Source organism: Sceloporus occidentalis, unplaced genomic scaffold (genome assembly GCF_023333645.1).
Source record: "Sceloporus occidentalis isolate IW3139 unplaced genomic scaffold, rSceOcc1.0.p SCAF_55, whole genome shotgun sequence".
NCBI lineage: Eukaryota > Metazoa > Chordata > Lepidosauria > Squamata > Phrynosomatidae > Sceloporus > Sceloporus occidentalis.
Window position 1 is genome coordinate 535837 of NW_028317035.1, and position 144179 is coordinate 680015.

Sequence of the window (144179 nt, forward strand, 5' to 3'; positions counted from 1 at the left end):
GATTACATAATCCTATACCCTGCAATTAATGAGAAGACTTCTTAGTTCTTAACTTCTGTGCTAACTAAATCTAATATTCAATGATAAAATTAATATTTTACTGAACTGAACTTTGTTCAATCAGTGTTTAATGGCAAATCTAATCTTTGTTCTCAGTTTTTAAGATTACATCCACTTTACACTTTCCTGTGACACTGTTGTAATCCCTCTATGAAAATCATTATTCGTTCAGGCAACTCTGCAAGTTGAAATAGTTAAGAGGTCATTAAAAATAATGTTTCAGTAGGGTCAGAGGTTATAACCAGAAATAGACAAAGTATCCATACACAGACACCAGTCTATGACAAGTCTCATTGTTGTGGAAGTGATTGGTGCATATGGGGCATTAGATGAATAATTAGGTGAATAACTCGACCCAGAAAAGATCCATGCTGTGATAATAGATAACATTGTAGCAATCGAGCTAGAAAACAAAACAAAACTTTTTTTTTTTTGCCAGAAATACTTGGAAAATCAAAGATCATTTACTTAGGGACGAGTAAGCAAAAGAGGAGCTCCTGATACTAACTAAAAGATTATTTAATGAGAATGATTCTGTTGATACCTCTCCAATAAACAATTGGTGTGCATTCAAAGCGGTATGTTGAGGTCTCTTTATAAAGCTAGAAATTCAAAGAAAAACCGTTGCCGTCTACCACTGACTGTAAGAGTTCTAATATAGTTCTGTTTCCCATATTTCCATGCGTTATATTTGTTAAATGTTTCTTTCATTCTGGGTGGGGCGTGGTCTGGATGGCGAACTGAAGGTGAAGGAGCTCCGCGCCTAGCCAGCCTTTCAGCATTCCATCCGCATCCATCGGTGGCTATTTTCACCTTATTGCTTCACCCTGACTGCTCCACGCACATGTCGGGTCACCACCCGAAAAAATCCGTTAAAATGCCGAACTTTTTTGAGCCGAAAATCCGGAAAAAACACTCATCTCGCACGTCGGGACTACCTCGTGACCAAGAGGAGGACTCAGACGCTTCCACAGGCCCGGCCTTATCCTCCCGCTCCAGGCCTCCATCACCATCGGATACCCAACAAGACGACTTGGGTCAAGACACACACGCACTCACCTCACACACTATGAAATCACTCCTACGTGAAATGCGGGAACAGCTCCGTCAAGACTTCCAGGACATTGCTAACTCCATTCGACGCGACCTGGATGGCCTGGGAGACCCTCGCGGACGACCACACAGCACTTAAATCGGAGATTGCACATCTCCAGACGAAGGTGATGGATTTGGAGGACCACTCCCGGAGGAACAATATACGCCTGCGGGGCATTCCAGAGGACATAGGCCAAGACGCCTTTCAAGATTTCGTAGTAGACCTCTTCAAACATCTCCTGGGTGAAGGTAATAATGCTGACATACGCCTAGACAGACTGCACCGCGCCGCTAGGCCCAAAGCACTTTCACTGAAATCCCCTAGGGACGTCCTGACTAGGGTGCATTTTTATGATGTTAAAGAAAAGATAATGCAGGCGGCCAGACGTAAACCTGACCTTCCTCCTCATTTTCAGAACATCATGCTTTTAACCGACCTCTCTCAACTTACCCTCTAGCGACGCCGTTCCTTCGCTCCGGTGACGAGCCTCTTGCGATCACACCAAATCTCCTACAGATGGGGTTACCCCATCCGCCTCATCGTCGTCAGAGATGGCACCGCGTCTTCCATCCACACCCCGGAGGACGGCATGGCTCTTCTGCACAAATGGGGGATCGACCCGGTTGCTGATCCTGCATCACCACCGCCTGACGCCGCGAAGGATAAAGTCTCCCTGCAGAAAAAGTTGAAGAGGGACTGGTCCACGAAAACCTGAGGATCTGCGCTGTTCTCCAGGACGGTAACCCGTTGACTCACATGTGTTGGGCCGCATGCCGACCACAGGGACTGGAGCAGTTCGATTAAGATTTGGGCCTTCTTTCTTTCTCTCTTGGGTTTACTATTGGTCCCTTTGTTTTTTTTGTTTCTTTGTTTTTATTTAACTGGTTCTCCTACACGTTATCAGGTTTTTTTTTTGCGCACTAAATACACACTCTCCACTATCTCGAATGCCCCCGGTTAAACCCGGCTTCATTTGGGCGATTGACACCCACATGTTTCGACTCTGGCCCGTATAAGCCTGTGACCTTTTTTGCCCCACTCAGGGGCTCTAGTTGGTTTCCCTTACCAGAATAATGCTCACTCGTACTGCACACATCACTACACACTCTTTCTTCCACACGTCACTCCTGCACACATATTCTCTATACATATTTCCACCTTGCCTCCACACACAGCCATGTTCTGATACATCGTTTTTGGCTGCGCGGTCTCCCGCTGGAAGAGCCTCTATTACCTCCACCTCTCCACCCCCCAGGTGCTATCTACCTCTTTAGCACACTCTCTCAACATCATGTTTGGGCAATCTGCCCTGGTTCTACATTTTTATTGTTTAAAGTACTTTTTCTTTTTGTTTGTCATCAATGATGTTTTTACTTTGGTTTACATTATATTATTACACTGCCGTGTCCTGCCTGGTCGGGTGTGGTCGCTCATACGTTGCTCTCTCGCACTCCACATTGGAGTTAATCTTGAATTAATCTTACTTTCCATTAACGCCAAGGGTCTTAATACGCCTCAGAAAAGGAACTCTCTATGGTCTGAAACCAAATCTCATAAAGCTAATATTGTCTGTGTTCAAGAGACTCACTTTAAAAAGTCTAGCACGATGAACTTATTTTCCAAACGCTTTCCCTGGCAGTATCATTCCATGGCTGCCTCTAAAAGAGCGGGCGTCTCGCTCCTCTTTTCCAATGCCCTGTCATTTTCTTTGATACGTAAATGCCCCGACCCGCAGGGACGCTACCTTATCTTGGTGTGTGACATTAATTCCATCCGCTATACTATAGCCTCTTTTTATCCCCCTAATACCTCCCAAACACAATTCTTCAGCTCGTTTTTCTCAAAATTAGACGCCCTAAAGCAAGGTCAGGTCATCTTATGTGGTGATTTGAATGCGGTTCTCCATCCCCAACTGGACAGCTCCACCTACAGACACTCCACGCACACCTCCCGCACTCGGCTCCAATATGTCTTCTTTACTACACTCTAACCAACTATTTGATGCCTGGAGGGTCCTGCACCCCTCTGAACGCGACTACACGTATTTTTCCGCACCACATACATCATACTCCCGCATAGATTACATTTTTCTAGATAAATTTACACTCCAATCGGCCAAGTCGTACTCCATAGGTTCCATATCCTGGTCTGACCATGCCCCGCTTATACTTACCCTTGCACTTTCTTATCCCATCTCGGGCAGAGGCAGTTGGCGCCTTAATGACAGCCTGTTGCTACATCCCGAACATAAAGAACAAATCCAGACGCACCTCACTAATTACTTGAAGATAACGCCTCCCCTGACTCCTCCGCGGAGACGATATGGAATGCTCCTAAAGCAGTCATACGTGGGCGGCTGATTAGCTTAGCCTCCCATCTAAAGAAACAATCCCTTGCCGACAAGACCTCCCTGCTTCTCCAACTTCACGACTCTGAGACCCTCCATAAACGCGATTCGACTGATTCCCTTTTGCGCAAAATCAAACGCATTAAATCTCAATTTCGGAAATTAACGCCCGTTCAACGGCATATATGCTGCTGAAGCTCAAACAAAAGTTTTACGTGAAAGGCAATAAAGCTGACTCTCTTTTGGCTAGAAAACTTAGACACACTATTTCCTTATCCCGTCCCTCTCACATCACTGACAATTCCGGACTTTCGCTACCTACTACTCACAACTGTACAACCTTCAGCGCGACACCACTCTTCTCCAACCCTCGCTTGCAGACATTAATGCTTGTTTAGATTCCACACACTTGACCACCTTCACACCTGATCTTTTTGAGCCACTTGCCGCGCCTATAGAATTAAGGGAGATTGAGAGAGCTGTATGTCAACTTAAAAAGGGATCACCCCCGGGTCCAGATGGATTCACTGCCGCACATTACCGCTCTTTCTTACCTACTTTAGGGCCCCATCTCCTTTCACTTTTCCGTTCCTTTATGTCGTCTGGTACCATCCCCCCTGAGAATCTCAGGGCTCACGTAGTCACTTTGCCTAAACCGGGTAAGCCACCCAATATATGCCCCAACTTTCGCCCCATTCCTCTCCTCAATACCGACCTCAAACTTTATGCCCCAGCGTTTGTGTTTGGCTGCATCCCAAAGGGATTTGCGGGTGTTGTCGGAAGGTTGGTGTTAAACCCCCTCGGGGTCTCTTACACTCTATTCAAAAGTTTTTTGTTTCTTTCACGTGTGTCAGAAGTAGGTCCAGAGTAGCGAATCGTACCCGTTTGTGCCTCGCTTGCAAGGTGGCCTTGGTGTCCCTCGCATAGAATCTTACCATGAGGCTTGCATTCTAGCGCAGACACTCCCTTTTCTTTCGCCCACCCGCCCCCCAACTTGGACTGCTCAGGAAAATAGTATCATTTCCCCTCTCACCGTTGACCAACTCTTGTGGCTACGCCGCACTAAGCGCCCGTGCCTTCCGCCTCTGCCCCCGACGACTAGGCACGCTATTGACACATGGGATAGGGCGGCTAAGTGTTTTCCTTCCCTACACCGTCTCACACGCATCACTCCTTTACGGATTCTGGAGTTGCTCATCCCTGATTTCACAATCTCCCACTGGGTTCGCCCTGGTCTTTCCTCGTTGGGCGACCTATTTACGGACAGGGTGCTGCCCCCCTTCTCGCACTTCACTTCCACACACGACATTCCACGACATGATTTTTTTAGATACCTCCAGATCTGCCATCAGCTTGGCTCGCTGCCCTCTCCCCTGTGTCACTCCTCCCCGTTCCTCCACCAACTGATTGCCCTATGTGATTCGGCTCCCAGGTTTCAGGGGGTCATCTCCACCTGGTATTCGTTGTTAATTGCCTGTTTCTCTGCCCGCAAAGTGCCTCATATGCTTGCCTGGGAAAGGGAGCTGCGCACGGAACTTCCATTAGAATCCTGGCTGGAGGTGGAGGAGGTGATGCGGGGGATCACCCATTGCACCAACCACATAGAGCTCCAAAAGAAGCTCAGTTGCCGCTGGTATCTCACCCCGGTCCGTCTCTCACATATGTGGCCCACCCAATCCAGACTCTGCTGGAGAGGTTGCGGGCACTCGGGGTCCATGCTTCATATATGGTGGAGCTGTCCAGTACTGAAGCCGCTTTGGAAGGAAATATTCGCCCTGTTACGCCGCATTTTTCACTGTTCCTTTGACTTTCTCCCGGAATTTGCCTTGCTCCACGTATTCCCCGACCCCATCCCTCCCCCGACACGCAAACTCCTCATACACATCCTCTTAGCCACTAAACTGTGTTTTGCCAAACGATGGAAGGCGCCTCTCCCTCCTGCCCTCGCCGAAATAGTCTCCACTGTTGAGAGGCACAGGGTTTTGGAGGAAATGTCCCACGACTCTTCATGCACCACACACTTATACACGAAAATCTGGACCCCCTGACTTTCTAGCCAGGTTCTCTCTGAATATTGTTGACCCTGAGTCTCGTATCTCCTTTTTCTTTTTGTGTTTTTTTTTTTCGTTTTTTTTCCCAACCCACACTGGGCCTCGACCACACCCGATCAGTATTCCGGTATTCCTCCTATGCTGACCTAGGCTCCGCTCCGCGGTGGAGCTTTTCTGTATTTCCTGCTTGCAGGATGTCTCAAGTTCTCACCAAGTTACATGCCTCGCGGACTCGGCTACATGGCACATCACTGATATGTTCATTTCTGTTGCTGTGCTTTTAGTTTTATTTTGTTCTCGTGACCATTTGTTTTACATATTTCCATTCAACGCACGGTGAATGTTTTACAATGTATTACATATGCTCACGTTGTATTTGCGTTATCGTTACCGAAAAAAAAGGAAAAACTACAAAATTCGTTGTCGGTCCCATCTCGAGTTTCTGCATCACTCTGTTGTGGGCTGTCATTATTATCTTCTTTCTTTTCACCGTGTTGCTCACATGGATATAATCCCGTCCTGCGTGACAGCTGTTATCTGCTACTTGTGATCTGTGACTCTCTTTTTGTACCACGATTCCGACGAATAAAAAACTTTTAAATCGAAAAAAAAAAAAAAAAAAAAAAGTCATTCTGGATACTTTCACTGCTCTCCCTAACAAGTCCTATTTTATGACAACATGAAGGTCCGAGTCACTGACGCCTGGGTGCAAAAATGTTTTTGGCGCCCCCAGGTAGGTGTGGCAATATTGCTAACGTCCCCCCCTAGCAAACATAACCCCTCTAACCAGATCCATTTTCTAAGGCAACCACCCCACCTCTTTGGGCACCCCAACTTCACCATGTAACATGGCACTTTCCACCCAGCTTTGTCCAAAAACAGTCCTTCAGTGCCATCTTTGTCACTGCCATTTTGGGCCTAAACAGGTCATCAGTGAGATATTTGCCCTCCCCAAACAGCATTACACTAAATGTATCAGTGACATCCGACTTTAAAAAAGCTTCTCAGCGAGAGGGACAAAGCCGTAGCTAGCTCCTTTCATTCCCCAGAACAGAAAATTGTGCCCCCCACTATATCTTTGCAGAGGTTATTTTGAGGAAAGCAAATAAATAGGAAATTCATGATATTAGAACTGCAGAGGGTTAAAAAAATTAGTAAAGCAAATATCCCCAAACCCAACTGACAGGGGTATACCACAACGTCCATCACTACAACAGTATAACGCCTATCATTATTTAGTGATCCAGACACTGAGAGTGGTACAGTGCATCTCTTATCATTATAGCAGGACAGATACAGGCAAATTTACGGCATGTCTTCCGTCACTATATACTGATCCAGGCTCTGAAGGTGGTACAACATAACTCACCAGTAATATCACTTTTTACACCACGTACTTGTAGGTAAAACATGTGTCCAAAAATTATACATTATGAAGGGCCGGTTTAAATATATATAAGGACCAGCTAGTAGAAACTATAAAAAAGGTTGGCCTATCAGAATGCCCAATTAAGAAGGACTCAGAGGTCTTGCCCCAAGACCTAGGTTGCAATCAGAGGTCTTGCCCCAGCAACCGGACTGCACTCAGAGGTCTTGCCCCGGCACCCACATTGCACTCAGATGACTTGGCCCACCACCCAGGTTGAACTCAGAGGAGTTACCCCAGCACCCAGATTGCACACATGGTAACTGCCATCTTTCTTTCTCCTCATTATTATCTCTCCCCTATAAGTTTTTTCTTTACTTATTTATTTCAGTATCCTTATTACTTCTCCCTTTTCCATAAACAATTCCATAATCCTGTAAAAATATACACCGATCAGCCATAAAATTATGGACACCTGCCTAATATTGTGCAGGTCCCCCTTTAACAGCCCCCTTAGCCAAAACAGCCCTGACCCTTTGAGGCATGGACTCCACTAGACCTCTAAAGTTGTGCTGTGGTATCTGGTACCAAGACTTTAGCAAACAGGGAAAAGAAAAAATGTCGGTGCGCTAAGCTAGTCTCAGGCTCAAATAATACAAATGTATAATATGAGGCCTACCAAACAGTGTGAGCATGCTGCAAATACAGTGTGTTGGCTGTACAATGTATACAAAAAACAAAATACTGTCTGCGCTTCTCACCCTAATAAAGTTGGCAACAAATATATAAACATGTAAGCTAGGGTGAGAAGCGCAGACAGTATTTTGTTTTTTGTACCAAGACTTTAGCAGCAGATCCTTTAATTCCTGTAAGTGGGAGGTGGGGCCTCCCTGGATCGGACTGGTTTGTCCAGTACATCCCATAGATCCCCGATTGGATTGAGATCTGGGGAATTTGGAGGCAACATCAACACCTTGTTGTTGTTGCCTCAAACCAACCACCATTTCTGAATCATTTTGCTTTGTGGCAGGGCACATTATACTTCTGAAAGAGGCCAATGCCAGCAAGGAATACCGTGTCCATGAAAGGGTGTACATGGTCTGCAACAATGTGACGCACAGGCACGTGGTATAAAATAAAACGTGATTCATCAGACTAGGCCACCTTCTTTCATCGCTCTGTGGTCCAGTTCTTATGCTCACATGCCCATTGTAGGTATTTCTGGCAGTGGACAGAGGTAAGCATATCCAACAAACTGCAGTGCACTGTGTGTTTTGATACCTTTCTATCAGAACCAGCATTAACTTTTTCAGCAATTTGACTGCTGTAGCTCGTTTGTTGGATTTGACCACCCGGGCCAGCCTTTGCCCCCCACATTAGCATCAATGAGGCTTGGCCGCCCATGACCCTGTCAATGGTTCACCGGTTTTCCTTCCTTGGACCACTTTTGATAGGCACTGACCATTGCAGACTGGGAACACCCCACGAGAGGTGCAGTTCTTGAGATGCTCTGACCCAGTCGTCTAGCACTTACATTTTTCCTGCTTCTAACACATCAACTTTGAGGACGAAGTGTTCACATGCTGCCTAATATAAGAGAGCGTTCCCCGCCATTCCAGGACTGGAAGGGTTAAGTTGAGGTGGGGGCGCCCGCGCGCCTAGAACAGACTGCAGATGGAGCCGGAGAGGAAGCAGGAGCAGCAGGAGCGGCATTGTGCCCGGCCCTCGCGGGTGCCGGGTATTCAGGTGAGTTGCTTCGTCGGGGTCTTAGCTGTGGACCCTGACAGAACTGGACAGCATAGAAACATAGAAAGTGACGGCAGATAAGAACAAGTAGGCCCATGCAGTCTGCCCAACCTCTGAGCACTTTCCTTTAGTACCTGCCCTTATCCTATATCTAGCTTGGCCTTATGCCTATCCCATGCTTGCTTAAATGCCTTTACTGTATTAACATCTACAACTCCTACTGGAAGGCTATTCCATGTGTCCACTACCCTTTCAGTAAAGTAATATTTTCTGATGTTACCATTAAACCTTTGCCCCTCTAGCTTACGACTATGTCCTCTTGTTGTGGTAGTATTTCTCCTTTTAAACACATTTTTGTTTCGTCAGCAAATAGACATACCTTTCCATCAAGACTTTTAAACTGCAACTGGATGGATACTTGGAAAAACATAATATTCAGGGATATAATCTTTAATTATGGGGAAACCCTTACGAAAAAATTACTGCAATTTTTCTGAAGTAATACTGCAGTTTTTTGGACATGAAAAAACTGTAATACTGCACTTTTACTGCAGTATTACTGCACATTTACTGCAGTTTTACTGCATTTGTACGTCGCTGTACTGCAGTTTTACTGCAGTTATTTTTGTACGGAAGTACAAATGTAATAAAGCTACTGTACATTGAAGTACAACTGCAGGTTTGCAATATAAAAAAAAAAGTGCGGTAAATGTGCAGTACAACTGCAGTACAGTGAAGTACAAATGCTAAACTCAGAGATTGCAGTTTATTTATAAATCTTCTATGTGGCACAGTGTCAAAGGCCTTACTGAAATCCAGATACGCAATGTCTACTGCACCACCTTGATCAATTACTTTAGTCACCCAATCAAAAAAATCAATAATATTCGTGTGGCATGATCTTCCTGAGGAAAACCCATGTTGTTTTTGATCTTGAAACCCATGTGACTTCAGATGTTCAACAATCCTTTCCTTTAACATTGTTTCCATTAATTTCCCCACTACAGATGTAAGACTAACTGGCCTGTAGTTGCCCAACTCCTCCCTACTGCCTTTTTTGTGAATGGGCACAACATTTGCTACTTTCCAATCCCCTGGGACGACTCCCATTACCATTGATTCCTTAAATAAATCAGTTAACGGTTTTGCTAGTACACCCCCAAGCTCTTTTACATCCGCTGTTATATCAGGGCGCTGGTATGTGGCCGCACAACCCTAGGTGCTCAACATCCTGACATGAACAGGACAGGACACCCCCCTACCGGGGATTCAAGACAGGACACCCCACAGGTTACATCACAGACTGACACACGTAAATACAGGAACTAGCCTAGGACTATATGATAACTATTGGAGATTCCGTCACATCTTATGGCCATAGTATGCTTAGCCCACCACTACGACAAAGTAATCCAATGACGGTGGGTCCTTATGCTAATCCCTGCTTACAGAGGTACGAAACAAACCAAACAAGAAATCTAAACACATAGCAATGAGACATACCTTTAGACTGCAGACTGAGACAAACATAACGGGTGGTGCAAACCTATGAAGGAAACAGAGCTGAAGCAAAGAGCAGAACTAGAAACAAGGAATGGAAGATCAGAACAGAGCATAAGGAAATCCAGGAATGGATTGAAGCAAAACAGAGAAACTGAAGCAAGAGATATGCAGCTTCACAGCCTGGGTAGAACGTGACAGTAGGATTCCTACTCTCCCCTACTTCTACTTTTCAACCTATTCCTTCTGCCCCATCACTCTCCCTCTTCATTCAAAGTCCATGCTATCCGACTATTTCATCCCATCTCCATACACATTGCTGTTATATACCCCTGGCCCGGCTAACATCTTTCTTGATCACTTCTCCTCATGGCTTCCTCTCCTTTAATATTCCTTCTGTTGTCCTTGGGATTTCAACATCCCAGTTGACAACCTATTGAGTCCCCTGGCTTCAAAATGTTTTCTATTACCTCGTCTTTTTTGACCTCACGCAACACACTCATGGTCACACCCTGGACCTTATTTTTTCTAGCATGTGCTCTCTCACTAACCTTTCTAATTCCCCTTTCCCCTTCTCTGACCACCACTTCCTTTCCTGTTCTCTAACCTTGCCTCCTACTCACTCCCTTGCACCCCAACCCCGCCTAACCAGAGACCTCAGCTCTATTAACCTTCAGAACTTCTCAATCAATTTACTCTCCTCTCTCCATCTCAAACATGACGTGCCCTAACAATGCTACCTATTTCTATAACTCCACTCTCACATCTGCTCTTGAGCATGTAGCGCCAGTTACTACTCACTCCTCACGATGTTCATGCTTCTAACATTACTGGCACATTACTGTAAACCGACACCTACGACGATGTTCCTGCACTGCTGAACGTAGTTGGTGAAAGTCTCATTCCATGTCTGACTTTCTGCACTACAAATTAATGCTACATTCTTACTATTCTGCTCTCTTGAGTAAATATGCAGAACCTTCAGAGTGGCAAGCGCAGATATCTGGGAGAAGTAAATAATTCAGACACACACAAGGTGTTAGTTCTCAGTCACTTCTCAATTTATTCATTGTTGTGAGCAGGTTTAAATACTTTTTCAGGGAGACTGCTATAAAACCACTCACAAAGAAAAATGTAACACTCAGCATATAGTGGGTACAACTAATCCACATCAAATATAGACTAAGGTCAAAAGTTCTTATTTACACAAAAGTAAATATCCTTCCTAGCATACGTACAAGTAAACATATGTTATTTTGTTACTTAAGGATGAAAAGAAATCATTAACAAGAATTGTGTACGTTGGCAAAAGTGTCTATAATAAGATGTATATTTAATACAAAATGGTCTTCATCTAAATTCCATATTTACAATGTTATACCCCTTTTTCATATTGCCGCGACCCAGAAGCTGCCCCTCTGCCGCCCACACTTCCAGGCCCAGTTTTCCTTTTGGAATCATTTGCCCGCCAGAATAGCCTCCTGCCCCACTATGCCCTCTGTGAACCAGACAGGATTATCTCCACAGGGTGGCCAGCCAAGACTCCTGGCTGGCGATCACAGGAAGATATAAGAGGTGGGGGTCTGTTTGTGGAGGCTAATCCCTTTATCTTCCCTATTGTTCCTTGGAGACCTGAATCCCCCAGCTAAAGGGGGCGGTTCTGTTACTCAGATTTCTCATTCTGTTTGTTGATGTGATTATGTGAATATATATATCTGTGCCTGTGTACAATAAAGCATTACTAATGTTATACCCTACACTGAGTCTCGACTAGTGACTGGGAAACCGAGGAAAAAGTGTGTTGTCCCAGGCTGAGGGAGCACAAGTCAGCGGAGGTAGTCGGTCGGACTATTCAGCTCTGTGACAATTTTAAAGATGAACCAGTGTAATGAATGAATATAAAGACCTCCGCCGACCTAAAAAGGCCCAAAGACAAAACACAGGGCAGCACTCCGTTTAAGGGAAAACAGACTTGGTGTATCGAATCACAAGCCATAACACCCCGACATGTCCTGAAGCATCCCAGAAGAAATGGGGAGTCTTTCATGGTCTGATCTAAAACCCCTCCTATACCCTCGATACCTATACAACTGCCTGTAAAACTAAAAAAACCTCTTGATAAGATCTGCATGACAATGCTGACAATTTCTTATTCAATGAAGCAAACGACAAAGCCTGGCAAAAGCCAAACCAATAAATCATAAAAGCACAACCTAATTATTCGCCCACTCTAGGGGCCTGTAAAGCAGTCTAAAAGGGGAAGAGCCCAGTATGCAGGGTAAGCCACAGGTTAATAAAGGACAACTGAAGTCAGAAACACCAGAGACACAGCAACACGGTAAAACAATTCCAATGTCAGGGGCCACAGGCAAACAAGCAAAATCAAAGTCTTATCCAAGATCAGCAACAAATATTCAGCCAAAATGTAAGGAAACGCTAGGTACTGCAGACAAAAGGTGCAGAGCAGGTGCATGTACACCTTTAGTGGATCCATGGATTTGTAGCCTCTTCAGTGGATGAAGTACTGTAATTACCCTCAATGAATCCTTGAGTAAAAAACCTCTTCTACTTTGAACTCTTCTATGCCATCGAGTAGGACAAGCTCTGAAGAGACACTGCCTCTCTGGAAAAGAATCCTTGGCCTATGGCTTTAATAAAAGGTACACAAAATACTGGGTGAATCTTAATAGAGCGTGGAAGACATCACTTAATTGTCAGAGGTTTAAAATGTTGCAACCTGCAAAAGAGCCAATGAACTTGGACAGAGCAGGACAGTTTGAGATATTTAGTGGACAGCCAAACCGTGTCCCCTATTTTGTACTCTGGTGCTGGGGATCAATGCTGGTCAGCCAAAAAATGTGTAATTTTTATTGTGACTTGGTCAAGGTTCTTCAAACTCATTAATTATGAGTTAGGTGGTGCACATGCTCGGTGGTTGAAGGCACTATACTACGAGTAGGAGAACATGGAAGCATGGATGGATGATAGCCGTAGTTACTAAAAATTTAGACATTTTTATGGAGCTGTGTGTGTGATTATTATAAGCAAACTCAGCCAGCAGAAGAAATTGGGCACAGTCAGGGAGGTACCTAGAGTATTTGGCACCTTTGGCGGATTCTGTATGTGGTACCCCCCTGAAAAATACTTAATGTTGCCAAGAATATTTATTTCACAAATTTGTAAACTGTATGTCAACTGGAAAAAGAAATCTGAAAAAATGAAGTATTAATTTTTAAATAAGTTTAAATAAATAACATTTACTGAACAGATATGGTACAGCGTAACTCCCATCACTATACACTGAGCCAGACATTGGCGGTAGTGCAGCATAACTTCTATCACTATACATTTACCCCCTTGACGAGAGGCACCCAGGACAGAAAGCCCCTCCCCGTCCCCCCTTAGGTACGCTACTGAGCACAGTTATCCTGGAGGGAAGTGGTAAAACAGTGTAAGTATTGTTCAAAAGTTTGATTTGTGTGTTACGTCTGAGAATGGAATGCAATAGAGAGACATTGTTGAATGTGTAGTTCTTGCAAAAATGCAAAGTGAATTGAGACACAATATTATCAGGTAAATCGTGGAGCAGAAATATCTCTCAAATAGTTTAGATGTGGCTGACGGAAGACCCTCATGAGGTATGAAGTATTCACAAATGGAGATTTGTTAACGGATATTACTGCAGGTGGAAGTTTGGGATCTACAGTAGTGATCATCAGTCTGTGTGGTTTAATATACTGACTGAGTAACACTACACACAAGCAAACATTTTAACAATTTAAACACAGTCCAGGAGAAATGGGATTATTTAAAAGTTGAACTATTGAAGGAAAATTGTATTAGGCTGGTCAGTAAGAGCAAAAAATTAAAGAAACCACTGTGGTACTCTGCAGAAATGGTCCTTCGAATGGACAACACGTGCGCCGTTCGTACATAAACTATTTGGGAGGCTCGTGGTCAATTCTGCTCAAGGAGCTCACCAAGGACCTTTACCAGTACCGTTTGGACAGCCATCTGTCCATCCGAGTGGAATACCTTCCTGGGAAGGACAACCTGGTGGCGAACTGGTTCTCCTTCCAAGTGTTTTTTTCGATCCCTAGACCTATGTCGGGGTCCCTTCCATCTAGATTTGTTCGTGTCTTGACGAACTGCTTTCTTTAGCTGGCTACCGGATCTGCTCTCACTGGCCGCGGATGCGTTCCTACAGACGTGGCCTCCCAGGGGCGCTTACACGTTTCCCCCATGATCCTTTGGACCCTCTACACCCTGATCCGGCAAGGTGTAATGGTCATCCTGGTAACCCCTCTTTGGAGGACTCGGCCGTGGTCCCCGCTGCTCCTGGAAATGTCATGCGTGGATCCTCGTTATGGGACTCGATCTGGCCTAGACGGTTTCATTGGATCATGGGATATGTTGGGACTATCGGCTACAGCTCGAGACTTACTCTGGGGATCCTGGGCACCAGGCTTGGGGAGTCTGGTGTCGTTGGTGTCTGGAACACCATTTTGGCCATTTTTTTCCCCGCATCTTTTTTCCCCAGAGTAAATCATATCACACCATCAATGTGTTTCTCTCGGCGCCCCATGTCCCGGTGGAGGGTCTTGGGGTTGGCAAGGACCCTTCCATTTGCCGTCTGTTGCGGGGCATTTGATCGTCCAGACCCTCTACTGCCCGGTATGCCTTTTTTCTGGGATATCTCCAAGGTTCTCAGTTTTTTAGAAAAATGGCCAGATAATGACCATCTGTATGCTAAGGTGGCTCTCTTTCTCTGCCTCATTTATTTTCGGCGTGTCTTGCATGTCAGAGCCTTCGATGTCGATTTGTTTTCTTTCCCCCCCCAAAGGTGTTTGTTTCCATTTCTCGTAGGACCAAATCCCTCTCTGTCTGTTGCTTACCTTTATTTCCCGGACAGGCCTAGGCTGTGTGTGGCACGTTGTGTTCAATCTTATCTGGTGGTTTCGGTACAGTATCGTTCTCCTCCTTCCGTGCCCCTCTTTATCTCCTATGTCCACACATTTAAACCAGTCTGGATGGATAACAGCCACCCACGGAGCATAAGACGCGATTAGCACATTTGATTGATGTGCCACCAGTTGTGTGAGTGCAATCTTTTTTTTTCAAACATTTATTAAGCTGGAATACTACACTATTTTGTCCCTTTTGATTGTTTTTCATCTAGAAACTTTGAAAGAAAAGGAAAAAGGCCTGAAAACACGCTAATTAGTTTTTACGTGAGCGCCACCTGGTGGATCTTGATTTTTACGTTTCGTTTTCAACATTTGGAGAGTGTTGTAACAGGGAGGCTGCCCGAAAATCACCAAAGAAAAGTATTTCATTTTTTCTTATCTTATTTCATTTTATTATTATTCACATACTTTCACATCTATATGATATTCACATTTATTTGAGGTTATTTAAGAATAACCCAGATTGCTATTTTTTATTTTTTCCGTTTGGGCATTTTGATATCCGTCACTACGATAGCCAGGTGGATCGGGTGGATTCTTCAGTTGGCAGGTATCGAGGGTTCCTTTGGGGCTCCTTCGGTTAGGGGTGCGGGAGCATCTGCAGCTTTTTCCGCAGGAAGTTCCCTTTCAGACATGTTTGCGGCTGAATGGTCTAGGGAATCTACGTTTTGGACTTCCTTTGAACTGCTTAGAGGGCGTTAAAAGTGCAAAATATGAAGCCTCCTGTCTTGCTATAAAATTAGTGATTAATCTAGCCTTGGTGTTGAATTAATCTAAATTTTGTAAAGATAGGAGGCAAGTATTTTCCCTACAGGGGACAAGTAGCCTAAAAAACTTAAGAGAAACCGTTAATCATCTGGGGGAGGCAGGAGGGAAAACATATTTAAAGGTAAGAAGGAGGGGTTAACAGTCCTTCTTGTCCCCTTTGGGGACAGACGATGAGTGGGAGCATGGCACAGCAGTGGAACACACACACTTTACATGGGAGTGTTTCCCCCCCCCGACATCAGCGGGAACGCCCCCGATGTCAGCGAGAACGCCCCCGACGTCAGTGTGCAGTCCTGGCCACGTCCTGCAAGGGAAGGCTCCGGGTAGCCGGAGTGAGAAGTTCCCAGGTATGGCAATGGGTACATGTCAGTACAGGTATTTCTGTGTCACCAGCCCCCCACACAGAATAGGGGAGGTTAAGGTAAGAATTTTCATTTATCTGTACCTTATATATTTCCTCTTATTTTGGAATTAACTGTTTATCTCCTTACATGCAGATGTCTAGTCCTGTATCTCGAGACAAAATGGATAAGGACAAAAATCCAGCTCCCACTCTGAAAAACATCCACATTTAAAGCAAAGCATGTCACTTGCACTGAATGTTCGGTTCCTCTTCCAGACGGCTGCAGAAAAAAAATTGTGTAACCCATGCTCAGCTGAAAATATGGACAAAGAGAAACACAAGGATATGCAAAGTTTCTTGGGATGAGAGATAATTAAAATATTCAGCGGCTAGAGAGAAAAGAGAATTCTCGCAAACGCAGAAGGTCCAGATCATCTTCCATGTCGGAATTATCATCTGATGAATGCTCCCAAACATCAGCTTCAATTTTGTCTGGTGAGGATTCTGATGAAGAAGCAGGTTTCCCTTCCCAAGAATTGAGGAAGTTTGTCAAATAGGTTACAGGGGTCTTTCAGGATTTCAAGCACCTTCAATGTTAAGGTTTTCCAGTTTTGCCAAAATGCATAGAACTCATGCAGTGTGAAAGGAAAAATCGAGGCAAGAGGGCTTTTGTATTTAAGCAAATGTTCAAGCTACAAGAAGATGAAAAGTGGAACAAGCTATCTAAAGTAGACCTTCAAATTGTCCAACTATCTAAAAAAACAAAACAAAAAAACCCCAATACAACACAATTCCAATTGGAGAGGTTGCTGGACTAAAAGATCCCATGGATAAAAAGTCAGAGATGTCATTTAGACGTGTATTTCAAACAGCAGGTTTCCAGAATAAAGCTTCACTTGCAGGCTCAGCAGTAGCTAGAGCACAAGGCTTTTTTATACAAGAACTGGAAGAGTATCTCCCAGAATATACGGATAAAAGGGTCTTGCGTCTTATTAAGAATATGAAATTATCCAATCTGTTTTTGTCAGATACAACAGAAGAGACCCTAAAATTATCTGCTTGTAATATGGGTCTGCCATCAGTCTCTTGAAGAGCTCTGTAGCTTTGATCCAGGACGGCAGATTCAGCATCCATGGCATCATTATCTTATAAAAAAGATGTCTGATACAAAAATTACACTTCCTCAGGATAGGAAAATGAAGTGGAACAGGTACCCTTACAGGAACTGGTTAATATATCTCATTCCTTTTGTAGACATCTGGGAGATAAGTTCCAATATAAAAAGCAATAAAGAGAGAAAAAACATTCTGACAAGATAGGAAGGCTTCAATGGTTCAGACAGGTATGGGAGAACACTACAGACAATCTATGGATCCTGAGAATCATTACAGAAGGCTACAGAATAAGATTTATAGAGATTCCTCCTCTCTAATTCCTTCTATCTTCTTATCCATCTCACAGAAAAAATTCCACCCTGCTTTCAGAAGCTCTTCGGCTTTTACACAAAGACATCATCGAAAAAATACTAACATTTTAAGAATATCAAGAAATACCATTACATAAGTTATGGTGGGTAAAGGTGATGGAAAACCCTTCCACTAAAATTAAGGGGGTAGTAGAAGCATTATTAAACACTTATCTACAGACACCAGACAAGCCAGAAGGCCTGTTTTTCCCTCAGAAATCTCATGGTGCTGCCACAACCACAAGGGATTCTGGGTAGGTGCATGCAAATAAGGTCAACAATTATCACTTTTGCCTCTATCTCCATTTTATACATGGATCCTTTGAGAGTAATTGCCCACTGTACAGGACAGCATTTAGACAAAACTCGGGTAACAGGTACAATAGCAAGATCAGCTATTTCATGAGTGGTGATCTAGCTATTGCACCTCTTACCCATGGCAACACCGGATTTAAGACGCATATTTTCATGTTACCATAGCAAACTTATCCAGGAAATAGCTTTGCAGTAAAATCAAACCAGAAAATTCAACATTTTCAATTCAGAGCCCTTCCTTACCTGAGCCCCAAGAGTCTTTACCAAAATCCTAACTCCCTTAGTTGCGGCTTTAAGAGGAGTGTCAATCATGCTTTACCCATAATTCTTCAAGCAGATCTACAGAGAACCATCCTATTTCTACAATAGCATGGTTGGGTAATCAACTGGAGAAATCCAATCTGATACCAACTACCAAGGTACAGTTTTTAGGTCTTCTAGTGGATTCACAGGTATTCCGCTTCTTCCTGCCTAAAATAAAAAAGATTAAAAAAGTGTTGACTCGGCGGAGTCAGCGCTCGAGGAAGATGGCTGCTTAAGCCGATAGCTCTGCCAGCCGTTCAACCTTTATTACCCTTCGTTACGCTCTACCCCGCTCATGGGGAAAACTACTCGTACTGGGGGCACCCCCAGAGCTCCGGGAGCCCGGGACAGATCGTCAAACCCGTCTGTGCGGTCTTATTTTCATAAAATGCCGGATCATGATTCCCGGGATTCAGAGGCCAAGATGGCGCCTTCCCCGGCCAGCCAGGCCAGCGATCTCTCTGAGGGCGGCCCGCCTGACCAAGACGTGGACTTACCTTCTCTGCCATCCGCTGATTCAGCGTGGCGAGACGTCCTCAAATCTCTGCCGACCAAAGCGGACCTGGTGGCTGTCATTGATTCTTTGCTGGAACATGCTCTTCACGGCGTTCGGGCCGACCTCGTGGTCATCAAACATGACCTGAAGCAGATTGGGGACCGAGTGGTGACTCGGCTGCATGTGAGCGGATCGATCACCTATCCACTACCATTCACACACACACAGACTCAATCAACCACCTGAAGCGGCAAGTGGAGGATCTCGACAATCGAGGCCGACGTAACAACCTCCGGGTGCGGGGGTTATCCGAAACGATCCCACCGGAGAAGCTCCGTTCGTCTTTGCAAGCCCTTTTCAACTCACTGCTCCAGCTGCCAGACGACTCACCCATCATCTTCAATCGAGCCCACTGTGCTCTACGACCGCGGGGCCCTCCGTCCGCGCCGCCGAGAGACGTGGTCTGTTGCCTACATGAATATGGGACCAAGGAGGCGATCCTTAGGGCCTGCCGCGCGGCCGGCAGTGTGGAGCATGAAGGAGATAAGGTTTCTATATTTCAGGACCTATCCCCAATTACTCTCCAGAAGCGGAGGATACTCCGTCCAGTGACTTCAGCTCTCCGGGAGGCAGGGATCCCCTATCAGTGGGGTTTCCCATTCATGCTTGTAGCACGACGTAATGGTGTGGCATCCACCTTGAAACAACCCTCCGACTTACCATCTTTCCTGGAGGAGCTGGATTTGCCACCTATTGAAGTCCCCGACTGGGATGTCGCTTCTCCGACGCTGCAACCACTCTCCAATCCGGCGGCCTCTTGGATCCCTCGCGCCAACAGACGGAAGAGACATCGCCGTGCTCCGTCGGACGCTGATGCTACCGGTTGATACTCCTGGTGGCTCTTGACGTTGCCTTCCAGCGATGTTCAACGGTGCAAAAGGCCTGCGATCGGACACTCTCCTCCTAGACTGCGGTGACTCAGACGTTGCCTGGACTTACCGTGTGCCTGTTGATTGCTGGACTCGTGATCCGAGACTTCCACGCTTCCGACCGGGTATTCCGTTCCGTTTTTTTGTTTTTTTTTAGTTCGCGTTCTATTGTTTTGATCGTACGGTTTTCGGCGCTTTCGTTTTCCTTATGTTTCTTTCATACACGTTGCGCATATATAATCATTTGCCTTGTTAGTAAGGGTTCATCCCTCTTTGCGCCCATTATGCCACACACACACACACACACACTACACACCTGGGGTGATCTTTGCTCCACTTTATTGGTATGTGCACTGTCTTGGCTACCGATATGTGCTTCTATGACATGGGGCCATGCTATCGGGTTTTGGGCCTGTGTTTTGCACTACACCACCCTCTGAGACCCGATTGCCTCATTGTGTCATATCCAGTCCCAAGGGGTATATTCGCAGTAGCACCGTCCAACCGAGCACTCCCCCCCTGAGCTCCCCTGTCCTCTGCGGACAGTGACCTAGGGACTCTGTGCAGTCCTGCTGCTCAATTGTACTTGACACTCTGTGTCGCTGATTTAGGCGGGTTGTAGACCTGTCTGAGACCTACGCACACACGCTACATATTTCTCTGTTCTGTTAGTTTTCTTTTTGTTTTTTTTTGAGTTTTTTTTTCTCTTTTGTTTTCTTTGTTTTGGATTGTCTGGGCAGACGGAGTTTCTCCTGTACTCGTCTAACCGTTAGTTGTTATTATGTCTTCTGCTCATTTACGCTTCACTACCCTTAATATGAGGGGCCTAAATAAACCAGAACAACGCTCCAAATTGTGCTCCTTTCTCAGGTCCTCTAAAACTCATATCGTTTTCATTCAGGAGACTCACTTTAGGAGGGGTGCCGAACGACGGCTGCTGGGGCAGTGCTTTGCTCATTTCTACTTTTCAAGTTCGTCCTCCTCTAAGACGAAGGGGGTAGCCCTTTTTATCCACAAGCTGGCCCGGTTCCAACCTCTAGAGGATTGGAGCGATGAAGAAGGGAGATGTATTTTTGTGAAGGGTTATGTGGGGGCGCAAAAAATTACCCTGGCGAATATCTACGCACCCAATCAGATGCAGGGTAAATTTCTCATTTCTATCCTTACTAAGCTGGCAGACTTCCAGGAGGGAATCACTGTTCTAGGTGGGGACTTCAACATGGTCTTTGATCCTATAGGTGACACGTCTTCGGGCAGGTCCCGTATCCCATACTCAATGATCCGTAAAGTCCTCAAGCATCTTAAACTGAATCAACTCATTGATGCATGGCGGGTCTTACATCCGGATGACAGGGACTATACTCATTTTTCATCGCCGCATGTTGTGTACTCCAGGATTGACACCTTTTTTATATCCCATTTTCATCTTCCTTCCCTGCACTCTGTTGAGATAGGCCCTTCCACTATCAGCGACCACGCGCCAATGTCTATGTCACTTTCTATGTCCGTGCTCCCCGCGCCTCAGTGGAGTTGGAGACTTAATGAGTCCCTACTGGATGACCCTCATAACGTCTCCTCCCTATCTGACCATATCTCTACATATTTTGCAGAGAATTCCACCCCAGATGTTTCGGAGGCGGTCGTCTGGGAAGCCCATAAGGCTGTGGTGAGAGGTCACCTGATCGGAATGGGGGCCGCTGCGAAACGCTTACGGTTAGAATCCATCTCGTCCCTCACCACGCAGATATCACGGCTGGAAGTTAGGCATAAACTGACACTTCACTCGTCCCTGCAACTTCAAATTACCACCCTCCGAGCGCGATTGGCATCCCTCCTAGACTCCCGTATTAAGCGCAACTTCCTGCTGACGCGCCATAAATTTTATGAATTTAGGGACAAGCCCGGAAAATTGCTGGCTAAGGCCTTGAGGGCTAAGAGGGCCCAGTTCTACTTGCACAGGATCCGCGATGGGCACAATCGGTTACACTTCCACTCCCATAAGATTGCTGAATGTTTTCGGCAATATTATTCCTCTCTCTACAACCTCCCCCCTAGCTCAGACTCCTCGTCAGAAGTCTCTCGAGCTACTGCTGATTTCCTAGACGCGCACCTTCGGAGAGTTCTCACCTCAGAGGAGAGTAGAGCCCTCGAGACCCCGTTTACGCTCTCCGAGATCGAATCGGCGATTAAAGGTTCACCCTCCGGCAAAAGTCCTGGTCCTGATGGTTTCTCGGCAGCTTATTATAAGAAATTCCTTCCCCTCCTGGGACCCCGTTTGGTCTCTTACTTCAATGCTATAGCTAGGGGACTACCCTTTGATCCTCGAGCCCTCGATGCCAGTATTGTAGTCATCCCCAAGCCTGACAAAAATCTAGACCTCTGCAGTAGCTATAGGCCGATTTCGTTAATAAATGTCGACGCCAAATTTTTTGCTAAAGTTTTGGCTAATCGCCTTCGCCCGCTATTGCCGGGGCTGATTCATCCAGATCAGGTGGGTTTTGTCCCGGGGAGAGAGGCGCGGGACAATAACATCAAGGTTATAGATATTGTTGCGCATGCCCAGCACTTCCGAACCCCTATGGTCCTCGCTTCCATGGATGCCGAGAAGGCATTTGACCGGGTTTCTTGGTCCTTCCTTTTTCAGGTCCTGGAGGGGATCGGTTTAGGTATGCATTTCCTAACCTGCATCAGAGCCCTGTACACGTCCCCTATGGCCCGCATTACTGTCAATGGTATTCAGTCCAGGGGATTTACCCTGTCCAATGGTACGCGCCAGGGTTGTCTGCTTTCTCCTCTCCTGTTCCTCCTGGCAGTTGAACCTTTTGCTGAGGCGGTGCGCTCCCACCCGGAGATTACGGGCATTGACATTGCGGGTCACTCCCATGTGATCTCGTTGTTTGCGGATGACGTCCTCGTGACGCTCCCTGATCCGAACCGTTCACTCCCTGCGCTGTTGTCCTTGCTTGAGCAGTTCCATCGCCTTTCCAATTACAAGATCAACCTATCCAAGTCCGAGATAATGGGGTTCCACCTTCCGCCAGATGTTTCCCATCATATTCGCTCTACAATGCCCTTTCGTTGGAAGGAGGACTTCATAAAATATCTTGGCGTCCTTATTCCTTCGGATTTACGTAAAATTAAGGCCCTGAATTTTGACCCGCTTTTGGCGACTCTCCATGCCGACCTGACTAAATGGGTATTCCCCCATGTGTCATGGTTTGGCAGGGTGAGTGTCTTGAAAATGAATGTTCTCCCGCGTTTCCTCTATCTTTTTCAAACGTTACCCATCTTCCTTCCCCACTCTTATTTTCGCAAATGCCACAGTGCCTTCATCCGCTATATCTGGAGGGGTAAGCCTGCTCGGCTTTCCTTCTCTTACCTGACGCGGCCCAAGACGGCTGGGGGGTTGGGTCTTCCCGACCTGGAACTATATTGGAGGGCTGCCCATCTCCGTTGGGTGGTCGAGTGGACTGTCGGCTCCAGTCGGCCCTGGCTTCAGATTGAGGCTGCGGCTCTTTCGTGTCCCCTTGCGGTTCTCCCCTGGATCGCAGACCCACAACGCTCTGTCTCTCTGGTGCCTCATCCATTAATTACGCCAACCTTGAAAGTATTTAGGAGTGCTGTGCGGCTTGGTGCCATCTCGTCGGCTCCCTCTCCTCTGTTCCCCGTTTCGGGGCATCCGGACTTTCTGCCTGGCGGGCAGGCTGGCAGAGTGTTGTCCCTCCACCCCCCATCTGTCTCCATTCTTAGAGTGTGCCATTTGACTCAGGGCTCCGCCTTTCGGCCGTTGGAGGACTTGACAGGTATTGCGTCCAACCCCTTTCAGGTTGTCTTCCTGTACCACCAGATCAAGCACTTCCTGACGTCCTCCGGCGCGCTTGCTGGTGGATCGCGTGCCCTTACTCCGTTTGAGCAATTGTGTCTGGCGGACAAGGTACCTCCGCACCTTCTTTCTGCCCTCGATGCCATCCAGCTTGGACCGGCGATCCACACTAAGCCCTATTATTTCAGTCTTTGGGAGGGGGATCTCGGGATCTCCCTTTCCCTTGAGGAGTGGGAGCGGATGCTCCTGATTGTCCACAAGGGAATCGTCTCTAGCAGAGTGCAGGAAACTCTCTTTAAACTTGTGAGCCGATGGTATAAAGTTCCCGTTGACCTTCATAGGTTTCTTCCCCAAATTCCCCCCACGTGCTGGCGGTGTCACAACTCCCCAGGCTCCCTCTACCACATCTGGTGGTCATGATCGGTGATACAGCCTTTCTGGGATGTTTCCTCAGTCATCCGCGCTGTGTCGGACCCGTCCTTTGTAGCCAGCCCGGCTTCGGTGCTGTTGCACCATACCACTGCCCCGTACAAATCTTACAGGGGTTCCCTCACATTTCACTTAATTAATGCGGCTCTCACTGCCCTTCCCAGATTCTGGAAGTCTGCCAGTCCTCCCTCTATGTCTGCTTGGTTTCGCCGGATTGAATTCATTTATCAAATGGAGGCCCTCATGGGGGCTGCTAGGGGCCAAGAGTACTCGGTTGGGCTCATATGGTATCCCTGGCGTACATATGTCTCCTCCCTAACTGACAGACCTGATTCTGTGGGGCCTTGAGCTTTCGTCGGCCTTTCTCGCAAGGGTGGGGTTTCCACTGCCAGCCCGGACTTTCTTCTTTTGTTTTGTTTTCCTTTCTATGTTCTTCATATTCGAGTTATACGCGTGACCACGCTTTATGTATCGGCTCCTGTTAGACCTGGATCTTAGAGCTGCCTGGTTTTTGTGGCCGGGCTCATTCCTACCCTCCATTTGTATGTATCCTCCTGGTACTTCTGTTATTCCTGTTAATATTATTGTTCTTAGTGACAACCCGCTCTTACTCACTGTTTACCGATTGCAACCGTCTTTGTAGCACTTATGACTGATGGTTCCTTACGACACATTATGTATCTGTCGGAAGTATTGTAGTCTCATGCACGATCGGGCATGGATTGTTCTGTGCCTTGTCGTTTATCCTGTTTCATGTATACTCTGACTGTATAATGCTGTTATTGTGATTTTGTGCTATGTTGTATCCTCTCTTTACAATAAACGGTGAACTGGAAAAAAAAAAAAAGTGTTGACTCTTCAAAAGGTTACCAGTGTTTCAATAAGAAAAGCTATGAGCGTTCTGGGTCTATTAACAGCTTCTATCCCTGCAGTCGCATGGGCAAGTTCGTAAACTAATATGGGAAATCTGCAGGAAAGTGTCACGGCTAGAGGACCAGCAGTGCAGGAACCTGGTATCATCCACCGGTATGGGAGCAGGGCAGTTTACTGGTTGCAACAGGCAAAAGAGTAGTCGTTACACGGAGCCGAGGTTAGGAGTAGGCGAGGACAGGATAATCAAAAACAAGCCGGGTCAAACACAGGAGATAGACAGGAACGTCAAAAACAAGCCAGGGTCAGAAGCCAAAATCACGAAGTAAGGTATTTAATAAGCACAGCCAACATGCACAAGGCACTATCACAGGCAATGAGCTAGTGCAACAGCCAGGTTTAAATAGACATGCTAATTGCATTTCCCGCCCAGCATGAAACGGAGGCTTGGAACGCACAAGGGTAGTGCCTATAAGAGGCCACACGGTGGCGCGCGAGTACACAGGGCCAGAGTCCATGCAGTCTGTGTTCAGGAAACCTGCCAGCGGTTACAGGCGTCAAGGTGTTTCAGAAGATCGGCGGTTCGGGCAGACGGAAGGTAAGTACCCCGCAGTTACAGAAAGTCCTCCTCAAAACCAAATATTGCCAATAGTATACGAACACTATTCAGTTATCATACCGAATCAGTGTTAAGATGTCTCCCATTCAGATTAAAGCTCACTCGACAAGAGCCATGTCAGTGTCATGAACTGAAAAAGATATCTGCAAAGCGGTGACCTAGTCATCCTTTAATACATTCCTGAACCACTACAGGCTAGATGTTTTTTCTAGAGTTGGAGCAGTTTATGTTGTTGTTCGGTTCCTGTTCGGCTTTTTCTGCAAAGAAAGAGGAGGCGTGGCTGGGCTCTTGGACTGATATAGGATCTTTGCTTCATCCCGATTGGTTGTTCTTTTTCTTGTTAACTGCTTTGCTGCTGGAGGTTATTCAGTAAAGTATGAAATGTAGAATACTTGCCTCCTGTCTTTAATAAAATTCTACACCAAGGCTAGATTAATCCCTAATCCCTAATTTTGTTTGTATTAGTTTTGTATAAAAATTGTATAAAGACATTGGTTTATATCATATTGAATCCCACATATTGATTACACTAATTACTCAGTCTACAATTGGCAATATAATACACAAAGAAGATTTAATTCCCAAATGCATTATTCATCCTCATCAGTTGAATCTCTTGCAGCAGGAAATTTTTCGATGGACAATCTACAAATCTACCCTGGAGAACCAGGGAGTTCAGGAACAAGTACAGATGGCTCAAACAGACCGACTACACGCAGTCGAACCTACAATCAACAGACATTTTTCAATCCCAACTACAGAGGGAGAGGATACAACAAGAGAACCAGTTCCGGACGAAATCGCAGGATGTAGTAATTAACCTTTAACACTTCTGCCTTAATGACATTGAAAAAACGGTGCTACAAAAAGAAACCGAGACTGGCAGATCTTAAGGTTGATTGGTTCAAATTTTGTAGAAACCAATCTCGTCCCAAATAAAGTATCACTTCTAAATATAATCCTCCTCTTAACATCAGGCCTGCTGTAATAATTTTTGAGAGTGCTGTATCTAAAGATCTTGAAAAAATGTATCAACGTCCTTCAAATATTACTAAAGATGAGAATTCAAATAAGAAAGAGCGAATTGCATTAATAATGCTGTCTAAAAATAAAAAGATCACGATAAAAACAGGCAGATAAAGGGGATGCAGAAGTATTGTTAGATACATCTGATTATCTTTCCAAATGTGTCATCGTCAATTATCAGATACTAAATATTATTCAAAATTAGAGACCAATCCTACTGATCACATTAAATCTAAGGTTGACACTTTATTGGAAATTGCCCTCAATTGACAAATTTTGGATGAAAGAACTGTTAAACATCTCAGTAGAAATAATCCTGTGATACCTGTGTTTTACACAGTTCCCAAAGTTTATAAACAAATGATTCCCCCGCCCCATAGACCCATAGTGGCCAGCATTGGTTTGGCGCTGGAGCCACTGTGTGTGTATCTGGACCCTTATGCTCATAAACAACAAGCTTGCCTTAGGGAAAGCATACATACCTGAATACAAAGTTCAGAAGTTACATACGGTATATTGTGACTTTAGCTATAGAATCTCTCTATACAAATATACCCCACCAACAAGCTATGACAGGCGCATAGTTGAATTGTGCCCCAGGATGACCGCACCCTATACCCAATAATGATGCACACACTTTATTAGGTGAAAATATAATTTCCACAGCTTTATTAACATTTACAATATTTAAAGGTCATTGTCAAAACATATATAACAGATTTCCCTTTTATTAGCAATGACCTTCCATAATAAACACATTAACCTTATAACAATAGCACCTACACGTACCAGGTGCCTCCACATTAACACATTGAACACAGTAGGGGCATACCAAGACACCCCTACCAGACCCTTTAACCAAATAATAAACCATGTAGGGGCATACCGAGACACCCCTACACCACCCCAGGTTCTGAGCCACAGGCCAGCTCGAAACCTACCAAACTAACTTGAACCGAGTCAAATTAGTAAACCAAACCAAAAATCCACTATACCAAACAATAATCCCCAACTATCCCCACCACAGGCCAGACCATGACCCCCTCAAGCCGTCTGAGCCCTGCCACACCGAAAAAACAGTGCTTGGGTTAACGCGTCCTGAAAACCCCAAATCAAAAAAATCCAGGCCCACATCCGTTAAGTGGACCCCATCTTCCCGAAAATAACCAGGCAACTATTACAAGTTATGGATATTAGATTAATAGGGACAGAACGGTGATCCATGGATTTATTCTGATTTCCATATTTGGAGTCGGGAAGGAATTTCCCCCCTGGTATGGGGCAATTGGCATCTGCTTCATAAGGGTTTTTTGCCTTCCTCTGGATCAACACAGTAGGGACACAATATGTATATAGGTTGAACCTGATGGACTTTGGTCTTTTTTCAACCTTATGAACTATGTTACTATGTTACTATGCAACTATGTTACTATGTTACTATGCAACAAGGACTCAAGCTCCCAATGCCGTATTACCAGGCCCCCGCATCGCCTAATAAAGCTCGCCATGAGCTTATTCACTTTACCCTACAACCAGCGAGGGCCAGCGAGGGCAACCAACTCCAACTCCCTCAACCTCTCAACATTCCTCATCATCCGCCAGACCAATTCCCGCTGGGGAACCACACCTAAATCATTACCCCCAGCATGAAACAAAACAATGTCCGGAACCCGCTCCACCCATAAGAGCCGCCAAAGTTCCCCACACACATCATTCCATCCTGCACCTTGAAGGCCAAACCATTGCAGCACCTTCGGAAAGCCTTCGGAAAGCCCAGCTGTTGTCCCGTCATACAAACTGCGGCTCTCCGACCAGCCCAGAAGATGTAAGAATGTCCCAGGATCCATGCCACCAACTCCCAATTTTTTGACCAGATCATCACTGAAACCCAAACGGGCTGCTTCCGTAGCAGCCCCAATCCTAAAAGAATGAGTCCCAAATTTCCGCGGATCCAGCCCCAAAACGCTCCAAATACGAAAATTCCGTTTAAATTGAAACCGAGACAACGCTGACCCTTCCTCACGCAGCAACAGAGGACCCACCACATCAGGCCGACATCTCAAAAATTCCAACCAACCCCGAAACGGACACAGCACTGACCCATGCCATGGATACAGTACCACATCACATCCTTTGCCAAGCGCATCCGTTTTGGACCGCTGTAAACGGATAGAAACCATCTCCTCACTGACCACCACATCAGACTGTTGAAGTCCGCCACCACCTGTACGACTCCCACTAACCAGCTGTCCAATCCGGAAAGCCCCAAAAAACGCCAAAAGGAATGCCAGCCCCTAATCTGGACTCATAACCTGAGTAGCACACACGGGTAAAATGTGCAATACCTTCTGCAACACCTGAACTGAGACTGGACGCCTAGCATCCCCAAGTCCAACCTTCCTCCGAAAACCTTTCAAAGCCTGGCGTACCAAAAATTCCTTAGTGTGATCCCTCCAACCATTAAGTTTGAACAAAAATGCCAAAGCCGACATATTACACCCCAGGGCCGCAGACGAAGCCCTTTTGGAAACCAAATCAAACAAAAACCACAGCAACACATCCAGCTGCTCTGCAGGCATACTAATAGAACCAGCACATAATACCAGCCTATCCCATTCCTCCCACACCTTACCATATGCGGACCACGTTACCAGTGCCAACAATGCCCTCAAGCCTCCAGCAATTGCCACATCTCGTCTGGACAAACAAGACCCGAGTCCCGAGCCCCGGGTGCCACCTCGCGAAACCACTCCCACTGAAAACGAGATAAGGAGTCCGCTATAACATTAAAAAAACCAGGAACATGCTCAGCCGAAACACCACGTTAAGAGACATACAGAGCAGCACAAATTTCCGCAACAACCAGACCACCACCATTGACGAGGCCGACAGCCGATTTACTGAGTGAAGCACCGCCATGTTATCCAAGAAAAATACTACTTTCTTATCCCTAAAGAAAATTCCCCCATAGCGACAAAGCTACCAAAGGAAAGAATTCCAAAAACGCTAAGTTGCGCATGAGCGAACTGCCCTTCCAAGAATCAGGCCAATGTTCCGGGCACCAATGGCCCTGAAAATACGCCCCAAATCCAATGGGAAAATCCGCGGAAACTGAATCCCTACGAAAAAACACTTTGCCGTTGAAACACATCCCAAACTTCCAAATCAGCTTTCATACCTGACGAAATCCGCATAAAACGATGCGCAACCTTCACACCCGAAGTTGCCCTAGACAAACTCCTAATGAAAATCCTGCCCATAGGTATTGCCCGACATGCAAAATTCAAACGACCAATCAAGGATTGTAACCGCTGCAGAGTTACTTTCCAGGCACCTCAAAATTCACGAACCACATCCCGAAGCACCTGCAGCTTATCCTGCGGAAGCCTGCACTCACGCGCGACCAAATCGATCTCCAGACCCAAGAAACTTAAACAGGTAGTGGGACCTTCGGTCTTATCCGCAGCCAGCGGTACACTAAACAACCCAGTCACCCATTCCAGCATCCGCAGCAAGTAACCACATTCCCCAGAGCCTTGAGGACCCACACAAAGAAAGTCATCGACAGCGTGGTCAAATGACGCATAGGAGACAGAACACAACACCCCATCAATATCGTCATTCACCGATAAACAGGGCTGCAACTAATGATTAATTTCATAATCGATTAGTTGGCCGATTATCCAAGTTTTACCAAAGTACCAAAAAAGTTTTACTAGTAAATATTCATTCATGTAAACTATTTTTCATATTTAATAAAAACTATGATTGAGAAAAATGCCTCTTGTTTATATTTTCTTTTATTTGCCAACCTGCCCCCAGTTATGCACATCTCACCCCCAGCTTGCCACTCTGCCCCCAGAAATGCCTTATACCTCCTATATGCCAGAGATGCCACTCTGCCTCCAGAAATGCCTTATACCTCCTATATGCCAGAGATGCCACTGTGCCCCCTAATATCCCTTATACCTCCTATATGCTACTCTGTCTCCTGATATGCCTTTTACCCCCGATATGCCTTATACCCCCTATATGCCACTGTGCCCCCCTGATATGCCTTATAGCCCCCTATATGCTACTGTGCCCCCCCGATTTGCCTTACAGTCCCCTATATGCCACTGATATGCCACTCTGTCCCCTGATATGCCATTGTGTCCCGATATGCCTTATACCCCCCTATATGCCACAATAACCCCTGATATCCCTTTTATCCCCTATATGCCACTGTGCACCCTGATATGCCTTATACCCCCCTGATATAAGAAAAACTGACAGCGCTAAAATAGGTATTAAAATATGTAGGGCTGCAACAACTAATCGATAAAATCAATAATAATCAATGATGAAAATCGTTGACGATTTTCATTATCGATTAGTCAAATCGATTTTTATCGATTATAAAAAGAGGTTTTTTTCAGAGCAAAAGCTCTGAAAAACTCCTCTCCTTATATAATCCGACCTCAAACAGAGATTGGATTATAACACTAGAATCCAGATCCCTGCAACGCTGCAGGGGACCTGGATTCCCCTCACTGTCAGCCGGTGGGTGTCCGTGCGATGCGCACAGACAACTTCCGCCTCTCCGCTCCACTTCCGCTGGTGCTCCTACGATGCAGCGGCAGCATCACATGATGTAGAAGCCTCAGCGGAAGTGAAGGGGAGTAACGTAGGCTGTCTGTGCACATCGTGCAGACCCCCACCGGCTGACAGAGAATCGAGGTCTCTTGCAGAGGATCATCCTCTCTGTCAGCTGGTTGGGGTCTGCGCGATGCGTACAGACAGCCTCCGTTACTCCCCTTCACTTCCGCTGGGAGCAACGGAGGTTCACAAAACACCAGGAGTCGGGTAGAGTGTATGGGAGGGGGAGGAGGCAGAGTGGTGTATGGCAGGGGGAGGAGGCAGAGTGGTGTATGGGAGCCACCCTCAGATACACCACTCTGCCCCCACCCCTCTCCCATACACCACTCTGCCTCTCTACCCGACTCCCTGGTGTCTTGTGAATTTCCGTTGCTGACAGGCGGCAGAGTGGTGTATGGGAGGGGGGAGAGAGGCAGAGTGGTGTATGGAAGTGGGGGGAAGAGGCAGAGTGGTGTATGGGAGGGGGGGGAGAGGCAGAGTGGTGTATGGGAGGGGGAGGAGGCAGAGTGGTGTATGGGTGAGTTATAGTGGTGTATGGGGGTATAATGAATTTCAGAGTAGCAGAGTGGTGTATGGGTGTGTAATGAATTTCAGGGAGGCAGAGTGGCATATCTGGGGAGTTAGAGTGGTGTATAGGGGGAGGTAGAGTGGTGTATGGGGGGTATAATTAATTTCAGTGGCATATCTGGGGTGGCAGAGTGGTAAATCAGGGAGTGTAATGAAATTCAGGGTGGTGCAGGGCATTTATGGGGGGCGGAGTGGCATATCAGGGTGCACAGTGGCATATAGGGAGGTATAAGGCATGAATGGGGGCGAGTGGCATTTTGGAAGTTATAAGGCATATCAGGGGGCACAGTGGCATATAGGGGGTATTAGGCATATCGGGGGCATAAGAAATATCTGGGGGTAAAAGGTATATCAGTTGCATATCACTGGCATATAAGAGGTATAAGGCATATCTGGGGGCAGACTGGCAAGCTGGGGGTCAGATGTGCATAATTGGGGGCAGTTTGGTAAATAAAATAAAATTTAAACAAGGCTTTTTTTCTCATAGTTTTTATTAAAATAGTTAACATATGAATTAATATTTACTAATAACTTTGTATTAAAACCTAGTTTGAGAAACACTGTGTTTGGGTTCTTGTAGCTTTTATTATTACGTCAGTAAAATAAGAAGATGAATAGAGAAATGCCATTGTGATAAAGAGATGAAAGTGTAAATTGTAAGTTTTTTATTACATTATTTTAAATTTAAAAAATTAGCATTTTTTATCCGATTAATCGCTTAATCGAAAAAATAATCGGCCAACTAATCGATTATTAAAATAATCGTTAGTTGCAGCCATAAAAATATGCTTTAATACCGTATTTGCTTGATTATAAGACAAGGTTTTTTTCAGAGCAAATGCCTCCTGAAATGCTTTATATCTCCCTATATGCCACTCTGTCCCTTAATATGCCTTTTAACCCCCTAAATGCCAGAGTGGCATGTAAGGCATTTCTGGAGGGAGAGTGGCACATAGGGGGTCAAAAGGCATATCATAGGGCACAGTGGCATATAGAGGGCTAAAAGGCATATCATGGGGTACAGTGGCATTTAGAGGGTTAAAAGGCATATCATGGGGCACAGTGGCATATAGGGGGTTTAAGGCATTTATGGGGCAGAGTAACAAGCTGGGGGCCAGATGTGCAGGTTGGAAAATAAAAGGAATTAAAAAACAAAATATTTTTCTCAATCATAGCTTTTATTAAAAAAAAAAAAAGTTTACATAGTTTACATGAATTAACATTTACTGGTAAAACTTTTTTCCTATAGGGTCGTCTTATATTCAGGCTTTTTCTTTTTTTCCTAAATTAATATTCAGATTTTGGGGGGTCGTCTTATAATCAGGGTCTTCTTATAATTGAGCAAATACGGTAAATATAGACAAAAAAGAAGAGTTTTTCTTCTGTTGATATATTAACCCCTGGTGGGGCAGGTAGAAGTGGAAGTGAAGGGAAGTAGCGGAGGTTACGCACATCGCGCACTAAAGTACAAATCCCCTGCAGCGCTGCAGGGTACCTGGATCCTCTTCGGCAGCCGATGCACGCAGACAGCCGCTTCTCCCCTCCACTTCCGTTGGGGCTTCCATGATGGTGCACCGGTCCGGAAAGTCACGTGACGCCGGCGTTCAGTAATAGAAGCCCCAGCGGAAGTGAAGGGGACTCAGGGAGAAGCGGAGAATGTCTGCGCGTTTTGCACGGACACCCTCCGGCTGACAGAGGATAATCCAGGTCTCCTGCAGTGCTGCGGGGGATCTGGATTCTAGTTTTATAATCCGATCTCTATTTGAGGTCGGATTATAGAAGGAGGGGAGTTTGCATTTGCTCTGAGAAAAAGCTCATTTTATAAATCGATAAAAATCGATTCAACGATTTTCATAATCGATTATCGATTTTATCGATTCATTGTTGCAGCCCTACCGAAAAACCCCTCGGGTATGACAAGTGATAAATCAACCTATACTTCCCTACCTCCTTCTTAGGCACAACGCCCAACGGTGACAACCGTAAATTATCCAGAGGGGGGCGAACAAAAAGACCTGCCATCCTACCCAAAGAGACCTCTTTAGTTAACTTTTCCCTCACCACCTCTGGAAACTCCAAAACCGATTTCAAATTACGACTACAACTTTGAAACTGCCGATCACAAAACAGAATATAAAAACCATAACGAAAACCCTCAAGTAACAACCTGGCCGATTCGCGATCACTGTAGCGGCTTAGCCAGGGGAGCATCGCGCTTAACCTCACTGGGGTTAGACCCAGAGGAAGCAGCCCTGGCCCCGGGACTCCACCTGATTTACCCTTCTTAAAACATCTGCCGAGACTATGGGAACCCCCACAACCGAAGCATTCATGCTTGAATTTACAAGCTGACCCCCATTTGCATTGACTGTCGTTAAACAGCCAGCAGAAGCCTTTCTTGTTACTAGCCGCTGTGGAAATGTGTCCTCCCACGTTGGCCCCTGGCTGAAAGGGCTGCGCCTTCTGCGCCATCATAAACTTCATCCATAATGGCAGGTCCATTTGGTCCCACAGCATACCTGGATTAGCCGACAACCACTGCCTAAACTGCTCATCATATTTCCACGTTGCTCAACCCCCATAAATTCTATAGGCTTCCCAAATACCATCCAAGTAACAGAAAAGAGGAGAGCATAAGTTAGGTGCCTTCTCCCCAATAACACTAGCCAAAACACACAACCCCCTCAACCTCCCTTGACTTGGTAGTCGTCCTATACCGTTTTTTCTTGTCCTCCTATTCTTTCTTAGCATCCTTCTTATCCTCCTCTTTCAAATCAAGAAACTCCTCTAACGGCAACAGAGAGAACATTTCCACAAACTCCACTTTCCAGATCTTATCTTTAACTTCTTGCTTAAGAAGGACCCCTAAAGGACCAGCAAAAGAAACATAGGCATTCTGCCTAGCCGAATCAGGAATTCCACCTACCAACTCTGCCCTCTCGACACTAACCTCCGAAGAGCTAACACCAACTGCTGACACCTCACCACTAGAAACACCCTCAACTTCTGGAACCACCACAGAACTAACTGCTCCTTGCCCGGAGCCAGCCGAAGACCAAACCTGACCACAACCTGACCCACTATGGGACCCCTTCTGCAGAGACCCCAACAAACACTTCAAGCCATCTAACAAAATTTCAGTGTTAACTGAAGTTTGTGACTCACCACCAGAACCTCCGGCCATCGATCCTGGCCCCGAGGCTGCCTCCTGACCACTGCCTTCTTGTACATCATCCGGCAAAGCCGCACTCCTATCACTCCCAGCCGCCGCTGCTGGACATCCCTGTTGAACTGGACGAGTAGCTTTTCCCAGACTGCTGGACCTTGAAGGAGATGAAAGCCGAGGCACCATAAGAGAATCCCCACGAGATGAAGAACTATGCCTGACAGGAATCCTAGATCTAAATTGACTATTACCCCCACCTTCCCTCCCAGGGCTCCTGCTAGGTGATCTGGACTAGGGCTGAAACAACTAATCGATAAAATCGATAATAATCGATAATGAAAATCATTGTCAACGATTTTCATTATCGATTAGTTGAATCGATTTTTATCGATTATAAAAAGAGGTTTTTTTCAGAGCAAATGCTCTGAAAAACTCCTCTCCTTATATGTTTGAGATCGGATTATAACACTAGAATCCAGATCCCGCGCAACGCTGCAGGGGACCTGGATTCCCCTCACTGTCGGCCGGTCTCTCACTTCCGTCTCTCTCCCCCCTCCCATACACCCCTCTGACTACTCCCCCCTCCCATACACTCTGCCTCTCTCCTGACGGAGTAACGGAGGCTGTCTGTGCACATCGCGCAGACCCCCACCGGCTGACAGAGAATCATCCTCTCTGTCAGCCAGTGGGGGTCTGCATCGCACAGACAGCCTCCGTTACCGCCCTTCACTTACGCTGAGGCTTCTATGAAGCTGCAGTGAAAGTGCCTGTCAGCAACGGAGCCGGGTAGAGAGGCAGAGCGGTGCATGGGAGGCGGGGTATTATGAATTTCAGGGCATATAGGGGGTATAAGGCATATTGATATTAGGCATATCGATATTAGGCATATCAGGGGGGCATAAAACATATCTGGGGTAAAAGGTATATCAAGGGGCTCAGTTGCATATCACTGGCATATAAGGAGTATAAGGCATATCGGGGGCACAGTGGCATATCAGGGGGCACAGTGGAATCTGGTATATAAGAGGTATAAGGCATATATGGGGGCAGAGTGGCAAGCTGGGGGTCAGATGTGCAGTTTGGTAAATAAAAGAAAATATAAACACGGCTTTTTTCTCAGTTTTTATTAAATATGAAAAATAGTTAACATATGAATTAATATTTACTAATAACTTTGTATTAAAACCTAGTTTGAGAAACACAGTGTTTGGGTTCTTGTAGCTTTTATTATTATGTCAGTAAAATAAGGTGAATAGAGAGAGAGGCCATTGCAATAAAGAGATGAAAGTGTAAATTGTACGTTTTTTATTACATTATTTGAAATTTAAAAAAATTTAATTTTTTTATCCGATTAATCGAAATATTATTAAAATAATCGTTAGTTGCAGCCCTAATCTGGACCTAATAAAAGCCTGGACCTAATCTGGACCTAATAAAAGCCTGACCTAAACCCCTACCCAGGGGCCGGCCCAAGACATAATGCAGCCTGGGGCGAAGTTTAAAATGATGCCCCCCGCGCCGCCAGGGGTCATTATCTATCTCTCTCCTGCTCCCTCCCTATTATCTACCCTATCCCCCCCTTTGTACTTCACTTACCTTTCAGCAGTCCTGCGGCGAGTCTCCCTGCTCTGCCACGGTGCCCTAGGCCTAGGCCCACTCCACCTGAGCTGCGCTGCTCCATGGGCTTCATTAGTATTTTGTCTAAACTATGGGCAGCTAATCCTCTACCTTATTTGCCTAAAAATGAATGGCTGAATTAAATATTATATACAGTTCTCAATAAGTTATTACCGTATTTGTTCGATTATAAGATGACCCTGATTATAAGGCGACCCCCCAAATCTGAATATTAATTTAGGAAAAAAAAGAAAAAGCCTTAATATAAGACGACCCTATAGGAAAAAAGTTTTACCAGTAAATGTTAATTCATGTAAACTATTTTTTTTTTAATAAAAGCTATGATTGAGAAAAATATTTTGGTTTTATTTCCATCTATTTTCCAACCTGCCCTCCCAGTTATGCACATCTGCCCCAGAAATGCCTTATACCCCCTATATGCCACTGTGTCCCATGATAAAAAGGCATATTATGGGGCATTTTTTTTGTAGAAAAAAGCAAAAAAACATAAAAACATTTGGTATTTCTAAACTCAGGACAAATAGTAGAATCTATTTAGCAGGTTTTTTCATTACCTTTTATAGATGAGTAAAAGATTTTTCGACTAAAAGTTAGAGAAAGTAATTTTTTTCTAAATTTTTTACCATATTTTATACTTTTTTAATAGTAAATAATATGATACAATCAACACAATGCCACCTAAAGAAAGCCCTTCTTGTCCTGAAAAAAACAATATATAACTTGTGTGGGTTCAGTAAACGGGAAAGAAGAAAATTACTGCTAAACACGAGCAGCGCAGAAATTTTAAAACGGCCATTGTCCCAAAGGGTACAAAAAGTAAAATCAGCCTTTGTCACAAAGAGGTTAAATAAACCGAAAGTAAATAAGAAAAAAATGTCTAGTCAACCAGTAAGATTCATTACCTCCTTTTCTCCAATTTCAGCTAGATTTTCCAATATTATTAAAAAAACATTGGCATCTGCTATCTCATGAAAGCAGATTTACTTATCATATAACTCCCCACCCAAATGTCACATATAAACATTTACCCAATCTTAAAAATGTGCTAACTCATAGTGACATGTCAGAAAGTCACCTAAAAGTAAAAACAAAAGGTAATTATACATGTGCATATTGTGTTCAGTGTTCAAATACACACAATATCAAATATTTGAATCACCCCTATACAGGCTGTCATGAAATAAACACTCCAGTAGATCTTCTGTCAACTGCTTTAATCCCTTGATGACAATTGCCGGTCCGGGCATGTCACGGAAATTCATGTCGATAACGACAAATGACGTGCCAGGACCGGCACGCCATTAAACGGGTGCAGAAAGCGATCTATTTTCGCTTTCTGCACCGAAACGGCGTTGCTGTAATGCCTCGACCTCGAGGCATTCAGCAACGCCATTATCGGCACAAAGGGGCCATCTCTGGCCTCTCCCCGGGGCGTCAACATCCGCCATACTTTGTATGGCGGCGGACGCCCGTTTTAAAAGCGTTTAGGAGGCGATCAACGATAGCCTCCTAAACTTAAATGGTGTCGCTGGAATGCCTCGATCAGGAGGCATCCAGCGACACCAAACACTTACCTGGGGATGGACTGTGACCGCTCCGGAGAGGGGTCACAGCCGCAGCTGCCGGTGATCTTCGCCATCTGCAAGATGGCGGCGGTCCGGGAAAATTCAATAAAGAAAAACAATAAAGTCTAAAAAGTTCGCTAGACGGTCTCCTGACCCTCTAGAGAACTCTGGCTCCACTTGCAGGTTGAATATAGGTACTGCATTCAACCATGCAAGTCAATGGAGCTCAGCTTTCTAATCACAGTGTGATTAGAAAAAATAAATTAAAAATAAAATAAAATGAATAATAATTAGAAAAAAAATAGTAAAAAACCAGTAAAATGTAAAAATAATTTCCCACTGATGTCACTATCAGGGGAACCTTCAAGTTGAAAAAAATGTTAAAAAAATAAAAAAAAAGTCAAAAATATATATATATATATAAAATATATATTTTTGTGAGCAAGTCCTAAAATTTGCATATTAGCTTAAAACAATTCTTGCATGGAAAGAGTTAAAATACTGGCATATTAAATGCCCATGGGGTGTCTACTTTTAAAAAATGTATGATTTGATGGGGTAAATTGAATTGGCCGGGTTCAACAAGGTCCCAATTAACACGGGGAAAAGGATGGCCACACATCTAATTTCCAATTAGAAAAATGCACACGTACCAAATGTGGCCTTTTCACTGTACTCAGGAGATGTTGCTGAACACATATTGGGGTGTCGTGTGACAGCGGCATATACCAGGAGCTGCAAATTCATACATAAAGTAGGTGTGTGTGGGAAAAATACACACACAAAAATACTACTGCAAACTTTGAAAAAATGCTGGTGGTAAAATGTGTGCATGCAAAGAGTTAAAATACCAGCATTTAAAATACCCTGGGGTGTCTAGTTTTCAAAAATATATGGTTTTGTTGGGCACACTGAAATGGCCCGGCTCAAAAGATGTACCAAATAGGGCACGGGCAGTGGATCCCCAAATGCCAAAGTTCAACATTGAAAAATGTGCATGCCCCAAATGTGGCTCTTTTGCCCCCGAACAGCCAGGCAAATTCATTCATGTGGGGTATCACTGCGCTCAGGAGATGTTGCTGAACACATATTGGGGTGTTTTGTGATAGTGACATATACGAGAACTTTTTAATTCATACCTGAAGTAAAATGTGTGTGACAAAACAAATGGAAAAAAATGACTATCACAAAGTTTGACAAAGACTGGTGGTAGATATGGTGCATGGAAAGAGTTAAAATACTAGCATTTGAAATACCCTGGGGTGTCTAGTTTTCAAAAATATATAGCTTTATTGGGCACACTGAAATGGCCCGGCTCAAAGATGTACCAAATAGGCATGGGCAGTGGATCCCCAAATGCCAAAGTTCAACATTGAAAAATGTGCATGCCCCAAATGTGGCCCTTTTGCCCCCAAACAGCCAGGCAAAATCATTCATGTGAGGTATCGCTGTACTCAGGAGATGTTGCTAAACACATATTGGGGTGTTTTTTGATAGTGACATATACCAGAACCTGTTTATTTATACCTAAAGTAAAATGTGTGTGAAAAAACAAATGCAAAAAAATTACTACCATAAAGTTTGACAAAGGCTGATGGTAGAATAAGTGCTTGGAAAGGGTTAAAATACCAGCAGTTGGAATACCCTGGGCTGTCTAGTTTTCAAAAATATATGACTTGATGGGGTAAATTGCATTGGCCGGCTTCAAAGATACCCGAAATGGCACATGGGGGGAAGAATTACCAGATTTGGAAAAAATGGCTTTGAAATAGCAAAACGCTACCTGTACTTATTGCTCCATAACGTGCAGAAAAAAGCAAAAAAACATAAAAACATTGGGTATTTCTAAACTCAGGACAAATAGTAGAATCTATTTAGCAGGTTTTTTTATTACCTTTTATAGATGAGTAAAAGATTTTTCAACTAAAAGTTAGAAACAGTCATTTTTTTCTAAATTTTTCACCATATTTTATACTTTTTTTAATAGTAAATAATATGATACAATCAAAACAATGTCATCTAAAGAAAGCCCTTCTTGTCCTGAAAAAACCAATATCTAATGTGTGTGGGTTCAGTAAACGGGAAAGAAGAAAATTACAGCTAAACACGAGCAGCGCAGAAATGTTAAAACGGCCATTGTCACGAAGGGTACAAAAAGTAAAATCAGCCTTTGTCACGAAGGGGTTATTCATGAAACATCTAGCATAACACACAGGCAGTAACTGTCATGGCTGCTGTCTGTTACTGTCTCCCTGGAGTCAGTTACCAATGTGACTCCTCCCACTCATTGTAATTTTATTAGCAGGCCTGCTCCCATGACACAGGCAAAAACATTTTCATCAATCAGTTAATTACATACAGAGTTTGTTTATATGCTCATTTGTCCTTGTTCCAAATTCTACATAAGGAGTACTACCCAACATCTACATGACAGAATTTGTCAACATAATCTGCTGTTCGCAATATAAACTCTATTTTGGGTACTGACAGGAAGAAACTAAATGCAATGGCTGTGCATTTTCATGAAGCTGGTCATGGCTCTCCAGCCACTTTGAAATTTATAGGACTAGAAGGGATCAATATATTTACCCGAGAAGGTGATTGGATACTAGAATTGAATGCCCTCCACTCAGGTTTGAACAGAGCACTTAATTGATCAGTGTTACTTAAATTTTTAAAGGTCAACATTTCCTAATTAGAGGTGTGTTTTTTTACTTTTAAGGCACTCACAAATTAACTGTCACTAAAAACCTTGGCAATGGAACCGCACTGAAACCGGTTGGTGGTGTTTTTTTTGTCTAATGCTATCAGTTTTTTTTGCCTTGCACACGATGTGCTATTCTGTCAACACAGGAAGATGTGTAGTTTTGTATATTATTACATTTTATATGGATTACAATAAAAAAAATATTTTATCCTATTCTGAGTGGAGCATACCTGTTTTTCCTTCTTGAGAGATTACTTCCACATGGCTGGAAACCCTGCAACATGAATATTGCTGAAGCTGTACGTTGACTGACGCACAATAGAAGACTCAACATAAGTACCCTGGATACATTATAGTCACTGTTTGATTACAGTGGGGAAAAAAAGTATTTAGTCAGCCACCAACTGTGCAAGTTCTCCCACTTACAAAGATGAGAGAGGCCTGTAACTTTCACCACAGGTACACTTCAACTATGAGAGACAGAATGGGGGGAAAGAATACAGGAAATCACATTGTAGGATTTCTAATGAATTCATTGGTAAATTCCTCGGTAAAATAAGTATTTGGTCACCTACAAACAAGCAAGATATCTGGCTCTCACAGACCTGTAACATCTTCTTTAAGAGTCTCCTCTGTCATCCACTCATTACCTGTATTAATGGCACCTGTTTGAACTTGTTATCAGTATAAAAGACACTTGTCCACAACCTCAAACAGACACACTCCAAACCCCACTATGGCCAAGACCAAAGAGCTGTCGAAGGACACCAGAAACAAAATTATAGACCTGCACCAAGCTGGGAAGACTGAATCTGCAATAGTCAAGCAGCTTGGTGGGAAGAAATCAACTGTGGGAGCAATTATTTGAAAATGGAAGACATATAGGACCACTGATAATCTCCTTCGATCTGGGACTCCACGCAAGATCTCAAAATGATCACAAGAACGGTGAGCAAAAATCCCAGAACCACACGGGGGGACCTAGTGAATGACCTGCAGAGAGCTGGGACCAAAGTAACAAAGGCTACCATCAGTAACACACTACGCCGCCAGGGACTCAAATCATGCAGTGCCAGACGTGTCCCCCTGCTTAAGCAGTACATGTCCGGGCCCGTCTGAAGTTTGCTAAAGAGCATTTGGATGATCCAGAAGAGGATTAGGCGAATGTCATATGCTCAGATGAAACCAAGGTAGAACTTTTTGGTAGAAACTCAACTCGTCGTGTTTGGAGGAGAAAGAATGCTGAGTTGCATCCAAAGAACACAATACCTACGGTGAAGCATGGGGGTGGAAACATCATGCTTTGGGGCTGTTTTTCTGCAAAGGGACCAGGACGACTGATCCGTGTAAAGGACAGAATGAATGGGGCCATGTATCGTGAGATTTTGAGTGAAAACCTCCTTCCATCAGCAAGGGCATTGAAGATGAAACGTGGCTGGGTCTTTCAGCATGACAATGATCCCAAACACACCGCCCGGGCAACGAAGGAGTGGCTTCGTAAGAAGCATTTCAAGGTCCTGGAGTGGCCTAGCCAGTCTCCAGATCTCAACCCCACAGAAAACCTTTGGAGGGAGTTGAAAGTCCGTGTTGCCCGGCGACAGCCCCAAAACATCACTGCTCTAGAGGAGATCTGCATGGAGGAATGGTCCAAAATACCAGCAACAGTGTGTGAAAACCTTGTGAAGACATTTGACCTCTGTCATTGCCAACAAAGGGTATATAACAAAGTATTGATATGAACTTTTGTTATCGACCAAATACTTATTTTACACCATAATTTGCAAATAAATTCTTTAAAAATCAGACAATGTGATTTACGGACTTTGTTGTCTCATTCTGTCTCTCATAGTTGAAGTGTACCTATGGTGAAAATGACAGGCCTCTCTCATCTTTTTAAGTGGGAGAACTTGCACAATTGGTGGCTGACTAAATACTTTTTTGCCCCACTGTACCTTTGTTACTTGAATGCTACCCGCACCAAGAAAGAAAACCCTCCCGGTATCCATTAACCTTTCAGTTGCTTGAAGTGTTAATTCATAAACTGAAGATAAAACAGATAATTTATTCTATTTTTGTATTGTCCTTTTTAACCCTTTTGCTGCTAAGCCATTTCCCACCTGTGATCCACAGTGATCATTTGGCTAGAATACTTAAAGTTTTTTTTTTATTTATTTTTTTTTAAAGTTAAACTAGTTTATTTTTAGCTAATTTAATTTGGGTGTCTCTAGGCAATTTTGATCTTTATTTACCGTATTTGCTCGATTATAAGACAAGGTTTTTTTCAGAGCAAATGCTCTGAAAAATACCCCTCGTCTTATAATCGGGGTCGTGTTATAATCAGACCTCAAATAGGTCTGACTATGAGACTATGATCCAGATCCCCCGCAGCGCTGCAGGGGACCTGGATCCTCCTGTCTTATGCCCCCCATTTAACACCCCCCCAAAAAAACTTACCGGTGCTTGTGACTCCCCGGTGTGTAGCGATTCGCGTAGACAACTTCTGCTGCAGTCGGAAGGAGGTGCGGTTAGCAGCGGGGGTTGTCTGCATCCATTGCACAGACCGTCCCCGGCTGTCAGAGATCAGAGTTCCCCGCACCGATGTCAGAGATCAGAGTTCCCTGCACCGGTGCGGACAACATACCGGGAGTCAGAAGCACCGGTAAGTTTGGGGGGGGCGGGGAGTGTTAAATAGGGGGCATAAGGCATTTCTGTAGGCATAGTGCTCTATGAAATGCCTTTTAACCCCCTTAATGACACTCTGCCTTCATAAATGCCTTTTAACCCTCTATACGCCACTCTGCCTCCTGAAATGCCTTATACCTCTCTATATGCCACTCTGCCACATAATATGCCTTTTAACCCCCTAAATGCCAGAGTGGCATATAGGGGTATAAGGCATATCTGGAGGCAGAGTGGCACATAGGGGGTCAAAAGGCATATCATGGGGCACAGTGGCATATAGAGGGTTAAAAGGCATATCATGGGGCACTGTGGTATTTAGAGGGTAAAAAGGCATATCATGGGGCACAGTGGCATATAGGGGGTATAAGGCATTCCTGTGGCAGAGTGGCAAGCCTGGGGGCAGATGTGCATAACTGGGGGGGGGCAGATTGGAAAATAAAAGAAAATAAAATCAAAATATTTTTATAAAAAAAAAATAGTTTACATGGTTTACATGAATTAACATTTACTGGTAACACTTTTTTCCTATAGGGTCGTCTTATATTCAGGCTTTTTCTTTTTTTTTCCTAAATTAATATTCAGATTTTGAGGGGTCATCTTATAATCGAGCAAATACGGTATCTGCCTTTAGAGACCCCCAAATCATTTATTTAACTTTTTTAAAAATTTTTACTTTTTTAACTTAATATTTTTTATTCCTCTTTTACAAGCTTTATACCGTTGGAAAGTTGAGGCGATTACCTTTTGAACGGTATATGTTGGGGGTCTATAGCTGATTAGATGCCTGAGATACAAGCAGCATGTCCCCATACCGCTTTAACTGACAATTGTCAGTTGTTAATAAAGTTGTGCCGGGGCAGAAGGCGGTTGAGGTCCATAGACCTCCACCGAGGTAAGTCACTGCTGAGAATGTAGTGGTTACATCCTTAGCACCTGAAGCCCACTTGTGATGTCGTAACCACTACGTCCTTAGAAGTGAAAGGGTTAAAAAAAAATAAAGAGTAAATTAATAATAAATAAATAAAGCCCCTGCAGCACTGAAAGCCAGCTTTGTTGCACTGGATCTGCCACATATTGAAAATCGAGATTGTTCTCTGTTGTATAAAACTTTTCAAGTTTATTTGAACACAGGGTAAATCACTCTCTGACATCTGGATCATTTTCCTTCCTGCTCAAGCAATTTAATACAAACCCTTTTTCCCACCATTAAGTTGCCAGTCTTATAAAGTGTGTATTTACAAAAACGTTAACGAGTCTGCAAGCTTTATGGACAAATTGCTACATATTACTCCCTATTTCTGCAAACTGCTGAAATTCAGTTCTTACTTGAGTAATGGACAATTAAATGCACATATAAACGATGTACTATTAAGTACAGTAGTGGCTGCTGCCTTAGTTTAAATGACGCCAATATGCATATATTCCAGAATGTTATGAAGTGTGATCAGATGAGTTGCAAGGTCCCTCTTTGCCATAAAATGAACTTAATCCCAAAATAACATTTCTGCTGCACTTCAACCCTGCCCCAAAAGGACCAGCTGACATCATGTCAGTGATTCTCTTATCACGGGTGACAGTGTTGATGTGAGCAAAGCTGGAGATCACTCTGTTGTGCTGATTAACCCCTTAATGTATGGGCTGTACATGTACGGGCTGTACATGTACGGGCTTGCAGTGCAACGTGATAACGGCAAAGCCCGTAAATGTACGGGCTGCTGTTAAACAGCTGCATCGCAGCAATCGGCGGCTTTGCAGCATCCACGGAAGCCTCACAAGCGTGGCTGACCGTGGATCCGGGGAGGAAAACCCTCCCCGGAAAAAAAAATGGCCGCCGCCGCACCGATCATCAAAGATTGCAGAATCGCTTCCTAAGCATAAATGGTGTTGCTTACATGCCTCGATATTGAGGCATGTAGCAACACAACCCCCCTACCCCGATAGCCTTGTGATTGCTCCGAAGATCACGCAAATGACGTTGCCGCCATTCACAAGATGACATCAACAATAGAAAAATTAATGCGTTCACAGAGGGTCCCTCTTGAGAACTCTCGAGCTCCTCCTGCAGGCCTAATGCAGGTACTGTATTCAACCATGCAAGGTCAATGGAGCCCAGCTCACTAATCAGTGAGATAAGTAAAAAAAAAATGTTTTAAAAAAATTGAAAAAAATATGGTAACGTAAAAATTCCCCACTGTCACCAAAAAAATCACGCTATAGCTTCACAAAAATTCCCGCATGGAAAGAGTTAAAATATTGGCATTATAAATGCCCATAGGGTGCCTAGTTTTAAAAAATGTAAGATTTGATGGGGTAAATTGAATTGGCCGGCTTAAAAGATGTCCCAAATATGGGACGTGGGCACAGACTGACCAGATGTCTAAATGGTAAAAAAAATACATACCTTACAAAGGTGGCCTTTTACCTCCCAAATAACTCAACAAACCCATGCATGTGGGGTATCACTGCACTCAGGGATATATACCAGGAGCGGTAAATTCATACCTGAATTACAACCTGTGTGAAAAAAATATAACAATTTACTACCATAAAGTTTGACAAAGGCTGGTGGTAAAATTAGTGCATGGAAAAATGTTAAAATACCAGCATTTCAAATACCTTGGGGTGTCTAGGCTTCAAAGATACCCGAAATCGCACATTGGGCAGATTAGGGGAAAAATGGTTTTGAAATAGCAAAACGCTACTGGTACTTATTGCCCCATAATGTGCAGAAAAAGGCAAAAAACCATAAAAACATTGGGTATTTCTACACTCGGGACAAATAGTAGAATCAATGTAGCAGGTTTTTTCATTAGTTTTTGCAGACTAGTAAAAGATTTTTTTTTTAAAGTCATTTTTTTAACAAAAAAAACACCATATTTTATCATTTTTTTATAGTAAATTAGATCATATGATAAAAATGGTATCCAAACAAAGTCTTGTTTGTCCTGAAAAAAAACAATATATAATGTGTGTGGGTGCACAAAATGAGAAAGAAGAAAATTCCCGATAAACAGCAACACTGAAAATTTTTAAAAGAGCCATTGTCCCAAAATAAGAAACAGTCTTGTCATTAAGGGGTTAAGTAACGTGGTTTATTCCGGCTTTCTCGGAAGGTAGAGTTCGGTTAGAGCACAGAGACGGAAACTGGATTAATATATAGTTTAATCCGACAAATGTCACAGTGTTTATGTACAAAAATATCAAATAAGGTGATAGTAATTTAGACACGCAGTATACCATACAGTTGGTAAAAATAAAACAAGGAGAAACATAGAAAAACCTAATTATACAAAACCGATATAGGTCATCTGCGGAAACCTCAATGTCCTTGTTGAGGGTTTTCGGTGATGTTCTAAATCCATAGAAAGTTCTAGGAGAGGTTCTCTGATTTTTCAAAAAAATTGTCAATTTTATCCCCTGGTGAGATGTTCCACCCCTCCAGTGTCACAGAGAGATGTCCCAGGTGTCACACATATATACTCTTAACATACATCTGTTAAGATTGACAGAACCCACTGTCTTCAAGATGACCCAAACCCAGCATAGAAGACCAACACCCTAAATTCCATATCATAGGGGAGTTACCACTAATGGTCAGTGAGGCTGAGCCTGAAATAATTTATGGCAGGGCTCTGGTATGTAAAAGGGGTGGGTCAGTCTGAGTGGCTTAAGAGGGCAAGTTGGCTATAAAACACATCTTGCTAGGTTAACCCTTACAATCAGGCCCGGTGGCCCGGGCGATCCAGGACCGGATTTACCTAGGGGCTGATGGAGCTGCAGCTCCAGACCCCTACCTTAAAATAGGCCCAGGTAGGACCAGACTGACTGGGCCTATGCGGCCTCTACGGCCGCATTAACGCAGGGCAAAAGGGGCACCTGCCCCTTAAGCCCGCAGCAACTGCGACCGGGCCAGCCACTCTAGGGGGCCGGGCAGCCCCCACCAGGGCCGGCCTTAGGTGTGTGCGGCCGCACAGGGCGCCGCTGCAGCAGGGGCGCCTGCCCGGGACTTAAATTAAAACAAGGGTTTTTTTTGTTTGTTTGTTTGTTTTTAACTTTATTTAACATCCTCCATGTTAAATAAAGTAAAAAAAAAAACACAAAAAACCCCCCGATGTTTTAATTTAAGTCCTGGGCAGGGGCACTGAGCAGTCACTCGTGAAGTCTTTAGCAACCGCTCGGCGACCCTCACCCTCCGTGACTCCGTCGCGGTGCCGGCGTTTCATGCTGAGCGCCGGAATATGATGTCATAAGTGCGTACCGCGGCAGAGCGGGAAGACTGAGGCCTCCCGCTCCCACCGCAGGACTCCGGCAACAAGGTAAGTAGGGAGAGGGGGTAGATAGTGGGGGGGGTGCAGTGAGAAGGGGCAGAGGGGGGGCATGAGGAGGGGCAGAGGTGGTAGATAGTGAGAAGGGGCAGAGGGGGGAGGCAGTGAGAGGGGGTACATATTGAGAAGTGGGGAAGGGGTACATAGTGAGAAAGGGGGGAAGGCAGTGAGAAGGGGGAGAGGGGGTACATAGTGATAAGGGGGAATATAGTGAGAAGGGGCAGATAAGAAAGGGAGGGGTACATGGGGAGAGGGGGTAGTGTGAATGCATACGAGAATGAATGAATGTGTGGATGAATTGTGTGAATGTGTACGAAAATGAATGAGTAAATGTGTTGATGAATTGTGTGAATGCGTACGAGAATGTGTGGATGAATTGCTTGAATGATTTGTGAGACTGCATTAATGAATATGTGTAAATGATTTGTGTGAATGAGTGAGTAACTGTGTAAGTGTTTGTGTCTATCATGAATGTTTAAGTGATTTGGGGAAATGCAAAGATGGCACATGAAGGGTGGGCTGTTTGCCGACAAAGAAGTCTTACACTGGGCTGTTAGGGGACAAAGTTGGCTCAGGCTGGGCTGTAATATATGTGTAATCTGGGTGCTGATCAGGTTCTATGAGGGCAATGTGGACAACAGGGCTGGCTTTGGGGTGTGCAACCTGTGATATATGCCTGTAATTTAGGGGGTCATCTATACCTTTAATGCTGAGTTTATATGTGAATTCCAATTGATTTATAGCTGCAAGGCTGGGTGTGTGTTATTGTGTTGATCTGTATCTGGTATGCTCTGTTTCCATACATTATTATTGTATACCTACAAATAGAGGGTTTGTATGTCTGATTCTGTTTATTTGATCTATACCTTCAACGCTGCGTTAACATGTGATTTTTCAATCGATCTATACCTGCAAAGCTTGGTTTTTGTGTTGATTCTCTTGATCTATACCTGGTATGCTATGTTTCCATACATCATTTATGTATACCTGCAAATATAGGGTTTGTATGTGATCTATACATGCAAGTGCTGTTTATATGTGTTTGATCTATAGTTCACAGGGAGGAAGGAAAGGAGAGGTATGGCTTAATGAATGAGGGATAAAGGGACTGGGAATGATTTCAGGGGAGAGGACCTCTCAAAGTCATGGTTCAGGACTCTCACAGTCTTCCCCTAATCTGCAGTCAGTGTGGCAATTTTTTTTGGTGTGGTAGTGGAGGGAGTGATTGCATGCTAGGAAGCGTGGAGCCGGGCCCAAGGAAATGTCATTTTTCACTTCCGACTCAATAAAAACTAGTTTGTAATGTTATTTTTCTAAACTCTAATATCAAAAGCTGTGTTGCTAAATGTTTGTAGTAGGTAACCGGTCTAAAATAAACAGAAATTGAGAAAAGTAGACTGTGTTTTTCTAATATTTTATAGCTAAAAGTTAAATTTATTAGACTATCACAAAAGACATCAGCTCTAGCTGCCCGGGATGTTAAAATATGCCAACAAAACTATATATTTTTAGAAACTACACCCCCTGCTGCAGCAAATGAGGTCTTAGTTGTATTTGTATCACAAATCTGACGTGCACAAAAAATAAGTGAATATCACACTTCTAAAAATAAAAAAAAAATGAAATTAAAAGCGACAAGTTAATTTATGTCTTCCAGGCAGACCACCAGCAGCAGAGCCCCGTACAAAACGGGAATTAACTCCTAAAATGCCGATCACGGCATTGAAGAGGTTAACGCTGCACTGTCGCTCTCATGGAGCGATCAGGCAGCAGGGGGATGTTGTGTCAGGTCCCCACACTTCCTTAACTGAAGCCGCCTGTTTTCAGCCTACAGAATCACTCCGTGGGAGTGATCTCAGGCTCGGGGGCGGGCTTGGAGTGGCTGTGCTGATCTGCCCATACACCTGGGCAGACATCAGCAGCAGCGCCCCCGCAATCATCACGATTGTGGCGATGTGGGGGCGGTTTTTGGGGATGATGTACCTGGTACGTCCCGGTCTGGTGGTGACATGTGACCAGGAATTACCAGGTCCGTCCCGGTTCGGAAGGGGTTAAATTTGACAGAATTTGGTTTAACAAAATAAATAAATAAAAACGGGCTGCTCAGTCTTAAATGCCCGGGTCTATTTTTTGTCCCAGTCCGGCCCTGCTTACAATGCAAAAACCCCTGCGTTAGCCCAGATGACAGCTTATCTGGAGAAGACAAGGTAAGTGCTACCATCAGTCCTGTGTCATGCCAACAATAAAGCATCCTGAGACCACTTTCACAAAAAAGCAGAGCCTCCGGGCACACCCTCTTCTCTGTTCTTCCAATCTGGGTAGAGGCTGTGCCCAGAGGCAAAATAATGAAGAAAGGTTAGCGGAGAAAGAGAATCGTATCTGCCTATCCGTCAGTCGGGGGGAGAGTGTGTGCCCTAGAGGCTATTATCTTTTGCGTAAGTTAACTGTGAGGCCAGGGACATGCAAAAGCGGACTAAGAAAGAAGACACGAGGAGCAGCAGTTAAAGAATGAAGACAGAAGAACAAGAAGGGTATCATGGATAAACAAACATACTATATTGTGAAAGTAATTTAATATTCTGCCTTCTCACAGGATTAGAATAAATACAAGATATGTATGCAACATTTCTGATTTTGTTGTTTGTCCAGAACCATTGTTCACTTCTTAAAATGGCAGTATACTGCAAAGAGAATGCAAAAACAGGATGCAAGATATTATAAAATAAAATTGTATATTTCTTTATGACTCTAAATATAAACATATATTAGTAAATATGCTAATTGACATATAAAATACGGAAGAGAAGATGCATTTTAGAATTTTTATTACATACAAATAGTCCATACAGTAGATTACTACTACTACAGATTCTGTCTTTATGGGAAGTGATTTCTATCAGTGACTACAAGTAAAGTCATCACTCAATTTTTGTGTACCTCAGCCCTTTTTTCCAGGGTTATCATAACCTGGTCAGATCCTTTGGGTTCCTCTCGTTATAGTGGGCCGTGTTTCTTGCTGTGTCTAACAAATTAATCTAGTTTTGATTGTTAGCAGTTGTTGTAGGACAAGTTACGGGGCCCATAATGTATACAATATAGATGTTTAAACGTAACTTTTCCATTTTCTTCCCCGCAAGAGTACTAGAACCACAGTCAGCAGGATGAGAGGGTACGTCACAAGGACTAGTCACAGGGAGTTGAGGTTACCAAAGACTGTGGTGTGCCCACAAGAACTATGTAAATTTTAAAAAATACACATTGAAATAATGTTCCCAAAGTACACTGCACATGGAAACTATCTGCCCACAAAATAGTGTATCATTTGCAGCTATGTAGTTCCAATTGTATCAAAGTGGATATGTCACTTAAGACATACTTTAATTATCTGTTCCATACACTAAAATAAACCTATGTAATGATTTTTAAAATAAGCAATATGTCTTCTAGATAAATAATTTTACAAAATATTCAATATTTTATTTCCTATGTAAAATATACACACATACATATGCACTTTTTAACTTAAAAAAATGTATTATTGTCACTAATCTTTGGTGCGTCTTCTAAGTGAAAACTAATAAGTAAGGGGTTATTTGAGAGCAGAAATTGTATAGGCTGGCTGTTTAGGGGCAGAGGTGGCACAGATAGGCAGTTTAGGGGGCAGAGATATACGGGCAGGCTGTTTAGGGGCAGAGATGGCACAGGCAGTTTGTATAGGGTGTAGAGATGGCAGGGGCAGAGATGGCACAGGCAGGCTGTTTAGGTGTTGATTGCCTCCTAAGCTCTTTTAATCAGGCATCTGCCACCATATTGTATATGGCAGACGTTGCTGCCCTAAGGAGTGATTACATAGTGTCCCAGGAGAAGATTCTGGTCGACACCGAGGCATTACAGCAGTGCCGTTTGAGCAGAGAAAGTGACTCTTGGTTGATTTCTAAGGTCACTTAAGGCCATGATGTTCCCGGCACATCATCAGTCATTAACTGACTTTTTTCATTACCTGTCTGGCACGTCATTGGATTAAAATTTTTTAAAAAAAGGTTTTAAATTCTGTTATTATAAATAGTGATTTTAATTGAAGGGTATGACAACCAGAAGGCAGATAGATCTCACCGCCTGCTTAAAAATTTTATGTTATTGTTGATTTTTAAATTGAAAGATGCATTGGGGAAGCTAAAACCTTCTGATCATACATGTATTCACACCTGTAATGGCCAGTTCAGCTTCTGCATCGATTTTATGTCCTCCTTTATTATATGTAATTATAGTCTTTTTGGATAATGTATTCTCAGACCATAGGCTTTTAAAAACTACAGCTTGTATTGTATCTGAAACAGTCTGTCGATACCTAATTATTATTGCTAAAAGACAAACAAATCAGAAATAATTTTAAGGTTTCATATGGGCAATGGTGGCACCAGAAAAACCCAAGCAACTTTTTGGACTGGTGGAAACTGCAATTGAAAGCTTTTCTGCTGGTAAGTCCCAGGGACAGAATTGAATTTTATATGTGTTTTTGGGAACTTTTAAAGGACAATCTTTTTTTTCTTTTTTTTTTTTTATATAATAAAACATGAATACAAAACAATACAAATAATATAAATTCTTTAAATAACATAAAAATATGTCTATATTCTATCTGTAGTATAGTTAAGCATCTTAACATTTAATAATACAAAATTTTGCTAGGTCGAGATACTTCACATATTATCTCATGACCTAACGTAACATAACAAAAACATAACAATCATACCTCACCCACACATACTAGAGAGCTTGAGTCTTAATTAGTTTGTTATATGTTACCATAGCTAATTGGATATTTATCTGTCCAGGGCTTCCAGATTGAGTTAAATTGATGTAATCTCTGATGTGCTTGATAATATCCATGTTCAGGCCTGGACTGGCCATCGGGCACACCGGGCATTTGCCGCGGCAGGGCCAGATTGACTTAGGGGCTAATGGAGCTGCAGCTCCAGGCCCCTACCTTAAAATAGGCCCAGTCAGGACCGGACTGACTGAGCATATGCGGCCGTCCTTAACACAGGGCAAAAGGGGCACCTGCCCCTTAAGCCAGCAGCAACTGCGACCTGGCAGACGCGCACGAGCAGCATCTCTTCTACCGCCAGGGGGATGGAGGAATCCAACGGAGCCATGTGACGTACGTCACATGACCCTGCTGCGCGTCTGCTTCCCCTGTGCAGATCCGCGGAAGTCTGCGAGCGGCGCGTACATCATCAGTTCAGGTAAGGGGGTGAGGGAGGCCGAATGGAGTATGTGAGATTGAATGAAAGAGTGAATTAATGAGTATCTGTGAAGGAGTGAGTGAATGAATGTTTGTGAATGAGTATATGTAAATGAGTATCTGAATGAGGGAATTAATGAGTATCTGAATGAGGGAATTAATGAGTATCAATGTATGTATGAATATCTGAATGAGTGAATGATTATCTGTGAATTAGTGAATGAATATTTGTGAACAAATGAATGAATATGTGTCTGTCATAGCATGGATGTGTAAGGGGGGGCAAAGATGCAACAGGCAGGCTGTTTTGGTGGCAAAGATGCCACAGGCAGGCTCTTTTGATGGCAAAGTTGCCACAGGCAAGCTGTTATGGGGGCAAAGATGCCACAGGCAGGCTGAGTGAAACCGTCCGTGAAAACCCTCCGGATGCGGGTGTCAGTGTGGCAAAGCCTGTCCTGGTGTTTGTGATTGGGTGTCAGTGTGGCAGAGCCTGTCCTGTTGCGTGTGTGTTTGGGTGTTGGTGTGGCAGAGCCTGTCCTGGTGTGTGTGTGTTTGGGTGTCGGTGTGGCAGAGCCTGTCCTGGTGTGTGTGTGTCGGTGTGGCAGAGCCTGTCCTGGTGTGTGTGTGTGGGTGTCAGTGTAGCAGAGCCTGTCCTGGTGTGTGTTTGTGTATGGGTGTTGGTGTGACAGAGCCTGTCCTGGTGTGTGTGTGTTTGGGTGTCGGTGTGCCTGTCCAGAGCCTGTCCTGGTGTGTGTGTCTGGGTGTCAGTGTGGCAGAGCCTGTCCTAGTGTGTGTGTTCGGGTGTCAGTGTGGCAGAGCCTGTCCTGGGGTGTGTTTTTGTCCTGGGGTGTGTGTTGGTGTGGCAGAGCCTGTCCTGGTGTGTGTACGAACACAGAAAAGAACCCCAGCACTCCAGTCAGCTTCCAATCCTTAGGTTACTTTATTCAAAGAAAGCAAAACAAAAAAGCAACGTTTCGGCCAAACAGGGACTTTGTCAAGCTCAAAAGGCCCTGTTTAGCCGAAACGTTGCTATTTTTGTTATGCTTTCTGTTTTGGTTTTGCCCTTTTTAGCTGCTAGCTCCCAGCTTCCTGGAAGTTGAGTGCTGAACTATTTCTTCTTTTTTTAACTGTCCTGGTGTGTGTGTTTGGAGGTCGGTGTGGCAGAGCCTGTCCTGGTGTGTGTTTGGGTGTCGGTGTGGCAGAGCCTGGTGTGTGTGTCTGGGTGTCGGTGTAGAAAAGCCTGTCCTGGTGTGTGTGTTTGGTTATCTGTTTCCTTAATTTACAGTAGGAACTATTTCGTTTTTACTTATCCAGAGATAAAACGCCCTCCTGAATTTGTAGTGACTTCAGGGGACAAAACATTCAAGGCCCTGAAATAATTTAGTGGAAAAGATAAGGTATTGTGTTATTTACTCTATAATATTTATTTCAAAGATTAGTCGCACTCAATAGTAGCTTCAGGCTTCCCATGTTGAATGACCAAGTATTATGTATGTGTATGTACATATATGTTTTTTCATAAAAATGGGCTGCTCAGTCTGAAATGCCTGGGCCTATTTTTGTCCCAGTCCGGGCCTGTCCATGTTCCATTAAACATTGGAATTTTAATTGATTAATAACCTTCTCTATGTTAATACTTATTGTTTGTTGCCAATTTCTTGCTATAATTATCTTCATAGCCAAACAACCATGTATTACCAAGGCTCTTTGGTTAAAAGATATATTAACCATATTCAGGTGGAGTAGTGCTTTTTCTGGAGATGGTGGAATATTTTTTTTAATAAGATCCAAGATTAGCATAAACGATTTTACCGCAGTCCCACCAGATATGTCTAAATGTTCCATGTACTAAATTACATCGCCAGCATACAGGAGATGAGCTCTGTTTAACCTTGGCTAATCTAACAGGGATCAAATACCATCGGAACAAAATTTTAAGATGTAATTCTGACATATTTAAGCAATGGGAGACTTTATTTATTTCTATTGCACTATTTTTCCATTGTTTTTGATCTACTTGTATATCCAGGTCTTGTTGCCAGTGTTATGGAACCACTATATATCAGCAAGAAACGCTTATTGCTTTAATGAATATAAACTGGCCTCGACCAATAAAGGGTTACACCTCACGCAGATACGTGGGAGATTATCTATGTTTTACTAACCACGAGCGCCATCCGGCTATATTTAGTTGCAGGAAAGTATCTAACATTTGCTTCTAACGGTTTTCTGCCTATTTCCGCATAGTTTCAGGATTAACCAATTAATAAGCTTTACGTAACCTGACGTCCCTCTTTCCGGACACTATATAATCTATAATATAAACAAAATAAAGCAGAGTGATTTTGGACCTGACCCAGAGTGTCGTGTGTCTTATTTCTCTCTCCGTGCACGTACATTTATATTCACATAATTTGGAGCAGTTCAACAATTGAAGAAAGACTTTATTGGAAAGCATCCAAAACAGTTGGCGCCCAATGTGGGGCTCGAGGAAGTCGTACCTGTCGGAGGTCCCTCCCGGGGAGAGTTCACGCCGTGAGCTGACGATTAGACCCTGGGACTGCAGCCCAGTTACAAGGTAAGATCGTTTCTTATCTACCTTGTGTGTCACTCGTTACTCACGTGTGTATTCGGAGGAGGGAACTCAGGTGGTTGACGCACCCTCGAGAGGCAATAAAAGAACCCCATGTAAATATACTGTCGTAGTCACTTGTTGAACTGTGGTGCCTCCCTTTTCTGGCAAGCACACGGTAGTGGGAAGGAATCGGTAAAGTGTTGCAAGTCTACACCGGATCAACCCAGTTGCTCTGATCCCCAGACGGTGCCGTAAGACTAACACTAATTTGGACAGCCCAGTCGCCTATCCCAAGCACACTGTAGTAGGAAGGAATCGGTAAAGTGTTTCAAGTCTACACCTGATCAACCCAGTTGCTCTGAACCCAGACGGTGCCGTAAGACTAACACTATTTTGGACAGCCCAGTCGCCTGTCCCCAGTGCATAATATTACTACAGTGTGTGTGTGCCTTGCTCGTATCAGAAGGTTTCGGACGGTTGCGGACAAGGTTACGATATCGTTGCGGAATGGGGAACGATAACAGCGTTCCAAGTGGGTTCTGTACGCCCTCCCAATTAGTTGCCGACAGACGAGGGAAAAGATACATTAAGCAATTATCTAAGTTGGAAAAACGATATAAAGTACCCGGAGGAGGAACCTTATCAATTTGCACCTGGCAAAACCTCCTAAATGAAAAAGCAGGAAAATTAGACAACGACGGATTGAAAGATACTGTTAAAATCTGGCTAGATTGTAGCAAAGAATTTAAATCGTTAGATGGCGAAGAAATGTATTATGAAAAGCACTCAAGATATCTGTGTAAAATTCCAATGTCTCATACGCCACCGCTCTATAATGGCGCCGAGTCGTCGAACAAGGGGTAGAGCTGCCCAGCCTGTAATGCAATGACGTCAGGAAGCCGTCGCTCTTGTCTGTACTGTGAGGCCCCCCCGCCCCCTGTCTACTCCGGCTACTGTGTCGTGTCTGACACAGACACCAGCGCCATCTTGTGATGCACTTCACCAACTGTCTTTAGTGGAAAATCCCCACCAATTGCCTGCCCCGTCTTCTATGTTATATCCGGTACAGGCATCGGCTCCATCTTTGTTAACTGACAACGCCCAAAATTCTGGCCTACCTCCAGCTCCGTTATCTTCTATGTCTATTCCCACAGTGGTATTGTACCCAGTAGTTAATCCGGATGGCACATTTGTATTACCTACCCAGACTACAGCACCCAGACATATGGTCCCAATTATGATAATGGCAAGCGGTGAGGAAACAAAGAAGGAAAATATATCTACTAGTGCTGTTATGCTTCCGGCCCAACACCAGGCTGAGGAATGCCTACTACTCCAGGAAGGCAAAACACTAGAAAAACCTCAAGCAGTACTATTTCCACCCACTCCTCCTGTAGTTACACCCCCGGTACCTACACCCAGCACTACTGTCCCGTTAATGATGATGGGCCCGGACGACAGTGCAGAAGGGGAGGAAATAGATACGGCCGAGGGCGCAACAGCTGCCCCGACCCAATCCGATGCCAACAGCGGTATGGTACTTAAAAAGGGAAAAAAGTTACCTAGACCGAAACCAATAACTAAACCCCAAAGAAGAACTAAGCCCAAACACACACAGTCCCCCTTGGTGGGTTTTGACCCACCTGTTCTCCTTGCTGAGGAGATGGGAGCTAGGCCTAAGCACCAACCTATTTTCACTGATGAAGAAATAGGTACTCATTATAGTCTATCAGAAGAAGAGGGCTCAGAGGAGGAGGAATCCCGAAGCATTTACCATGGCTTACCTTTTGTACGTTCCCCTATAGGCCATCGCCGTATAAGACATACTCAACAATCTGATACCGAACAGCCCTCAAGTACGTCAGCCCCTCAGCCACCATCCATTGGGAATACAAATCCCAATAATCTGTTTTCTTCTCAATTCGCTGAAATTATGTCTGCAGCTATAGTACAAGCCACCCGACTCGCCACAGAAAATGCTACTCCACGAGATGGTCTCGCTTCCACGGAGCCGCGTTCCAAGTATGTAGCATTCAATCCGCAACAACTGTATACAATCGTCAAAGATCTCCCTGAACCTGATACTCATCCAATGCCATTCTATCGCGAAAAGTTTCACAGGCCTGGACTACCTATGGATGTACCTGGTCTGACCTTGTTAGTATTGTCCAAGCCAAAGCAGGAGATTACGCAGATCTTATTCTCAACCAAATTATACGAGACCCATCTTATCTACCTTGCGATCCCAGATCCACTGAATCAGGTCAACAGTTTATCAAGCAACTGGAAATCTGGGTGAAGGACAGATTGTCCGAACAAACAGTATCTCTACAGGATATAACTCAAGAAAAAGGAGAGTCAGTGGAGAAATATGCCTACAGAATCAAACGATATTTTCGTGACCTAGGATTCTCACTCAAAGAAATGGCACATATTCGTATGTTGGGTCGTGCCTTTGTAGACGGCCTCCGTTCTGATCTCAACAAAGTACTCACTACCTGCCGCCCGGAATGGAGGTCAATGGAACTCGAAGTCTTTATACAGGTTGCTAAAGGATTGGAGGCAGGAAACAGCAAGAAAAAGTCCGCCATCGTGGCGGTAATGACCGGAGCCGACACCACTAATGAAGCCACGGACGGACAGCGACAACCTCGTAAATGCTATGGATGCAGAAAAGTCGGTCATCTTAGAGTATGCCGTACGCGCCATCTCTGGGCCGCTTATCAAGCCCAGAACCAAAACCAGAACCAGAACACTCCTCCTCCACCTCCTCCTCCTCAGCCATAGGAAATAGGCGAGCAAATGGAGGAGGGGGACTCTATTTGCATGGCCGTCTCCGCCCCTCCTTCCGTCCCTTCCCCTAAGATAACTTTTGATGTAGTCGGAAAACCTTGCTCATTTCTTGTTGACACTGGCGCTGCTCGTAGCGTGCTTTTTGAGACGGATGCACACCCATCCTGGTTATCAGAGATTACAACTCCCCTGTAGTGGGTTAGAAGGCGTGGTTCAACACAACCCACTCACACGCCCCTTATCTGTCACAAGCTCTTCAATACATCTGCCTTCATCTACTCTAGCTCAATTTGTGGTCAGTGCCACTTGCCCCTTCAATCTTCTAGGAGCGGATTTTCTCAGCAAAATCCAAGCCAATATTTCCTTCACTGACAAAGGAACTGTCACTCTCAACACTGCTCTTGCCCCTGAAGAAACCTGTATGCTTATGGCAGTAGTACATGATCCTGGTGCCGAAACCTGGGATGATCTATTTAATTCTTTGAATACCTTGCTTGACAATCTTCCAGTTATTTTGTGGGACTCTGGGCCTATGGATATTGGACGACTCAACGTCCCACCAGTACAAGTTGTGTTTAAGGATCCTAACGTTCTTCTATACAAGGCCCAGTATCCTTTATCAGTGGCCCAACTAGATGCAATATCTATTCAAGTAGCTGCACTCCTAGAATCCGGTGCAATAATACCTACTACTTCTCCTTGCAATACTCCGCTGTATCCAGTCAAAAAGAAGCAGATCAAAGGCCAACCTCCAGTGTACAGGATGGTACAAGATTTACGCGCTGTCAACGAAGCCACGGTTCTGGATACCCCTATTGTGCCAAATCCACATACTCATATCCCATATTCCACCTACGGCATCCTGGTTCACTGTAATTGATCTTGCTAATGCCTTTTTCTCCATTCCATTACACCCTTCGTGTCAATATCTTTTTGCATTCACACATGCTGGTCGGCAATACACCTGGACGGTGATGCCACAAGGAGCTCAAAACAGCCCGTCCAGTTTCAGCAAAGCTATGTCTTCTGTGTTTTCTTCATGGCAAGACGCTCACCCGGAAGTTGAGCTCCTGCAATACGTGGATGACCTACTTCTTTGTGCTCCAGACCCATCCTTGTGTCAAGAAACTACCCTGGACCTACTCTATTTTCTAGCTACAGCTGGCTGTAAGGTCTCCAAATCGAAAATACAGTTATGTCTTCAAAAAGTGATTTTTCTGGGACACTGTATTACCAAAGGCCGTAAATATCTTACAATGGCACGGAAAAAGGCCATCCTGGAGTTGGCTCCGCCAGAAACTCCACATCAGCTACAGACCTTTCTGGGTCTCATTTCATACTGTTGTCCCTGGATTCCCAACGCTTCTGTTCTAATGCAACCACTATATGACTGTATACCTCGAGAACTACCAGCAATTTTTTTATTTAACACCAGAGGCACTGGACTCATTCGCTCTACAACAAATGATTGCCTCATCTCCAGCTTTAGGAATTCCGAACTATTCTCTTCCGTTCCGTCTCTATGTTATGGAACGGCAAGGCCATGCCACAGGCGTTCTCACTCAGATGCACGGTGGTCGACATCGTCCCCTCGGATTCTACTCCAAACGATTGGACCCAGTTGCTCGCGCGACTCCTTCCTGTGTAAGAGCTATTCACGCTGCCATCTGTCTTCTGGACGTCACTTCAGATATTGTCCTCGGACATCCCTTGACAATTCTAGCTCCACATGACATCTCAGCTATTTTACAACAGACCCAACCCAGACATCTCACTGCTCAGCGTCATCTTCGTCTCCAAGGGAGTCTGTTATTGCCCGACAATGTTACTATTCAACGATGCAATGTTCTCAATCCGGCTGCCCTCCTTCCACTTCCAAGGGGGGAGTATACTGATATTCCGTCTACGGATTTTATTGATCTAGCCACAGAAGAAGATCTTCAGGAACAGCTATTGTGGCATACACAGTTATCAAATGTCGATTTTCCAGATGTACCACCCGAGGACGATCCACATGATTGTCTGACCATGATGCAAGCGGAAGTCGGTTCGCCTCCGAACATACAGGATACCCCACTCTCAAACCCAGAATGGACCCTATTTGTGGACGGCTCCAGATATGCCGATGACAAGGGTCGCTTCCATACGGGAATGGCGGTTATGACTGACACCACTGTACTCTGTGCAAAAGCTCTACGACCGGATCAGTCAGCTCAGGAGGCTGAACTAGCTGCCCTCACCGAGGCCTGCATTATGGCTACGCCTTCAGAGTTGTACATGATTTTGGAGTCATCTGGAAGGCAAGAGATTATATCACTGCAGCAGGAACTCCAATCAAGAACGGGAAAGCAGTTGAAGCTTTGATGACTGCGGCCCTACTCCCGAAACAAGTTGCAGTGATCAAAGTTAAGGCACACTCACGGGCTGACACTATGGAAGCAAAAGGAAACGCCTTAGCAGATAGTGCAGCCAAGCAAGCAGCCCTCAATGAAGACTCAGCGGTCCCTTTAATGGCGGTAATCAAGGAAGCACCAAAGGAATTAGACTGGGATATTTTAATTCAATTATAACAACAAGCTTCAACCAAGGAACAAAATCAATGGATACAAGAAGGAGCATCCAAGGATGAGCGGGAAGCCTGGGCCATCACTAGTTTATGGACCGACGCATCAGTCTAAAACCATTATGAAGGAGATTATCGACAAAATCTGGATCGCACCAGGAATCACCCCGATGCTAGCACGAACCACCGAATTATGTTTAATCTGTGCTCAGTGCAATACCAGAAGGGCAGAACCTACACCATCCAAATGTTTACCGAATGCTCAATATTCTTTCCAGCAGATTCAAATCGACCATATTCAAATGCCAATGTGTCAGACTTTTCGATATGTACTAGTAGTGGTAGATGTGTTCTCTGGATGGCCTGAAGCTTACCCAGTACGAAACCAAACCGCACCCACTACCGCAAAGAAATTTATTCAAGAACTTATTTGCCGTTTTGGAGTCCCTGAGGTCATAGAAAGCGACCAAGGACCTGCATTTACGGCAAACATCACTCAAGAAGTGTGGAAAATTATAGGTTCACATCTCGCCTTTCACACTCTCTACAGACCCCAGAGTAGCGGGAAAGTGGAAAGACTAAATGGTATTATCAAGTCAAAAATGTTGAAAATGACACAAGAGACTGGTCTAAATTGGGTACAGTGCCTACCCATCGTACTTTTTGCTATCAGACATACGCCAAAGGCATCACACAAATTGACTCCACACAAAATATTTTTTGGAAGTAGCCCTAGGCTAGGACAGTACTTCCCACAGCAGTTGCAAATGAATTATAAAACAATTGCAAAATATGTTATTGCTTTGACTACTCAGTGATCTAATATATATGCCCAAGTTTTCTCTTCTATTCCAGATCCCAATACCCTCGAAGGTACCCATTCCCTATTGCCTGGGGAGTGGGTGGTTGTGAAGAAATATGTCTGATCCATTCTGGAACCGCAATTCGAGGGCCCTTATCAAGTGCTACTAACAATTTCTATCTCAGTAAAAGTTGAAGAGAAGCCCACGTGGATACACGCACCGCACTGCAAGAGTCAAAGGATACAATCCTCCAGCAATTGACTCCTAAAATGTATATCCTTTGCAAAAGAGTGGGCATCCCACTATTATTATTATTATTCATTTTCCAACATACATGGGGAAAACCAACTCAAGCTACTAGTCACCAGGGGGGTCGGGTAGCCATTACAAGAGACGCACGACAGGCAGGTCCTCCCACTTTTTGGTACAACTCCAGTAGCACATCAGTAGCCACATACTTATTCCAATTTTGTCACATTATAGATTGTGTTTCTAAACGCTACACCGGTGTGATGACACAAGAAAGGGATACCACCGACAATTTTGATCCCGGGTTTTGTGATGTTCAAATAGGAGAATGTGTTGGGTACATATGCTATGTTGGAGGGCAATGGGGGACAACTATAGGTATTGGGGCTCTGTTATAACTAATTCAGGTACCAAATGGGGATATAAGCCCCCTGAAGCCCTAGTCCTCAAAGATCAATATGGTAAATCATTGCTCTCACGAATGACTCTCATATCCACCGGAACTGGTGATAACTAACGATACACCCTTACTATAGAGAATACCCGGCCAACTGATGCTCGAAAATATATTTTCGGGATTTATAAATATGGTTTCATGAGCGGCAAGGCCCCCTTCTATCTTAGATATGTACAATAGTTTAGAATGGAAAGAGCCACAAGGTAAACCATCCAACCAATCAGTTTCGGAACCACCGGAAATTCCATATAATGCCCTGCGCGCCATTCAACGTATGATAGCTATCGCGAATCCCACTTATGATGATACTGTAGCCATAGAAACTGGATATAATGATATTAATCTATGGCTCGAGTGGATGCAATATTCTGCTATTAAGCACAATAAGTCCAATTGCTATGTGTGTGGTAGAGCCCGTCCACATCTGGGTACAGTACCCCTACAGTTGCCCTATCAGTCACTGTTATGTCTATTGAGTCTTTATACCAATACCAGTAACAATTTCACCGAATGTGAGAAATGGAAAAGAGAAAATCCTCTATTAATCGAGGCTCCCAAGTTCAACGGAGGAATTACTATATATTCTGGCACTTACATTTGTATTTCAAACACCAAAGGAACAGGAAAATTTCTTGGTAAATTCTCTAATGGTAATTGTGCTGAATACAGCAATTTGACCGGTCCCCCCACACAGAATCAAGTATATATTCTCTGGGAGACATCTATTGGCTATGTGGAGACATGAAACTGCGCACCAGATTAGAAGGTAGTTGGACTGGTGAATGTGCACTGGCCAAAGTTATAATGCCGTTATTTATAATGTCGGAAGAGCCAGAAGCTGTTGAGGCCCAGTCTACTCTGTTCCGTAAGAAACGCAGTGTCTCAAAAGCCCCCGAGGGAAGCTTCGACCCCCATGTGTATATAGATGCAATAGGAGTTCCTAGGGGGGGTCCCAGATGAGTATAAAGCCCGAGATCAAGTAGTCGCTGGTTTCGAATCTATTTTTCCCAACTATATCTATTATAATCAGCAGAGATTTGTCAACTATACCCGAGATGCGCTCCAAGGACTTTCGGATCAATTGGAGGCCGCAACCCAGATGACTTTTCAGAATCGTATGGCACAGATATGATTCTGGCAGAAAAAGGCGGAGTCTGTCAAATAATCCAGAATGGAAAGAGCCTCAAAGTGATCCTCCACCTAATCCCCTGGCTCCAAATGCTGGCCCATCCATCCGACGTATGGTAACCATTGCCAACCCCTTTAATGCTCATGTACGATGATACTGAGCCAAGCAGTTTTGCGCCTTCTTATGAAACAGCATTTGACTCGATAGTCACCCCCAACGGTAATCCCCGCCCCGTGTAGGGACATATAGATCCGAGGGACATGTCCAAGACCTGAAACCGGGATTTTATCCAATAGGGATAATTTGTCGCCACTGCAGGTGAAGAGGATGCGGGATTATGTCCGGTAGGATCTGTCAGGATTAGGGACAGTCGGCCATCGTATATTCAAGGGGGGACTGTTATGGAACCACTATATATCAGCAAGAAACGCTTATTGCTTTAATGAATATAAACTGGCCTCGACCAATAAAGGGTTACACCTCACGCAGATACGTGGGAGATTATCTATGTTTTACTAACCACGAGCGCCATCCGGCTATATTTAGTTGCAGGAAAGTATCTAACATTTGCTTCTAACGGTTTTCTGCCTATTTCCGCATAGTTTCAGGATTAACCAATTAATAAGCTTTACGTAACCTGACGTCCCTCTTTCCGGACACTATATAATCTATAATATAAAAAAAATAAAGCAGAGTGATTTTGGACCTGACCCAGAGTGTGTCGTGTGTCTTATTTCTCTCTCCGTGCACGTACATTTATATTCACATAATTTGGAGCAGTTCAACAATTGAAGAAAGACTTTATTGGAAAGCATCCATATGTATCCATGCTTTAATACATATTGGGATATCAATTTCTTCCATTATAAGATAACATCTCTTCAAACATTTTGTAACAATCTCTCGAGAGAACAATTTATTAAACTGTATGATTGAGTCCTCTGCGTATTGATGTTTACTTAAATAGTACTTAATCCTTACTAAAGTGAAGGACTCAGTGTTTGATAAATTGAACTCCTCTAGAATTTGATTGAATGATTTACATTCAGTATGTCTTTAATTATTTTATTTCCAAAGTTATTCCATTTCCTAAAATTCAAAAAGGAGATATTATTCTGTAATGTTTCTAACGGCACTGATGGGATAATTTTATTTCTCATCCCTATTCGATGTTTAAAAGAATACCAAAATATCATTGAACTTTTACGAGAAATGGGAAGAGATTCCGAAATTTTATGAAATCTATCATGATGCGTCCATAATAGACATTCTAAATTAGGCAATCCTATTAGTTCTTGTTCTACGCGAAACCAATCTTCGTTGGTTCTATGTTTATATTGAATCTTTAATGTATGTAAAAGTAGACTGGCCTGTACATATCTCCCCAAAGAGGGCACGTTTAGACCCCCCTTGATTTTATTTGCATATAAGATTTTCCTGGAAATTCTAGGTTTCCTATCTACCCAAATACATTTCTCTATATTTTTTGAAATGTTTGTATCCAATGTTCCGGGAGCTTAATAGAGATCATTCTTAACATATAAAGCCATTTGGGGATTATATATGATTTTATAATATTTATTCTACCTAGCCAAGACACGAAAAGTCCCTTCCATGCTGAAATTTGTTTTAACAATTCCACTCGCAATTTATTATAATTAATTTCAATGATGTTAGATATCTTAAGTGGAATAATAATGCCTAAATAATCAATCTTATTCATTTCCCATGAAAAATCATAGACAAATTTTTTCTTATCGAATCTGGGATGTATGACATCACTGCTTGTGTCTTTCTTGTGTTTAGCTTATATTTAGAAAATTTACTAAAATAAGATATTTCTCCCATTAATGCATTTAAAGAAAAAACTGGGTCATTGTCACGCACAGCGTATGGTAGAACCTGTAATCAGGTAGAACAGCGTGTGCAAGTCCAATAGACAGAACACCAGAGTCCAGTACAGAATAGCTGATGAGCAAGCCAAGGTCAGGAAGCCAGAAGTCAGGATCGTTGCAGGGTAAGCCGAGGTCAGGAAGCCGGAAGTCAGAATCGTCGTGAGGAAAGCCAGAGTCAAACGCCAGGAAATCGGTAACAGGAACAAGCCAGGTCGGTAACGGGAAATCAACAGGAACGCGTACTGAGAAGACACTATCAAGATAGGTACAACCATCAGAAGGCAAAGCTGGAAGGTTTCTGAGGCTCTTAAATAGGAAGAGGAAGTGCAGACATCAATCAGCGTTTTCCCGCCAAAATTTCCAAACTGCTGTTACGTCACTTCCGGTCCGCGGCCATTTTGGGATTGGCGAGATCTCAGATTCATAAAAGAACCGGTAGTACCGGCAGGCGCCACTAGGTGGCGTGCGGAACGTGTACACGCGGCAGGACCGGACCAGGTTCCAGTAGGCGGCGGCTGCCGTGTGGAGTTGCGGGGTCTTCCCCGTCCTTGCGGCGGCAGAGGCTGTCTCGCGGAGGAGGGGGGTCTTCCTCTCCTCCGCGGCGGTTGAAGCTGCTGTGGCAGGGCGGGAGGTCTACCCCTTCTCCTCGGCGGCTGCGGCTGTAGCGGCAAGGCGGGGGGTCTCCCTCTCCTCCGTGGCGGCTGATGCCGCTGTGGTGAAGCCGGCGGTCTGCCCCTTCTCCATGGCGGCTGAAGATCCGCGGACCCGGAGGAACCGGCAGCCAGGTACGTTACAGTCATATAAATATATCATAACGTCATCTGCATATAAACTAATCTTGTTTTCTATGTCTCCGATCTTGATTCCCTTTATATTACCATTGTTCCTGATCCTGGATGCCAAGGGTTCCATAGTAAGTACATATAGCAATGGTGCTAGCGGGCAGCCCTGTCTAGTACCGTTATTAATATTAAACCATTCTGAACTAAATCCTTGGCCTATTACTCTTGCAGTCAGGTTTGTATATAATGACAATACAGAATCAATAAACCCTTCACCTAATCCATAACAGGGTAAAGATTCTTCAAAAAAAATCCAATTTACTCTGTCGAATGCCTTCTCGGCATCGAGGGCCAGGAACAAAGAGGGAATTTTATATGAGGATACATATTCCACTAAATCGATTATTTTGTGAGTATTGTCGTTAGATTGTCTTCCCTTAAAAAAACCTGTCTGGTCTTTATGGATTAATTGGGGACAGATTACCTTTAGACGTTCGGCTAAAATGGCTGAATATATTTTTGTATCCACATTAATTAAGGAAATTGGTCTATAGTTAGCCATTTCTGTGTCATCTTTGCCGGGTTTTGGAATTGGGAGGATAGAGGCCTCTAACATACCATTAGGAAAATTCTTGGTGTTTTTGATATGATTAAATATATTTGTTAATTGGGGAGATAATAATTTAATAAACTTTTTATAGAATAACGCTGTAAAGCCATCTGGTCCGGGGGCCTTATTTAATTTTGATGATTTTATCGCCTTCCAGACCTCGTCCTCTGTGAAAGGTTTGTCTATCTGTATCACATGTTCTTTTGAAATTTTAGGTAATTTAGAGTCTAATAGATATTTCTTAATAATTTCCCTATCCTGCTCTTGGTCGGAAATATTATATAGGGTTGAATAAAATTCACCAAAGGCCTTTCCTATCTCTTTCGGGCTGTACAAGTGATTATTTCCATCTTTAATTTTAAATATGCAAGCTTTTAAATTTTGTTTTTTTAATTGATTGGAGAGTAGTTTATCCGCTCTATTATCAACATAGTAGAATTTTTGTTTCATTTTAATTAGATTGTAGTTCGCTTTTTTAGTTTGTATCATGTTAGCAATAGATATATCATTGGGCTGTTCTATACACTTTCTTTTTAAATTACTCAGTGAAATATATAATTCTGACAAATTTTTTTACCATTGTTTCTAATAAAGGCGGCTTTTTCAATTAAGAGTCCTCTCATTACGCATTTATATGCTCCCCATATATTTCCTAAAGTTATATCTTCTGTCAGGTTTTCTTGAAAATATTGTTCAGTTTTTAGGGGGAGGTGTTCAGATATCTTTTCTTGCCAATAAAAAGTTTTGCAATCTCCAAGATCTAGGCTCATGTTTATATTTCTTTGACATTTCAAGAATAATTGAATCATGATCTGACCAGGCTAGGTTATTCATTAGAATGCTTTTACATTCTTTAACTGTCTCTGATTTAGTCAGTATTAAGTCAATTCTTGAAAAAGATTTGTGTCGGTGAGAGAAAAAAGTATAATCTTTTTCAGCCGGCCTTATAGTTCTCCATATATCATATAATTTGTATTTTCCCAAGGTCTCCCTGAATGCTTTCGAGAGGGCAAGCTGATTGTTGTTCTGACTAGATTTTATAATAGTTTTTTTATCCATTTCAGGATCTATGACACAGTTAAAATCTCCCATGCATATAAATGTTCCCTGGATATATTTTTCGATCCTCTGTAAGGTGCCATTAAGGAAATGAATTTGCTTTGAATTAGGGGCATATATATTTAGTATAGAGTATAGTCTATCCTCCAATTTACAAACAATGAAGGCATATCTGGCACTATTGTCCTTCTGTGTAGATAATATCTCAGATCTAATTTTATTAGAAATTATAATTGCCACGCCTCGCTTCTTTTTATGTAATAAAGACGAATATTCTTTTACTGTATATTTTTTATTATTCAGTCTGTTAATATCCCCATTTAGCAAATGAGTTTCTTGAATTGAGCAAACGTCAATATGTTGTTTATTCATGTAATCAAATAAAGAATATCTTTTTTGTGGAGAGTTCAAGCCCTGAGCATTTAATGTAGTAAATTTAATCAGTTCTTTCATTGGCTATATAATATTTTCGTTGTAAAGTATTCGAGCTCACAAGAATAAACAATTTCCTAACACATACATTCAACATTAATTATGGAACCCAAAGTACCATGTATTAACCAGAGAAAAAGACCTTGTAACTCTGAAATCATAGTACCACTAAAAAAAGAGCAAGGATCGGCACGTAACGACGAGAAAAAAAAAAAAAAAAAGTAAATTAACCCCTCATATCATGTAGATATGAGTTTTTATCCGGCCTATAATTGAGAACTTTATATAATCATCACAAAAAGCCCATTATATCATATTCTCTTAGGTTCCCAACTGTTAACAAAGCTAATCTTCATACATATGACCAAGGTAACTTAGATTATATATTCGTATTAATAATCACGTGCAATTTAAATGCCCTTCTTATATACTTTTCTGCCATTTCATAGCAGATCACCCACAGTAAACATAATACAGTGCAGAATTAATAAAAACAAACAAACAAACAAAAAAAAACACATCTGTGTATTATATGTGTATTGTAAAAACCTGTTTCTATTAATATATTTCATATTCAGTATCAAAAATCGTTATTAAAATTGATCAAATCTAACACAATTTTCATTTTCATTGCAAATTGTAAATAAAGTGCTTATATTTATATAAGAAGGGAGTAAATTAACCCCGTGTGTCCTGTGAGTATTAAAATGTGTCTATAAATGATGAGAAACTTCATAAAATCCTCAAGAAACTACCATTGTAACCCTTTAGGAGCATCTTATATCATATGTTCTCAAAATAGTTCTCAAAAGTTGGCCAGTGAAACCAGTGTAATATAACATTCATATAAATAAAAAAACACACCTGTGTGCTATATGTGTATTATATGTGTATTATATATGTATCATAAGAACCTGTTTCTATTAATGTAATATTCCATATTCAGTACCAAACGTCATTATTACAATTAATCAAGTGCCCCTATTAAGGTGCTTATATTTATATAAAAAGGGAAAAAATTAACCCCGTGTGTTCTTGTGGGTGTAAAAATATGTCTATTGATGATGAGAAACTACATATAGTCCTCAAAAAAAAAAAAAGGGGCTACCGTTGTAAACATTTAAGAGCGTCTTGTATCATATGTTCTCTGAATAGTTCTCAAGAGTTAACTAATGAGACCAGTGTGATGAATCTTTCATATAAATAAAATAATTATAAAAGAAAAAAAAAAAAAATCTTATAGATTTTATTAAAGTAAAGTTCGGCTATCACGTATATCTATTTCCATCTTCTTTCTCATTGAGGAGGATTCTCATTCAGCCATTTTCTGGCGTCTTCAACTGAGGGCAAAGTAACCGCCTGTTTGCCAGTTCTTATCAGTTTAACTGGGAATCCTCATATGTAATTTATATTCCTGTCCCGCAAGATCTTAGTTATATCTTTAAATCCTCTTCTCTATTGTCTAGTATCAGATGAAAGGTCTTGAAAGAAAAGAAGATGTTGGAACTTATCTATTTTGGATATGTACGCACTTGAGGCCCTCAGAATTCTCTGTCGCATGTAAAAGGTGGAAAAACAAATAATTATATCTCTTGGTTTTGCATCCGTGATGGATTTAGGCTTAACTGTTCTATAAACACTTTCAATTATGTCTTCTTTTTCTACATAAAGGATACCCATATCCCTAAATAGATCTTTCAGGAAGGGTCTCATAGCATCTTGTTTTATTTCTTCAGATATGCCTCTGACTCTTAGATTTTTTCCTACGGGATCTATCTTCAAAATCTATTATTTTTTGCTCTAATACCCGTATCTTACTTTCTTTCTGGATACAATCATCTTTTATAAATGTTATCTCAAATTCTAGGTACTCATATTTTTGTTCATTTAGTTTAAGGCTTTCCTCCATTTTTCTAAATTCAGTTTTCCATTCATTATGTATTTTCATTAATTCCTCTTTAAATTGAGTAAGCTGCTTTTCCATGCATTGTTGAAAGTAGTCTTTGGTAATCTGTTGTGTCATTTGAGGGCTAGGGCTTATAGATTGTCTTCCTGATTCATCTATAGTAACATCTGAAAGATATAGGGATTCCTCCATTTTTTTTTGGTCCCTGAGGAGAAAATAGTGTGGAAATCTTTTTTTCTCTTTCTTTGGATCAAGTTCGTGCTTTTCCCTTTTCTTATATTTTGTTTCTTCCTTTTTGGAAGCCATATTGATTATTAGAGCAAAAAATTGATTATTATGGCTTTATAGTATAATGGTATGTCCATTAAGTTATGTACTATCTTGATGTATTTCCTATGATATAAATATTGCAGATGAAGTCTACGTGGACATTAAGGTATATAACTTTGTTTTCCCAGCATTTATTTATTATTCGGAAGGTTCTCATGAGAGCATGAATAGTCCTTAATACACTTAATTCATTTAGTAGTCACTCATCCATATTATGTTGAATCAGTGTTCTCAGCTTTATACTAAGAATATTTGTAAAGAAGTATATTAGAGCAATAGTAACTTGGTATAATTCATAGTGCAATAATTGAGTGCTTTACATCATAGGTAGTAAATATATAAATCGCAAATCTCAATTTCCAAGAGAGAGAAAAAATAAGAAAAACCAGGAAGAGGCTGGTACTTGCATTTTCAAGTGTCCAAATACCGTTGTTGTCAGCTTATTAGTGATGCAGTAGAGATCATAAGTTTCAGAGGATCCGGATTTTGAACTCAGCATGTTTATAATCAAATGATCAGTATGGCAGAATGGTCTTCACCGGATTTCACCGGAATACTTCGTGTCAAAATAGGCTGGAACAGCTGGGACGGATGGGGTGCAATTTCCCGGCAATACCGTCGCCCCCAATCGGGACCTCTCCGCCGACCTCAGTGCGTCCAGGACCCGCCAAGGAACCGGGAACAGAGCGGCATGAGACGCCGACGAAACGCCAATGCCGATGCCAATGCCCCGGGACGTCAACTCCTCAGGGCAGCCCTCCTCCACGTCTCCTTCACCTCCTCGTCGTCGTCCGATAGCCGCAACCGCTGCGTCATCACGCTGTTACGTGCCTTCCTCTAGCGCACCTCCCACCGTGCGCGTCTCACATCGTCACCCCCGGCACATCAACGCCCTAAAATATTAAACACACACCCATGTGCCAATCTTTTTAACATTTTATAGAAATTTTTCACACCCAAGTACTACCCCCTTCCTGGAAAAGAGGGATCATTATTTTAATGTTTAAGAAGGGTGACAGGTCAAAATTAGAGAACTGATGTGCCTATCACCATGTTGAATACTAATTATAAAATGATGGCCAAAACCATAATAGATAGTCATTCACATGGATCAAGTCTGTAGTGTCCCAGGTTGTGCTATATGCAAAATCTTGTAATTTAGAATTTGATCTGGTATCAGAAATATTGGAAACAAAAATTAGCCATTTTATTTGTTGATTTAAAAAAAAGCTTTTGATTGTGTATCCAGCGATTATCTCTTTATGGTTTTAAAGGAAATGTTTTATATCAGTTGTCTTTTAGTGTCAGGATCTCAGGTAGGAACCCAGTTGCAACTCTCAACAGGATCAGGTATAAAGTAAATTTATAAGGGTTCAGGCAGAAAGCATAGTCAAGCAGGTCCAGAGGTCAGAAATCCAGGCAGCAAAGGTTCATAAGCGGAATAGGCAGGCCAAGAGTCAGTGGCGACTCTAGAAACAATATATAGGGGGGGAACACAAGATACCACAGTCAAACTGGGGGGGGCATTCATAATTTCCAAAAGTAATGTGCTATGGAATTATACTTTTGTTATTGGGCTAAAATAATACTTGATCATTCAACATGGGAAGCCTGAAGTCACAATTGAGTGCGACTAATCCTTGAAATAAATATTATAACACAATAAATAACTTTTCCACTAAATGATTTCAGGGCCTTGAACGTTTTGTCCCCTGAAGTCACTACAACTTTAGGAGGCCATTTTATCTCTGGATAAATATAAATTAATTTATTCCTACTGTAAGTTAAGTGCCAGGAAACAGATGACCAAACACACACACCAACACAGGCTCTGTCACACCGACACCCAGAAACACACACCAGGACAGGCTCTGCCACACAGACACCCACACACATCAGGACAGGCTCTGCCACACCCACATCCAAACACACACACACACCAGGACAGGCTCTGACACACTGACACCCAAACACACACCCTAGGACAGGCTCTGCCACACTGACAACGGAACACACACACCAGGACAGACTCTGCCACACCAACACCCAAACACACAGCAGGACAGGCTCTGCCACACCAACACCTATACACACACACACCGAGGACAGGCTCTGCTACACTGATAACCAAAAACACACTGTCAAACACTTGCTGGTGTCTGTATTAGCAGGGTAGAAGGAGCCCAGAATGCAGGACTACTGGAGGTAACAGGAACAGTCCAGAGTAGTAGAGATAGGGCACGATAACTAAATCAGGTAGAGGCAGGACGCCAAATAGCGTAGTCAGGTCACAGGCAAGGGTCAGGTCCAGGCAGCAATCAAATAGCGTAATCAGGTCACAGGCAAGGGTCAGGTCCAGGCAGCAATCAAATAGCGTAATCAGGTCACAGGCAAGGGTCAGGTCCAGGCAGCAATCAAATAGCGTAATCAGGTCACAGGCAAGGGTCAGGTAACAGATCAATCAGGATACAAATAGGTAGAGGAGCACAGTACTGGGGACGCTGTGTAGGGCACAGAGTGTCTCAGAATATCTGAGCGCCGACATAAGGGAGCTTGGGGGTTTTATAGAGATCCCAGACGTGGCGTCTGACGTCACGTCTAGATCTCCACCCACTGTTCCGCCCCCAACCACCTCTTCCCTGTGAGACGACACAAGAGGTGCCACCCCTCCAGGGGAAGCCTCTACCCCCACTCCTCCCCCTCCCTCCTGCACACCGTTAGCAGGAGGAGAGGAACTTAGGGCGGCGTGCTGGAGCGCCGCCCCCTTCATGGGGACCTGAATTGCGTCGCCGGCGTGTTCCCCGGCTCCCCGCGTGGACGCGGGGAGTGAAGAACACACCGCCCAAGACGGCGGCAGGAACTGGGAACCTGCCGCGAGCAGACGCGGTCTGCCACGGGAGGTAAGTCCCGGACCTCGAACGGCACGTACCGTACGCCGGACGGTACGTGCCTTACACACACAAACAGCAGGACACACTCTAGGATGGATTTTTCACACTGCATTGTCGTTTATACCCCCCTTAGTGTTTTTGCCCCTTGTGTATTGATGCCCCTGCTGCCCATATATATTAATATTAGCCCCAGTTGCCGATAGCAGGTATAGATCAACACATTAACACACAAACCAAGCTTTGCATGTATAGATCAACTGAAATTCACTTGTGATCTCAGCACTGAAGGTATATATCAAATAAACAGAATCCTGTATTTTTAGGTATACAATAGTATATGAAACGTAGCATTGCAGGTATAGATCAAATAAATACATGGAAACAGCATTGCAGGTATTAATCAACTGAATAAGACATACAAACACTGTATTTGCAGGTATACATAAATAATGTATGGAAATATATAGATATGGATCTACAGAATTCACATAAAAACACGTCATTAAAAGGTATATTTAAAACCCCCTAAATTACAGGCATAGATCACAGGTTGCACACCCAAAGCCAGCCCTGGCGTCCACACTGCCCACACAGCAATCACACTCCTATCATACACATCCAACCAGTAAATGCTGGAACCTAGGCATGATGGGACTGTGATTGCTGTTAGCAATCACACTCCTATCATGCCAGGTCAGCCAGTACGTGCTGGTACAGGATGGCTGTAAGTGATGTGCAGACCCCATACTGCTGGTAGCATCAATACACAAGGGGGGGCAGCTAGCTAGGGTTCAGCATGTACTGGCTGACTTGGCATGATATCGTTTGCTTGAAGGATCATCAATTAAAGGAAAGGCACCAAAAGCAGGCATTAGTAGTGCTGCTAGGCCCACAAGCTCTATGTTTTTTTACGGAAAGCCTAAAGCACCGGAACCACGTTCATAGTTAAAGGGTAGCACAACTAGTACTTCTACTAGCCCAGTGAGTAAAAAGAAGTGCCTTTTGCCCCAAGCAGCATCTTCCCCATCCATGAGCAGCATGCAAGGTACCAAGCAGAGCAAAATTAGCAGCAAGACTCAGAGGGGTTTTCCCAAACCAAAGCGATCTCATTCCTTCTTAGGGAAAACCACCCATCAACAGCCACGCCATGTCCTCCTAGCACCTCCAGCAAGCCACCAAGTCTTTACAATATTTTTGTAAAGACAGAGAGAGGGCTACATATAGTGGAACTCCACCTAGCGATGTACTAGAGGAGCCTGAGACTGAGAGGCCAAGTGCAGAGTTAGGATATGTTCTTCCTGCTCGCACTACTAATCATGATATCAGTTTTAGCTCCAGCCTAGCAGGAATTCCATTTGATCTGGCTAATGAAGAACTTGACTATGAGCCAGAGGAAGTAGAGGAGATGAGTGGTCAGGAATCAGATTCCTCAGGGAGCAGTGTACAAATGACAGGAGGGAAGAGCAAGAGAGGGAAGGTCTTCCCGTACACTGTCTATGACAGGATGTCAGTACGCGGTGGAACTCCACTTTAGAGATGCTGAAGAGGATTTTGGAGCAGCAGAGGGCAATCCATAATCTTGCCTCAGAGCATAATATTGGGATTACATCTCCATTGAATATGGAGGATTGGACAGTGATCGCCCAGCTAGTGGCAGTCCTTAAACCATTCAGGGATGCCACAGAAAATTTAAGATCAAACACTGCCAGTCTGGCCCAGGTAATTCCAGTGTTCTCCCATCTAGGCAGCAAGATGGATTTGTTCCTTGAAAACCGTGAGGCTGTTCAAGGTGGCACTCTACATCCTCTACAAGTAGCAACCATAGTCAGGAAGCTGAAGGATCTGCTAAAAGTACGCTTTGCAAACGCATGGAAGAAAGTCCCGAAATGATGCTAGCGTGCCTTTGTGATCCAAGGATTAAGGGAAAGCTAGCAATGAAATTCAATGTTCTCAGTAGCTACCGGGAGCAATTGGTTCAAAAGGTATGTGACTGGCAGCGTAAAATGAGAATGCTGTCCGAGGAGGGAGAGGTGCAGGAGGAGGAAGAGATGATGTTGTATGCTACTCCTATCAGCAGCACAACACAGATGAGTGGAGCAGCTGCGTTTTGGGAAGAGGCAATTGGGAGTATAGTTGGACCATCTGGAAGACCTAGCAGCAGAAAGGAGAGTAGTGCTGCTGAAATGGTCAAACTTTACCTCTGTGAAGTTCCTTCTGCACCTAATGTTGATCCTCTTAGCTACTGGGATGAAAAGAAGAGTGTGTGGCCTGCACTCTCATGGGTTGCGCAGCAGCTACTATCATGTCCGCCAACCACTGTTCAAAGTGAGCGCGTGTTTTCTATGACTGGAAACATACTGAGTCCACAGCGCTCACGCGTGGCACCTCATCTGATGGAGCAGATTGCCTTTCTTAAATTCAATCTGCCCAAGTTGGGGTACCTAGCTCTTAGCTTGGAAAGTAAATTTTCCCTAATGGTAAGGGTAGTTTCTCCCCTGGTTGCACTTGTTTGCGGTGTGGCAACGTCTGCTACCTCCGCCGGTGTAGCCAATTTATGCTAGGGCCTAGTGTCTGAGTTCTGAAAGTCTGCTCCCAAACGCCATGGACTGACAGTTCACCTTTTTCTGTTTCCAATGCTGCTGGTGGTGGTGGTGCCAGCATCTTTTGCCAGTTCGCTTCCTGGCTGAAATCATGCCTCAAATGTCCCTAATGTTCAAGGCAGTTTCTCCCCCTGGCTGCGCTTGTTTGCGGTGTGGCAACGCCTGCTACCTCCACCGGTGGAAGAAAGTCCCGAAATGATGCTAGCGTGCCTTTGTGATCCAAGGATTAAGGGAAAGCTGGCAATGAAACTCAATGTTCTCAGTAGCTACCGGGAGCAACTGGTTCAAAAGGTACGTGACTGGCAGCGTAAAATGGGAATGCTGTCCGAGGAGGGAGAGGTGCAGGAGGAGGAAAAGATGATGTTGTCTCCACCAGAGTAGCCAGCTTACGCTAGGGCCTAGTGCTCTGGAAGTCCGCTGCCAAACATCTGGGACTGACAGTGTTTGGACGCTTTGCCCTGGGGTGAAACAGGTGAATTGCCCACTCATTCACCTTTTCCATTTTTCAATGCTGCTGCTGGTGGTGGTGCCAGCGTCTCTTCTCTGCCAGTTTGCTTCCTGGCTAGAGTCATGCCCAAAATGTCCCTAATGGTAAGGGTAGTTTCTCCCCCCTGGCTGCATCTGTTTGCGCTGTGGCAACGCCTGCTACCTCCGCCGGTGTAGCCAGCTTACGCTAGGGCCTTGTGTCTGAGCTCTGGAAGTCCGCTGCCAAACGTCTAGGACTGACAGTGTTTGGATGCTTTGCCCTGGGGTGAAACAGGTGAGTGGGTCGCCAATTACCCACTCATTCACCTTTTCCATTTTTCAATGCTGGTGGTGGTGCCAGCATCTCTTCTCTGCCAGTTTGCTTCCTGGCTAGAGTCATGCCCAAAATGGCTCTAATGGTAAGGGTAGTTTCTCCCCCCTGGCTGCCTCTGTTTGTGGTGTGGCAACGCCTGCTACCTCCGCCGGAATAGCCAGCTTACGCTAGGGCCTAGTGTCTGAGCTCTGGAAGTCCGCTGCCAAACGTCTAGGACTGACAGTGTTTGGATGCTTTGTCCTAGTGTGAAACAGGTGAGTGGGTCGCCAATTGCCCACTCATTCGCCTTTTCCATTTCCATTTCATTTTTTTCCGTCTGATACACAACCAACCAAACATAACACACACATAACACATATAACACAGTGACATAACACACAACACACATAACACACACACACGTACATTTCACAAATCACATGGACCTTTCCTCCTGTTATTTGCCCTGGCCTTCACTGGACTACACTCACTAGCATTAACGCTATAACTCACACTTCACCCTTTTTTCCATCCGCATACCTGCCAACAGACCCAACTTTTTCAGGGACAGTCCTGCTTTTTTCCAGTCCTGTCCCATAAAATTTCGCTAAAATAGGTATGCAAATGCAGGTAGGTAGGTATAGCTAGGTAGGTAGCACTATAAACATTAAATAAATATAATAAAAGTAAATAACAAATATAACTTTAAAATAAAATATGATAAAATTAATTAAACCCGAAATTTTTTTTTAATACCCATTAAAATTATAATTAAATTATTATTTAGACATAATACATCTTTAACCAAACCAGTGCACCGCTACTATTCTTAAACATAACCGTACATTAACCCTAAGCTATTTTTAGTTCCTGTCCCACATTTTTCCATCCGCATACCTGCCAACACACCTAACTTTTTCAGTCCTGCTTTTTTCCAGTCCTGTCCTGTAAAAGTTGGGTTGTTGGAAAGTATGCCATTGTAAATAGGTAGCAAATGTTAGGCATGTATTTAAAAGTGGTCTAAATATATTTAAAAATGTAAAATCCCTATTCTTTTATTAAACATCTATGGATGTGTGTGTATGATAAATAAGGCCAAGTTCCTCGGAGCGTTTGTCTAGGTCTCAGACAAGACAACAGCTCGGAGGAACTTGGCCCTCAGTTTAGGGCAATATGTATTGTGTACACCTCGGATAGCACCATGAACGTACGTGTGTGCGACTGTATTGGTTGTTTCGGCAGGGGGCTCGCCTGCCATCAACGAATGAAGTGCATTCTGCAGTTCTGCAATTCATTCGTTGATGCCAGACGAGCCCCCTGCCGGCGACCAATAGAGTCGCACACACGTACCTTCACGGCGCCAAAGCATCTGCTGCTGCTGCTGCTGCTCCGATGTGTTCTTAACCCCGTATTAACCCCTGCTAGGCAACCCGGGAGAAAACAAAGATAAAACGAGCATGAAGAATGTCCATGAATATTCGCCTGAAGAGAAGACAGGGACGGGCGAATATTCACGGAATACGAAGATTTTTTCCCCCCCAAAGACGAGCATGAAGACGAACACGAAGACCCACTGGTGCCCAAGTCTACTGAAAACCCACCTGTTCAGGGAAGTGTACAATATTCCTTCCCAGTACTCCCAACCATCATAATCAAGCCGTCTGAACAATCAACAGCTTCAACACATCATTGACACTAGATCAACTCATCCCCATCCAAGCAGTCCTCTCCTATTGTCTCACTTGTCTCGCAAGAGCAGGGCCCTCCTCTCCTTTGCAACAGTTTGTTACTGTATGTGTTTTTGTATGTGAAATTGTTCTACTGACTGTAACAGCGCTACCTTATCTGCCTGCGCTTTATAAATAAATGTAATGTAATAAAGAGTTGCCAGCTGAAATTCACAGGCACTGTGAGGGAGCGCATATTATATCCAGGGGCGCCTTGTACGGCGAACCCTGTGGCGCCCCCCATCATCACCCAGTGTTTTTGTCCCCTTCTTCACTGTTCCACCTCTCTTTTCCTTCCCTATATAGATCAGACATAGATCATATAAACGACACAGGGGAAACACAGCATTGCAGGTATAGATCCACAGAATTATACATAAAAAACATGTATTTGCAGGTATAGATCAACTGGAAAACCATATACAAATTCGGCATTGAAGGTCTAGATCAAATAAATAGTGCATGTAAACCTTAAATTGCAGGCAAAGATCACAGGTCACACACTCCAAAGGCCCGCACTGCCATCCAGATTGCACAGAACTCTCCCAGAGCCCATATCATATACAGAACTTGCCCAGCCACCCAAACGGCATGCATCGGATTTGCCCCAGCTCGCAGATTGCATCTACACACTTGCTTGTCCTTAGACATACTTTAAAAACACACTCTCTCTTTCTCTCCCATGTCTCATAATGCCCCCCCCCTTGTCATTATCTCTCCTCTTTCTTATTATCTCTGCGCTGGAGCTTACTGACTGTAAGTATATGATGTGCACAAAGATGCATTTGACCGAACACATCTCCTGCACAAAAAATAAATGAGGGGGAGGTGTAAATGCATATGGGGGGGATTCTGCAGAAGCAATTCTGCATTTTCAAAAGGAACATCATAACAATTGCAGCTTATAAGTGAATATTATGGTTGTGTCACTTTAAGCTACCACTTCTAAGATTTAGTGTGTTAACATTTAGCATTAGATAAAAAATAGAAGAAAAACATGTTGAGACTGAACCATGCAGTGATGTTAACAGAGTCATTGTTTCCCAAATCACATGACTAGGAATTTCACAAACCTTCTCGTAAAAGAATCATTTACAGCCAGCACTGGGTTGGCACAGATGACAATGTATGCATTCAGCTGACAAAGTTAGCTGGGTGCAGCAATGGCACATAACACTAAAATACATCAGAAAACATCCACTGATGTATCTGGCCATACATTTTCTGTATTCTCTCTGATATGATTTAATTGCCCAAACATATAATAAATGGTGCTAACCATGTCAAAAATAGACAATAATGTAGTACAGGATCTGTCCAGGCAACAATAAGGTGTTATTAGGAAAATAGTCCAAGATTAGGAAACCAGAAGGCAGAGATGTCAAAATACAGTCCAAGTAACAACATGAACCACACGAGTGTTCCAAAAGGCATGTGGACCACACAAGGACAAGGTTCAACTGAGAGTACCAGGTCTTCTCACTCAAAGTCATGTGATATGCAGATCTGCTCTGTATGAAACCCATAAAGGAAGGCATTAGATACGGATCAGCGAGTGGCAGAATTGATGTGATTAGATAACACTGTGGTAGCACAGCATCAAGTATGCACCTGCATTGTGCAACACTTGCCATTGTGAGTCAGGACACCTAGTCCTTATATTTGTATTATGTTGGATCTATAATGATAGTTTACATGAATTAACATTTACTGATAAAACTTTTTTCCTATAGGGTCGTCTTATATTCAGGCTTTTTCTTTTTTTCCTAAATTAATATTCAGATTTGGGGGGTCGTCTTATAATCAGGGTCATCTTATAATCGAGCAAATACGGTATATTACAGTCATTATAGGTGTAAAAGGAGTTCATCCAAATACACCCCTAACTGCCCTCTTCTTTCCTCTCACGACTTGCGGCTATCTTCTACTGTTTTTACCTCTTTCCACTCCCATATTCAGGATTTTACCCGTGCCACACCCCTCCTGTAGAATTCCCTTTCCCGTTCCGTCAGACTTTCTACCTTGTACGCAACTTTCAAAAGCTCTCTGAAAACCCACCTCTTCCGGGAAGCGTACAGCGTTTCTTCCCAATACTCTCAGCCATCATCATAATCAAGCCATCTGAATAATCAACAGCTTCAACATATCATTGGGAGCAGATCAACTAGATTGTAAGCTCGCAAGAGCAGGGCCCTCTTCTCCGTTGTACCAGTTTGTTTTTGTGTGTGATTGTACTCTTTATAAGTGGACAGTTAAGAGTTACACTGGACTATCCAGACATCCATCCCTGGTCTTCATGCTCAGGGCCGGCCATAGGTGTTCAGGCGCCCTGTGCGGACTAGTTCTCTGGCGCCCCCTCGACATTAGAGATTATTGATGTGCAAGTGCAAACAAGGCAATTATTTCTTTTCAACCCCCTCCACACTCCCTAGCATGCAATCACTCCCTTCGCTCCCACACCAAAAAATATATACTTTCCACACTGACTGCAGATTAGGGGACGACTGTGAGAAGTGCAGTCTTCCCTCCTTCTGACTCTACTGTGACTTTGAAAGGTCCTCTCTCCCATACTCTTCCCCCCACGTGCCGGCAGCGGAGGTTGTTTACGCTCGCATCGCCGCAGGTGGTGAACGTCTGCATGATGCGTTTTAACTCTGCCCCCAAGATGTGACCCCCCGATTTACCAGAGCAGACTCCCCGTATACAACTTGTTGTTGTATACACGTACTGCGTAGATGTCCCCCGCCGGCCCCGCAAGACCCCGGGGAGTCTGCACTGGTAAGTCTAGTGGGGAGGCACATCTTGGGGACAGAGTGGCAGCATATCTCGGGGGGGCAGAGTGGCAGCATATCTCGGGGGGCACATCTTGGGGGCAGAGTGGCAGCATATCTCAGAGGGGTGGGGGCAGAGTGGCAGCATATCTCGGGGGGCAGAGTGGCAGTATATATCGGATGGAGGGCAGAGTGGCAGCATATCTCGGGGGGGTAGAGTGGCTGCATATCTCGGGGGAGGGCAGAGTGGCAGCATATCTATTACACTAAGTGGTTTTCTTTAAAAAAGCACCTAACTTTTAGGATGCGGCCTATATGCGGGTGCGGCCTATAATCGAGCCAATACGGTATGATGGCATGTACCAGTGCTCAGTGTCAAGTAGAATGCAGGACCACAAAGGTAAATAGGTTTGTGGCAAAACTGTACCAGGTTAACTCCTCACTGGGCCCTAACCAAGGTACCAATAAGGGCTTCTGAGTGATCCGTGCTGGATCCTTGGCACATGTGGCAGTGGCCCTTGGGCAGAATGTAATATTTATCCCCTAATAGGTTTCATTAAAAAAATGATGTTGCATTTTTTTTCACTTTAGTTTGTGTAACATGGCTAGAGATCCCATAAGTTCTTTGCAGGCCTTAGGGGTCTTTCTCATAACTAAAGGGTACCCTCCTTCATGATGACACTAGTGGGGTCTTTTAGATGTATATTTTTAAATTTACTTTTATTATTATAACTTCTTACTCTGTTACCCTCAAGGACTACTACTGGTAAATGTATTTTTGTGTTCTGGGACTTGGTACAAGCATCTTTAAACTGACAGTTTCAGGAAATACAGTGGATATAAAAAGTCTACACACCCCTGTAAAAATTTTACATTTGCTTAGTTGCATCCCAGAGCAAAAGCCATGGTCTGCAGAGAGCTTCCAAAGCATCAGAGAGATCTCATTGTTGAAATATGCCAGTCAGGAGAAGGGTAATAAAGAATTTCTAAAGCATTAGATATACCATGGAACACAGTGAAGACAGTCATCATCAAGTGGAGAAAATATGGCACAACAGAGACATTACCAAGAACTGGATGTTCCTCCAAAACTGATGAAAAGACAAGAAGAAAACTGGTCAGGGAGGCTTACAAGAGGCCTACTGCAACATTAAAGGAACTGCAGGAATTTATGGCAAGTACTGGCTGTGTGCTACATGAATGGGATATGGGGTAGGGTGGCAAGACAGAAGCCTTTTCTTACAAAGAAAAACATCCAAGCCCGGCTCAAGTTTGCAAAAACAAACATCAAGTCCCCCAAAAGCACGTGGGAAAATGTGTTATGTGGTCTGATGAAACCAAGGTTGAACTTTTTGGCCATAATTCCAAAAGGTATGTTTGGAGCAAAACCAACACTGCCCATCGCCCAAAGAACACCATACCCACAGTGAATCATGGTGGTGGCAGCATCATGCTTTGGAGCTGTTTTTTTCAGCTGGAAGTCAGGGTGGTGGGAATTATGTACAGTTCCAAATACCAGGCGATTTTGGCACAAAACCTTTCAGCACGACAACGACCCAAAGCACACATCCAAATCCACAAAAGCATGGCTTCACTAGAAGAAGATTAATGTTTTGGAATGGCCCAGCCAGAGCCAAGACCTGAATCCAATTGAACATCTGTGGGGTGATCTGTGCACAGGGGATGTAACCGATTTGGAGTGCTTTTGCAAAGAAGAGTGGGCAAATATTGCCACCTCAAGATGTGCCATGCTAATAAACTCCTACCCAAAAAGACTGATTTCTGTAATAAAATCAAATGGTGCTTCAATAAAGTATTAGTTTAAGGGTGTGCTCACTTATGCAATCAGGTTATTGTGAGTTTTTATTTTTTCCCCATCAAAGATTTCAGTTTGCTTTGCAATTGCATTGTTCATGTTATAGGTCACATTAAAGGTGGAAAGAGTTCTGACATGTCTCATTCTTTAACATCACAAGAACCTGGCGTTTAGACTTTTTATATCCACTGTATTTGATTTTAAAGTTTTAGACAATAGGTAGTGAACAAATAGTTTTTTATTCCTCATGGTGTTCAGTACTTCTGAGTACCAGCACCACTTTTGTTATGATAATAAAAAAGTATTGGTATATGGGTTGCTATGTGTTGGGTATCCAAGTTCTTGCAATCCATAGAAGAGAATCCATAGAACTAAGAAATCGGTTCATCTCACTAGAACAGAACCCCTGGAAAAAGAGAAAATTTCAAAGAGAACAAAGGGTCAGAGAGGTAGAGGAAAGGAGATAGAACGGGAGCAGCAATAAAACATTATCAATATATCAGAAATAGAATTACAACAGGATGAAATTAAATTACTTAGGAAGGGCCTGAAGTTTGCCCCAGCCAGGGGTCTAAACCAATTTGAGCTATTTATTGACACTCAAAAATACTTTTGAGAAAGAACTGATCTCAAGGAAGATATCACCAAAGGGCAATTTCAACATACAGACCTCAGACCTAAATCAAAGCTCTACCCCAAAGTGAAAAAAGCAAACATATAGAAGTATTTACCAACTTAGTACTTAAGGATATGGAGAAACGAAACATACATCCTCTAACCTGAGTAAGAAAGAACAACAAGCACTACGTACCCTGAAGGAGAAACATGACCTGGTAGTGAAACAGGCGGATAAAGGAGGGGCCACCGTCATTATGGACCGCTCTTATTACAAAAAAGAAGCCAGTAGAATATTAGGGGATACGGATACATTAAAAAAATTTGGGAAGGGACCCGACGAGAGAATATAGCACTCTACTATACGGGATACTGCAGGAAGTGTTAGAGAAAGGGATCTTGTCAGGACTTACTTCGTGGCAGAATGGGAAAGGGATTTCATATGGAACAACAATCCCTATGGTGCAGACCTGGTGCTCTGGAAGAGATACATTGACGACATCCTAATCATATGGAAGGGCACACAGGAGAACTTATCATTAATACAATATATTAATAACAACCAATTCAACTTAAAGTTCACTTCAAACATCCAGGTAAAACAGATAGAATTCCTAGATGTAGAATAATTTTTTGAGAATAACACCATTTGTTCCAGAAATTACACCAAACCAACAGACACGAATGGCTATATAGAATACACAAGCTGTCATCACCCCTTATGGTTGAACAACATACCGATGGGACAATTAATGAGGGTAAAGAGAAATTGTTCTAAAGGAGAGGACTTTGAGGTAAAAGCCAGGGAAAAAGAAATTTTTTTGGAGAAACAGTATGCGGTCAAGAGGTTAGATAGCAGCCTTCGACAGGTGGGGAAATAGATAGGAGACAACTACTAGAAGGAAGAAAAAAATGTGGGGGGACAAGAGAGGAGGGACTTCAGTTTCTCCTTTTTCACTAAATATAAAACACAAGCCAACAAGATCAAGAACATCTTAGAAAAACATTGGCATATTCTCAAAAATGATGAGGTTTTAGGTACCATATTCCCCAGTAGACCAGAGATCATTTTTAAAAAGCAGGGTCCCCTAAAACGATCCTTTCCCCCAGTGTGTTACCAAGAAAGGGGACCACACAGAAAACATATACGTTTTTGGGCAACAAACCGAAAGGTTTTTTTTACATGTGGGCACTGTAAAATGTGCAAGGGCGTCTAGAGAGAGTCCCAAGAAACTGAGAGGAAGTCAATAGGCAAACTGAAGGTCTAGGCAGGCAGCAATCCAGAGCAAGGTCAGAGAACAATCTGTGGTCAGGTCCAGGCAACAATCAATAGGCAGGGTCAAAAGAACAATCCGTTGTCAGGTCCAGGCAGCAATCAATAGGCAGGGTCAAAGAACAATCCGGGGTCAGCGTACAGGCAGCAGACAATAGGCAAAAGGTCACAGTAGGGGAGGAAGCACAGAACTAGGGACGCACTGCAGCCGCCATAAGGGTGCTCAGAGGTTTTATAGGGATGACGTCATGCCTGAAGATCCACCTCCCGTGTGTTCCTTACTACTCTCTGTTGAAGGAGACGGCGCTGTAAGCGCCGCCCCTTCAACTGAACCCAGGGCTGTCCCGCCCTCCTTCCCTTCGAGCACACAGTATGTAGGAGAAGGCAGCGGTGGAACAACTTGTAGAAGCGCCGCCCCTCCTGCCGACGTGCCCATCGTCCCTCGCCACTGCCTCCGGTGTGTTTTAATGAAAAAGAAAATTGATAAAAGCCTCTGTTACTGATGAACGAAAAATGGAGGTGCCTCAATCACTTCTGACTGTACGGTTCGTCTTACCAGGAGGAATCTGGAATGCAGGAATGGAACACACTTGCTCGGTACAGAACACGCACAAGGGGCCTGGTGAGGGTAACATGAAGCGGCCGCGCGTGAGCGGCTACTTCATGTGACCGCGAGCGGTGCCGGCGTTTCTGCAGGAAGAAGAGGAAATCCGAGGATCGGTTAAGGTAGGTGCCTTACACTGACGAAGAGAAGGCAGAATGTCCTCTAAAGACTATATGTAAATGGAGGACAGAGCAGGCCTTCCTATGGGAATAAAGCAAGCATATACCGTATTGGCCCTATTATAGGCCGCACTTTTTCTGCCTTTTTCGGGGTGCAGCCTATAATCAGAGTTTATCGCAGGGATGCGCAATTCGTATCGCCCGAAACATGCAGTGCCAGGCAGGTGGTTTTTTTTTCTTTATCATTTAGCCCTGCTGTGGCCCAGCAGCAAGGTTAGGATCCAGATCCCCCGCACCGCTGCAGGGGACCTGGATCCTCCTCTCTGGCAGCCGGTGGGCGTCTGCTCGATGCAGACAACCCCCGCTGCTGGACTTCCGCTGGTGCTTCTATGATGGAGCGTCGGCGTGATATGATCTTCCCGTTGTGAAGTGAACGCCAGTGCAATACGTGCAGATAACCTCCGCTGCTGCCGGAACTTCTTTGACTGAGCGTCGGCATAGAAGGTTTTCTACATGCATCGGGCAGACGTCCACTGGCTGCCCCGCTAGACACCATGGAGTCTGGGGATGGATTGGTAAGTCTGGAGGGCGGGGGCAGAGCGGCATATCAGGGTGGCATTAAGCATATCAGATGGCAGAGTGGCATATCTGGCGGGGAGAGTGGCATATCAGGGGTTATAAAGCTTATCTGGGTGGGAGAGTGGTGTATCTATGAGTAAGGTGCATTATGAATTAAGGGGGAGGACTTTAAAATGGATATTTTTGTTTGTATATGACCTATGCCGACTAACTGCATAATGGATACTAGACTTGGGCACCAGGGGGCTCTTCGTGTTCGTCTTCGTGCTCGTCTTCGGGGGAAAAAAATCTTCGTATTCCATGAATATTCGCCTGTTCCTGTCTTCTCTTCGGGCGACTATTCGTGGACATTCTTCGTGTTAGGTTTTTCTTCGTTTTTCCCGTTTAAGGGGTTAATACGGGGTTAACGCGTACCGCAGCAGCTCTGGCGCCAAGAGTTTAAATGTCCGTATGAACAACTCTATTGGTCGTCAGCAGGGGACTCGTCTGCCAATGGTTGATGGCAGACTAGCCCCCTGCTGGCGACCAATAGGGTCGCTCGTACAGACTGTTAAACTCCTGGTGCCGTAACTTGTCCGGCAGATGCCATTGGTCTCCCTGTTCTATCAGTTAAATGTCTGTACGAACAACCAATAAAGTCGCTTGTACGGACATTTAACTGATAGAACAGGGAGACCAGTGGGATCTGCCGGGTAAGTTGCAGCATTGGGGTTTTAAAAGTCTGTACGAGCGACTCTGTTGGTCGCTCGTACAGACTTTTAAAACCCCAATGCTGCAACTTACCCTGCAGATCCCACTGGTCTCCCTGTTCTATCAGTTAAATGTCCGTACGAACGACCAATAAAGTCGCTCGTACGGACATTTAACTGATAGAACAGGGAGATCAGTGGGATCTGCAGGGTAAGTTGCAGCATTGGGGTTTTAAAAGTCTGTACGAGCGACTCTGTTGGGGCTCAATGTACAAAAACAATGGGAAGAAAAACTTACCCAGTTCAATGGAGAGGCCTACACTGCTTACCAGCAAGTTCAGAATGAGCTCTAGGAGGCGGAGTCAACCTGTCAGGGTCATGATCATGTGACTGATGACCAGTTTCAGTATATATATATATATATATATATATATATATATATATATATACAAATTTCACTCCAACTGTTTCACTATATGATATAAGTGTTTTTTCAGTCTATATATATACAAATTTCACTCCATCTGTTTCACTATATGATATAAACAAATTTCACTCCATCTGTTTCACTATATGATATAAGCGTTTTTTCAGTCTATATATATACAAATTTCACTCCATCTGTAAATTTCAGTATATGATATATGCGTTTCACTATATGATATATACGTTTCAGTATATGATATATGTGTTTCACTATATGATATATGAAAAATTTCAGTATATGATATATACGTTTCACTATATGATATATACGTTTCAGTATATGATATATGCGTTTCAGTATATGATATATGCGTTTCACTATATGATATATGTGAGATAAAAAACTGAAATAATGTCCCTAACGGCACCTCATAGCTCTGCAGATATTGGATATGTTCTACAAAAATAATCATATGTACACCATGTATTGTATCACATGACTCCTCATTGTGAGGCTACTTTTAAATTGGGATTTTCTGAATTTCCCAGCTGTGGTCTCCAGTACTGTTTAAAGGGTGGAGGGTAATTTCCCCCTGCCATCTCTGTTTTAAACCATCATCTAAGAAATCACGTGTCATGCCCTGAAACGGATAGGGAGATAAATGGGCGTATATATATATATATATATATATATGTATGTATGTATATACCGTATTTGCTCGATTATAAGACGACCCCCCAAAATCTAAATATTAATTTAGGAAAAAACCAAAAAGCCTGAATATAAGACGACCCTATAGAAAAAAAAGTTTTACCAGTAAATATTAATTCATGTAAACAATATTTTCATATTTAATAAAAGCTATGATTGAGAAAAATATATATTTTTTTATTTCCTTTTATTTGCCAACCTGCCCCCCCCCCCAGTTATGCACATCTGCCCCCAGGGTTGCCACTCTGCCCTCAGAAATGCCTTATACCCCCTATTTGCCACCCTGCCCCATGATGTGCCTTTTAACCCTCTATATGCCACTCTGCCTCCAGAAATGTCTTATACCCTCCTATATGCCACTCTGCCCCATGATATGCCTTTTAATCCCCTATATGCCAGAGTGGCATATAGGGGGTTAAAAGGCATATCATGGGGCAGAGTGGCATATAGGGGGTTAAAAGGCATTTCTGGAGGTATATATATAACCAGGGCCGGCCTTTGGGGTGTGCGACCTGTGCGACCGCACAGGGCGCCACACTCCAGGGGGCGCCGCCGCGGGGTCCGCTGCTGCCGCGCGGTCCGACGCCGCCGCGGGGTCCGCAGCCGCCGCGGGGTCCGACGCCACCGTAGCGTACCGCTCCCGCCAGCAGCGTACCTAGCGGGGGGGCGGTCCGCACCGGGTGCCGCTCATCAGGGGGGCACCCGGCACCCCTCCAGAGACGGACAGTAATGTCCGCCGCTGGAGGAGCAGGCTCGCAAAGGGAGCGGTATCGGAGGTCTTTAACAGACCTCCGGCTCCCTTGAGTGATTTTAATCCGGTTCAAGGATCTCCCTTGAACCCGGCTTAAAATCACTCAAGGGAGCCGGAGGTCTGTTAAAGACCTCCGATACCGCTCCCTTGTGATCCGCGCGGCAACAGCTGCTGTGCGCCGGGGTTTGTTGTCAGATCCCGGCGCACAACACTGAAGCCGCGCCCACCGCTGTCCGTGCCCTCTGACCCGGAAGAAGACAGAAGAACTGAAGAAGAAGAACGAAGAGGAGGAAAAGGAGCTGTAAGGAGAAAAGAGGAAAGGTAGGAAAGCATTCAGTGAGAGTGGATTGGTATATGTGTGGATTGGTATATATGTGTGGATTAGTGTATATGTGTGGATTGGTATATATATGTGTGGATTAGTGTATATGTGTGGATTAGTGTATAAGTGTGGATTGGTATATATGTGTGGATTGGTATATATGTGTGTGGATTGGTGTATATGTGTGGATTGGTAAATGTGGATTGGTATATATGTGTGGATTGGTATATATGTGTGGATTGGTATATATGTGTGGATTGGTATATACGTGTGGATTGGTATACGTGTGGATTGGTATACGTGTGGATTGGTAAAAATGTGTGGATTAGTATGTGTGGATTAGTATGTGTGGATTGGTATATATGTGTGGATTGGTATGTGTGTGGATTGGTATATATATGTGTGGATTAGTGTATATGTGTGGATTGGTATATATGTGTGGATTGGTATACGTGTGGATTGGTATATGTGTGGATTGGTAAGTGTGTGAGAGTGATGGGTGTTATGCTGTACCATTTCCAATGTCTTTTTCATGATCTTATTATGCTCTAAAAGTACATCATAACTCCCATCACTCTATACTGTTCCATACAGAGCTGGGAGGCAGAGGCCTTGCACCCCCACCGCAGGACTCCTGAAAGGTAAGTGAACTTCAAAGAGGGAAAGGGTAGATAGTTAGGAGGGGGTAGATAGGGAGAAGGGAGTGAGACAGGGGAAAGGGGGTAGATAGGGAGAAGGGAGTGAGAAGGGGTAGATAGGGCAGAAGAGAGTGAGAAGGGGTAGATAGGGCAATCATACTCCTATCATGCCAAGTCTGCGAGTAAATCCTGGAATCTGGGTATGCCTGGGCATGATAGGAATGTGATTGCTGTTAATCATATATATATATATATATATATATATATATAATATTGTTATTTAATTGTTTTGTCCTATTTTGGTGTGTTACTTACTTTAAATAAAAGTGTTAGATTTTTTTATGGTGTGGGGGGGGTCATATTCGGTTTTGGCCAGGTAAATGCTGCACTTTCGGTTTCAGTCCAGAATTCGTTTCGGTGCATCCCTACTACTAAGCCAGACAATGAAGTGGTAGGCCTACACCACATCAATGTTTGGCGTAGTATATAGTGATTGGGGTTTTGTTACAAGTTTTGTTACAAGTTTTTATTCCTTTCTTTTTTTGGGATGGGGGGCGCCAGAGGAGTAGTCCGCACAGGGCGCCAGAACACCTAAGGCCGGCTCTGTATATAACTGCTAACAGCAATCACACTCCTATCAAGCCAAGGCAGCCAGTACATGCTGGAACCTGGGGATGATAGGAGTGTGAGTACAGCCTCCCTATGCCATGCTACCACCACTACCCCCCTTACACATCCATACTAACACACACTCATTCACATACATTTAAATACTCATTCATTCCATTAATCACACATACTTCACACATTAATCACAAAAACCCTCCCCCACCCCCTTACCTGAACTGCAGATCTCTCACTAGAAGACTTCTGCAGGGGCCCGGCTTTGCGAGCAACTTCTCTGGCCCCGCCCCCAGAGGAAGGAGGGGGGAGGCAGAGTTACGTGACACTCTTCTAGCTTCCTGTTCTCCTACTGCTCGCGACCAAAGCACCGGTAAACAGCTTGGCCCCAGCGGACATTTTGAGGTCTGATTAGAAGACGACCTCGATTATAAGACGAGGGGTATTTTTCTGAAAAAAACCTCGTCTTATAATCGAGCAAATACGATATATATATATATATATATGTATATATATATATATTACACTAGGTGGCGCCCTAGTGGATAAGCAGCGCCTGGATAATTCACAAGTACTGATAAATGAAATTCCTCTCTTGGAAATTCTCTCGGTCTCCTGCTCTCTCTAAAGACTGTAAAGTAACAGCAATGCATGACTCAGCAAAGTGTGTCTGTTTCTTATAAAAATAAATTGGCAAAATTCCCATGTAGCTGATCAATAATGATGTGGTAAACAAAGGACAAGTATTAATTAACTTCGTGTTTATGTAAGAAACATTAGTGGAAACATCCTGTTTCTCATGGGGAATTTTTGGGGGATATCAGCTAGCACAATGGAAATATTTAAAAAGGGGAATTCCCAAAACTTTCTCTGAATCCAGCTGGGTTTTCCCTAACCAGTAGACAGAAACAAAGGGGGCGTTGCACAAGCTGTCAAAAGGGATTAGAGAAAAGGCGTGAAACCATTTTTTAGAAAATAAAATGCAATAGCTAGGTTATAATGACATATGAGCTGTGACTCTAGTTCTTTTTAACCCAATGATTTGTACTATATGCAACACGTTATTATTTTTCACTATTTCTTGATTACTGTGAATCCCCAGTTATGTCCCCTGAAAAGTCCTATGCAGTAAAGACATATTTCAGAAATAAGCTTATTCCTAGTTAAGTTTTCTTTAACTCTTTGAGTTCCAGGGATCTCTTACATGGGACACCAGAACATTTCTTTGTAATTGAGCTTTAGTTTAGGTGAAGCTTAAAGAACATACACTTTACATAAGTATCTTTTGCGTAATCATGATTCATGGGCGTAGGAACCCCTAAAAATGTTCCCCCATCAGATCCCCGCTTTCTGCCCATCTCTTTTTTTGCAAACATGTACAATAATATATAACTTGAAACACTAGTAAAAATAATGTACATTTAATACATTAAATATAGGAAAAAACAGCTAATCTTTGCAACAAAAACATTTTTTTAAATATTGAAAAATTGGACCCTAGGCAAGCATTTCCTTTGGCCGCTCTCCATGCTTCACTCCCTCCGTTCCCCCACCAAAATAAATATATTTGCCACACTGACCGTAGATTAGGAGAAGACTGTGAGAGTCAGTGCAGTCTTCCCTCCTTCTGACTACTCCTTGACATTAAATCCAAAATAGAGAAGCAGAGGTTCAGCACTGAAATGGTAAGGTGAGTTTATTTCAGACAGGCAATGTTTCGACACACAGGTCTTTCACGTTGCCTGTGTGAAATAAACTCACCTTACCATTTCAGTGCTGAGCCTCTGCTTCTCTATTTTGGATTTATTGAAGGACTTGGTGGTACCCTGGCTCATGCACCATCTCACAACTGAGTGCTGCATTCCAACCTTTTTTTCTGTGTATACTCTGTGACATTGAGAGGTCCACCCCCCCCCCGTAATCATCCCCTGAGTCCCTTTGTCCCTCACTCACTAAGCCACACCTCTCTTTTACTTACTCCCTGTAGTTCAGGTATAGATCAAATAAACAACACATGGAAACAGCATGTGTGTATATATAGTGTCATGCCTCCAGCATCTATATGTACTGTGTAGTGTGCTTAATTACATAGGCACTCCATCTAGTGGCTGACTTTGCCTTTCAGTAGTTTGCCCCTCTGCTGTTCCCATCCCTCCTCAGTGAAGTGAGGCATTCTGGGAAAGAGAACTCCATTTTACAGACTGTGCTAAGAAGAGAGACTGTAACTTCCATGCTCCCATGTGGCAGCGTCGCTGGTAAGTTTGTGGACTTGTGCACAGTTATTCTCAGTCACAGCTGCCACCAGTTACACAGACTCTTATATTCAGGAGCAGCAGCTGTATTTGTCTTAAGTTGTGACTAGCAGACCAGTTCTCCACATGTCATCTATGTTATTACATGTTGTGTTTCAGCCATCTTGTATTATGATGACATGTTAGTTGTATATGAACATGTGTTCATTCATGTTTTCTGCTCTATTGTTTTCTAGTTTCACTGCACATTTCCTATAATTCAATAAATCTACTGACTTCATCATACAGTCTTGTCTATTCAAAGTAGGGCGGTTTATCTGCATGTCAAACTACACACACGCCACGGGGTAACGTGTAGCGAGGACAGAACAGTGAAACAGCGGCTACCCAGCCAGTGGGACTCAAGACACAGAGACCTGCTATAGTATAGCTACCTGCTTACATATACACAGCACTCTCTGCACAGCCAGACATCTTCTTAAAGGCACAATGTCTCAGAAGTCTTCACACAAAACAAGATCTGTTGCTTCTGTCTCCTCAAAAGCTTCATCTATTGGCAGTGCAGCTGCCATTGCCCGCGCAAAAGCTGAAGCAGCTACAATGCGAGCAGCATTCGCTGAGCAAGAGATGCAATTAAAAATAGAGAAGGCACGCCTAGAAGCAAGATTAGAGAAACTTGCTGCAGCTTCCTTTTCTGCAGCAACCATTGCTGAAGCAGAGTTCTTAGAGGCTATAGAGTACCCCAAAACACAAAGACCTGACAGCATACCAGGTATGAAGCTTAAATCGCTAGATTCATTGCAACGCACGTCAGAGTATGTTAATAAGCTCCCCGGATCAAACAGAAATACTGATCCAGTACAAAAACTAGAACGTGGTATCAACAGTGAAATAGGCCCAGTGCAGTATGAAGTGCAATCCCAGGTCAACTTCAAGCAAGAGAGCAACCCCGCTGATAAAAACATCATTACAGGCCAAGCAATCAAATTAGATTACCTCACCGATGCATCTCCTGTAATGCCAAGGCAGTATGATACTGGCCAGCACAACCTACAGAATACTAACAGGTATGAACACACCCCATATTCTCACCAGGGTAGTTCACCACCAGTATACCCTGCTGTTTACCAAGCCATATTAGACTTTGCTAAGTTTTTTACAAGGCGTGAACTAGTTGCAAAGGGACTTGTAAAGTTCAATTATCGTCCTGAAGGCAATAGAGCCTGGAGAGCTTCCTTTCAAAATGTCACCAGAGACTTACAACTGTCCTGTAGTGAAGAAATGGACCTCTTGGTCAAATACCTAGGGGAAGAGTCAAGCAAACATGCAGCTAGGATCAGGGCTATCAATATAAACTACCCTGAGACTGGCCTTAAAATTATTTGGACCACACTTGATGAGTGCTATGGCTCAGCAGAGGTAATAGAAAATGCCCTGTTCAAAAGAATTGAGGACTTCCCCAAAATATCCAACAAGGACTATCAGAAACTCAGGGAACTAAGTGACCTACTAATGGAACTTCATGTTGCCAAATCTGAAGGGGACTTACAAGGACTTGCATTCCTTGACACAGCAAGGGGTGTCAACCCAATAGTCCAAAAATTGCCCTACAACCTACAAGAGAAGTGGATTACCCATGGTTCCACATGTAAACATAAACACCAGGTTCAATTTCCTCCATTCTCTGTTTTTGTTGAATTTGTGCATTGCCAAGCAAGGATTAGAAATGAGCCTAGTTTTGATTTTACTTGTCCAACCCTCAATCCACGCAAATCATCAGTGACAGTACACAAGACTAATGTTTTTCCTCCAGATTTTATCCACAGGTCTGTAGACCAATCAAAAGTGAAGGTACAGAATCTTAGCAAGCAGTGTCCTATACATCAGAAGCCTCATCCTCTCCAAAAATGTAGAGCCTTCAGAGAGAAACCAGTGGAAGACCGCAAAAGATTCTTGAAAGAGAATGGCATCTGTTACAAGTGCTGTGCATCCACATCTCATTTTGCCAAGGATTGCAAAGTCAGTGTAAAATGCACAGAATGTGACACCACAGATCACAGCACAGCTTTACACCCTGGTCCAGCGCCATAGAGTTCACAAAGCACTTCAAGTGACACTAAGCATGGCGGGGAGGAAGGGAGTACTGCTACAACTTCACCAGTGGTCACTTCACAATGCACAGAAGTGTGTAAAGGAACATTAGACAGCAGATCCTGCTCCAAAATCTGCCTTGTCCGAGTCTATCCAACGGGACAAAAAGATAAAGCTGTAAAACTGTATGCTATCCTGGATGATCAGAGTAATAGATCCTTAGCCCGATCAACATTCTTTGACATCTTCAAAATTCAAGGACCAAGCACTCCCTACTCCTTAAAAACCTGTGCAGGTACCACATCAACAATGGGAAGGAAGGCCACTGGCTTCCAAATTGAATCCTTAGATGGTCAGACATGCCTGCCCTTGCCTACCATAATTGAGTGCAACCAAATTCCTGACAACAGGTCTGAAATTCCTACACCGGATGTAGCCAGCTACCATGCATGCTTAAAGTGTATGGCACATCTTATACCAGAACTTAATCATCAGGCCCAGATAATCCTACTTCTTGGGAGAGATATCTTGCAAGTACACAAAGTGAGGCATCATATTAATGGGCCCCACAACGCTCCCTTTGCCCAAAGGCTAGACCTAGGATGGGTCATAATAGGAGATGTATGCTTGGGAAGCACGCACGATCCCACCTCTGTGACCAGCATGCTCACAAATATGCTAGAAAATGGTTGCCCTTCCCTTTTCCAAGCATGCCACAATAATTTTCATGTCAAAGAACTGCCATACAGCGCCCAACTGCTCTGTCCCTACACAGATCTTCCTTGTGACAGCTATGCAACGTCTAACATTTATGAAGATCAGTTAGGATGTACAGTTTTTCAGAGAACAAAGGACAATCAGTTGGCCATGTCTATAGAGGACAAGTTGTTTTTAGACATAATGCATGATGGATTTGTTAAAGATGAAACTAATAGCTGGGTCACACCTCTTCCATTCAGGAGTCCCAGACAGCGCCTGCCTAACAACAGAGAACAAGCTCTAAAACGTTTCTCTTCTCTCAAGCACAATCTGCAGAGAAAATGAGAAATCACTTCTTCACCTTCATGGAAAAGGTATTTGAAAATGGCCACGCAGAGGTAGCTCCCACACTCAAAGACTTTGAAGAATGCTGGTACCTACCAATGTTTTGAGTATACCACCCAAAGAAACCAGGCCAGATTAGGGTGGTGTTCGACTCTAGTGCCAAGTTTGAGAGTGTCTCTTTAAATTATGTTCTCTTGACAGGTCCAGACCTGAACAACAAACTTCTGGGAGTGCTCATGCGCTTCCGCAAAGATTCTGTTGCTTTCATCGCTGACATTCAACAAATGTTTCACTGTTTCCTCGTTAAAGAGAAAGACAGGAATTTCTTAAGATTTCTCTGGTACAGAGACAATGATCCTTCTAAAGATGTTATAGAGTACCGTATGAGAGTACACATTTTTGGCAACAGTCCTTCTCCTGCAGTGGCTATTTATGGACTGAAAAGGTCTGCTCAAGAAGGTGAAGCAGAATATGGATCAGATGTCAGACAATTTGTAGAAAGGGACTTCTATGTTGATGACTGCTTGAAAGCTATGCCTTCAAATGAGACTGCTATTAATCTCCTCAGGAGAGCTCAGGAAATGCTTGCTTGCTCTAACCTGAGGCTTCACAAAATAGCCTCCAATAGTCAGGAACTAATGGAAGTCTTTCTGTCTCTGTAGGATCGCTGTAGTGATTTGAGAGACTTGGATTTAGGGACCGACCCTGTGCCAATGCAACGTAGCCTTGGACTTCTCTGGAATCTAAAATCAGACACCTTCACCTTCCAAGCCAGCCAGGAGGAAAAGCCCTTCACGCGTCGAGGTGTTCTGTCCACCATTAACAGCTTGTACGATCCCTTAGGGTTTGCAGCTCCTGTTACAATTCAAGGTAAAGCCTTACTCAGAGACTTAACCCATGAAACATCTGACTGGGACGTAGCTTTACCAACTGAGCAAAGGATTCGGTGGGAAGAGTGGAGAAACTCTCTGACAGCTTTATCTAAGCTCAATGTAGCTAGATTCTATGCACCTGTGCCCTCTACAGAAATACAAAGCCAAAAACTTTACATATTGTCAGATGCTTCTGTCAAAGCAATTGCTGCTGTGGCCTATATTAAAACCATGGACTCTAAAGGACAATGTCATATTGGATTTGTCATGGGTAAAACAAAACTTGCACCATACCGTGAGCACACTGTACCCAGAGTAGAATTATGTGCTGCTGTACTAGCTGTTGAGGTAGCTGAATTCATTACATCTGAAATAGGCATTGACCTCAAAGATACTGAGTTCTACACAGACAGTAAAGTGGTTTTAGGCTACATCTACAATGAAACCAGACAATTCTATGTATATGTTAACAACAGGATGCTTCGGATTAGGAGATCTGTCCATCCAAACCAGTGGCACTATGTACCTACAGACCAGAACCCTGCTGATCACGCTACTAGAGCCGTTGCTGCTGATCATTTAAAAAACACGACATGGCTGTCAGGACCAAAATTCTTGTACAACATAAAGCAGACCACTCCTGAAGCCTTTGAATTAGTGGGTGCAGAATCAGATGTTGAAATCCGCCCTCTAGGTGTCTACAAGGTGTCTACACTTCACACAACGACCTCAGATAGCCGACTAGGATCTCACAGATTCCAGCGATTTTCAACCTGGAAGTCACTTGTTCGAGCTATTACCTGTTTAACTCACATAACTCGCTCATTCAGAAGTATGAGAACTTCTAGTTTGAATGAATGTAAAGGTTGTCATCACTGTACAAAGGTCTATGCAGTATCAGACCTGGAACATTCAAGAAACCACATTATCTTTACTGTTCAACAAGAAGCCTATTCTAGAGAGATTGCGTGCCTTACCAACAAAAGACCAATACATAAGGACAGTGTATTGAATAAGCTTGACCCATTTAGTGATCGCAATGGCCTACTGAGAGTAGGAGGCCGACTTAAGGAAGCAAAACTGGAGTTCAGAGAGAGAAGCCCTCTTATAATTCCTGGTTATTGCCACATTGCTGCTTTATTCGTGAAGCATTATCACAATGAGGTCAGACATCAAGGAAGACTATTTACGGAAGGAGCCTTAAGAACTGCTGGCCTATGGATTATCAGTGCAAAGAGGCTCGTAAGCAGTATCATCTTCAAATGTGTCACCTGTCGCAAACTTCGAGGTCTACACCAGACACAAAAGATGGCTGATCTGCCCGCAGACAGACTTAGCACAGAACCTCCTTTCACCAACGTTGGCCTTGATGTTTTTGGACCTTGGTCAGTCACCACGGTACGTACTAGAGGTGGTCAAGCTAACAGTAAACGCTGGGCAGTCATATTCACCTGTATGTCTATCAGAGCTATTCATATAGAGGTCATTGAGTCTCTAGACACCTCAAGCTTCATTAATGCTCTCAGGCGTTTTATTGCTATTCGAGGCCCTGTGAAGCAAATCCGTTCAGACAGAGGTACTAACTTTGTTGGAGCAGCCAAAGAATTAAAAATTCCCTCAAATGTGGACTACAAAAGTGTTGAGAGATTCTTGAGTATCCAAAGTTGCACATGGACATTCAACCCACCACATTCTTCACGTATGGGAGGATCCTGGGAAAGAATGATCGGCATAGTTCGAAGAATTCTTGACTCTATTTTTCTACAGGTAGGCCAAACAAGACTCACCCATGAAAGTCTAATAACCTTTATGGCAGAAATTGCAGCTATAGTAAATGCAAGAGCTCTCACTCCAGTCCCTAATGATCCTGAGGAACCTTTTTTGTTGACTCCGGCTATTTTGCTTACTCAAAAAACAGAGACTTTCAGTGCTCCTTCGGGACAGTTTGATGCCAAAGATCTGTATAAACGTCAATGGCGACAAGTGTAAAGCCTTGCAAATACCTTCTGGGACAGGTGGCGTAAACAGTATTTATCTACATTGCAACCACGTAAGAAATGTCAAACCACCAAACCTAACCTAAAAATTGGTGATATTGTTCTTGTAAAGGACTGTCAAGCACAAAGAAACCATTGGCCTCTTGGGTTGGTCCCCAAAACATTCCCAAGTGAGGATGGAAATGTTCGTAAAGTAGAAGTAAAGATAACCAAGGGAGATGAGTCCAAGTTGTTTCTCAGACCAATTTCTGAACTAATTTTACTTCTACCTTCTGAAGACTGAATTGGTGGCATCCATGGATACCAGGCGGGGAGTGTCATGCCTCCAGCATCTATATGTACTGTGTAGTGTGCTTAATTACATAGGCACTCCATCTAGTGGCTGACTTTGCCTTTCAGTATTTTGCCCCTCTGCTGTTCCTATCCCTCCTCAGTGAAGTGAGGCATTCTGGGAAAGAGAACTCCATTTTACAGACTGTGCTAAGAAGAGAAAGACTGTAACTTCCATGCTCCCATGTGGCAGCATCGCTGGTAAGCTTGTGGACCTACTCCACAGTTATTCTCAGTCATAGCTGCCACCAGTTACACAGACTCTTATATTCAGGAGCAGCAGCTGTATTTGTCTTAAGTTGTGACTAGCAGACCAGTTCTCCACATGTCATCTATGTTATTACATGTTGTGTTTCAGCCATCTTGTATTATGCTGACATGTTAGTTGTATATGAACATGTGTTTATTCATGTTTTCTGCTCTATTGTTTTCTAGTTTCACCGCACATTTCCCATAATTCAATAAATCTACTGACTTCATCATACAGTCTTGTCTATTGAAAATTAGGGCGGTTTATCTGCATGTCAAGCTACACACACGCCACGGGGTAACGTGTAGCGAGGACATAACACATATTTTGCAGGTTTTTTATATTATAGGCCCAGTGTCAAAATATTTGATTTCAGCTGTGTAAATCAAAAGGCTGAAAACTTTGCAACAAAAACAAATGGGTTGATGGAGGAAAGTGATGTTCTCCTTGGAAGTCGAGACTATGCTTCCAGCTAGAAGAGTGGCACGAAAAAAGCAATTGGCTGGAGAATCTTCACATGATGAGCGACCTGAAGATGAAGTGCAATGCTTTCAAGCTACTGTGTTCAGAACAATTCTAGACCAAATCATACAAAGCTTGACAGAGAGATTTTCAGAAAATAAGCAAGTGTTCATGGATTCCCATTACTTAAATTAGGAGAGATCCCAAAGTGCTAGATGGAGGGACACTGGAGAGAATTTCTCAGTTGGCAAAAGTAAATGAATACTCTCTCGAAACCAAATTAACAAGTTTTGCCAACTTATTTCCAAATCTTATAGGATGTGTTTCTGAAGTTGAGAGAAAGAAAGTGGAAATAATTCATGATGAGGATGTATTTCACCTACTAACAAACTGATCAACAGGAATCAAAGTGCAGTGCTTTCTTTGCTGTCACAGGTTGTTGGTAAAATACAATCTTTATTCAGCAGCATATGAAAATCTTTCTACTGCCTATGAGTATCTGTTGACCCTTTCTTTTACACAAGTGTCGTGTGAGAGAGCATTCCGCAAGCTTAAATTAATCAAAACCCTACTGCGAACCACATTGTAACAAGATCTGCTTGATGCCCTAATGCTCATGTCAGTGGAGAAAGATCTTCTGGAACAGGTCCAGTTTCAGGATGTACTGGAAATTATACGTGAAAGTTCTCCCTTGATGAGGTCTTTGCTGACCGTTTGATCACATATTTTAAGAGTTGTATACAGAAAATTCTTTTTTGGCTCTATTTCTTGAAAAAGGTAAATAAGAACCAATATTATTTATCCATATCTCTAAATGTAAACAAATAGAATCAGTGGCGACTCTAGAAACAATATATAGGGGGGCACACAAGATACCACAGTCAAACTGGGGGGGCATTAATAATTTCCACCATTAAATCATACCACTGAAAAAACTTATATATATATATATATATATATATATATATATTGTGACCGTGTGAACCCCAGGGAGATGATTAGCATGGCATCTGAGTACAGCTGCTATGCAGATTATACATATGGGTCCCTGGGGTGGAGCAATTGGAGAGCAGGGTGGGCCAATGCTCCATTCCCCCATTCTGTGGAAACTCCATGCCGGGTTTTCCAGGAGGCAAGAAATCTGCAGGATCCGGTCCGGGATTTCTATGAGGCCGGCGTCAGGCACAGGTGCTGGGCATTAAAAACCCCTGGAGCCTGATACTCAGCGAGACTGTTGGGGGAAGAGGAAGTTCCCTGTGCTCCCAGGGCAAGGAGAGGCCCTGAAGAAGACTATCCCTGAGCCAAGTGAGGCAATACCTGCCTGGACATTTTGTGTGCTGTCTGGGGGGAGGTTTTCCAGAGCCTGGCGTAGCTGGGTCTGGTTGGGAGGTTGAGGTAGTGGGTGATTAGGCTGGTCAGTTTAGACCAGCATTGTTCAGTTAGAGAGGGCTCCACTTGGGAGCTAGGTTTTCTTTTTATGATTTGGTTTTTGGGGTTTAAGTGGTTAAAATAAAGCGCTGTTTTGTTTAAAGCTGCTGTTCCTGACTCTGATTGCCCTAGAGGACTGTGCTTAGGACCCCTAAAAGTGACATGTATGGCCCTCATGCTATAGGGTTTGTCACATAATATATATATATATATATATATATATACACACACCGGTATATATATATTTATATATATATATATATATGTATATATATATATTGCCAAAAGTAATGTGCTATGGAATGATACTTTTGTTATTGGACAATACAATACTTGATCATTCAACATGGGAAGCCTGAAGCCACAATTTAGTACGACTAATCCTTGAAATCCTTTAAACAACACAATACCTTAACTTTTGCACTAAATGATTTCAGGGACTAATATTAGATCCTGCTGCTGATATATATATATTAGCCCCTGCTGCCCATATATATTAATATTAGTCCCTGCTGCCGATATATATATAAATATATATATATTGTGGCAGGACGGCCCGATCAAAACAAGAAACTCCGAACACCAGCAGAATAAAAGCAAGATGTGGTTTATTGCAGCTTTGAATAGTCCACAGTATTGCACTTCATAGTGTAAATAAACCAAAACAAAAACAAATCCTTTTGATAAAGTCTGAGGGCCTCTGGCTTGACTGCCTCTCTCCCTGTTTCCAGACCCCTAATGCCTCTAACGGCCGCCCTTTAAGCACCTGAGTGCAGGTTAATTGGCTCCACCTTGCTGACCTCCAGCAATTAACCCCCTCATGCTGGGAATAATAAGCGTTCCAATCTGCCACTTATGTAGACAGACTCCATAACCTTGCCACATACCCTCCCCCTCAGCTTAACACAGGTGTGTGAAGCGGCCTTCGACAAGAAACTGTGCACCCTAGACAATGCATCTGCATTGGCATGCAATAGCCCAGCCCTATGCTTCACAACAAATTTAAACTGTTGCAAAGAGAGGAACCAACGTGTGACTTTAGTATTCTTGTCTTTGTTGTTCTGCATCCACTGTAGTGGAGCATGGTCGGTGATGAGGGTGAAAGATCTGCCCAACAAATAATATATCAATGTTGGCCAAACATTCCTTCTCTACAGTAGCATACTTCTGCTCCCTTGGCAACAACTTACGACTTAAAAACAACATCCTATCATCTGAGATAATACTGCCCCCAGGCCCACATCAGAAGCATCAGTTTGCAAAAAGAAATGTTCCTTAAAATCCGGGGCTACTAAAACAGGGTGCCTGCATAAAGCTGTGCGCAAGTCTGCAAAAGCTTTTTCTGCATCATCATTCCATCTCACTGTATCTGGTGCCTTTGCTTTAATCAAATCAGTGAGAGGTGCAGCTCGAGTGGCAAAGTGGGGTATGAAGCGTCTATAATAGCCAACTATTCCTAGGAAAGCTTTGACCTGTTTCTTTCTTAGAGGGCGTGGCCAATGTTCAATAGCCTCAGCCTTAGTGAGTTGAGGTTTTACCAGACCTCTCCCTACAGTATAACCAAGATATTTGGCTTCCATACATCCAATAGAACATTTGGCAGGATTAGCAGTAAGACCAGCTTTCCGAATACTATTTAAAACCGCTTCTACCTTTCCCAAATGGGAGTCCCAGTCTCGGCTATAGACGACTACATCATCTAAGTATGCAGAAGCATAATTGGAGTGAGGTCTCAGAAGTTTATTCATTAACCTCTGAAAGGTTGCTGGGGCTCCATGAAGCCCAAATGGCAAAACTGTATATTGGTACAGACCTTCAGGGGTCACAAATGCAGTTTTCTCTTTAGCGGTTTCCGTCAACGGGATCTGCCAATAACCCTTTGTAAGGTCTAACACACTTAGGAATCTGGCCTGTGCCAGTTTCTCAATGAGTTCATCAACCCGAGGCATGGGATATGCATCAAATTTAGAGCATTCATGAAGTTTTCTAAAATCATTGCAAAAACGAACTGACCCATCTGGCTTAGGTACTAGAACTATGGGGCTAGACCATTGGCTATGTGATTCCTCAATGACTCCCAGTTCTAACATTTTTGCTACTTCTGTTTGTATTGCACTCCTTTTTGCCTCAGGAATTCTATAGGGCTTTACTTTTACTGTAACTCCTGGTTCTGTGATAATATCATGGCAGATTTCACTAGTTCTGCCAGGAATACTAGAAAAGACATCTTTATGTCTTGATATCATTTCTTTAACTTCCTTTTGCTGTTCAGGGGTGAGATCAGCAGATATTTTAACATCTGGGTCTGGGGATTTATCTATAGCAACCATACTACTTTCTCTATCCTTCCAGGGTTTTAGCAGGTTTATATGGTAAATCTGTTCAACTTTCCTACGATCAGGCTGTCGAACTTTATAGTTTACAGGGCCTACTTGTTCAATAATCTCATATGGGCCCTGCCAATGAGACAAGAGTTTGCTTTCGGCAGTGGGAACAAGGACCATCACTCGGTCCCCAGGTTGGAAAGAACGTACTGCTGCCTGACGGTTGTAAATAACCTGTTGGCTTCTTTGAGCTTCCTCCAGATATTGTCTGACTATGGGAGAAATTTGTGTAATGCGCCCCTTGAGTTGCTCCACATATTGAATGACATTCTGTCCTGGTACCGTTTGTTCTTCCCACTCCTCCTTCGCTATATCTAATAAACCTCTTGGATGCCTACCATAAAGGAGCTCAAAAGGTGAAAACCCTACAGAAGATTGGGGAACCTCCCGAATAGCAAACAGTAAGTACGGTAGGAGAGTGTCCCAATTTTTCCCATCTCTATCAACAACTTTACGTAACACGTGTTTCAGGGTCCTATTGAATCTTTCAACTAACCCATCTGTTTGAGGATGGTACACAGATGTCCTCAAAGCTTTTATTTGTAACAAATGACACAACTCTTTCATTAGTCTGGACATAAAAGGGGTACCTTGGTCAGTTAAAATTTCTTTTGGTAACCCTACACGAGAAAATACTTGAAGCAATTCTTTCGCTATGGTTTTGGAGGCAGTATTGCGGAGGGGAATAGCTTCTGGGTAGCGTGTAGCATAATCCAATATGACCAAAATATATTGATTACCCTTAGCCGATTTTTCTATTGGTCCCACCAAATCCATAGCAATTCGCTCAAAAGGGGTTTCAATAATTGGCAATGGGATTAGGGGTGCTCTTAGACGAGGTTTTGGGGTCGCTAGCTGGCAGTCTGGGCATGAGGCACAGTACCGCTTTACCTCTTCATATACCCCAGGCCAAAAGAATCGCCTTAAAACCCTTTCCTGAGTTTTTTCTATCCCCAAGTGTCCCCCAAACAAATGAGAATGGGCCAATTCCAACACCTTCCTCCTGAAGGACCTTGGTACTAAGAACTGTTCAAGTTCTTGCCCCTCCTCTCTGATCACTCTATAAAGTAGGTCATTTCTAAGAATGAAATGAGGATACCTGTCTCTGGATTGCCCATCAACCATGGTCCCATTAACTTCTACAATTTGGTTACGGGCATTTTGCAATGTTAAATCATTGACTTGTTCCCTTCCAAACTGATTTAAACCAATTTCCAAATCCACAATATTAGCCTGTTCTTGGGTTTGGCCCTGGGGTTCAACCAGTATTTCGGTTGAAGGGTTGGAACTAGTGCTCGGATCTTGTAAGGTCACACCTTCATTTACCAAAGCCATTTGTAAGTTCCTAGTACCCCTATGCTTATCTTCCTTTCTCTCACGTCTTGTCTTGCGCCTTTTACAAAACAAATCTGGGTGTACCAATGGGAAAACACAAAACGGGTTCTCCTCTACAGACTCCCACGGGGTTTGAATCAGGCTTTGAAACGCCGGGAAATTACGTCCAAGAATAAGGGGATGGGGTAATTTAGGTACCACTGCAGCCACTACTGGAAATGTTTGGCCCCCATAGCCTATGTTTACAGAGGTAGTAAGGTATGATACAGTACAGCCATGTACACAGAGTATCCCAACCTTCTTACCTGGGAGCAACTGAGAAGGCTGAATGAGACTGCTTGTCACTAAGGAAATATCGCTCCCAGAGTCCACAAGAGCTACGGTTTCCTTCCCATTTAACAAAACAGATTTATCAAATACACATTTTTCGGTCTGTTTCCCAACCAAACAGATTAGTCCACAAAAGTCATTTATAGAATTATACCCACATTCCATAGGTTCCTGCAAATGAGGACATACAGCTTTTATGTGACCTAGCTCCCCACACTCAAAGCAAGTAACTGGAGGTTTCCTGGGTTGCCATGCTTTTGAGGGTTTATAGTCCTGGCTTCCATCCGGAGAAACTTCAGGGCCTCCAGTTCGGATCACAACTTGATTTTTCCCATAGTTCCAGGGCCTTGAGCTTGTGAGCAGTCTTTGGTTCTGCTGCATTTTAGTCTGTGATGTAGATTTTAACTCTCTCACTGCTGTATATTGTTCAACCAGTGCCACCATTGCATCATAAGTGGTAGGGCTTCCCTGCCCTGCCCACTCTCGTAGGCCTTGGGGTAATCCTCGCAAAAAACAATCCAAAACCAAGGTCTCGATTATTTGAGCAGGCGTTGAACTCTCTGGTTTTAACCATCTCCTGGCCAGATGAATCAAATCAAACATTTGTGATCTTGGTGCCTTCTGTTCCTGGTATTTCCAATTATAGAACCGTTGGGCACGGATCACTGGAGTCACGCCAGTCCTTGCAAGAATCTCTGCTTTAAGAATATCATAACTAGCAGCCGCCTCTTCCTCTAGGTCAAAATAGGCTTTTTGAGCTTCACCAAGCAAAAAAGGTGCAACTATACCAGCCCATTGAGTGCGAGGCCATTGCTCTCTGATGGCAGTTCGCTCAAAAGCTGTTAGATAGGCCTCCACATCATCTTGCGGCATCATCTTTTGCAGATACTGATTTGCATGGATTGGTTTTGGACTGCTGCTCTGTTCATCTGTGGTAGTTTTTGAGAGCTGCTGTACAATCTCTTTTAGGACAATCCTGTCCTCTTGCTGTGCTTCCATCATAGCTCCCATCTGAGCAGTTATCAGCCGGTTGGTTTCCTGTTGCACTGTAGTAGCATGCAGGAGGGCCTTTAAAACATCCTCCATGTTGATACAGGGTTCAAACACGCAATATCCCACCGCTGCCACAACTTGTGGCAGGACGGCCCGATCAAAACAAGAAACTCCGAACACCAGCAGAATAAAAGCAAGATGTGGTTTATTGCAGCTTTGAATAGTCCACAGTATTGCACTTCATAGTGTAAATAAACCAAAACAAAAACAAATCCTTTTGATAAAGTCTGAGGGCCTCTGGCTTGACTGCCTCTCTCCCTGTTTCCAGACCCCTAATGCCTCTAACGGCCGCCCTTTAAGCACCTGAGTGCAGGTTAATTGGCTCCACCTTGCTGACCTCCAGCAATTAACCCCCTCATGCTGGGAATAATAAGCGTTCCAATCTGCCACTTATGTAGACAGACTCCATAACCTTGCCACAATATATATATAAATATTATATCCTGCTGGTGATAGGAGGTATAAATCAACACTAACACACAAACCCAGCTTTGCATGTATAGATCAATTGAAATTCACTTGTGATCTCAGCACTGAAGGTATATATCAAATAAACAGAATCAGACATACAAATCCCGTATTTGCAGGTATACAATAATAATATATGAAATGTAGCATTGCAGGTATAGATCAAATAAATACATGGAAACAGCATTGCAGGTATTAATCAACTGAACAAGACATACAAACCCTGTATTTGCAGGTATACATAAATAATGTATGGAAACATAGCAGATATGGATCTACAGAATAACACAGAAACCCAGCTTTGCAGGTGTAGGTCAATTGGAATTCACATAAAAACATTTATATTTTAAACCCCCTAAATTACAGGCATAGATCACAGGTTGCACACCCCAAAGTCAGCCCTGGCGTCCACACTGTCCACATAGAACCTGACCAGCACCCAGATAACACACATAAGATTTGCGATCTTTGTCCCATATACACCCTGCCTGTGCCATCTTGGTCCCCAAGGCTCAAACATCCTGCTAGTGCCATCTTTGCCCTTCCACAATTATACATCTATGATACACACAAACACATTAACTCATGCTGTCCCTCATTCAGACAATTCATCCACATATTAACTCATGCTCTCCCTCATTTAGACAATTCATCCACATATTAACTCATGCTCTCCCTCATTCGGACAATTCATCCATTTTAAGAAACTACGCCCCTTGGAGCTTCAAATGAGGGGCTACATGTATTTCTAGGACAAAAGTTGACTGCACAAATAATAATGGAATATGTCGCTTTGGCTAGAAAATATGTTTTTTCTAACCATAGTGACATGTTCATTTGTGTCTTGCGCACTCCAGGTTTGTACTAGAAACACATACAGCCCCTCATTTGATGCGCCAAGGGGTGTAGTTCTTGCAAAGTACAAATGTGTACTTTTTGTACCATAATTTAACTTCCTACGTGAGCAGTAATGCCACGTCAAGGCTTCAACCCTAATTACTGATCATTCACACGCCTTTCATATCTCCATTCACTCGCAGAAGCACACACCATACTTTCCATACATTCACTCACAGAAGCACACACCATTCTTTCCCCTTACAATCCCAAAGAAATGATGGTAAAGGGAGAAAAAAAATCACTTTTACAGCAAAAATAAGTTTTGCAGTAAAAATGCAAGGCGCTCCAGGGATAAGATGGTTACTCATGTACCACACAGGCTTAATGGCTGATTTTATTAATATTTGCAGTTCATCAGGATTTCAAAAATTGCCGTTGGCTAAATTTAACCCCATGATCAAAGGGATCATGGGATTAAAAATTAGTATCGGCCATTTTTAAAAAGGGAATGTGACTTTTTATAGCTATATGATCACTGTGGTAACATTGGCTACCACAGTGGATCATTTAGCTAGATAATTTTTAATTATTTAACTTAATATTTTTTATTCTTTTTACAATCTATATTGAAGTAATTACCTTTCCAACGGTATATGTTGGGGGTCTGTAGCTGCTTAGATGCCTGAGATACAGGCATCTAAGCAGCATGCCCCCATACCTCTTTAACTGACAATTGTCAGTTGTTAATAAAGTTGCGCGGTGACGTCATCGCGTCATTGCGCGAGACGTCACCGGGCGGATCGGGTGGCCCCGGTGATGGCCTTCAGTTTGAGGGGCCGATCGCCGGGGTAAGTGGTGATGGAGGTCCACAGACCTCCATCAAGGTAGGGTAGTGCTAGTGACGGCATGGTGCCGTCGTTAGCACCTGACTGGGACTGCTAGCGACGGCACCTTGCCGTCGTTAGCAGTCAAGGGGTTAAAGCAGACCTGGGCAAAGCACGGCCCGCGGGCCACATCCGGCCCGCTGAATAGCTCGGACCGGCCCGCAAAGAGTGTCCTGGTGACTCACCAATGAGTCCGGTGTCCCCCCCCCGCCCCGGTCACTTACCTTAAACTCCTGTGTTGGAAGCGTTTGTCTCGGGTGCCGGCGCTTTACGCTGGGCGCCGGCATATGACGTCAGACGCCGGCGATCAGCAGTGAAGCGCCGGCACCCGAGACAAACGCCTCACGCTTCCAACACAGGAGTTTAAGGTAAGTGACCGGGGCGGGGGGGGAGATCCTGAGAAGGGGGGGTTAGGGAGTTAGAGGGGAGATACTGAGAAGGGGGGGTTAGGGAGTTAGAGGGGAGATACTGAGAAGGGGGGTTAGGGAGGGAGGTCTTACTGTGTGTGTGTGTCTTACTGTGTTTGTGTGTGTGTCTTACTGTGTGTGTGTGTATCTTACTGTGTCTGTGTGTGTCTCACTGTGTCTGTGTGTGTCTTACTGTGTCTGTGTGTGTCTTACTGTGTCTGTGTGTGTCTCACTGTGTCTGTGTGTGTCTTACTGTGTCTGTGTGTGTCTTACTGTGTCTGTGTGTGTCTCACTGTGTCTGTGTGTGTCTTACTGTGTCTGTGTGTGTCTTACTGTGTCTGTGTGTGTCTCACTGTGTCTGTGTGTGTCTTACTGTGTCTGTGTGTGTCTCACTGTGTCTGTGTGTGTCTCACTGTGTCTGTGTGTGTCTTACTGTGTCTGTGTGTGTCTCACTGTGTCTGTGTGTATCTTACTGTGTCTGTGTGTGTCTTACTGTGTCTGTGTGTGTCTTACTGTGTCTGTGTGTGTCTCACTGTGTCTGTGTGTGTCTTACTGTGTCTGCGTGTGTCTTACTGTGTTCATAGCTTATTCAGTTATTGTAATAAATATTTTAGCCCATTTTTTAGCTCAAAATATTTTTTCCTTTTTTTTCTCCTCTAAAATCTAGGTGCGTCTTATCAGCAGGTGCGTCTTATAGAGCGAAAAATACGGTATGCACTCCGAAGCCTTGTTCATTTTGTTCACTTTTGTGCTGTGCTAATAGTTATTCAGGCCTTACTTATTCAAGCACCTCTACCAATGACGTAGGCTTGAATAACTTTATTAAACAGCACATAAGTTAACAAAATGGACAAGGCTTCGGAGTTTGTAGTTTGTAGAGGTCTGGCCCTCTAAAACCATTCCAATTTCTCATGTGGCCCCATGGGAAAATTAATTGCCCACCCCTGGGTTAAAGTCACATTGCGGGACTGTCCTGGGTGACTCCAAATTCGGCGGGGGGGCAAGGAATATTCTAGGGGGGGGCAATTGCCCCCCCTTGCCCCCCTGTAGCGACGCCACTGAATAGAATGTATCACATTTCCTTTAAGTGCATGTTGTACATACATTGCTTTAATTTGTTAAAGCCATATGTTTTGCTTTTTTCTCACCCTTTGTTGCTAATACATTTAAATATGTTAAACCACATTTGAATCACATTTGTCTTGCTTTATTACATCAATATGCATTAGAAAATCAGGAAAACATGGGCATGTATGGTGGACTGATACGGTGGTGCAATGGGCCACTTGACTTGACTTGTGTGTTGATTCATACCTACAATGCTATGTTTCCACACATTATTTATGCATACCTGCAAGTACAGGGTTTTTATGTCTTATTCAGTTGCATGTGCTGTTTCCATGTGTTGTTTTTTATCTATACCTGAACTACAGGGAGTAAGTAAAAGAGAGGTATGGTTTAGTGAATGAGACAACAAAGGGACTCTGGGGGTGATTACGGGGGAGAGGACCTCTCAATATCACAGTGCAGTCAGAAGGAGGGAAGACTGCACTGGCTCTCATAGTCTTCACCTGATCTGCAGTCAGTGTGGCAATTTTTTTTTTTGTGTGGTAGCGGAGGGGATGATTGCATGCTAGGGAGCGTGGAGCGGGGCCCAAGGAAATGCTTGGGTAGGGTTACATTTTTTCACTATAAAATATATTGATAACAAGGTCTTATATTTATATATATATATATATATATATATTGGCTGCAGAGGGAAATATTTATATATATATATATATATATATATATCGGCAGCAGGGTCTAATATTAATATATATTGGCAGCAGGGTCTAATATTTTTATATATTGGCTGCAGGGGCTAATATTAATATATATTGGCAGCACGGTTTATTATTATTATACATCGGCAGCAGGGTCTAATATTTATATATATGGGCAGTAGGGTCTAATATTAAACCCTTAAGGACCAGGCTGTGTTTTACCTTTTGTACCATTGGGACCGAGGCTGTTTTAACACTTTTGCGGTGTTCGTGTTTAGATGTAATTTTCTCTTCACTCATTTAGTGAACCCACACAAATTATATGTTGTTTTTTTCAGGACAAGAAGGGCTTTCTTCAGATACCATTGTTTTAATCATATTATCTAATTTCCCATAAAAAAAATAATAAAATATGATGAAAAATGTAAAAAAAAACCCCACATTTTCTGACTTTTACCCCAAAAATCTTTTACTCATCCAAAAAAGCTAATGAAAAACCTACTAAATACATTCTACTATTTGTCCTGAGTTTAGAAATACCCAATGTTTTATGTTTTTTTGCTTTTTTCTGCACGTTATGGAGCATTAAGTACAAGTAGCGTTTTGCTATTTCAAAACCATTTTTTCCAAATCTGGTAATTCTTCCCCCCATGTGCCATTTCGGGTATCTTTGAAGCCGGCCAATGCAATTTACCCCATCAAATCATATATTTTTGAAAACTAGACACCCCAAGGTATTTCAAATGCTAGAATTTTAACTCTTTCCATGCACTAATTCTACCACCAGTCTTTGTCAAACTTTGTGGTAGTAATTTCTTTTGTGTTTTTTATCGCTAAAATTGCTCTTCAGGTATGGATTTACAGCTCCTGGTATACAACACTTTCAAACAACACCCCAATATGTGTTCAGCAACATCTCCCGAGTAAAGTCGGGTTGTTTGGGAGGTAAAATGCCACATTTAGGAAGTGCACATTTTTTAACTTGGAACTTTTACATCTGGTCATTCTGCCCCATGTCCTAATAGGACCATCTTTGAAGCCGGCTAATTCAATTTACCCCATCAAACCATATATTTTTGAAAACTAGACACCCCAAGGTATTTCAAATGCTAGTATTTTAACCCTTTCCATGCATGAGATTCTACCACCAGCCTTTGCCACACTTTGTGTTAGTATTTTTTTGGTATTTTTTTTTACACAAATTGTAGTTTGGGTATACATTTATAGCTCCAGGTATACGTCACTATCAAACAACACCCTAATATGTGTTCAGGAACATCTCTCGAGTTCAGTCATACCCCACATGTATGGGTTTGTCTGGTGTTTGGGGTTAAAATGCCACATTTTGGAAGTGCGCTTTTTTTTCCCCCCATTTCGGTCAGTCTGTGCCTATGCCCTATCTTTGAGCCCGGCCACTGCAATTTACCCCATCAAACCATTCATTTTTTTAAATTAGACACCCCTTGGGTATTTCAAATGCTTTTATTTAAATTTTTCCATGTCAGGATTTTTGGGAAGATACAGCGCTAATTTTAGCACTTGCTCATAATAATAAACTTTATTTTTTTATTTTACTCTTTTTGGACTTTTTTTTTACATTTTGCTGGAACTGGATAGTTCCTCTAAAGCATAATAATTTTTAAATGTTACCATTTTTTTTTTTTTTAATATTTTACTAATAACATAGTGATTAGAAAGCTGGGCTCCATTGACTTGTATGGGTGAATGCAGTACCTGTATTCAACCTGCAAGTGGAGCCAGAGTTCCCTAGAGGGTCTGGAGACCGTCTAGCGAACTTTTTCAACTTTATTATTTTTTTGCATGACGTGCCTGACCCGGCAATGGACGTTAAGGGGTTAAAGAATGAAAAATAACTGCCAGTTCAGCTGTTATTTTTAAATCATATTTCAATCAAGGTCTTTAAGCACAAAGAGATAAGCACAAAATGCATGTCTAATGCATATATATATATATATATATATATATACACACACATAGGGTGTATATGTAGTGTTTTATATTTGCCCCCCCTACTTTGGTCCCTGTCCCCCCATGTGTCCCCCCCCCCAAATATGGAAGCTGGAGATGCCACTGGTTCAAACTCTTTGCCTAGAAATTATAGACCTGTGAGCTTAACTTCTGTGGCTGGGAAAGTATTTCAAAGATTATTAAGGGATAATATAATAACTAAGATCTTCCAATCCACCTTCATTATATGTACCTTTGCAACTTTTCTAGTTCCATAATATCCTTTTTAAGAACTGATACCCAGATTTGTATATTCAAGGTGAGGTCTTACATTGACCTATAAGGAGAGATGTTATTGTCCTCCCATTACATTACATTAGATTTATTTATAAAGCGCTGCCCGATTCCGCAGCGCTGTTACATTCATTAGAACAATTTATAAACACATACAATAACAAACTGGGGCAAAGGAGAAGAGGGCCCTGCTCTTGCAAGCTTACAATCAAAAATACAAAATCATAAAAATAAAGCCTAGCTCCTTTTGGAGCCCTCTCTTCTTCAGGGCCTCTCATTATTCTAGGAGCCCAGAAGAACTTCCTCTCCATGGGAGTTTAATGATCAGCACCAGTGCCTGACAGAGGCTTTGTTAAAGCCCTTGATCAGATCCTGCAAACCCAGCATCCAGTCTGCTACAATACTGTAGTTGGAGTATTGGCCCACCCTGCTCTCCAAACTCCCCACTCCCAGGAACCCATACACAAGATTTGCAATTTTTCTGCGCACAATATACACACAGAACATCTCCTATGGCTGTACAGCATCACACCTGATATAACATAATTGATGTCGTGTGATTTTGGTGGTTGGGGGGGGGCAGCTGCCGTGAAATGGCTAATTGGATCCTGTACGCCAACCTCTTTGTACATTTTTCATATTTTCTGTAATGTAGGGGACAAAAAAAATTCCTATTGTTCCTAGTGGAATTCTCCAACTCAGAACACCCTTCTAACATGGAGCATTAAACCAAACATGCTTGCTGATAAATAACTGATAAAATAATGTACCATCACAAAAGAGCAAGTAGGATAGTACAAAAATTCTGAAATAGAAAAAAAAATCATAGTGTATAAAATGATAGATAAATAAAACCAATAAGATTAAACTTACAAAGGGAGCTCCAATAATAACATAGAGATACTGTATGTGGGTGCACTTCAATAGAACCACCAGGTCCTTAGGCAAAAATGAGACCGGAGATCAAATGTAGTCCAAAAATTTTAATAGCACAAATCCACAGATAAAAGGTACACTAGAATAGTCAAGTGATCACATATAACTTCCAAGATCCGAGCTTGCAAGAACATGTAGTGTCTGGTCAGGGTGTTATTACACATTCTGAGCGATTTACTTCCAAGGTCCCAGGAAACCTCAATGACATGAAGAGGCTACGGTGTCCAGAAAGGATCAAACAACTGCAAGCCCTTAACATGGTTCATCTAAGAAGACTTCCTCAGCGTAGCAGTGAACCGTTCTACAAATCTGAATGCAAAAGTCTACTAAGTATACAAATATATGTTAAAAAATGCTGTAATATTTAATAAACTTAAATGAAAAGCGACAGAATGATCATTATTTTTTGCTGAATGAAACCCACATGCTCAAGTATTTGTACTTTTAAAAGTCTTGTATATACTAGATAAGACATGAGATGATACATCCTATGTGTGGTGTTACAATTTATGAAAGACTTACAGAAAAAGTTTGTCCTGTAATTGCAGAAGGTTTTTGGTTACTCTAAATGTTTCTGCATGCTTTAAAGCAAACACATTTATAAACATCCAACCAATTGGTCTTCTGTTCTACAACGGCTCTGGGTAAACTTGGTCCACAGACTTAACTTCAGGGCTTTTTTTAAAAAAAAAACTTGAGATTTAAGGGTAATTCTGTGCCCAAATTCTTTTGCAAAATAATTTTAATCTCTTTAGTCCTGACGTTATATTGTGTCTGGAAAGAAAGCTGCAAATCTGACGTTTTACCTCACTCTCCGCGTTTAACAGAGTTCCTCTATTATAATTCTTCTCCTTTCTGTGTTTCAAAAAATGACTACTTTACTGCAAAGCCGGCAGTACTGAACCATAGGGATGTTATCCAATCATAGAGTGAGGTGGCAGCTATTTCTATGCTGTCCACCTCTCTGAAATATGTCTTAGTTTTAACACGGGGTTGGCCACATAAAATGTTACATTAAAAAATTATTAGATGCAATGTTAGACTCAAAGGTGAAAAGGGTGTTATTGCTATTGGAATTGAGAAACATTTTGAAACCTTCTAGACTCAAATTGGACTGCCATTGCACTTGTCTTTTTCTAAGGAAAAATAATATCCCCCCCCCAATCTTCTGTACTACTTTCTCCCTTGTGTTTTTGCAATTTGTACCGAGTAGCATGGAGCTCAATGCTGCAGGGTCACGCAGCACATCGTAACTCTGGCTACTTTAGAGCCTCCCACTATTAAACCCCTCCTCTATTGAAACATGAAATAAGCTGATGGGCTCTTGTGGACTACAGTCTGACTTCTTGGAACCACTGGAAAGTCTGGTGAACAAATCTAGGTTTGGTGGATGCAGGAGACACTACCAAATGCATAGTCCCTACTGTAAAGTTTGGAGGCCAAGGGACAGGGACGCCATCAGGGCTATACAACCATTACAGTTGTAAAGGGCCCAGCTGGCCTGGGGGGTCCATTTGGGGAGACAAAAAAAAACCTTCCCTCTTCTTCCTCTCAATTTTCTGGGGCAACAATAGATCTGCTGCTATCATCTGACAATGCCACTGCTTGCTGCCTATCTTTGGATAGTAGCACCAGGGGGGGTAGTAGTAGCCCCACGGGCAGTTGTGGTTGCAATGGACAAGTCATGACAAATTTTCAGAACTTTTGCAGTTTGTTTTCGTCAGTTTTGTTAGAGATCGCCCACATTTTCGAGGGACAAAGATCTAGCCAACTGCTTATGTAACTACTTTGAGGATTACAATAATTGCTGCTGTTTGTTTTATTCACCTGCCTTTCTTGTGGATAAGGTGAACTGCAAAGCACAGGGCTGAGGTTAAAAAAAGGGGGTCATTGGGAGTTTTGGGGGAATACAGTGCTGGATGTGGAAGGTGAAGGACTCTTGTGCTACAGTGATTGAGGTCTGTTCATCAAGATGTGCAGTCGGGTGTTGACGAGTCTGTATGACTACAGAACAAGATACCTAACCCTTCTGGCGGATATTGCTGTGAGCAGTGAGGAAGACCCAGCAGCAGCTGAAGGAGCAGGCACCTGACTTTGGTTGCAGACTGGTAGAGTGGTAGGCTTGAGATCTCTTCCCCCTGTCACACAACAGGGCACCTTGAACTGGGGTTAGAGATAGCAGAGAGGCTTGGAAAGATAATGCTGTACAATTGTTAATGGAATGGTCCTGTACGGAAAACATAAACAATGTTAAGTGGAGAGTCTTCGTTTCTCAGCTACAGACATAAGACATACGTTTTGAGGAGTTCATAGACAAGCTACAGCCCAGGATTATCTGTACGTCTTGCAGCTGGATATGGAAAATCAGAGGACACTGATAATCTATTAGTTAAGTTAGATACTCCGCTATCCAAGCAAATTGAAAAGGGAGGCCTTAGCAATGATCCTGTCATGATCATGTTAAGAGTTAAGCTGGATGATCAGATCTTGTCCTATTCCATACTGATCAATAAAGCAAAAAGATTTTAAGATCAAATGTCCCCACCTTCTCTAAATAAAGGAAGTACTTCCAAAGCAGCACACAAAGAGGAAACAGAACTGTCAGTGCTTAAAAAGAAGGTAGCTGAATTAGAGTTATTGTCCAAATCCTGGCTAAGGAGGACAGATCCTTTCACTAGAAGGGAGAACCACAGGGAAACCCCAGGAAGGTTGTTCCATGAGGATTCATCTTACAGATGGTTTTGCTTTAAGTGTGAAAAATCAGGGCATTTTAAGCGGGATGTTGAAGAAACAAAAAACAGATGTTGAAGTGCTAGCTATCAAGCTGGAGGAGGCCCAAGGTACCAGTCCTTCCAAGAAAAGGAAGAAGTGACACGCGCACAGCTTCACAGTGGGGGCTAAGATCGGACCTAAATCCCTTACGCCCACAAGCAAAAGGTATTCAAGCATCTTCCTTGCTAGACACTGGGTTCAAGGTCCCCATCATTTATATAGACTTCTATGACAGTCGCCTAAAAAAATCCCCCTTGAGCCTGCAGAGGAGTTGCAATTGTGGGAGTCCTCAAGGCAATGAAAACCAAGAACCCTAAATTATTGACTTCCCTCCCTGTTGGTCAAAGACTTGTACAGGTGAGAGTGGAGTAAGTTACGCCTCAAGGATGGGTTCCTGGATAGAATTATAAACAACACAACCACCTTGTTCAAAAGCAGCTGCTACTACCCCATTGATACAGAAGAATGGTCATGAGAGCCCTTCACGACCAACAAGAACGTCTCAGGGTAAACAAAACCTATGGCCTGGTACAAGACCGATTCCATTGGCCTCGCATGAACGAACATGTGGAACACCATGTAAAGACCTGCAGAAGGTGTATTTAGAGAAAGACTTTGTCCATGAAAGTTGCCCCCATGGGTCATCTGAGAAATACATGACCCCTGGATCTTGTGTGTGTGGACTATATACATATTGAGAACGGTACCGCAGAGATCTGAAATGTTCTGGTTGTAACAGATCATTTTGCCGGATATGCTCAGTCATTTCTTGAAAAAGACCAGAAGGCTGTAACTGTTTCCAGGGTCTTGTGGCAGAAGTATTTCATGCGCTACAGCCTACCCAATCGAATATACTATGATCAGGTCCGGCCTTAGGTGTTCAGGTGCCCTGTGCGGACTACTCCTCTGGCGCACCCCTGCCCCACAAAAATGAAAGTATTGAAAAAATTGGACCCTAGGCAAGCATTTCCTTGGGTCCCCTCCATGCTTCCTAGCATGCAATTACGCCCTCCACTCCCACACCAAAAAAATATATATTTGCCACCCTGACTCTGCAGGTTAGGGGAAGACTGTGAGGGTCGGTGCAGTCTTCCCTCCTTCTGACCCTACCGTGACTTTGAGAGTCACTAAACCACACCTCCCTTTTCCTTCCTCCCTGAAGTTCAGGTATAGATCAAATAAACAACACATGTAAACAGTAATTGCACGTGTAGATCAACTGAATCAGACATACAAACCCTATATTTGCCTATAATTCTCTCACTCATTCTCACTCTTTATTTCAATAGTCTTACTAACCCCCTTTCTCACTAGCTACCTCTCCTTCCTTCTCACTATCTGCCCCCCTGTTCACTTACCCTGCTGAAGCCCTGAGGTGACACCGCAAGGTCTCTGTCTTGCTGCTCTACCGTGGTATGCGCTGCTTCACTGCTGAGCGCCGCAATATAACGGCATCAGCAAGAAATGCCGGCACCACGGCCAAGACAGAGGCTCTCACCACCGCAGTCAGGGCAGCCTATGCTGAAAATTAGGAAAGGAGTATCAATGATTTGGAGGAAGGTACCATGGAGAGTTTTGGAAGTGGGACAAAAGAGATCTGAGAAGTTTTCAATACTGATGAGTGGTGGTCATCTTCTCCTAAGGAACCTCAGCAGTTACCTCCTTCTACCAATGTGGTTCCACACAGTTCTTCAAAATAAAATCCAGAAAGCCAGTGCCTGGGGCCACCTTTAGAGACTAGTTTTTTAGGAGAACCAGGGCCTCAAGCCACTGGTGACCTCCCCCATCAGTGCAGGAGGCGATGCTTCGCAGGCATGGTCAGAAGATTCCCTCCCTCATCGGGAACCCAGACATAGCACCAGGGTACGGCAGCCTCCTAGAGCCGTGGATTAGGATAGTGTATGAGATCCCAGTTACGCCCCACTGACACAGGTAGCATCTAAAATGGCCACTTTCCTACACACGCTAGGGGACATAGATGTTAATCCTTCCATGTTTTAGAGCAGTTTGCGAGATAGAATGTAATTTGTATCAGCTAGCACTGTTATTTTAAGATGGCATTGTATATGTTATGTTGCAAATTATTGATGGCTTCTTAGCCAAGACTAGCCAGTAGAAGGCAAGTCTTTTTTGAAAGGGGAGCATGTAACCCCTCTGGGGACTGTATTTTTCTTAAAAGTGCACATGTATAGAAGAAACAAAATGTATTCCTGCATAAGTAGATTCCTGAATTTTTCTCATGCTATGTATTATATTCTCTATTAAGGTAGTAAAGAAAATGTTAGGCTCCAAAACAATTTGTTTTCTATTGTAATAATAAACAATGTATGACTACAGTAATAGTTACGATTTCATTATTCTATTTTATATATTTTTTATAAAATGTAATGAACAATAATATTTGCTACTTGACATTCAGCAAGCTTATATAAATAAATATTTAAGGGAAGGCTAGCTTGTCAGAATCTTGGTGGAATACAGTTTGTACTGCATTGTACAGTCTCCCATGAATTTCGTCCAAGAAATTGCACTAAGTGACTTGATCAAGTTGAATGGGGCAGCTTCGGTGAATCTACATCAAATCTGGCATGATGTGTTATCAATTTAACGTTACTGATACCTCTGGAGTTTAGTGAACCAACCTGTAGTATACAGCCTACAGGTCTAGACCACAGGAAGACTGGAACCAAAGTGCAGGATTAATAACTGACCAACACTTAATCACTAAGGTGCAGAGCTGGTCTTAGCCACCTTGGCCTAGGCATCCAGGCATTCAATTAACTCATTGCTCTCCGAGATGATGCTCGCCAGAGTCCAATAACAGAATGTTACATGACCCAGAAAAAGAAGCACATCAGCTCATAGTGGCTGCTCTGAACAGGGCTGCATACACAGTAGGTAGCTGGGTGTAGTATGTGTGTGTCTGAACAGAACACGCAAAGGTTGCAATAGATAAATATAGGCTGTGTCAGTGTACAGTGTTACAGTGAGTGAGTGGCGGTGTACAGGGTTAGAATGAATAGGTGTGTGTAAATGCACAGTGTTAGGGTGTATGTTAATGTACAGTTTATGGTATGTTAGTGTATGGTGTTAGACTGATTGTGTTAGAAAATGAGTGTTTTCACACCGGTTTTCTGGCTCAGAGTGACATGCACGGAGCAGAGCATTGAGCAGTAAAGAAGCTATACAGAGTAAGGGACAGAGTAGTTATTTTCTGTGGCTAGGTGTAATCAACTGTGTACTCAGAGTACCCCTGTTTAGGAAATAATTGCTCTGTCCCATATTGTGTACAGCATCTTTATTGCTTGATCCTGCTAGGCCTTAAATATTGCTATATCTAAAAGAATCGGAGGTGCAAGAGATATTCACAGTGGATCAATATATGCAAAGGATTTACAAGGAAATTGGCTATGGCAACAGCATACAGGGGACAAGGGGCAGGAAGACAAACTGCCAAGCTTCTAGAAGAAAGTCTACCAACCATCCTCTAGATTCCAGCAGTTTTATTGCGGTAATTGGTGTGATAGGTGTTCTGCACACGGAGCTAACACCTATCACACCAATTACCATAATATAAACTGCACCTGGGAACAGCTCCAAACTTTAGGAGCTTTAGAAGCCCTTTCCCTTGCTCCTGTAAAAAAAGTTTTATGGGATTGAATGATTTATTTATTCATGTGAACACCACTATAACAGCTGGCGGGATATGACCGTTCTCCCAAGAATGTTCACAAGCAATGCAACGTGACAAAGAGTTATCCAAATTATAGAATGAGGAATTATCCAGTGGTCACATTACTACTGATTCATATTTTCTTGGCGCCATCTATTTAGATAATTGGAAATGTCAAAAAATTCTATATAACTCCAATAAATGTGCAAATTATTCTCTTAGACTTTATTCACAATGAATTATATACCATTGCCTGGGTTAGAGGAAGTGGCTAGATCTACGGTATATCAATGTTGGCTATGCCTTATGATTAACGAATGCTAAAGTGATTACTTTTAGAATGACTATTGTAATACTGATGCCGTATTAATACAAGCTATACCTTGAAAATTATTTTATTCTCACTATTTTATAATGCATAGAATATAATATAAAATAGCTTTGAGATTTGAGAGGTGGAGGGAGAACTGCTTCTGTTTTATGCCAATTCTATCTGCCATTCTGTTTTATTATGCTCATATTATGGAAGATGTAATTGTTCTAGCAATTAAAGGTGACGTTCTACATATTCTGCTAAATTTATTGCTTCATGAATTAGAAATTCTAGTTTTTGAATGCCAAAATCCACCAAGAACAAATTTCAGTAATTTTTGCCACAAACACAAAAGCAGGCACCAATAAACAGTTTCAATAAAAACTGAAATAGTTTATTTAAGGTTTCAGTGTTGTCTTTATGTTTGGAGAAAGGAATACAATTATTAAAAATATGCTAAGATTTATTAACATGCTATAGTGTTCAACAAATATTTTACGTATGCAACATGTGTAGCAATTGGGACTGATGTGAGGGTTCTGTGTGTCACCAGATGTAAGTGTGAATGGACAAAAGAACAAATTAGATATTTCACAGTCACAGTCATAGGTAACACAAGCAAGGGCTAGAAAACAACCCAACAATTGGGTTACATTAAAAAAATCAAATCCATGAACAAGCTAAAGAAGCTGAAACAAGTTTCAGCTAGGGCAGGGGTGTCCAGTTTTTTCTGCAGTGGGCCACTTCATCAGAATTGTATACGTGCGTGGACCGCACTCATTTTTCACTGAGAGAAAATATGGCCTTTAATAAGATATGCAGATTGAAATAAAGTAAATGACACAAAACCTTTACTTTTCCTCTCACTGATTTCTGGGCCTAGAAAGTTTTATCTTCTGAGGTGACTACAGATTCAGAATTCTGGATAAGTAAAAATTAAATAGTTCTATTTATTCTAGGGATACACCGAAATGAAAAATCTGGACCGAAACGGAAAATTCAGGGTTCACTTAGCTGAAACCGAAAATGACCCCCCCAGCTTTAAAAATAAAACAACTAACCACACTTTTAATAAAAGTAAGTAACACACCAAAATTGTACAAAAAAATAAATAAGAATGTTAACCCCTTAAGGACTGGGCTTATTTTTTCTTTTTGTACCCTTTGGGACCGAGGCTGTTTTAACACTTTTGTGGTGCTTGTGTTCAGCTGTAATTTTCTCCTCACCCATTTAGTGTACCCTCACATATTATATATTGTTTTTTTCAGGACAAGATGGGCTTTCTTGAGACCATTATTGTGATCATATCATCTTACCATAAAAAAATTATAAAACATGGTGAAAATTTGAAGAAAAAAAATACCTTTTATGACTTTTCTTAACAGCAATCTCAGGCATACCCAGATTCCAGAAAGCACCCAGATCCCCACCAACACGTGTACAAAAGTGCTATAAATATATAATACTTCCCAGGGTCTGTGACTGCCCAAATATCACTCTTCCTCAGAGTGCAACAATACGAATAGATCCAAAGTTGGGCCGCAATGACATAGAAGGGAAAAAAATTAAAATAGTGTAATATAGTTAAGTAAAACAATGAATATGTAGAGGTGTAAGTACCACTCACAAATAAAGTAGAAATATCAAGCCCATCTGATGATTCTTTGGAAAAATCTCTTTAATATCTTCTTAAAACTCTAAAAACAGACCGCAATAGTGATCATGGAATATATAGGAAGTTGAATTGCACTTACACTTGGGTTAAGCACAAATGGCAATAACCGTGTATAGTAGATTTAATGTCCCTTGATCCTCTCAAGAGTCCACAGCACAGTCCGGTAAAAAAAGAGTAAAAAATGTCTTTTAAAACTGCTCTCTCGACACGTTTCGCTCTTAGCTTCCTCAGGAGAAAGTTTCTGTATGTGTCTTGATAATTAAAGTTAAAATAAGAGGTTTTGAACACCTAGGGGGTATCAGAAATCAAAGCTTGAAACATAGTGTTTCTAGACATGGCAACAATTCTAAATTATTCTAGCCTTGGTGCCTAAATAATTGTAATTTTAATAAAGACAGGAGGCGAGTATTTTGCATATCTTCCTTTACTCTCACCGACAGCAGCAAAGAAAGAGTTAACATAACATTGGTAACAACCAATAAAAAACAAGGTACAGCAGCATATAAATCCTAAGACACCCCTAATCTTCCTCTTTCGGTAGCTGAGAACATGCTCCTGGAACGCAGAAAAACAGCCCGGCCAATGGGAACTAGACCGGAACATCAACCATCGAAGAGTGACAACCAGAGAACACTCCAACAGGAAACCAGCCAGACGATTGATGATTAAGCTGGAAAAGAAGAGAGAAAACATAACAGGACCGTATCCCTAGACGGATGTCAGGGGAAAAACATTAACCGAAACAATCCCATAGCCATAAAGCAAACAGACAACAAATAGATAAACATAATACCAAAACCATACTCACCCCAAGCCCAGAGCCAAAAAGGGAAGGGAAGGGGGGGGGGGGAATACTCGCCTCCTGTCTTTATTAAAATTACAATTATTTAGGCACCAAGGCTAGAATAATTTAGAATTTTAAGGCAAGACAGGAGGCCTCCTATTTTGCAGTTTTAACGCCGAAGACAACGGGCGAAAGTAGATGGTACAAGAGGTGGAAGCGCGCGACCAATCTGCCACCCGCAAAACATCACCCGGGGCGCCACCAGCCGCCAAGGCCCCCGGAGGCTGCGGCACCCCTAACTGCATGAGCCCCAAAGGAGCCCGCCAAGGAAAGAAGCCAATGGATCCACCGGGCTAACGTAGGAACAGAAACCTGCCGAAAAAGGCTTGACATACGAGATCAAAAGTTAGGAAGAAGAAGGCCTAACCGCCTCTGTACGCGCCAAATACGTGCAAACACACCTAGAGACACATAGTTTAGGATCCTCAAACAAATATGGCTAGGACACAGAAGTCGAAAGGGAGCTACGAAAGTCCTCACATCAGAGACTTATGATGACTTATCCGCAGAGTCCGCCTGCCACTCATCCACTATAGACAGCGGGAGTTGAAAAGGACCATCATATCCAGAGGGCAGGGAGGTGGCAGAGGTTTTTGGGTGCTTTGCCTTTACCAGCAGAGGCACTATTACCCTTCCAAGGGTGCTTAGAGTGGCCTGCCTCCCCAGATTTCTCGGGGTCAGAATCCAAAGGGATAGTAGTTGGGGCTACAGGGGCAGGAGGGGGTGTCTGGGCAGACTGGGGTATAGAGGCAGACATCTTAGAAATAAAAATCTCCAAACAATTGGAGAACTTAGACTCCAGCCATGCCATAAAGGCATTATGGTTGGGAGTATTGTCCTGAGATGAAGTACACAAAAGGAGGCTGTGAGAAATATATATAATAGGGGCTCCCCCTAAAAGACACCCCAAAGACACACAGGGGCTCACCCTGGATATAGGCATCCATAATTACTGATGAAGGAGGAAATGCATGCTGGCCCATGACAGTATATAAATAAGCTGCTGTGAAACAGCGGATGTTTTTCAATACGGAGGGCTCATCTCCAAATATATACACCCCGGGCACAGGGAATATAGAGGACTCACCTCAATCAAGACAGGATTAAACCTGTAACACAGAATTCTCAGTGTATAAATTGAAGTATGTCAAAACTAATGAAATATAAAACCAAGATGGCAGCTGGAGAAAGAGAGCACAGGCAGCAGAGGTAAAATAACTACCACACTCAGAAACAACAGATGTTTTTCAAAACGGAGGGCTCACCAACAAACATACAGATACCCTGGGCACAGGGAATATAGAGGACTCACCTAAATCAAGACAGGATTAAACCTGTAACACACAATTCACAGTGTATAAATTGCAGTATGTCAAAAACTAATGAAATATAGAAACCAAGATGGTCGCCAGAGAAAGAGAGCACATGTGGCAGAGGTAACAGAACTACCACACTCAGAAGTGGAAAACAGAAAAGACACTATGAGGAATGGGCCAAGGGCCCTACACCAAAGACATACAAAGGGCTATAACTGAATAAAATATAAAGAAATTAAGCACAAAAATATGTATAATAAACAAATTCCTATAAATATGTGTGTGTATACAAATACATATATCTATATATATCTATATATCTATATATATATATATGTATGTACTGTTAGGAATATTAATGAGACAAAATAGGCAAAACCAATATTTCGGCACACACACAAAATAACGACGCTACCAAATATTGTAGTACCACATCCACAATATTAATTTAAGGAGATACCCTATATTTTATCTCCGATCCTAAATTCTTTCAGATCGCCGAAAATTATAATTCAAATTAGATAGATATCGCCACGATAGTCAATAAAAATATTATTTATTGTAAATACAATTTATAAAATATATATATGAGTCACACAGTGCAAAATATAAAACACAAAATTCTTAAAACTTGTCAAAAATGAATCAATTCAAATACAGTATATTATCGATCGTTATCAATATGAATTGTTATTTTATGAGTCTAACACACAATTAATTTCCAGTCCACTCAGCAACCAAAAATTGATAATAATCAGGGCAGTAATAAAGATATCACTATTTCTCTTATATTAGTTTAACTAATATGACAAATTAAAAATAATTTGTTTGTGTCTAAGAGTATTAGTGAAGTTCCTAATAGATGCAAATAATGTCAAACTTCGTCTATAGGTAAAAATACCTTTTTATTATTGTTATTATCACGGGTTATAAGCTGCAGTCTCACAAACCGTCATATACAATAATGCAATATACTATTTCCCGGAAACAGGGAATTCTATACGAAGAAGACAAAATTCATCTCTATTCAGAATAATAAAACAATTATATTTACCACCACTTGTTGCTGTTGTCCAACTGGTCCTTGTAGAAATGAATCCAGGTTCAGTGGCAAGAAATTAAGTAGGAAAGAATATAACTTTCTACAAATTATGTAGGTTAGAACTCAAAGTAACTCTAAGAGTGAAATATGGTGCCAGAATCTTAAGATTCCAATTCTCTGGGGTAAATTTGGTGAATAAGTCCGTCAGGTTCTGTCTATTTCAGGGTGCGATCTTTTTCTCTTTTTTTCTTTTTTATTAAAGACATAAGCTTTTAAAGACAGGGCTTATTATCATAGGCTCCACCTTTTGATTGGAATTCTCCAATCATAACGGTGGGTTTTACCCATTATAATTAGAATTTCTACTCCTATTTACACCGTTGTAATTTCTTAATTTACCTGTGAGAGACGCTCTTGTCTAAGAATTAACTTAAAACCATTACATATGTGTTTGGAATTTATCCTTGGTCACCCTAATCGCCAAATGTTACTTCCTAGATAGTAACTCAGGTCTTGTAGTCTTTCCATGTATCTCCCACTCCAATTTACATTCCTAAGGATATGCAGTGTCTACTCCTTAACTTTCTCACGGAAGATAACATTAATTGTATCATATATATACTGAAACATCTATATACATGAATACTCCTTTGTTCTCAATTATAGAGGGAACAAAGACAAAAAGAAATAATCACTATATGCTTAAGTAAAATAAAATGGCTCTGACTTCATTTTGTGCTCATGTAAAATACATATATAGAATACATGTTTTCTGTGATAAAATATCTGACAGTACATAAATAGACAATAAATACCAAGCAGAAAGAATCATAAACTAATGATCTTTTATCATGTGCGGGGAACTCTGATCTCTGACAGCCGGGGAAGGTCTGCGCAATGGACGCAGACAACCCCCGCTGCTAGCCACACCTCCTTCTGCTGCGGGGGATCTGGATCTTAGTTGTCTCATAGTCAGACCTATTTGAGGTCTGATTATAAGACGACCCCGATTATAAGACGAGGGGTATTTTTCAGAGCATTTGCTCTGAAAAAAACCTTGTCTTATAATCGAGCAAATCCGGTATTAAAAGGATTTTTCCACTATATGCTGGTAGGTCTGATGCATCTAGATAGTTTGTGAGTGCATATCACATCACACACAGCACTGATTATTAATTATACATATTGCACTATTGCAATTTTATTTTTTATGGTTTTTTTCCCTGTATGTATTTGCGCCCCAGTCATCTGTATACAGGAAACAGGCTGTTCTCAATCTGGGTCACTGATGTCTGGGTGCCTAGGGTCACTGATGTCTGGGTGCAAAAAAATGTTGGCACCTCCAGGTGGGTTTGTCAATATCGCTAACTCCTCCCCATAAGAAACATAACCCCTCTAACCACACTCTTTTTCTATAGCAACCACTCCACCTCTTTGGGCTCCCGACTTCACCATGTAACATGTCACTTGTTTCCCACAGTGCCATCTCTGCCCCCAAACAGCTCCTCAGTGCCATCTTTATCCCCAAACAGGTTCTTAGTACCATCTTTGCCTCCAAACTGTTGTCAGTTCCAAACAGGTCATCAGTGACATATTTGCATTACACTAAATGCGTCGGTGACATCTGGCGCTGAACAAGAGGGGCAAAGCCGTAATTAGCTCCTTTTGCGCAATGAGGCAAGAATGTCAAATTATGCCCCCCCCCGCTATATCTATACAGTGGCTATGTTAAGGAAGGCAGATAAACAAAAAGGAAATTAATGATATTTGAACTGCAGGGAGTTACAAAAATAATAGTAAAACTAATTTCCCCAAACCCAGTAATTTATTCCGATTTTGACATTGAGGGTGGTACAACACAACTCGCATCAATATACACTCTCTGGCTACTTTATTAGGTACACCTTAAGGTGTTGGACCCCCTTTTGCTTTCAGAACTGCCTTCATTCTTCGTGGCATACTTTCTACAAGGTACTGGATTTTGGTCCATATGGACTTGATTGCATCACGCAGTTACTGCAGATTTGTCGGCTGCACATCCATGATGCAAATTTCCCGTTCAACCACATCCCAAAGGTGCTCTATTAAGATCTGTTTACTGTGGAGGCTATTGGAGTACAGTGAACTCCCTGTCATGCTCAAAAAAACAGTTGGAGATGATGTGAGCTTTGTGACATGGTGCATTATCCTGCTGGAAGTAGCCATCAGAAGATGGGTACACTGTGGTCATAAAGGGATGGACATGGTTAGCATAAAATACTCAGGTTGCGTTTAAGCGATGCTCAATTGGTACTAAGGGGCCCAAGGTGTGCCAAGAAAATGTCCCCCACATGATTACACCACCAGCCCAAACCGTTGATACAAGGCAGGATGGATCCATGCTGTCATGTTGTTTACAACAAAGCCTGACCCTGCCATCTGAATATCACGGCTGGAATCGAGGCTCATCAGACCAGGCAATTTTCTGCCAGTCTTCCATTGTCCAATTTTGGTCAGAATCGTAGCCTTATTTTCCTGTTCTTAGATGACAGGAGTGGCACCCAGTGTGGTCTTCTGCTGCTGTAGCCCAGCTGCAAAAAAGGCATTTTCGTTCACACAACTGCTGCTCACTAGATATTTTCTCTTTTTCGGACCATCCAGCTTTTCTCACTATCTACCCCACCATTTTCTCACTACCTACCCCTCTCTTATTCACTTACCTTGCTGAAGTCCTGCAGTGGGAGCACAAGACCTCTGTCTCGCTGCTCTGTCATGATGTGGGTGACTTTACTGCTAAGCTCCTGGATATGACGTCATATTCCGGTGCGCAGAATCAAGTGCTGGCACAGAGACAGATGTCCTGCGTTCCCACCACCACAGTCAGAGCAGCGCTGAGGCGGATGACAGCAGGGGGCAGAGGAGAGAAAGGGGCACCAAGCGGTTGCTGAAAAGGCCCTCCACTCTACTCCGCTCCCTGCTGCCTGGGTGGAACTGCCTCGGCGCAGCTCTGGGTGGAACTATTTAAGAGATATCCTGCTAAAGGCAGCAGAACATTGCATTAAACTTGTTAGTAAGACTAAAAGGAAACCACTAAAAGTACCACTGTGGTAATCCATAGATGTGGTAAATATACTGAAGGAGAAGAAGCAAGCTTTTAATTAATATAAACATACTCAAAATAAGGAAGATCAGCGCAACTATAAAGCTAAGCTTGGAAAGGCAAAGAGCGTTATTAGATGCGCCAAAACAAACACTAAAGAGAAAATTGCTAGATTAAAAAAAAGGGTGACAGAACGACTAAGGTAGTAAATAATATAATTGAAGCTAAAGATCTAGCAAATCAAAATAAGGTGACACATGTAACAGCTGTGTTTCGAGAGGAAGAAGTTCAACTTGAACTCTCCAAAGTAAAAACAAATACCGTATTTGCTCGATTATAAGACGAGGTTTTTTTCAGAGCAAATGCTCTGAAAAATACCCCTCGTCTTCTAATCGGGGTCGTCTTCTAATCAGACCTCAAATAGAGGTCTGATTAGGAGACTAAGATCCAGATCCCCCCACCGCTGCAGGGGACCTGGATCCTCCTGTCTCACCCCCCCCCCCATCATACACACACTTACCGGTGCTTCCTGCTGTACTGCCGGGGCAGCGGGTTGACGTCTACGCGATTCGCGTAGACAACGTCCGCTGCAGCCGGAAGGAGGTGTGGCTAGCAGCGGGGGTTGTCTGCGTCCGTCGCGTAGACCTTCCCCGACTGTCAGAGATCAGAGTTCCCCGCACCGGAACCGCACCGGTGCGGGGAACTCTGATCTCTGACAGCCGGGGAAAGTATACGCGACGGACGCATACAAACCCCCCCTGCCAACTCCACCTCCTTCCGGCTGCAGCGGAAGGCGACGTCAACCTGCTGCCCCGGCTGGAAGCACCGGTAAGAGAGGGCTGAGAGGGGAGAGAGGGAAGAGAGGGGTGAGAGGGGTGAGAGGGGTGAGAGGGGGGGGGAGAGTGTGTGTGTGTGTGTTAGTTAAATGGGGGTATAGGGTGTGTGTGTGTGTTAAATGGGGGCATAGGGCATTTCTGGAGTGGCGTTAAGGGGGCATTTAATAGAGCACTCTGCCTCCTGAAATGCCTTATACCTCCCTATATGCCACTCTGCCCCATAATATGCCTTTTAACCCCCTAAATGCCAGAGTGGCATATAGGGGTATAAGGCATTTCTGGAGGCAGAGTGCTCTATACAATGCCTTTTAACTCCCTTAATGCCACTCTGCCTCCTGGAATGCCTTATACCTCCCTATATGCCACTCTGCCCCATAATATGCATTTTAACCCCCTAAATGCCAGAATGGGATATAGGGGTATAAGGCATTTCTGGAGGCAGAGTGGCACATAGGGGGTCAAAAGGCATACCATGGGGCACAGTGGCATATAGAGGGTTAAAAGGCATATCATGGGCCACAGTGCCATATTGGTGTGGCAAGCCTGGGGGCAGATGTGCGTAACTGGGGGACAGGTTGGAAAATACAAGGAAATAAAAACAAAAAAAATATTTTTCTCAATCATAGCTTTTATTTAAAAAAATAGTTTACATGAATTAACATTTACTGGTAAAACTTTTTTCCTTTAGGGTCGTCTTATATTCAGGCTTTTTCTTTTTTTCCTAAGTTAATATTCAGATTTTGGGGGGTCGTCTTATAATCAGGGTCGTCTTATAATCGAGCAAATACGGTAAATCCATGGGACCTGATGGGACACACCCAAAATTATCTTTTTTAAAAACTTCAAAGTATCCTGGAAAAACCACTAGCAGACTTACTTTAGTCACTAATGGCAAGAGTAGTTCTAGAAGACTGGAAGTAGGCAACTGTGGTACCACTGCACAGAAAAGGTAGTAGGGCATACACTGCCAACTATAGATCAGTAAGCCTTATGTCAGTAGTTTGTAAATTAATAGAAACCATGCTAAAGTATAGAATTGTTAACTATCTGGAAGTAAGTGGTTTGCATAAACAGAAACATCACTTGATTACTACAAGAAGATTCTGTCAGACTAACAATTACACTTTTTGACTGTATAGTTTAAATAATAGACCAGGGAGGAGCTGCTGATATAGCTTACCTACACTATCAACACTGCCTCCCATAGAAGACATAAACAGCTTGGAGTCTTTGGGTTTGGATGTCAAAATAGTTGACTAGTGAGGCACCTTAGGCATAGTATTTTTATTAGTAATATTACAGAAGGTCTAAATGGTATAGTATGCCTTTTTGCAGATGATACAAAGGTCTGCAACCAGGGTAGGGTGGAACAACTTAAATGGCAAATGAGTTAAGTTCTGGTAGTGACCACAAAAGAGAGCGAATTTCTGATGACTGAAAGGTAAGGAGACAATGTAAGAAAGTGTCTTAAAAAGCAAGCAGGATGCTGGATTGCATAGGAAGAGGCATTAGTAGCATGAAAAGGGAGGTGATTATGTCACTTTACAGATTTCTGGTCAGGCCCCGCTTAGAGTATTGAGTACAGTTCTGGGGACCCCATGTCCAGAAAGATATTGAAACATTCCAGATAATTCAGAGGAGAGTTACAAAAAATGTAAAGTGGTTTCCTGGACAGATTGGCTGCTCTGCATTCTCAGGAAAAATTACATAAAGCAAAGACAATTTAATCACATTTTGTAACTTAGAAGTCTTTTATGAATAGCCTCTCAAACTCTGATGCCAACTACTGCAGAAAATAAAAATAATACTCACCCACAGACTGAATCCCTGAAGAATGTTTAGCTTTATCAGCTGAAGATCTTGCATCCACAGCCTGGGAGAAAGGCCCTGGGCTGCATTCAGTACCATACTGATCATTACTGTGTTGCAAAGCAAGTAGGTCCAGCCTGGACAAAGACTGGACCTGCAGAGCATCTGCAGCTGAATCTACTGTGATGAAGTACCTACACACAGGGTGTGTGGAAGCAAGAAAAGAAACCTGTCCTAATCTACTCTAAGAATAGTCTCTAATTACTGAATCTACCATGCAGGTCCAGATTAAGAGCATCATGGGCAGGGTGCTGAGGATGTTGATGGGCGTTTTAATGGGAATAAATAAAATCAGACTAGACATAATCTTAACTCCTCTGCATCGATGTGTACTGGATAAAGATGACATCAGTGCTAATAAAATAGTACAGGATATAATCTTATGTAAAGTGATTGGGAGTACATCAGTACACTAAAAAGAAAATGTCATGATAAATGTGATGCCTGAAGCTACAATTTAGTGCGACTAATCCTTTTAATAAAATATGCAGATTGAAATAGAATAAAAAACACAATACCTTTTTACTTTTCCTCTCACTGATTTCTGGGCCTAGAAAGTTTTGTCCTCTGAAGAGACTACAAATTCAGGAGGGTGTTTAATACCGTATTTGCTCGATTATAAGACAAGGTTTTGCTCTGAAAAATAACCATCGTCTTATATTCGAGCAAATACGGTATTATGTGTTTTACCAAAGGGAATGAGTGAATGAATGATTATCTGTGGATGAGTGAATTAATACATATCTGAATGGGTGAATGAATACGGCAGGGGACCTGGATCCTCCTCTCTGGCAGCCGGTGGAGGTCTGTGCATTGTGCACAGAGAACCTCCGCTGCTGCTGGCACTTCCTCTGGGGCATCTATGACAGAGCGCCATTGTCACATGAACTTCCAGTGCTCATTCATAGAAACCCCGGCAGCAGCGGAGTTTGTCTGCGTGCATCGCACCTCCACTGGCTGCCCCACTAGACACCAAAGAATCTGAAGCACGGGGGGAAGTCTAGGGATGCACTGTTAAGTCGGGGAAGGGTAAGAGTGGCATATGGGGGGTATAAGGGCTTTCTGGAGGCAGAGTGGCATATAGAAACATAGAAAGTGACGGCAGATAAGAACCAGTAGGCCCATCCAGTCTGCCCAACCTGAGTACTTTCCTTTAGTACCTGCCCTTATCCTATATCTAGCTTGGCCTTATGCCTATCCCATGCTTGCCTAAATGCCTTTACTGTATTAACATCGTCCCCTTCTGCTTGAAGACTATTCCATGTGTCCACTACCCTTTCCGTAAAGTAATATTTTCTGATGTTACCATTAAACCTTTGCCCCTCTAGCTTATGACTATGTCCTCTTGTGGTAGTATTTCTCCTTTTAAATAAACTCTCTTCCTTTATCTTGTTGATTCCCTTTAAGTATTTAAATGTTTCTATCATATCCCCCCTGTCACGTCGTTCTTCCAGGCTATATAGGTTAAGATCCTTTAACCTGTCCTGGTGAGGTTTATCCTGTAATCCATAAACCATTTTAGTAGCCCTTCTCTGAACTTTCTCTAACATTTCTATATCCTTCTGGAGATATGGTCTCACCAGTGATCTGTACAAAGGCATGAACACTTCCTTCCTTCTACTGCTAATACCTCTCGCTATAGAACCAAGCATTCTGCTAGCATTACCTGCTGCTCTACTGCATTGTCTGCCTACCTTTAAATCCTCAGAAATAATTACCCCTAAATCCCTTTCCTCACATGTTGAGGTTAGGACAGTATCAAATACCCCATGGTGCATTACTTTGCATTTATCCACATTAAATGCCAGTTGCCACAGCTCTGACCATATTTCCAGTTTACCTAAATTATTTCCATTTGGCAATCCAAGTTTATCAATTCAGGTGTCCTGATTTCAGAAATACCTAATTTAGATTTTCCATACTTTCCCACCACTTATAGGGAACATACTATAAGGTGTATATTATTTGTAGAATTTCTTATGCTTATGCAGGAGGTTTATACTTTTTAGATGTTGTGTTAGGCAATGGGATGTAAGTTTTTTTAATTATTATTATGTTTTTAATTTTATTTTTCTATTTTTTTTATATATATATATTTTTTTTTATTTTTTTTTTAAATGGTTAGAGGTCCTCTTGAACATGTTATTAATGTCAGTGTCACAATGACATCACTTAGCTCACTTTGTTGGTTTTTTTTTAAACTATTATTTATTGTATTATTTTAGTGATTTTTTTTTTTTAAACCACTAACCATTTTTTTTCTTCGTTTTGTTTTTCAGCATGGGTTTCTCACTCTCCTTCCTGCGATCCCCCTGCACCGATCACACTGTGACCTCTATGCAAGTCCCCACAGACTTGCATAGAGATCACAGTGTCTGTGCCTCATCGGATATCCCAACAGGGTCTTCCAGGTGACGTCAGTAGTGACGTGACCTGGAAGGGGATGCCCGATCGCGGGGTTGGGCATTTAATGACATCACTTAGCTCACTTTATTGTTTTTTTTTAAAACTATTATTTATTGTATTATTTTAGGGATTTTTTTTTTTTTTAAATCACTAACCATTTTTTTCTTCGTTTTGTTTTTCAGCATGGGTTTCTCACTCTCCTTCCTGCGATCCCCCTGCACCGATCACACTGTGATCTCTAGGCAAGTCCCCACAGACTTGCATAGAGATCACAGTGTCTGTGCCTCATCGGATATCCCAACAGGGTCTTCCAGGTGACGTCAGTAGTGACGTGACCTGGAAGGGGATGCCCGATCGCGGGGTTGGGCATTTAAAAATTTAACAGTTTTCCGGCATTCGTGCCAGAAGCTGTTACATGAGATGCTGGCTTCGGCTGTCAGGGGGGAGTCCAGGCAGAAGGATAAGACGTACGTCAATAGGGCATTCTTGGGATGCGTTTTTTGGATGTACCGGTGCATCCATAAGGGACTGAAGAGGCAAACTAGACAAGCACAATAGTTTTTAACAGTACTAGAGATGCATTTACCTCCATGACGGCCATCTACCAATCCCCCCAGTAACTCAGGCGGGGGGACCGATAATAAAGAAATCCCCCCAGGGCCATAGGAACCCCCCCAATAGAAAGTTTTCAGCAACCGCTCGGCGTCCTTCTGTCTCCTCTGCTACCTGCCACCACCCGACTGCAGTGGTGGGAGCATGAGGCGTCTGTCTCGGTGCCGGCGCTTCATGCTGAGCGCCGGCATATGACGTCATATGCCGGCGCTCAGCAGTGAAGCTGCGCGTATCACGGCAGAGCAGCGAGACAGAGGACTCGCGCTCCCACCACAGGACTGCACGGTAAGTGACCTACAAAGGGCGGTAGGGAGAGGGTAGCTAGTTAGAAGGGGGGTAGGGAGAGGGTAGCTAGTGAGAAGGGGGGTAGGGAGAGGGTAGATAGCGAGAAGGTTGGCTCACGCTGGGCTGTTTGGGGACAAAGTTGGCTCACACTGCGCTGTTTGGGGACAAAGTTGGCTCACGCTGGGTTGTTTGGGGACAAAGTTGGCTCACACTGGGCTGTTTGGGGACAAAGTTGGCTCACTCTGGACTGTAATTTGTTTGTGTAATCTGAATGCTGGTCAGGTTCTATGTGGAGAATGTGGACACCAGGGCTGGCCTTTGGGGTGTGCAACCTGTGATCTATGCCTGTAATTTAGGGGGTTTCTATCGTTAATGCTGAGTTTATTTGTGAATTCCAGTTGATTTATACCTGCAAAGCTGGGTTTGTGTGTTATTCTGTTGATCCATATCTGCAATGCTATGTTTCCATACATTATTTATATATACACCTGCAAATATAGGGTTTGTAGGTCTTATTCAGTTAATCTATATGTTCTGTCCTAGCTACACGTTACCCCGTGGCGTGTGTGTAGTTTGACATGCAGATAAACCACCCTACTTTTCAATAGACAAGACTGTATGATGAAGTCAGTAGATTTATTGAATTATAGGAAATGTGCGGTGAAACTAGAAAACAATAGAGCAGAAAACATGAATGAACACATGTTCATATACAACTAACATGTCATCATAATACAAGATGGCTGAAACACAACATGTAATAACATAGATGACATGTGGAGAACTGGTCTGCTAGTCACAACTTAAGACAAATACAGCTGCTGCTCCTGAATATAAGAGTCTGTGTAACTGGTGGCAGCTGTGACTGAGAATAACTGTGGAGTAAGTCCACAAGCTTACCAGCGATGCTGCCACATGGGAGCATGGAAGTTACAGTCTCTCTTCTTAGCACAGTCTGTAAAATGGAGTTCTCTTTCCCACAATGCCTCACTTCACTGAGGAGGGATGGGAACAGCAGAGGGGCAAAATACTGAAAGGCAAAGTCAGCCACTAGATGGAGTGCCTATGTAATTAAGCACACTACAGAGTACATATAGATGCTGGAGGCATGACACTCCCCATCTGGTATCCATGGATGCCACCAATTCAGTCTTCAGAAGGTAAAATTAGTTCAGATATTGGTCTGAGAAACAACTTGGACTCATCTCCCTTGGTTATCTTTACTTCTACTTTACGAACATTTCCATCCTCACTTGGGAATGTTTTGGTGACCAACCCAAGAGGCCAATGGTTTCTTTGTGCTTGACAGTCCTTTACAAGAACAATATCACCAATTTTTAGGTTAGGTTTGGTGGTTTGACATTTCTTACGTGGTTGCAATGTAGATAAATACTGTTTACGCCACCTGTCCCAGAATGTATTTGCAAGGCTTTGCATTTGTCGCCATTGATGTTTATACAGATCTTTGGCATCAAACTCTCCCGAAGGAGCACTGAACCTCTCTGTTTTTTGAGTAAGCATAATAGGTTCCTCAGGATCATTAGGGACTGGAGTGAGAGGTCTTGCATTTACTATAGCTGCAATTTCTGCCATAAAGGCATTTAATGAAGCTTGAGGTGTCTAGAGACTCAATGACCTCTATATGAATAGCTCTGATAGACATACAGGTGAATATGACTGCCCAGCGTTTACTGTTAGCTTGACCACCTCTAGTACGTACCGTGGTGACTGACCAAGGTCCAAAAACATCAAGGCCAACGTTGGTGAAAGGAGGTTCTGTGCCAAGTCTGTCTGCAGGCAGATCAGCCATCTTTTGTGTCTGGTATAGACCTCGAAGTTTGCGACAGGTGACACATTTGAAGATGATACTGCTTACGAGCCTCTTTGCACTGATAATCCATAGGCCAGCAGTTCTTAAGGCTCCTTCCGTAAATAGTCTTCCTTGATGTCTGACCTCATTGTGATAATGCTTCACGAATAAAGCAGCAATGTGGCAATAACCAGGAATTATAAGAGGGCTTCTCTCTCTGAACTCCAGTTTTGCTTCCTTAAGTCGGCCTCCTACTCTCAGTAGGCCATTGCGATCACTAAATGGGTCAAGCTTATTCAATACACTGTCCTTATGTATTGGTCTTTTGTTGGTAAGGCACGCAATCTCTCTAGAATAGGCTTCTTGTTGAACAGTAAAGATAATGTGGTTTCTTGAATGTTCCAGATCTGATACTGCATAGACCTTTGTACAGTGATGACAACCTTTACATTCATTCAAACTAGAAGTTCTCATACTTCTGAATGAGCGAGTTATGTGAGTTAAACAGGTAATAGCTCGAACAAGTGACTTCCAGGTTGAAAATCGCTGGAATCTGTGAGATCCTAGTCGGCTATCTGAGGTCGTTGTGTGTAGTGTAGACACCTTGTAGACACCTAGAGGGCGGATTTCAACATCTGATTCTGCACCCACTAATTCAAAGGCTTCAGGAGTGGTCTACTTTATGTTGTACAAGAATTTTGGTCCTGACAGCCATGTCGTGTTTTTTAAATGATCAGCAGCAACGGCTCTAGTAGCGTGATCAGCAGGGTTCTGGTCTGTAGGTACATAGTGCCACTGGTTTGGATGGACAGATCTCCTAATCCGAAGCACTCTGTTGTTAAAATATACATAGAATCGTCTGGTTTCATTGTAGATGTAGCCTAAAACCACTTTACTGTCTGTGTAGAACTCAGTATCTTTGAGGTCAATGCCTATTTCAGATGTAATGAATTCAGCTACCTCAACAGCTAGTACAGCAGCACATAATTCTACTCTGGGTACAGTGTGCTAAGGGTATGGTGCAAGTTTTGTTTTACCCATGACAAATCCAATATGACATTGTCCTTTAGAGTCCATGGTTTTAATATAGGCCACAGCAGCAATTGCTTTGACAGAAGCATCTGAGAATATGTAAAGTTTTTGGCTTTGTATTTCTGTAGAGGGCACAGGTACATAGAATCTAGCTACATTGAGCTTAGATAAAGCTGTCAGAGAGTTTCTCCACTCTTCCCACCGAATCCTTTGCTCAGTTGGTAAAGGTGCGTCCCAGTCAGATGTTTCATCAACATAGAAGTCCCTTTCTACAAATTGTCTGACATCTGATCCATATTCTGCTTCACCTTCTTGAGCAGACCTTTTCAGTCCATAAATAGCCACTGCAGGAGAAGGACTGTTGCCAAAAATGTGTACTCTCATACGGTACTCTATAACATCTTTAGAAGGATCATTGTCTCTGTACCAGAGAAATCTTAAGAAATTCCTGTCTTTCTCTTCAACGAGGAAACAGTGAAACATTTGTTGAATGTCAGCGATGAAAGCAACAGAATCTTTGCGGAAGCGCATGAGCACTCCCAGAAGTTTGTTGTTCAGGTCTGGACCTGTCAAGAGAACATAATTTAAAGAGACACTCTCAAACTTGGCACTAGAGTCGAACACCACCCTAATCTGGCCTGGTTTCTTTGGGTGGTATACTCAAAACATTGGAAGGTACCAGCATTCTTCAAAGTCTTTGAGCGTGGGAGCTACCTCTGCATGGCCATTTTCAAATACCTTTTCCATGAAAGTGAAGAAGTGATTTCTCATTTCTTGTTTTCTCTGCAGATTGTGCTTGAGAGAAGAGAAACGTTTTAGAGCTTGTTCTCTGTTGTTAGGCAGGCGCTGTCTGGGACTCCTGAATGGAAGAGGTGCGACCCAGCTATTAGTTTCATCTTTAACAAATCCATCATGCATTATGTCTAAAAACAACTTGTCCTCTATAGACATGGCCACCTGATTGTCCTTTGTTCTCTGAAAAACTGTACATCCTAACTGATCTTCATAAATGTTAGACGTTGCATAGCTGTCACAAGGAAGATCTGTGTAGGGACAGAGCAGTTGGGCGCTGTATGGCAGTTCTTTGACATGAAAATTATTGTGGCCTGCTTGGAAAAGGGAAGGGCGACCATTTTCTAGCATATTTGTGAGCATGCTGGTCACAGAGGTGGGATCGTGCGTGCGTCCCAAGCATACATCTCCTATTATGACCCATCCTAGGTCTAGCCTTTGGGCAAAGGGAGCGTTGTGGGGCCCATTAATATGATGCCTCACTTTGTGTACTTGCAAGATATCTCTCCCAAGAAGTAGGATTATCTGGGCCTGATGATTAAGTTCTGGTATAAGATGTGCCATACACTTTAAGCATGCATGGTAGCTGGCTACATCCGGTGTAGGAATTTCAGACCTGTTGTCAGGAATTTGGTTGCACTCAATTATGGTAGGCAAGGGCAGGCATGTCTGACCATCTAAGGATTCAATTTGGAAGCCAGTGGCCTTCCTTCCCATTGTTGATGTGGTACCTGCACAGGTTTTTAAGGAGTAGGGAGTGCTTGGTCCTTGAATTTTGAAGATGTCAAAGAATGTTGATCGGGCTAAGGATCTATTACTCTGATCATCCAGGATAGCATACAGTTTTACAGCTTTATCTTTTTGTCCCTTTGGATAGACTCGGACAAGGCAGATTTTTGAGCAGGATCTGCTGTCTAATGTTCCTTTACACACTTCTGTGCATTGTGAAGTGACCACTGGTGAAGTTGTAGCAGTACTCCCTTCCTCCCTGCCATGCTTAGTGTCACTTGAAGTGCTTTGTGAACTCTATGGCGCTGGACCAGGGTGTAAAGCTGTGCTGTGATCTGTGGTGTCACATTCTGTGCATTTTACACTGACTTTGCAATCCTTGGCAAAATGAGATGTGGATGCACAGCACTTGTAACAGATGCCATTCTCTTTCAAGAATCTTTTGCGGTCTTCCACTGGTTTCTCTCTGAAGGCTCTACATTTTTGGAGAGGATGAGGCTTCTGATGTATAGGACACTGCTTGCTAGGATTCTGTACCTTCACTTCTGATTGGTCTGCAGACCTGTGGATAAATCTGGAGGAAAAACATTAGTCTTGTGTACTGACACTGATGATTTGCGTGGATTGAGGGTTGGAGTGGCGCAAGACAATGTAAAATCAAAACTAGGGTCATTTCTAATCCTTGCTTGGTAATGCACAAAATCAACAAAAACAGAGAATGGAGGAAATTGAACCTGGTGTTTATGTTTATATGTGGAACCATGGGTAATCCACTTCTCTTGTAGGTTGTAGGGCAATTTTTGGAGTATTGGGTTGACACCCCTTGCTGTGTCAAGGAATGCAAGTCCTTGTAGGTCCCCTTCAGATTTGGCAACATGAAGTTCCATTAGTAGGTCACTTAGTTCCCTGAGTTTCTGGTAGTCCTTGTTGGTTATTTTGGGGAAGTCCTCAATTCTTTTGAACAGGGCATTTTCTATTACCTCTGCTGAGCTATAGCACTCATCAAGTCTGGTCCAAATCATTTTAAGGACCTGATCCTAGCTGTATGTTTGCTTGACTCTTCCCCTAGGTATTTGACCAAGAGGTCTATTTCTTCACTACAGGACAGTTGTAAGTCTTTGGTGACATTTTGAAAGGAAGCTCTCCAGGCTCTATAGTCTTCAGGACGATCATTGAACTTTACAAGTCCCTTTGCAACTAGTTCACGCCTTGTAAAAAACATAGCAAAGTCTATTGTGGCTTGGTTAACAGCAGGGTATACTGGTGGTGAACCACCCTGGTGAGAATATAGGGTGTGTTCATACCTTTTAGTATTCTGTAGGTTGTGCTGGCCAGTATCATACTGCCTTGGCATTACAGGAGATGCATCGGTGAGGTAATCTAATTTGATTGCTTGGCCTGTAATTATGTTTTCATCAGTGGGGTTGCTCTCTTGCTTGTAGTTGACCCGGGATTGCACTTCATACTGCACTGGGCCTATTTCACTGTTGATACCACGTTCTAGTTTTTGTACTGGATCAGTATTGCTGTTTGATCCGGGGAGCTTATTAACATACTCTGACATGCGTTGCAATGAATCTTGCGATTTAAGCTTCATACCTGTATGCTGTCAGGTCTTTGTGTTTTGGGGTACTCTATAGCCTCTAAGAACTCTGCTTCAGCAATCGTCGCTGCAGCTTCCTTTTCTGCAGCAAGTTTCTCTAATCCTGCTTCTAGGCGTGCCTTCTCTATTTTTAATTGCATCTCTTGCTCAGCGAATGCTGCTCGCATTGTAGCTGCTTCAGCTTTTGCGTGGGCAATGGCAGCTGCACTGCTAATAGATGAAGCTTTTGAGGAGACAGAAGCAACAGATCTTGTTTTGTGTGAAGACTTCTGAGACATTGTGCCTTTAAGAAGATGCCTGGCTGTGCAGAGAGTGCTGTGTATATGTAAGCAGGTAGCTATACTATAGCAGGCCTCTGTGTCTTGAGTCCCACTGGCTGGGTAGCCGCTGTTTCACTGTTCTGTCCTCGCTACACGTTACCCCGTGGCGTGTGTGTAGCTTGACATGCAGATAAACCACCCTACTTTTCAATAGACAAGACTGTATGATGAAGTCAGTAGATTTATTGAATTATAGGAAATGTGCAGTGAAACTAGAAAACAATAGAGCAGAAAACATGAATAAACACATGTTCATATACAACTAACATGTCAGCATAATACAAGATGGCTGAAACACAACATGTAATAACATAGATGACATGTGGAGAACTGGTCTGCTAGTCACAACTTAAGACAAATACAGCTGCTGCTCCTGAATATAAGAGTCTGTGTAACTGGTGGCAGCTATGACTGAGAATAACTGTGGAGTAAGTCCACAAGCTTACCAGCGATGCTGCCACATGGGAGCATGGAAGTTACAGTCTTTCTCTTCTTAGCACAGTCTGTAAAATGGAGTTCTCTTTCCCACAATGCCTCACTTCACTGAGGAGGGATGGGAACAGCAGAGGGGCAAAATACTGAAAGGCAAAGTCAGCCACTAGATGGAGTGCCTACGTAATTAAGCACACTACACAGTACATATAGATGCTGGAGGCATGACAATATGTTTGCTGTTAAGATAGTCTTATACTGATGGAGATTTTCAAAAAAGGGATGAGGCCTTGGAAGTGGTTTTTGATTCAAACAAGTTGCTCTGGAAAATTACACATAAAACATCAAGGGTATCAAAGTAAAGCGAATGTTTTTCAACATACACCCAGTTGAGGGCCTTTTCTTTTTCCCGCCACCTTGTTTCTCCAAGTTTTTGTAACTTCAGAAGTTTTTCCTGTCCATGTCTTTTATCCAGTTGATCTTTCCAGATATTCATTCTCTTGTGGGAGTCTCCAATAAACGATGCCAAGCAATTTAAGAGACCACCAAAATGTTTGGCCTCAAATACTTGACAGCAATCTGAGACGCACAGGTTGAGGATATGACTATAGCACCAAATATAGACTGCATCCAGCACTACCTTCGCAATCTGTGCATGTAGTCCCAGGTATGCACTCCTCATATTTGCTGGACCATCAAATGATTCACTGGCAATTCTTTGGAAATCTAATCCAAGTGCTTAAAAACTGGACATTAAAAGTTCATGGAATCCTTTTCCCGTAGCATCTTTAACAGGGAGAATCGCCAAGAGCCGTTCTTTAATGGCATTCATCTTTTACATATCTTGCAACCACTGTAGCTACAATTCCAACATCATGTGTGGAGTCAACCTGAATACTGAATCGTTTCTCTCTGACACAATTAAGGTTTTCATGCATCGAACTATTGCTGTAAATACTTTTCTAATTATTGGACAAAAATGTAACAAGAGATCCTTGACACATTTTTCCAGATGATTTTAAGAGGAACATCATACTGTGAAAGAAGTAGGACAATTTCCAGAAAGTTGCCAGGGTTAAATTGTACAGTGATTCATTAGTGCCATGGGCACAAAATGCCAATCGCTGTTTTCCAAGCAGTTTTACAATATTAAATATACAATTCAATACTTAATGTGCCAATGCTTCTATTCTTTTTCATAGAAAAATAAGCACTAACAGAATCACTATGGCTTTTTGAAGACTCATGCTTATTTACAGCCTGGTAGCAATGGCGAAAATTAGAACAGCCTGTGGTGAACGAGGACGAGGAAAAGGCAATGCATATGCTGTAAAAAAATGCTTCCAACTTTCGATCCTTGATTTTACAACTTAGCCATGAACGATTAATACGATCCCCATTAGACTTTCTTCGGTAATAAAAGTCAGCTTCTTGAAAAGGGAGATTTTCGCATTCAATGCTGGTTGGCTCAAAAGGATGTTTTTCAACAAAAGACATTTTTTCTGCTATGGAGGAGGCAGACTAAAAGGTATTCCTGATGGATCACTAAAAACAGTCTCTGACATGTCTTCTGGTGTGATACATTCCAATTCAGGAAGATCTTCAAAAACACCTGGGGAATCCACATGTGCTTGCTCTCTGCATTCAGAAGCCAGTCCTCCTCAGTCACGTGTATTTCTGCTTGTGCGCTCACCTCCTCTTTGATGAACGCAACTGGCATGCTTGAAAGACCACTTGGGCCAGCAGAAATATCATCAGTTTGAGTTGTTTGGTGTGCACCACCAGCCTAAAACAAAATCAACTTATTTTAAACGCTCAAAGATTGTATTAACGTAACTGAGAAACTCATGCAAACAAACAATATTTATACATACCTGACATGTAAGATTTTTTTCATGAGATTTCAAAAAAGTAAAAAAAAAAAAAAAGAAAAGAAAAAACATGGAAAGTCAAGTATGCCCACATCTTGATAATCCATGAATCTTCTTTATCATGCACATGCAAACAGCCTAGATATATTCACTCTTGGTATTATTAATGGTTGGTTAAAAATTAAAAGTGTGTTATATGGAAGGATGGTTTTAGGAAATAAAGATACTGCTCTTAGAAATTAGTAGGCTAACAGGCATTTTGTTCAATTGATCACAGACACTGTATGTCATATTATGTTACATGGTATACACCATGCTGTATGTTTGCTAAAAATACAAACATTTTATGAAAAATAATATTAATGCATTGGAAATAACACTGTCATATGAAATTATCTCATGGGAAGCATTAGAGTTTTCATATAGCTAGTAACAGAGTATGATGTACTGTTAGTGACACAGATTCCCCTTTCAATTTTTATTGACAAAATGCTATTTTTTGGTAGGAAAGAGAAGCTGACGAAATTTCCAAATAATTTCATTTTTTTCCCTAATATATCACAGAGTGAATATACACATCCGTAACTTTAAATGTAAGAACCAGCCTTAACTTTTGAACTTTTAACATAGCCCCCCAAAAAATAGTTTAATTTGTTTAGGATCTTTTCCTGCTAACCCAAGCTCTCTGGATCTTTCCTCTCTTGTTTTTCGAGCACCACCTTTTTCTGTAGATTTTGTTGATTTACTCACCATATTTCTCAATATGAAACCAACTGCAAAATGTACTGAACACCAAAAGTGACAATGAGTTACAGAAAACCAGCTAACGTTTACTAATTCTGCATCTCACAAACAAGTACATGAATCCTAAAGCATCACAAGCAATACACTAGTCAAACAGAAAAGAAAC